Source organism: Erpetoichthys calabaricus, chromosome 7, assembly GCF_900747795.2.
Source record: "Erpetoichthys calabaricus chromosome 7, fErpCal1.3, whole genome shotgun sequence".
NCBI lineage: Eukaryota > Metazoa > Chordata > Cladistia > Polypteriformes > Polypteridae > Erpetoichthys > Erpetoichthys calabaricus.
The window spans coordinates 1,044,189-1,188,367 of record NC_041400.2 but is presented as its reverse complement, the minus strand read 5'-3'; the positions used below and the strand labels follow the sequence as shown (position 1 = coordinate 1,188,367).

The window sequence follows — 144,179 nt, the reverse complement described above, 5'->3', positions numbered from 1 at the left end:
AGCAGGCCATTACAGTGCAGGATTCAGATGCTTGGGGTGAGGCCTAGTCTACGCAGGAGGACAGGTGGAATTGCTCAGTATTAGATATTAAATTATCTATACTTTAAAATCTGACAAATTATAACAAAATGCTATGCGAGCATAAATAAATGTGTCATGAAATACATGCATGCGTTTTATAAACGTTTATTTCAGTGACATTGCACGTAACATGAAAGACACTTTGAATTGAAAGCTGCCATTTCCCACCTGTCCAAACAAACAGAGGATGGCTCTAGTGAGTGCAGTGCTTTGATTGGTGAATTGTCGATAGATGTGACGGCCATCAAGGGTCACATTTACAACAACTCGGACGTAGACGAGGAATTTCGTGCTCCTGTCCATCAATGAAGTGAACAGTCACAACCTTGAGGGAGCAAGCAAGAAGTGCATGCAGTATGTATATCCATTTTATGATTTGTGTCTTTTTGTAAAGGTTAAAATGGTTGCCTTTGCACATACATACTTGTGTTGTGTCTGAACTGTCCGTGCAGCTGCTCACTTTATAACACTCACCAACACACGACTGAGGCTACTGCTTTAAGTCCACACAAGACTTTGCTCCCCTTTGCACCCACACAGCTCAAGTGCACACTGCAGCAGCGCTACACCCAACAGACCGTCCCGACACGATGACTACAGACTAAGATGTGACTGTCTCAGGATGATCCCACACCGAGTGCAGACCGCATTTAGCACTTGTGTTCTGTGTTTGGGGTGCACCGTTGTAAACATAAATCCTTTAGGTAATTTGAAATTTATATCAGAGAACGTAATTAGAAAACAAAAAAAAGTGTCCTCAGCCCATAAGAAAATTTCCTTTTTAGGCTAAGGATAGGTAAAGGGTATCGGTGCCTTCATAAGGACATGTTGGTGCAGTCCTGTGGCAAAGGGCAGATGTAGAACAATTTAGAGAAGACTGTGTCTGTCCTGCTGAATTACTGTCAGAACCTTCTTTTTCTTTGCAACGTATACTTTAACTGTGTTATAGAGGCCAGTAGTTATGGTTGGCAGCAATCTAGAATATCATATCTTGTATTAAAATAATTTTACCTTTTTTTTTGTGGGTGGCATGATGGCACAGTGGCAGGGACCAGTGTCTACATTTTGGTTACTCACCAAGTGAAATTTGCACACAGTCCAAATAAATGAGGCTTAGTTCAATTGGCTTTGCTCAACTGACCCGTGTGTGTGTGTGTGTGTGTGTGTGTGTGTGTGTGTGTGTTCACCCTGTGATGGACTGGTGTCCTGCTCAGGTGTTGACTCTGCCCTGTGCCCTGTCCTTGCTGGGAGACACTCAGGCTTTACTGTGACCCTGCACTGAATAAGCAGGTTAGGAAAGTGGAGTGTTGTATTTTGCATTGTGCTTTAATAATGAAAATAAAATTATAATATAAAAGTTTGGCCCCAGATTTCAGAGGCTCAGGTATTGGGGGTCTCAACCTACAAAAGTGTTGTACAAGCTCAGCCCAAACGTGTCATCATACCTGCAGGTTTTTATTCCTACCCAGCTTCCTAACTAGAAGCCAAATGTGGCAGATGACATAACTCATTTGTAATTTTTTCGGCTACACCAGGTCATTCTTAAAATGGCAGAGTTTTTCTTTCTAAGAATAATCATCCAAGTGATGTGTGGCCCATAAATCTCAGTTCTTCACTTTTTCTCTTCCATTTTATTTAAGCAGACACTTCATGATAAACGTATGCAGACATGAATGTCACCACATTAGACTGAACTGCGGTTTCCCGTTTCATTTACACCTCATTATTAAATTATTAATCTGAAATACTGAAATGAAAGGTCAGTGTATTAGGGCCGGGTCAACTGGTTTAATCTGCACCCAATTTGCATAAAGACTGGCCATGGACGTGGCTGTCCTTTATTCTCGTCCCTGCAGAACATTCTAGATTCATTAGTGCTGTGTCCTGACAGAAGGACACAAAGGATATGTATGTGTGTTTAGGAAAAGGGGTGCCAACCAAAGACAAATAAAAATAGTTTTTTTTTGGATTCACAATGTCTACATTCTTGGCAGATGTGGGTTTCGGGTTTCAGGTCCCCCCCCCCCCCCCCCCGGTGAATTAAAGGAGCATGAACTTGTGATACGTATGTCACACACTGCCTTCCCTGATTAACACTTTGGTCCAGGGCCGTCACCGGTTTTTTTTGACACTATTTAGAGTGCACAGGTCCATCACAATCCTAGTACCACTGGGGGTCACACGGTTACTTGAGCGGACTGCCACCACAGTGCTTTACCAAGTATGTGGGTAACCTAGCAACAGCTTCTTCAACACAAAATCTGGCAAAAGCAAGCAGGCTGCCTGCAAGATCTCGACAAAAGTCCTCCAAAGACGAGAGAAGGGGCTCTGAATGGGGAAAATGTCACTCACTGCTCCTTGGGCTCAGCTTTTATGAAGGAGAGAAAGAGGGGAATGGGGCACGGATGAGGGGGGGTCACACAGTGACAATGGGGCAGTTCATTAGCATTCTGGGAATTCAACAGCCAGGAACAACGAGAGTGCCTCTTGGCAGAGAAGGGACTCGAAAGAAGCAGCCATCCAGAAGAGAAAGAGAGAGATGTGAAAGGCAGTTAAACTCATACCTATACACAGGCAGATGTGAAAGGCGCTATATAACAAGACAGATAGCTAGCTAGACAAGAAAAGCATATAAGATAGATATGAAAGAAACTATAAAATTAGAGGACTACAGAGACAGATATGAAAGGTACTATTCATGGCACCAATACATAGATAGTTGTGAAATGAACTACATAATAAGAACAATAGCCAGACAGATGGGTATAAAAAGGTACTGTATGGAATAGATATTGTATGAAAGACACTATATACCAAGACAAATACATAGATAGATATGAAAGGCACTAGACATAGTACCAACACACAGACAGATGTGACACTACAATAAGATATCTCGATAGATAGAAACTGAAAAGGAACTCTATAAGAAGACAAATAGACAGATATGAAAAGCTATTCAAATAGATAGATGTGAAAGGCTCTATATGATAAAACAGAAGTACATAGACAGATATAAAAGTTACTATATAGAGTACCACTACATACTGTAGATAGATATGAAAGGCACTTTGTAATAACACAGATAAATAAATACATACACAGGCAGATTAGAAAGGCACTGTATAAAGGTTTACCCCATTGGCCATGCTCTCTTTCTCACGGGTCGGAGTTGATTTGTTTTCAATCCTATTTTTTGTAAAAACTGATCTATTTGTATGGAATGATTACATTAATATTAAAAAAAAAAAAAAAAAAAAAAAAAAAAAAAAAAGGCACCGTATAATAACATATACGTCAAAATGTCAGAGAAAATAGAAAAGTTCCGTAAGACTCCACCATTGATGGAATGACAGGCAAAAAGGTGGCCCACAAAACAGAAACAATGCAAAGCACCATTAAAGCCACCCTGTCCCTAATCCTTAGTGGTTTGTAAAAAGTGAGACTCTGCAGATGGGATTGGCTGATCTGACAATCTCGCACGTTTTTCTTTGCCCCACCCGGCTCATACACTCGGTTTTCTATTACATGTCTCTGACTGCTGCAGTTGCCAGCTTTGTTTATTAATAAAAATTCATTTTTATTTGGTATGCCATTCATGGTGGACAATATCTTAAGGGAATTAAAAAGAAAGCCATGTTTACAACACAAGGCTGCCAAATATAAGATACTGTATGTCAGCAAAATACAAAAGCAATAAACCAAATAAACAGAAAGAAAGAGCGACTGAAAGGCAGGACATAAACATCACAGCAAAGCTGGGGCTTTACAGTACATAATAAATCAAACATACCTGACAATTTCTGGGGACCAGCAATAAAAAACAGATAATCTGATGACACAAATTCCTCCTCGAGTCCTGTCAGTAAAATATGCCCAAGCACATCTTATTGTTAGTCTGATTATTAAAAGACATTTGCCTGACGTTTTCATTGAGGACGACTTCAAAGTCAGGACACAGGATAAGTGTCGATATCCATTTGCGCAGGTTTGGAGACGTCTTTAGGGTCAGAGGGCGAAGCTACAGTGAGCGTCGGTTGAACTAGCGGCCTTGTGACTCAGAGGCCAAGGCCTCAGCTGCTAGGCCACACCACAGCTGTGCAAGATGAACTGCAGCCTGGCCAGCCATATTAGAAATACACGTTGGGTCAGTCAAAGGAGATTAAAACACCACCACAGCAGCAGCAATCTCAATTAAAAACTCAAACCTCTAACACTTTACAATACAGTGAGGGTCATAGCTATCTGTCCATTATATAGTGCCTTGCCTATCTAGCTAGCTAGTTAGTGGTCTTATTGTATAGTGCAATTCTGATCTAGCTACCCGTCATATTATATGGTGCCTTTCATATCTGTCATATACGATCATTTCATATCTATCCATTCATCTGTTGGTTTTATTATATAGTGCCTTTTAATATCTATCACACAATGTCTTTCATATCGGTCTGTCCAGCTAGTTATGCGTCACTGCCTTTCATATCAATCTAGCTCTTTAGCTTTCAGTGTCTCTCATTATGATGCGCCTTTTGCCGTATTGATGTATTTGTACCATGTATAGTACATTTCATCTTTTTATCTTCCTTATTCGTATTGCATAATGTATTTACTGTCTATATACTGCATATCTTTTGGTTATCTAGCTATATATGTCTGTGTGTTTTATTATATAGTGACTTTCAAATCCTCCTGTCCAGCTTGATAGATAACATTATATAATGCCTTTCACAACTATTATAAATAACCTTATTTCTATTCAACTAAATTACCCATCTATCTTATTTTAGCTTTATTAGTTTATAGTGCCATTGAGGTATACAGTACCTTTCATATCTAGTGTATTAGTCTAAATGTACTAGAATATTCTACATTTCATATTTTCCCATCTCACTCTCTCACCGTCATTGTAAAGCGCTATTTTTTCCATCAATCAGTTATACAAGGACAGATATATTACCTCTATATCGGTCTGTCTTATTATATAGCACCTTTCATTTTTGCCTGTCCATTTGCCCATCAGTTCTTGATCCACTTTTTCTGTCACAGCTGTTGACCTTTGGGACTACCACAGCAGGACTTGTGTAAATACCCCTTAGTGACAGAGGCTCTGGCCTGTAAGGCACAGGGATGCTACTGTAGTTCCGGGTCTATCTTGGGCTTGTGGTGATGCGGAGTGAACGACTTAACCTGCCACAGTTTAGTGTAGTGCAGTGGAGGTGCAAACAGCTTTTAGGATGTTGTTGGGGATGAAAAGGCACTATATAAATCATGTCTGTCATTGTTTTTGCTCTCTACATGTGGCATATAGTTTACACACACACACACAATCACGTCCACAGAGGTGCAGTATTTGCCCTATTTAAAATCTTCACCCAGACCACCATTGGCACATTCTGGGTGGTAACCCAAGAAGCACTGTGCCATTAGCATAGCCAGGGTGAGACAAGACAGGTGCCTCATTTAAGCAGGTTTGCCCAGATGCCGACTTACCAACACAAAGGGCACTGTCCTCTTCCCGCTCCCCTTCCAAGCATGACTGATGAGCAGACCTGATGAGAACAACAGTGGACGCCACGGTCAGAAAAGTCCTTAGTATCATAATCCTGAACTCTGCTTTGACTGAAATGAAAGGCTTCACCAAACTTCCGTCATACGCAGAACAGACAAAGTAGGAAAAAGGAGGAAAAGACCCCATGAGGTTCAGACGAGTTCATCTTGAACTTTGTCATCTTTTCTAAGAATTAGGAGAACCAAAAAGGAGTTGGGGAAGAAACTTCTTTGACATGGTGAACTGCTGTGGGCAGCCCTGCTGAGGTGCCCCTTGTCCTCCCCCAGCATAAAGCTGCACTGTGTAACCAAGGCGACTTCAGCTCCTTTGGAGGCAAAGTATGAAATGCCTGACACGCTGGTGGTGAATTTGACACTTTGAAGGATGCTTCTTCCCAAGAACTGCTCTTACGTAAAAATTCCAGATGGGAATCCAAATGCAAAAAATGCAGGGAAGCACCAGGCGCTCTTTGGGTGCTGCTGCTCAGACTGAAGGGACTCACACGCCTCGCCACCCGTTTAATTCCTTAGGCTCTTGGCTCCGCCCCTCTCATTTACATTTCCTTTCTTAGTGCAAAGTCCATCAGTTTGTGCGAGGGGTCCGTCACCCCAGCAGTGGAGGGTCCTCATTGGCTGGGGATTTCCGAATGGAAATGCAGCACCAGAATGTGTGAAAGAACATTGAAAACTTGAATATGAGAAATCATGAGCCAGGGCACTTTGTTGTGTGCCCTCTTTTCATGATTTATATTTTCTGTAGCTCGAATGTGATTACTTTTAAAGCACCGTGAGAAATAAAAGGCCCTTTATTTTGCTGTTTGTATTTTCCTCTTCACACGGGATCCACATGTTAAATTGAAAGAATGAACAGCTGCTGCTGGACGGTTGGCAGAACGCATGCTCACGCAGCTGGAGCCGAGCTCATCTCTGGGAATCAGTGTCTATCTCGGGCTACTGATGGGACCAGAACGATCTGTTAGGATGCAAGATGAAGCGTGAAAGAAGGCAGCTATGTGAATGAAGCTGCATGTGAGGAGAGGCAGAGCAAACAAAAAGCAGGATCTCTGAAAGGGTACACATAAAGGATGGGGGGGGGGGGTGATTTCTTCTAGAGTATGGAAGTCATGCATGCACAGTTAAACACTGGCAACGGATAGGCAGAGGCACCTTCATTGACTCCACACACACCCTTACTGGCTTCTTGCAAAATTTATTGCGGTTGGTTGAGGCTCTTGAATTTTTAGCCATTTCACCTACAATCAGTCCTGCGGAACAAGGAGACGCACAGCAACGCTCAAACACGCTTAATCCAGTCAAGGGTCATTAGGGCCGAGTCTATTCTGGGAAAATAACCTGGAGAGCAAGACACTGAGAATGTGGGAATGTCAATCAGCCTGCTGTGTGGGTCAGCAGAACGTGGGTGGAAAACTGGAGAAAACTCCAAACAGAAACCAGGAGGACATGCAGAGTTCACACAAACAAATGGCAGGTGTGGGATTCAGACCAAAGACACTGGACCTGTGAGGCAGAAGTGGTAATTACACTCATCTTAAAGTCTCCAACTGACCAAACCTGAATATCACTGGGAATCAGGGAGGACAACCCACTCAGACATGGGAAGAACAAATAAACGTCACAGAGACAGAAAGCAAGTATGGGATTCAGACGCAGAGTGCTAAATCTGTGAGGCTACAGAGTACACCACTCCAATCTATGCAGATCAAACGGTGTGTATTATAATAATATGGTGCTTAATTAAAAAAAATATATAGTATAGTCTAACCTTCTCAATTTATTGAAGGACACCCGATTATCATGGCAGCACTGGACACCACGCAGGCACCAACTGGAGATGGGGAAGCAGTCCATCAAACTCACTGTAGAGTCACTAACTGACCAAAGTCTTTAGGGATGAGGAAGGCCATGCAATCGTCTCACAGACAATGAGCGGGTGTGGGATTCAGACCTAGAATGTGGCAGTGCTAAATACTGTACGACCAAATCAGTTTCTCTGAGTGCCTTTCCAGCCAGGACTGTGATAGGATGCTTCATAAAAACAGTAGAATCTAACAGCTTCAATTCCATCAGGAGTCACAGGGCACTGGAGCATATCACAAGAACATGAGGCTCAAGGTATGGACCATTCCTGGATGGCTTTCTTGTCCATCCCACTCACTCACACAAGGCCAGTTTAAAGTCACCAGTTGACAAAACCTGAAAGTCTTTGGGGATGACAGGGAAAGAATCTACAGAGACAGTGAATTTATTCTAGATTTGTAACATAGCTAGACCTGTGAGGCAGCAATACCATCTTCTGCAGATCAAAAGGTCTTAACTGTGTACAGTGACTTTACAACAGGGACTGTGATAGGCTATGCTATGTTGTTTATGAAACATCCTAACAGTCTCAATGAGGTTAACAGTCACGGGCACCAGGGCATCATGGCAGCACTGGGCACAATGAAGGTAACAGCTGTGGATGAGGCACCAGTCCATCACGCTACCAAGAACAAGGCTAATATGAAAAACAAAAAAAAAAAAAAAAACTGTTTTGTTTGGACTGACAATGAGGTGGAATTGTTATTAAGAGTAACACACAAATATGAGGTGAATAAAGCAGCTAAGAAAATGTAATAAGCAGGGAAGGGTCAAATAATAAGCATGAACCAGTAGTCTGTGTTTTCTCTCATTTTCCAACACTTGTCATCCATTCACACTGCAAAGCAGAGCCTGTGATTTCACAAATATACAGATCTGGACGGCATTTTCAAAATGTCTCTGTTCTCGGGAGGGTACTGTGAACAAAAGGCAAAAGCAGAAAATGTAGTCACGTGGCCGTAGCTTAAGAAAACGTGAACAAGAGAATTTGTATTCTTTTTGTACTGCTGAATGGGAGACTTTGAAAATGTACAGTGAGCAAAAACATGTACAGTACAATATTTTAGAGAGATTTACTAAGTTTTGTTTTTCAGGAAGGGCGGCACGGTGGTGCAGTGGGTAGCGCTGCTGCCTCGCAGTAAGGAGACCCGTCTGGGTTCGCTTCCTGGGCCCTCCCTGCGTGGAGTTTGCATGTTCTCCCCATGTCCGCATGGGTTTCCTCCCACACTCCAAAGATAGGCAGGTTAGGTGCATTGGCGATTCTAAATTGTCCCTTGTATGTGTGTGTGTGTGTGTGTGTGCGCGCCCTGCCCAGGGTTTGTCTCCTGTGGTGCCTGGGATTGGCTCCAGCAGACCTCCGTGACCCTGTAGTTAGGAAATAGCAGATTGGATAATGGAAGGAAGGATGGATGTTTTTCAGGAACTGAAAGGTGTTTTTGAAGTTTAACGATTTTGACATTTTATTGAAAAGTGCAAGACAAAACGTGTAGATATCTTACAGATGGCTCTATGAAAATTTAACTTATAACTTTCAATAAATGGCATTAAAACTGGCTGCTAATAAAAAAAAAAAAAAAAAAAAAAACACACACTGGGTTGCATAAAACTCAAATAATGAAATGTAATGTGTAACTATCAACAAACAATATACATACATACATACATGCTATATAAGCTTGTCATTCAATCTAAAATCCAAACTACAACGTATTAAACATTAACATAACTCTTTAATTAAGGAAGAAAAATACATTTTTTGATTTAAAAATAATGTGCCTTGAGTCTTTAAAATTTGCGAAACATGTCGCGCGTTGGAGCTCAGTTCGAAATCCTTGACCTACAAAATAAAGTTGCACTACTCTGTATAGTATCGCTATAAATGAAGCCCATTGTGAAAATTCTCGATCTGATTAAGATGCTAACGGAGCACGCCAAGGGCCACTTCTTCTTTTAGGTTCCAGTTAGATTTGAGAATTCGGCATCTTGTCGCGAGCTGTCTTTAAATTGGTTAACCGACACACTGACAACTATCGCGTAGTTCTGGAGTCCCGCTTCTGCCTCTTAAGTTTTCCTTGATCAAATTTTAATTTGTTGTTATCGATCTTTTGCATTCATCTGAACTCAGAAAAGAAAACGGACGCACGCCACGCCCCTTGGCCTCCTGGCGCACTCCTCCCGCTCTTAATGAATTATGTACCACTTTTCGCGCCTTCCCTTTCTGCCTGACCATCCAGCCAATCCCAAGCAGATCCGCCTTAAGGACCGGAAATCGATCTACTGAGAAACATTTTCCCGCGACGCGTTTAAACAGGAAATCAATTTAATTGGAGCTAATGCAAAGATAAGCTATTAGAATTATTTATCTAAATATTAAATGCCTATGTTTGAACTAAACAAATTTATTTCTCATAGTAAAGATTAAAATAATTTTCTATGATGATAAATATGGACAAAAACATTTAATATAAAATGTATTAATTACTCTAGATAAAGTTCATAAAATAGTCCAAGACTACTTCTACTTTCAGCATCTTTCTGTTGCAGTGCAAATCAAAGTTTATGAAATGTCTGCAAAATGCAAAGGAAAGTTTGGACTAAGTAAAAATCGAATTTGGTTACAAATGTTTAATTCATTATCTCTGGGTGAAATTAATGCAGGTTCTCTATATTGTATTGATTTTGTCCTCATTTGTTTTCATGTCTATGTAAACCTTTGTAAAATCTGTTATAATTCAAAATAAAAAACGTAGCTATCCACATTATCTCTCTGTAATATCCGAACCAACCAATACAGACCAACACTTATCACCAGAGTAGAAAACAAAACCGTTGAGGAAATATTGAATAATTAATAAAATAATTAAAAAATCCGCTGTCCTACCTTATACGAGAGCTTTTCGGTTTGGGCAAATCCTTAGCAGTGCACCCGAGTTCAGCTTCCAACAATCCGCTGGTTTCATTTTCATACGGACCCCAAGCCCGATGTGAACCTAAACGTCACTCAGCGCCTTGGAACCCTCGGCCACGACCGAATATGCGCATCGGCACCGCAGGGTGCAGAGACCCCAAAATCAGTCCAACTGTATGAATGGCTAGCCCCTCTTTGGTTTTGTTTTCTCATATCTGATTGACCGCACGCCGTTCATTAAGAAGGCGGATTCTCTGCCGCATCCCGAAAAAGCGCGGCTTCATGTCAGCCTCACCCGGAAGTCAATGTTGTGAGTGGCGCTCATCTTCCCGCCTACGAGCGAACAAGGACGCCGTCTGAAGACAACGTGAGCAGGACGTCGATGTGTTTAAACTTGTGGTTTCTTTCAAATTGTGCGTGAATATAAAGTAACTGGTTTCATTTGACGTTATTAGGGATGGTACACGTGTTCGGATGTTCATGCAAAGATCATTTTGTTCAAATGAGGTCCCGTTACATTTGAGCGACGGCTTGTGTGTTGGTGCTGTGAAAGCGGCATTGACGTCCGTTTAATTTTTAGAGCCAGGGCCGGATTTTCCTATAGGCTAACTAGGCTTCAGCCTAGGGCCTCAAGATCAAGAGGGGCCTACATTCAAATTGTTAGCAAAATTTTATTATCTCTCATGTAATTTACAAACTTAAAAATGGAAGGTGAAAGGGCCTCATAAGTGGAATAGCCTAGGGCCTCTTTTCATATAAATCCGGCCCTGTTTAGAGCTACAAGTAACGTTTATTTCTATGTTTCCAATGTATGCCATTTGTTAAAGTTATTTGATTTGACCTCGGTATTTTGATTTTTTGCAGTGCTAGGGGTACAGTCAGTTGTTAGGTTTCAGATCCACGAGCTGGCATTCCAGTTACGTGTAAGATGACGGCTCGAGCCACAGACACTACACACAGGACGATATTCGTTTTGGTAGTTTATTCGTCCCGCTGTCACGACCCTCCGATCACACAGGTTCATAAAACAACTACTGTATAGCCCAATGACCGCATAAACATAACGAATTTATTACTGGGCAGCAAACATACAAGCCATAAAAACCTGGACACAAATAAATGCACATACACAGGCTTGGTCTGCAATAGAAGTAAAATCCTGTAGTACTTCTTTATATTCCCTGCTCTGCACTCCAATAAATGCAAGTTATCGCAAATATACTAATAACCCAATTGTGCTTTACTCACTCAGAATATGGAACCAAATTAGAAAGCATTTTAAGATGGAAAATCTTTTATCAGTGGCACCTCTGCAAGAGAACCACCTCTTTCAACCCTCGCAAGTATATCCAGTTTTTAATACCTGGAAAAGTTTTGGGATTAAAATGCTCAGAGATCTTTATATAGACAACATATTTGCATCTTTTGAACAATTACGTTCAAAATTCAACCTCCCAGCTACACATTTCTTTCACTATCTTCAAATTAGAAATTTTGTTAAACAGAAATTGCCCGATTTTCCCCACCTTGCACCCTCCACAGTGCTGGAAAAAATACTGCTCAATGCCGAGGAATTAAACACTATTTCCGCATTATATAAAATCCTATTAGAGTCCCTACCTTTCAAAGATCCAAGAGGACATTGGGAAGAAGATCTCTTAATCAATATATCAGAAAAGGAGTGGAAGGTAGCAAAGCAGAGAATTCACTCGAGCTCCATATGCGCAAAGCATAGAATTATTCAACTAAAAGTTATGTATCGAGCTCATCTGTCTCGCTTAAAACTGTCCAAAATGTTTCCAGGCCAGGATCCAACCTGCGAGCGCTGCAACCAAGCTCCTGCCTCACTGGGTCACATGTTCTGGGTCTGCATCAAATTAACATCATTTTGGACAAAAATTTTTAAGTGCCTTTCAGACAGCCTTGGGGTCACAATCCCTCCTAACCCATTAACAGCTGTGTTCGATGTTCTTCCAGACGGACTTGAAGTGCAAAAAGGACAAGCAAACGGTGATTGCATTCACTACACTTTTGGCATGCAGACTCATTCTGTTAAACTGGAAGAATCCTAACTCTCCTCTGATAAGTCAGTGGGAAACCGATGTTTTATATTATTTGAAATTGGAAAAAATCAAATTCTCAGTTAGAGGATCTGTACAAAATTTTTTCAAAACCTGGCAGGATTTAATCAATATTATTTTAGAATAAGAGAAACAACCATTACCGCATTTAACTCCCTTCTCTATCTCTTATTTACATAGATATTTATTTCTCCCTTTCCTTTGCTTAATGTTGTCTTATTAAAAAGCCCTAAGCAATTCTCCTTTAGCTAAGCTCTCCTTCTCAGGGGTGGGGTTTGATTTGTTTTTAATTTGTTTGGTTATAAATTGATCTGTTTGTATGGAATGATTACAATAAAAATTAATAAAATAAAAAAAAAAAACAAAACATAACGAATTTGCCAAAAAAAAAAAGGTCCAATACTTAAGTGCGTGCTTCCCAAACTTGGCCCTGGGGACCCCCTGTGACTGCAGGTTTTTGTTCCAAGCAGATTCACAATCACTGAGAGCACTCACCTCATTTCATTAGCTGGTCATTTTTTTCTCTTATTCTACATTCAGAAAAGCACAGCAGCATGAATCTTACTTTTATACAGGGGTGGGCAGATTCTGTCCTGGAGGGCCGCAGTGGCTGCAGGTTTTTGTTCCAGTTGCTTAATAAGAAGCACTTATTGCTCAAGTAACACTTCTGCTTCACTTTAGTTGTCTCGCTTGTTAAGATTTTGAACCCTTATTGCTTATTTTGTCTTAAACAGCTGTAGTCTTGGTTTTTAATTGCTTCTTATCTTAATATGTAATTCGCCAGCCTCCTCACTCACTAACATCCGTCCAAAGCCGAATGCGCAGTTGCCCGAAAAACCTTACGACACCGACATCCAACCCCAACATCGTGGCGGATTTACGGCCGCAAAAATTCAAAGAGAAAGGCGACTTCGATTAAAGCTCTAGAGGCCTGAAAGGCGATTTTGACTACAGCTCGAGGCCTAATTACGCATTCATTCAATAGATAGATAGATAAATACTTTATTAATCCCAATGGGAAATTCACAAGTGATCAATAAATAAAAATAGAAAAATAAAAGTAGAAAAGTACACATACACATACAGTCATACACGGAGCTGCTGAAAAGGCTGCCATTCTCGGCGGCGCCAGATGTTAAAATATACACCTATATCAGGTTTGTGGTGCTCATACTTCTTACTATTCCATATTGTACTGGAACATTCATCATTCAATATTATACTATAGGCCTGGAAAATTCATCAACTAACAGTACAAGCCTGTACAGTAATGAGTAAAGCAGACTACAATCATTACAAAACAACTTCTTCGTTACTTATCATTTGTTCTTTATACACTGCTGACACAAACTTGTGCCCGTTTCATCTTACGTTGTCGAAACGGGCTCTTTGTCTAGTTAGCAATAAGATGCAAATGACAAAAGAAACCAGCATTTCTCTGTTTAGCTTGTTTCCATTTACACCTGTGTGTATTTATCATGCACTATTGGGTTTAATTAAATACTTGGAAGGAAAGTGAAGAGAAAAAAGTGAAGGACTGAGAATAACTCGTCTATTTTAGACATTAAATCATTTGGATGATATCCTTAGAAATTAAGGAAAAAAAAACTAGGATATGAGAATTAGCTGACATGGCAGAGTTAAAGCGCTAGCAAGTCATGAAATTAAATAATTGACAAGGATTGGTTTTTAATTAAGAAACTGGGTTGGAAGAAAAACCTGCAACCACTGTGGCCCTCCAGGACTGACTTTGCCCACCCGTGCTTTTATAAGACATTTAGAAATATTTCTGCTTTTTCTATAGATTTAAATGCTTAACTCTCTTTTGTTGATTTCATTCTATTTTGCCCTTTGCAGTTTTCCCCCTTCGTTTTATCTTATTAATGACAATTAAAAACGAGCAGCGCAGACCCCGAGGCAAACAACACTACATAAACAAAGGCTGCAACTACTTTAGCATCAGACCCACTAATTATGAAATAATGGATTAATTAAACAATTAGAACACCTGGAAAAGTAGAATGAAAATCAAGATGAAAATATTGTTCAAAATAAAAAAATACATTATTCCCATTTAACTGTGTGGTACATTTTAATTTATTTTTTTTTACCAGACTTAGTTTTCTAATTTCTATATTGATCCCAAAACACATAATTTGGGAAATAACAGTTCACTTAATTAGCCCTGGCATTCAATTAAAATCAGAAGTTGGTTGGAACAAAAACCTGCAGGCACAGGGGGTCCCCAGGACCGAGCTTGGGAAGCACTGCCTTAGGTGGACAAAATAACACACTGGAAAGTGTGTGGGGGGGGGGGCAGGTGGTGTCAGAGTGAGAGGGGTAGGTATACGCCATCTATGTCAGTCCTCCCCAGTATATCCCATCACACACGGTGGTATGGGGGAGCCTGGGAAGGAACTGGGAGATCTTACAATGGTAAGAAACATCTATACAAGAGCCACTAGCAGGGAAAGGGGTGTCAGATGGATGAAAAATATGGTCAATATATTCATTGGAGGGGGTTGGAAAATAGCCTAAAATGGTGCAATGATTTTTAAAAAGTAGCCCAAAAACCCACAACCCATGAAAGCTCATTTTTTCCCACAGATAACAATTAAAAACAGCCCAATTGGGAGAGAAAACCAGAGATCTGGCAACACTGCGATCACATAACCCGTCTCTGCCCCTCAGATTCTCCCGCACTCCTCGCACAGCCAATCACAGTATGGGAAAGCTCCCAATTATAGTGAACTGAGTTGCGTTCATAAAGCACAAGTTTCTAAGGAACATTTGAATGTTACACATATGAATTGCAAAAACTACACAAATTATTTTAATTAGCAGTTTGAAAAATAGTTTTTTGTTCCAATCAATTCTGTATGGTTCACTACCGCTGTGTTGCTGCTCCCTAGTAAATATGACGTGTCATCCATCCATCCATCCATCTTCCAACCCGCTGAATCCGAACACAGGGTCACGGGGGTCTGCTGGAGCCAATCCCAGCCAACACAGGGCACAAGGCAGGGAACCAATCCTGGGCAGGGTGCCAACCCACCGCAGGACACACACAAACACACCCACACACCAAGCACACACTAGGGCCAATTTAGAATCACCAATCCACCTAACCTGCATGTCTTTGGACTGTGGGAGGAAACCGGAGCACCCGGAGGAAACCTACGCAGACACGGGGAGAACATGCAAACTCCACGCAGGGTGGACCCGGGAAGCGAACCTGGGTCTCCTAACTGCGAGGCAACAGCGCTACCACTGCGCCACCGTGCCGCCCGACGTGTCATTCATTTTGTATTATTTCAGTTGATATGTAGAGAACCATCTGTTTGCATCAAGTGTGCATCTCTGCAACAAGGAGCCTCCACCCCAGAGTCCAAGTATGGGAGTTGACTCCAATGGGCACCAGCGCAGTCCAGCTGCAGACGTCCAGAACGTCTTCCATGATTAAGATTAGGGCTGTCTGAGGGTTATTTGAAATACATGATAACAACTGTGCAGTAAATCAACTCCACCTACTTGGAGCTCCAGGCTAGAGGTTCCAGACTCATTTGTGCAGGGAGACAAGAGAGATTGAGGTCAGATGTGGGAAAAGTTTGTCACCATGTGGTGTTCACACTAAACCCTAACTGCACCAAGCCCAGACCTTAACTTCTGTCTTAAAACTGCGCTGACTTCATGATGCTGCAGCTCTGCAAATGCTGATATGATACAGGACGGTATTTATTTTGTATGGTTCTAAATAAATAAATAATAGAATTACTACAGAATTGACTAAATAATGGATATTATTACTAATGATACGATTACATAAACACACATCTAATGTCATACCTTCCTTCTACTATAGGCGAATACCCGGGCAACATACAGACAGTGAGCAGATTACTGAATACAGGAGGGGGTCTGACATCTGACCCCAGCCTCATCAGTCCTGTCCCTGGACCCGTCCCATGGCATGTTCCGTAGTGAGGTGAGAATTACTGAATACGGCTATAGCAAGCCATTTTAGCATTTAACCACTCTCTTTTGGAGATGGAAATTCAAAGTCCAGTTATTAAGTTTGATATCATCACTTTCAAATTTTATCTCAACTTTTAAAAAATTTTATATCAGTGTTTCATATCAACATTTTCAATTTTGATATCACCTATTAGAAAACGGATCTATGTATTTTTAACTTTGATAACAAAGCCTGACTTTGAACTTTTCAAGATGGGTGTCATTTCTTCCAGAGGTTGAAAGTTGTTACATTGCTCTGTTGCCTTCTTTAAAGGTGCAGCTTCCCTCCACGTAGTTTGTAGGCTCTTCATTACAGTGACCACCGTTTACTTCTTATGTTGTTTGTTGAAGGATGGACTTTTACTATTCTGAATTGTTTCTGAAGCATTTCACTTTATACTCAATGCTGTTACAGTAGGTTCAGAATAAGACTCTTTAAAATCACTAATGGCACTTTACTGGGTTGTGTGGTTCCTTGTAGAACCACTGCTTGACAAAGAACCGTTTCGTTCTGCAATGGGTCCTTTTTCATATGAAACTGGTTCTTTGGGCTTTGTCCCTAATATGTGATTATTCTCTAGTAGACTAACTAGCAGGATACAACAGTTCAAGAATACCCAAACTTCGCCTGTGTGATTGTATGTAGACAGAGTCCTTTTGCAATCCTGAACCTCTGCTATTTTGTCATTTTTACCATCTGTCCGTGGTTATTTATGGATCCTGTTAAGGATCTAAATAAATTAAGGGTCTCTCTGGAACCTGCAAGTAGATGGTTGTTTTGTGAAGAAAAAAAAGGTTCCCTTAAGGCAGGGGTGTCGAACTCCAGTCCTAGAGGGCCGCAGTGGCTGCAGGTTTTCATTCTAACCCTTTTCTTAAATAGTGATCTGTTTTTGCTGCTAATTAACTTCTTTTGAATTAATTTTATTTGACTTGGTTTTTAAGAAATGTTTCCCTGAATTGCTTCATTTCTTTACTTAAGTGGCATCCAAACAGAAGTGAAATGTGAAGTGAGGGAGCCAACAGAGGACCAACTTAGTCAGGGCCTCAAACTCCAACCAATTTCACTCCAAGCAGTTGCTTAATTAGGCGCCGATTCTTGACGTTAATTAAACCCGTTCTTTAATTCCATGGCTTGTTGCTGCTCTCATTGTGCAATATCAGACATTTCTGAAATTGTGAATTTTCTCTTTTCTAAAAGCAGATCAGCATTCCTGAGACCTTCACCTTTCTTTATTTTCAGATTTTGTACGACGGTTTGCTTGCCATGTTTTGGCTCATTTTGTATCTCATTATTGTTTGGCTGCTAATTAAGGAAAAAGAAACCATTAATGAGTCCGAGTGTTCAAGAGCGAGTCAATTACAATTAATTCAAAAGAAGTTAATTAGCAGCAAAAACAGGCCACTAATTAAGCAAAGGGTTAGAATGAAAACCTGCAGCCACTGCGGCCCTCCAGGACTGGAGTTGGGCACCCCTGCCTTAAGGCATCGCTCTGAAGAAGCACACTGGCACCTTTATTTTTCAGAGTGATGACACTGGGATGATATTGTAATCTCAGAGTTTGTGAATGATACACTGGCAAATGTTGCTTTTAGATGCAAACATAGACACTGCATTAAAGTGATATGTTCTTAAAAATAATTAATATTAACTCTGACTTTGTAGTTACCATAAAAATTCCTTTCAATTTTTTCTCTTTGAGTTTTCCCACTTTGCTTAAATCTTCAGTTCTATTAAAGCTGTAAGGATGAACTCATTTCTTTAAATGGCATTATGTATAGTGTAAGAAGGACGCTATATAGCGCCTGACCCGACACAGATTGGACATGGGAGGCACGTGTAAAATAAAACAAATACTTTTTATTTGCTTCCCCTGTGGGCGCACGTTTTCCCCGTGACCCACAGGCAATACATGGATAGTGCTTTGAGTACTGAGAAAAGCGCTATATAAATGTAATGAATTATTATTATTATTATTATTATACAGTCCCAAGTACAAGCACACCACTAATACACAGCACTTCCTCTTCCTCCTTGGCACCAACACTCCTTCTAAGCAACCTTGTCCTCCTCCACCGGACACTGGCTTCTGAGTGGTGGTCGCTGGCTCCTTTTATGGGTGCTCCAGGTGCTTGATCACCAAGTTCCAGCTGCACTTCCGGGTGTGACATATACGCTGCCCACACGGGCTCAGGAGTCCCAAATACAGCACCCCCTGGCAGTGCCTGCAGGATCCATCAGGGCTGCACCCAACTCCAATTCCCATGGAGCCCTGTGGGAAACCGAGGCATCGCTCCAACCCAGGGGGGCGGCCATCTAGCGTCCAGGGGGAGGTATTGCACTGTCCAGGGCTGCTCCCCCTGGAAATATAGTGTGCAGAGGTGGTGGACCCCAACCGCCTGCCAAAATACCCATAGACATACTAGAAAATTAGGCATCTATCTTACAGTTACGCTGATAAATTTAACAGTCAGCGCTAAACGTGTCAGGAAATTGGAAGTAAAGTGAAGAGGCCGAAAGCAGTCCAGGGGCAAACATCCAGTACACAAGTGTGGTTGGAATATTTCAAAATATTAGATCTTCACTTAGGAAACTGGTATCAGGTAGTAAGTACAGTAAAATGAGAGAGGGTGAATCTTGACACAGTACACTTTATTTTACATGTTTTAATTTCAATATCAACATTCTGAAATTTGATATCAGGTCAGGTCTGTGTGGTCTGAAGTCAGCTGTGACAATTCTGAGCTCCTGGTTTTCTTTACTCTCACAGCATGTAATATAAAAGCCTGACGTTGAAAAGCACTGGTCAACATAACCAATATTTGAAACGCCTTATAGACAGCAGATCACGAGTGAAAAACGGGTCATCCTATTTGTCGGGCGTTTGTATTTCTGTTGACAATAGCTTCATAATAATAATGATATTTTATTTATAGAGCACCATTCCCAAGCTCACTTACCTGGCAATATGCACAATGAATTGAAATCTTTTTACCATTTAATGTGATCATTTTTTTTTTTAATTTTGTTAATTTTATTGTAACCATTCATACAAATTGATCAATTTTTACAAAAAATAGGATTGAAAAACAAGTCGACCCCCACCCCTGACAGAGAGAGAGGGAGCATGGCCAACGGGGTACAACTTAAGGCTTGTAGACATACTGTACCTAAATTGATGAGTTTAATAGACCAGTAGAGATGAATGGAGACGAAAAAGAAATGCGGAGATAATTGCTTCCTCGGTGCTTTAAGAGCTTATTCTAAAATATTATTGATTATATCCTGCCAGGTTTTAAAAAAATTCTGTACAGATCCTCTAACTGAATATTTGATTTTTTCCAATTTCAAATAGTATAAAACATCGGTTACTCACTGACTTAAAAGAGGAGAGTTAGGATTCTTCCAGTTTAGCAAAATAAGTCTGCGTGCCAAAAGTGTAGTGAATGCAATCACCGTTTGTGTGTCCTTCTCCAATTTAAACCCATCTGGAAGAACACCAAACACAGCTGTTAATGGGTTAGGCGGGATTGGGACACCAAGGCTGTCTGAGAGGCACTTCAGAATTTTGGTCCAAAATGATGTTAACTTGGCGCAGGCCCAAAACATGTGACCCAGTGAGGCTGGGACTTTATTGCAGCGTTCGCAGGTTGGTTCTTGCCCTGGAAACATTTTGGACAGTTTTAGGCGAGATATATAATTTTGAGTTGAACAATTGTATGCTTTGTGCATATGGAGCTCGAGTGAAGTCTCTGCATTGCTACTTTCCACTCCCTTTCTGATATATTGATTAAGAGATCTTTTTCCCAATGTCCTCTTGGATCTTTGAAGGGTAGGGACTGTAAAATAATTGCAGAGATGGTGTCTAAGTCCTTGAAATTGACCAATAATGATAATTTTTAATATTTTCTGGCAACAAGCTGCACTCTTGTAGTATCCCTCTACTCAGACAATTACCAAGAAGGCCAATCGTATACAATAAAAAATGGAGTCTTTATTAGGTCAAACACACAGGTATAGGTGAACAAAGGGGCAACTGAATAGTACAACGTATAGAGAGCTGACAGATAGCTGCTGCTGCCACCGTGGGCCTACTTTTACAGGTCTTGCCTGCCTGCCTGCTAAGTCCAAGTGCCACACCCTTCATGACCCACCTCTGCCCCCTGCACTTGCCTTCTCTCCTTTCCCGACTCCACATATGGACTTTGGGCCATAAGGCAGCATGTAAGGCTTCCCAGGGTCACTTCCGGGGTCATGGATAGTTACTTCTGCACCAGGACCAGTAGGCTAGCCTGCCCTCTAGGGACGTCTGGTGTTACTGCACTCTGTCTGTAGTCTGTAACTGCTCTTATAATGCCCGCAGCCCGAGACCGCTCATGGACATGTGCTCTCTAGTGGTCACAAGGTGTTGCCACCTCTAATTGTTCTCCATCAGGCCTCATTCTCTTTCTCATGGGGAACACCATGGCTTCCACCTAGGCTGCAATCCTGTTATCTGTGCTGGCACTCCTGCCTATGACTTTTTGAAGCACCCTGCCCATACAGAGCATGCCCCCTTCCAAATGGTGCCCATATTCCTACACTGAAACACGTATTTACATTGCCACTGCCACTGTAGAGTTTCTTGTTTCTTGGCTCTGTTTGTGCCTGTCATCCAATTCACATACTTTTAGGAGGTTTAAATAATGTCCTTCATACAAAATAATCAAAATATACGAGATGTCTCATTGTGTAAGATACCTACATGTTTCTGAATCGGTCAAATGCAGAATCATCTAAAATAATTACCATTTAACAAACTTATAAAGTATCAAGTAAAAAAAGCAAAATCACGCAGTAAATGGAAAAACAAACAAACAGTCGTCATTTTGCACATTGTGTCCAAGATCATCTCCTGGAAAAATGGAATAAATGTTAACATACACTACCAAGGTCGGTTTCTTGAAGTGAAATACTCTGCAGGTGTGTGGACGAGATTCACTTTGATCGAGTTGTTTTATTTTGGTACCTTTGTATAAATGATACCTTTTGTGATCCTTTTGTCTTTGATTTTTCTTTCATTTCCTCAGGCTCATTGGTTGGAGATGTGCCATGATCTCCAGAGTCGACATCATAAATACTGGAGGGTGCATTCCTGATGTGTGCCCCTTAGGGTCACCCTCCCCTGCCTGTCTGCCATGTCATTGCCAACAGCTAGCACAGGTACTCTGGTCGTGACATGTCACTTTTGAAGGTCATCTGAGAGTCAATGCTCGATCTCGAACACAAGAGCATTCTCTCCGATTCAGCGGTGCTCCTCCGAGCCCAGAGGTCTCCCGTCGCTCCAATTGTCCGCTGCTTGAGAGATAAAGTCTCAAACTTGACGTAGGTCTCCTTGGCAAGGTCCTCGTCCGCTGAGTTCCCCTTCTTGCAATAGAGCTTCAAAACTTTATACAGCAGGAGAATGATGAGTGGTAGGGCCACCGCGCAGGCGATGCCACTGCCAATAATCAGCAGCTGTGCCTGGCTGCTGGCAGCAGCCTCCTCTAAGGTGGTGAAGACGACGCAGTGGTCCTTCCTTGGCTGCGTTCCTTTTGGACTTACACACGCTGTGTATTTGGTACTGGGTGTCAGACCATTGATGAACACCGCGCTTTTTCCAATGTCGGTTGTAATGGTTTGCTTGTCCTTCTCTCCGTAAGTGGAGTACACCACATTAAGGGCGATGCCCACTGGAGAATCTGGCGCCTTCCACGTCAGTACAGCACTGCGCTCTGTCTGGTCCACTACCTGTACATTTTTAATGGTGACCTTCTGGATGGCGGCTGACAAGGTTGTGTTGTTTGAGGCCTCTGCCTCTTTTTTGCCACCAGTTTCTTGCTGAACCCGCCTGTTGGTGACGGCAGGCTGCTCCTTCACAGGCCTCTTAGCCTCGGCCGATGGTTTTGATGGAGCATTCACTGAAAGCTTCCTGTTGAGGAGCTCACTAAGGGTGGCGGCAGTGAAAGTAGTGGGAGATGCCATCGTTATCCTCTCTGTGGGCAGCTCTGTTTTCACCTGCATGACATTGCTGGGCTCTGTGCCAGGCCTTTTTGTAAATTTCATTGGGGAGGCAGTGGTTGTCACGACCCCAACTACTGTCAGTGTGATAGACGCTTCAGATGTCCCAGCCAGATTTTTTGCTTTGCATCGATATTCACCAGCATCTTTGTATAGAATTCCATTGAGGCTTATGATGGACCACCTTATACCCTCTCCAGGAGACTCTTGAACAACTGCAAAAAGAATAAAAAATCTGTAACAACGGGATTCAAATCACCAATCCTAGGCACCCCTGAGCATCAAACCTGCTTAAACTAGTTCAGAGGCCAGAGCCAATCCCAGGAACGGTGAGCCAGCCCTGGAGAAGATGCCAGGCCACCAGAGGGCAAACTTACACACAACCCACAGTGATGCTGCCAGTTCATAGGCACCAGTCTTTATTCTGTTCTAATTTTTGCTTTGTGCCCTGGCCCACCATAACCCACCATCAGTGGGGGAGAAGTGAAAGCGTTAGATTCGTCCAAAATGTCAATCTCCGGTTGTTGACAGATCTTGACGTTTTAGGGTCCCCGGTATCAAAAACACTGATATCTTGATCATGGGTGTGTGTCTGTCTGTCTGTGTATCACAGTTTCTTGAGGACGGTGTAGAGCTAAAACAGCAGGACGGAAAAATACCAAAATCGAAACCTTAAGGCTGTTATGAGGTGACGAGGTGCTGACTAGTCTTTAAGCCAAATTCTGCAATTAATGATGAATTCTTCTCGTCCATTGCTATTGTAATGACCTATTTTATCATCAGAAAAATCAGCATCAGAGCGGTAAATAATTACAGAAATATTAGAGAATAATTTGGGTAACTTGGTTCTGAGGGCGCAAAGCCTACTTGATGCTCAAATCTGAATTTCTTATTTTAGTTTTGAAAGATGAGGAATCCAATGATACCTTCATTTTCTATAAGTAGCTTATGCTTAGAGCTGCTGTTTTATTTTAGTCGAGCACAGGTAATAGAGCTCATTTTAAAATATTTGATATCTCTTGTCCTGTGTGTACCGTCAACATCCCTCACACGCCTCTCCTCGGTATCCTCATGTGTTTGAAGCCTCTGTTGTATTGTGCCCTCTTTCTTGAGCGTGTTCCAGTAAAGCCTTCTTCTCTGTTATTTTGAGGCACCTTGCTCGCCTCTTATCCGCTTTTTGACTGCCACCAGTGGTAGACGGGCCACCGTTACCCACTGAGAAAACATTCATTATCTTGCAGATACTTCCCGTCTTTTAAGGTAACCATCATCTTGCCTACTACGCCTTTACCTCTATTGGCTGGCACCTCCTCTTTCAATTGCATCACCAAAGTCAAAGTGACCAATCAGAAGCTTGGAGGGACTGGACATGCGCCCACACACACACACACACACAGACAGAAGCATTTTATTACAGAGTAGACTATTTTTGAATTTCTGTGATGTTTTTTTCTATGGGAACTATCAGTTTGGGTAGCAGTTGCCTGAATGCGGGCCCTGGTTGCTCCCCCTCCAAAGTTATGTCACATGTCTTCATAAGCTTAACTAACATCCCACCAGGCCCTTTGTCCGCGACTGAGCACACTCCTCTAACCCTTTACTGTGCTTGTGCTTTCTGAACAACTCAAGTTTATGAATTTCACTTCCTGGGTTTTTTACTTTTTTAGCGTTGGTTTAGTGATTTGCCGCTGATGCCCCTTTAGAATTGATTTCCAGCTTTGGACCCTCATTTTGCTCCTTGACTACATTTTTAGCTCCTAATCTATCTTTCCCTCTGCTCACGTAGCTAGAGCAGTACAGCTGGTGGTGTCATCATTTTTGTAAACTTTGATCATTTTTCTTAATCTTTGTGATTTTTTTGGTTTTGTAGGTCTCAGTTTTACTTTTGTTTTCTTTTATATATAGACGTGTTGATTTTTATAGTTACTTTTTGCTGTTTGCATGACACCCTTGTGTTTTTCTAGTGGGCACCACCATTCTGAGATGACGGTTTCTGACTTGTAACATGCTATAAACTATCCATCCATCCATTATCCAGCCCGCTATATCCTAACTACAGGGTCACGGGGGTCTGCTGGAGCCAATCCCAGTCAACACAGGGCGCAAGGCAGGAGACAAACCCCAGCCCACCGCAGTGCTATAAACTAGCACTGTGTTATTTTGAAATGTCCCAGATTGTGGCTAAATCTCTAAAGTCTATTTCTGGAGGTTTGGGTGTTGTTATATAAAAAATGTATTTCTATTCACATAAATTTTACTCAGGATATGACGGCCAGTCTGAAGGGGCATGTTCCTGGAGGCTCTGTGGCATAAAGTGATGGTATAAAAGCTGTCTCATTCCTTGAGATGTCCAAGATTGTGGATAAGCCTTAAAACAACCATCTGTAAAGTTCCTGTAATGGTATCCCAGCTATAATGACTGCATGGGCTGGCAGCAGTGTTATGCAGGAGACAATCAGGAGACGTGATGTGATAGTAATAATGAGCCAGGGTAAAAGCCAAGAGGGCATGATAGAAATAAACAATGTCAATGACGTGAGCTAAAAATCATACATCAAGAGTCATAGCGAGAGAGTCCAATGCCAGAATTTTACACTTCACCTAAGCAAGATAGAACTCAAAGTCCAAGAACAGAAAACAATTCGGAGCCAGAGGGACCTTAAAGATGACGACACCAGAGATTCAAGTGTTAAATCAGTCAGTCACAAATCCAGACAGTAAACAAATGTGTGATGCTGACCTTCATACCGTTGCAGGAATGACGTCATGTGTGACGCACTCTCTTGCCTAGCAGCAGCTTGACAATCCTGCATTACGAAGAAGCACTTAATGGTGCATCGAGAAGCCATATTTCAAAGTTAGCTTCTTCAAAAATGGCTTAACTCTTTGAGGGCTGAATATTTTTTTTCCAAAAAACACAGTTTTCTGAAAAGCACACAAAGCAATAGTTTCACACAGAAATCAACATAAAATGTCTGTTGCTGTGTGCTGCAGCTGCCAGGCTGTCTTCATGTAGCGGGGAGCAGGATCAGAAGTGGCAGCTGAAGTGCATTGCAATCTGGTTATTACTTCTTACCATTTTAAGTGGCAGCCCTCCCACACAAACATTGTCGTAGGTGCGTTAGCTACACAAACCTGGTCAGCACCACGATCAGCCGAGAAATCGATCAGCTGATGCTGGTACCTCACATTTGTTTTTGATCACTTTTATCAAAATCAAAGTCCAACAAGTCAAGAGTACAATTCAGTGATAATATGTCAATTGTCGCCCACTGAGTATTTTGCTTTATGCATTCACTTCAATCTCTCGCCAGATGTCGATGCCATTTTTGCCATTGTTTGCTCCTTGCTACTCACTCGAGCGCAGGGAATCTCAGTCATACCAATGAATCTAACGTTCCTTCTAGCAAAGAGAGTCCAAGTCAAACATAACATCAGGTTTTGTCACTGTTAATATTTGATTACCATCGTCAACCCCTCCAGTCAACATCTGCCCTGAAAGAGTTAAATCAAACAATAGACCAGACCAGCTAATTCCTTAGCTTTTAAAACCCCAAAAATTATATTCCGTTATTTTTAGAGGCCAAGGAAAAGACTATAAAAAAAAAATAAACACCTGAAAATAAAAATAAAGTCCAAATCAAGTTATTGGCTTTCAGACGTATTGCTTGAGTGAATTTCCCTTTGGGATTAATAAAGTATCTATCTATCTATCTATCTATCTATCTATCTATCTATCTATCTATCATTTTTGACCTTGTTTTCAGTCTAGCGATTTTGCTTAGTGGTTTTGACCTTCCTTTACTATTTGACCACATTATTCTCCTGGTGCTCCAAAATACATTTACCATTGTGGATTGACTTTCGTCTTTAATCGTGGAAGAACATGAGGTGAGTTTGATTTTTTTTTTGGTTCCTAGGCCTGAATCCAGCAGGGGGCGCTAACTCCCTTGTTGGAATAAGTTCTTTTGTGATTGCGGCGTGTTACATAACCTGAAACTTTAGATGTTATAAAATATATAAACTAGCGGGCTCTGCCCACTGCTCGCTTAGCTCACCCACCCCTGGGTTTGGTTTACTGGATATACAATGGGAATTGTTACATATGCGTTATTTTCACTTTTACTTTAAAACTTTTGTAAAAACAATACTTGTCCTTTTTATTTCTGGCCCAGGGTGTGGTTACATCTCTTTCTCACAGGACGTATAACACTGCTGGCTTCATCTGCTGCTGCTGGCGTGGCTGTGAGTTCTGCTTGTTGCTTGTCGTTGTTTTAAGAGCTGGGAGCACATGATGTCTGACTACCAAAAGGATTCCAACAACTGCTTGGTTAGATCTCCATGAACTTGTTTAAATGTTGTCTCACTGCCTTGTCTCGCGTGACATTACAGTGATTCTCGCGGGACGTCAAATTGCAATCTCTTGGCACCAAGTCTCATGTTTAAGGTCCCTGCGAGACGCTCCTTGGCCAATCTCTTTCATCTCACGGGTCTTTTAAGTGTCTTCCGAGAAGATCGCGTCTCGTCTCCCTGGTTTCCCTTCCACCAAGATTTTTTTTTATAATAAAGAGAAAGGCGATACACCTCCGTTAGTGATACGGCGGTAAGAAATCACATAGGAGAAATAACTTGGCTTTCTGTAATGACGGCTTACACGGCATAACAGACAAAGGAAGCCATGACAAGACCTTTCGGGTAGTGGAGGCCCGATGTGTAGAGTCTGCCATTTTCGTCGCTTCGCTGGAAGGATTTTCAGGATCAGATGATGGTATCTCCCATCTATCCGTCAGCTTCAAAGGTGTGCCGGGCAATGTGCCAAGGCTTTATACTCTTTCTCCATGTGCAGGCCCCCACTTTGGTGAATCATGCCATTCCAAACAAGGAAAAGAAGATCCAATGTCATGCTGACTCTGACACACAGAAATAGTACAATGCCCATTTTCGTAGTTGTCCCTTTCTTGTCTTCCAATGCTTGCCTAGCAGTTGTAAATGATGAGCCCCCGTGTGCTAAATCTGTCCTTGTGTTAGCTGTACATGTGAGTGGATTTATAAAATATTTTTTGTACAGAGCACAGTGACATATTAAACAGATAGTTCTGGTGCCGCCGAGAGTGGCAACCTTTTCAGCAGCTCCGTGTATGACTGTATGTGTATGTGTACTTTCTACTTTTATTTTTCTGTTTTTATTTATTGATCACTTGTGAATTTCCCATTGGGATTAATAAAGTATCTATCTATCTATCTATCTATCTATCTATCTATCTATCTATCTATCTATCTATCTATCTATCTATCTATCATATAGTGCCTTTCATATCTATCTATCTATCTATCATATAGTGCCTTTCATATCTATCTATCTATCATATAGTGCCTTTCATATCTATCTATCTATCTATCTATGTATATACTTATTACAAGGCCTTGGAAGAAGCCTCAGAATAAGCTTTGGAGATGAGACCTCATTTTCAGCGGATAGTCAGACAGGAATCGTATCAACAGTTATTTTTGGCCTAAGGTTTTAGCCAGTGCTCTTCATTAGGATTGATTTCCTGGCTTTGCACCACTTGCTTGTTCTTTGGCTTCTGATTCTAGCCCTTTTCTTGTTTCGTATCTCATTGTAAAATTTGGTGCTTCCTGCAGGCTTTGAGAAAACAACATGCCATCTCCAAATCCTAGGATACTGAATGTGTGTGACAGCAGCCTTACCCACTGTGCCACTACCCAAGCCTGAATGTAATTTAATTAGCATTGAAAATGAAGAATCGGCAGTGACACGCCAAAATGGCTATTACAGCTCATTCACCTCTTACCTGTATTGTTAACGGGCGATCCATCAGATCGGGTCCAGATCAGAATGGGAGTCGGATAGCCAGTGGCATCGCAGCGCAGCAGAACATTGCTGCCCAGTGGAGACGTAATCTTCGTTGCTGAGGTCATCACAGACGGTTTGAGGCACTGCTCGAGTTCTGCTTTCTGGAACAGAACCCCAGATAAGTTCTCCGGGCCACTGCAAGCCAAGAGGGGATCCAGAAGGACAACAGAAGCCTCATAGATTTTGGAAAGTTCAATCAGCTTTGATATTCGACAGTCACAAAACCAGGGGTTGTCTTGCAGACCTAAAAGAAGACAAGAGGCATCATGGATTTGTAATTTCAGAGCTTATAATGGGGTGTGATATTGAAAGGCTAGATGGCCCATAAAAACTCCCAGAACTCAACAAGGCCATTGGAAAATTATGAATAGTTCATTCAATTTATTTAAAAAAATGTGAGTTTATTAAGACAAATACAGAGATTACCAATAGCAAACTGTAATAATAAGATAATCCAAAAGTAGTTCTAAAAAAATCTCTAAACAAAGAATAATGAACTCAGCAGAGAAAGAGCAATGAAGCTGGAAAACAATCCCAGAAAGCAAAAAACCAAATCTTGAGAAGACAACAGTTTCGTCAGGGTTTGATCCCCAGCTCAGATATATGTTCTTGTAATTTGATTTGTTTGTAGCTCTTGTCACAAACGTGTGCTTGGGAGGCACTCAAAGGGCGTGAAACTGTGAGTCAAGCGTTGACGCTGCGCACTAACACCTCTTCACATTCCTCTGCAGATCACCAGATGACAAGAAGACCTGAGCCCTAACCAGCTTCCTCATTCCTGTCTAGACCACACACCCCTCCTGACCTCACATCCGCCTCTTCCCTCCTGGACCCGCCTCTTCCTCTCCACCGCCTATTAAAACCTGACCTCTCTCCTTCGGTGTCAGTCCCATGTTGGACACGCTCTCTTGTGGCTACTCGCTTGCATTACATTCTACGGGGTGGATTGCCCAAACCTTTGTGTTCTTGTATTTACACTCTTTAAATATTACTATTGTGTAATTGATTGGATTTTGGTCTCTTTGTACTTTATGATTTGATTATTGTTTTTTGTAATAATTATTTAGTATTTATGGATTAGTGTTTTCTGTCATCTGTGTTGTCCCCTTCATGTAGAGCCTTGGGGGGGCTGGAGCCACTTTGACATAACAGCTGGAGAAGCACACACTTCCTGTATATTCTGGGCAAGGCAAGTCACGTCAGCTTTATTTATAAAGCACCTATATAAAAACACAAAGGTTTTCACCAAAGTGCTGTACAGTAAAAATAGTAATAATACAAAGACAATAAATAAGATATAGCATAACAGAAAAACATTCCATAATTACAGTCAACGTGTATAAAGTACAGTGGCTATCCAAAACATAAAATACAAACCAGCAAGCCTTTTAATTTGAATTAAAAGTCAGGGAAAACAGATGTGTTTTCAATCTGGATTTAAAAATGTTCACATTCAGAGCAGATCTGGGAATTATCTGGGATTAATAAAGTATCTATCTATCATCTATCTATCTATCTATCAGATCTAATCTGCAGCAGCAAGTTGTTCCAGAGCCACGGAGCAGCCACCGCAAACACACAATCACCCGTAGGCTGTGTCCGAGTTACCACCAGTAGCAACTGGTCAGGCGATCATACAGAATGAGACGGGGCATATGATTTATTAAGACTGGTGAGGTATACTGGTGCTAAACCATTTACAGACTTCTAAACAGGCAATCAAAACTTAGATAGATAGATAGACAGACAGACAGACAGATAGATAGATAGATAGAGTGAAAGGCACTATATAATAGATAGATAGACAGATAGATACTTTATTAATCCCAAGGGGAAATTCACATTCTCCAGCAGCAGCATACTGATACAATAAACAATATTAAATTACAGATTGATAATAATGCAGGTATACAGACAGACAATAACTTTGTATAATGTTAAATGTTAACGTTTACCAACTTAAACTCGATTCTAAAACTAGCAGGTAGCCAGTGAAGAGAGGCGGGTGCAGCTACTCCAGAATGGCATTGACTTTGGTATTGTGATCATTTTCTTGGTAAGTTTTGGAGTACAATTTTGCATAATGTCTGGTTTTGTATATTTTGACAAGGCAAGAATTACCAAGCTACCAAGTAAGAAATGTATAAGACATGAATCAAAGGTCGAAAGCCAAAAGAAGTCAAACTCAAAACCTAATGCCAGGGTCAACTTGTAAGTAAAACTCAATCAGTCGCTGACTTTATGGATGTAGATTCTAGCCATCTGAAAAGCTAAAGAGACATTTTCAAGAGGTTATGTAACCACCAAGGCAAAACACATACTATTGATGGCGTCACTTCTTACGTGTCATCAGCATGACAATCACAGTGACATGACACATCACACAAACAAATAAACACCAACCTCCTGTTGACCTCAGTCTGCTGCTGAGCCATTCGCTCTCCTTTCCCCACTCAGAACTTTGATGGTCTTCTCATCTCAGCTAATCTTTGAGGTTTTTAACATTTCACATTTCTGTTTGGTTAACTCGCCTGGTTTGGGAGAATTTCTTCAATTATTTTTGGGGTTCTTTTGTTTGTTTGTTTTCTTTACTATTTAGCTTTGATCCTCTTCAGATTCATTCTTGTTTTTTAATTTGTGTGTCATTTTTAAAATTTTGTTACTTTGGAAATTTTTTTCAGCTGTTGATTTGTTTTTCAATTTTATGTCCTTAATTTAATAAATGAAATAATGAATAGTCTTCTATTATTATTAGTTCTACTACATGTTAACTTATAGTGATAAAGGAGTACACCATTTGTGTAGCTATGAGAAACGTACGTCCAGCACAACACTTCTGTAAATAACTTACTAGGCCTGGATCTTACAAGGATTATTATCTTGTACACATTTTAGTTGCTTTCATTGCATCGTCCTTGTTGATAATTCATGTGTGTGTGTGTGTGTGTGTGTGTGTGTTTCAACTGACCAGCTCAAAAACCTTGAAAGAGACCCCATCCCCAAAATTAGGCTTCAAGGCTTTACACAAGTCCTGGAGACAACGTAAGCCTTCCTCCAAACTCAAGAAGCAGGCTTTGCTGCCTACAAAGGCCAAAATATGAGTAACAGCTTCACAACTCAATAGAGAGAAAGGAACTGCGTAAACCCCTGGCCCAAATAACAAAGCAAAATATCTATATATATAATTCACTAAAGCAGCCGACCATGGCAGGCAAGATGCAAGACAGAGCCCTGCCCTTGAAATCACCGAGACTCGCCCACCAACAATTCACTACGCACGACACGACAGAGCCACGCCCACCAACTCTAAGACCATGAGATACGCACGACAGAGCTGCGCCCGCCAACTCTAACCCTCCTCCTGCCACCCTCGCAAACTGTTTTACACGCTGCATACAGCGATTCACATCCACGAGAAACATGTTTCTTCTTAGATTCTTAGATGGTTCTGCAGGAACGGGGAAAACCCTGATTCCTACCATACTAAGAGCATAGTGTATTTGATGGCTTGCCCGCCTGACTGTTACCAGCATTCACCGCGATGTACTGGAGTGTAAGACAATCGCAGCTGCTACCTCACAAACTGTCCTTACTCCCTGGATATCCCTGACCCCATCAGATTCAAATTTGCCTTTTACGTTTACACGAAGACAATTTCCTGTTAGATTGGCGTTTGCAATGACAATTAATAAGGCACAGGGACACACTTTCAAAACGCTATGCCTGTATCTGCCAAAACCAGTGTTCAGTCACAGACAATTGTATGTTGCTCTCTCCAGAGTTCCATCTTTTCATTCACTCACAGTCATATCCTCAAACCCATTTGGACAACTGTGTCCTTCAGGAAGTGTTCACCCATCAATAAATAATTATGCAGCATATTGTACGCCGCTGGTTGGCTAGTACTCCATAATTAAACATTAAAAAAAAAATCAAAATCACCAAAAGGGATTTGCCTGTTAAAGCAAAGCCAAAAAGTAAAGAAAATCAAGTCTGCAGACCAATTAGTTTAATGAAGCCAAAATTCAAAAACCAGAACATTTAAAATGAGAACTTACAAGAGTGAAAGTATCGAACCCAATAAACAGAAGGAGAGCAAAAAATCAGCATTGAGTGCTAAAGTCTGTGGGGGGATCACAAAGCTCTCTGCCCATTATGGGCCCTCAGCTACAGCGCCAGGGATGCCAGGGCTCAGCCAGGTCCTCCACTACAGCTAAAGTGTTTTATCTTATTAGGGGATGTTTTTGTTATCTTTTATTTGGTATTTGGTGTTATAAATCCTGTTGTTTGTACTTGTATGTGTTATGTATGTACTGTACGTCCCTGTGTTCTGCAGGTGAAACCCGTTGGTCACTCCGTTCAGCCAGAGCTTGAGAGGAGCTGCAGAGAAGAATTTCTGGAAATCCCCAATCCAGGTGTGTGACGTTTGTTGCCTCAAACACATGAAGACTCCAGGCTGGAATGGCTGCCTGTTAGGTTTCAGTCAAAATTCCTTCCCGGGCTGGGGTTCAGATCTTTGTTTTATGTCCTTTTTGTCCATTTTTGGTTGTGTTTATTATTTATATTCTTTTTTTGTTTATGTATTAATGCCTTGGTTATGCCCCATGTTGTTTGTGGGTGGTCCCCCAAGAGGCAGGGCCATCTTAAACTCATCACTTAAACAAGACTGATGACGTCCTTTCACTGTGACTTGTCTTTGGCAATCTGGCTCTGTGGAACTTTAAGACATTTGACATGTGGGCGCTGCTCTTGAGGACCATTCTGACTGTGTCCTGAACTTCGCTTATTTAATGATTGCCTTCCCGTGTTTGAGCTTTGTTTGAATTTTGACCCATCTGTGACCAACCCAGGGGCCTCGTGTATAAACGGTGCGTATGCACAACAATGTTGCGTAAGCCCGTTTCCACGCTCAAATCGCGATGTACAAAACCTAAACTTGGCGTAAAGCCACGCACATTTTCACGGTAGCTAAATGCTTGGCATACACAAGTTCTCCACTCGGTTTTGCAAACTGGCGGCACCCAGCGTTAAAGAAGTGCTACTGTTCCAGTGTGGTTTCCTTTTCTTTTTTACATCCCTGATGCGGCTTTATCAAATACACTGAAATTAACCGCATATTGTTCATTAGTTTAAGGCCTCTGATTGTAATTAACCTGTAACAATATAATGGTCCACGGAATGGCCAGACTATTCCAAATACCACAGCTGCTTTACTCTCAGTCCACCTACTTCTTCATCTTTCAGCTGCTCCTGTTAGGGGTTGCCACAGCAGATCATCTTTCTCCATATTACTCTCACTGTACCACTCGGAGCAGCTGATCAAAAGGAGAATTATTGGTATACAGCATCAAGCACACGCTGTCTATTTGAACTGCTCCCATACGACAAACACTTCACAGCCTTTCCTGTACGGACCTCGCGGTTCACAAACAGTTTCATCCCAACAGCTCTAAACACTCTCAATCAGTCCATCAGGTGCTCCTGGTAGAACTGTCTGTACCTATAAGTACAATCACCTCACGGTAAACTTGCGATACAGTTATAATATTACACAACCTGCGCCACTTTATAAAGCACATATTTACATATGATAATTCTACCTGCTCCACTGCTCCTATCTCAGTTTACCTTTATTTTACTTGAGTAGTTCCACTCAAATACTTGTCTTGGCACCTCCAGCAGTGTCCCCTGTTCAGACCATTCCTGTTGAGATATCACCCAGCTTCTCTATTTTAAATCCATACCTCCACTTTGGTCCACCACTGCCCACGCAATACCACACACACACACACACAGAGGTGGCACATATGCCATGATTTACCTAGTATGACTCGCTGAGGCAGCAGACCCAGGTTAGTATTCACAATTCCAGAAAATGGTGGCCAGATGTCCATCAAGTCTGATGGCAGAGTTGTGAGTTTGTTGCTCGAAATATCCAAATAGGTGATGTTCCTGAGATAGCGGCCCGCCTCGGCCGGGATTGTTGACAGCCGGTTGTTGTGCAAGTCCAAAGTGCGCAGGCTGGGCATCTCCTGCATGGCCTCCCACGGGAAGGTGGACAGCAGGTTGCCATCCAGGCGCAGCTCGTGGAGCACCTTGAGGTTATAGAAGCTGCTGCTGTCCACGGTGGAGATGGAATTGTACGTAATCCAGAGATACCGTAGATCCACCAGGTAGTAAAAGGCCTCTGTGGGAATCCGCCGCACCACCGTCTTCTCCACCCGCAGCTTCACCGTGTCCACAGGGACGTTGACTGGGATGTCTGACATGTCGGGGTCATTACAGAGCACTGATCTGTCAAAAAAGATAAAAAAGGTGAGAGGGGTGGGCAACATGATAGGAAAATTAACCAGAAACGATCACCAACTGGGAGGTGGGCAGCATGAGAAACCTTGAAATGTCGAAGTTGAGCCACGATAAGCAAATGTGTGGAAACGTCAAAAGTCAACTCGCCGAACACAAGTGTCCACCTCTGAGGATTATGCTGGTCCTGGGCTCACTGGTGCTCAAGATGGTGTCTGCAAGAAGTTTCTACTTAGTTATTTGTGACAGAGCTGTGCTGCCGTCTCACACTTCCAGAGTCCTGGATTCAAATGGCACCCGTTCAGCCTGTACACGTGTGGCTTTATCTCAGGATGCTCTGGTTTTCCATCCCTGTGATCGAGTTCTGCCTTCTGCCCAATGTCACCAGGGCAGGCTCTGGTCGACTGTGACTGTACAGTTGTTTTTATTAAGTTCTGTCATGAATGCAGCTGGATGGAGGGGTTGGATGTGACCCCCAAAAGCATTTGTATCATGTGGCAGATCAAACTGATTGATCAATCAGTAAGAGAACAGAGTAGAGCAAGTGACACCTCAGGCTGTCCCCTCAACGTTGGCAGACAATAGGATGCGTTGGCTTAGTCACTGGGCCTTCCTCCATCAGGACGCTGGTTCAGTTCCCACCCCTGCCTCCCTGTAGCAAGAGATGGCCTGGCCTGGACTCCAACTTTAAAAATGTCTGTGAACACCTGGAATGGTAGGCCTTGGAAGGTGAGGTGCTGTGAGTTAGACAGGGCTGCCCCCTACTGGTCACTGCGCAGGTCACTGACGACTCACAGTGGGACCCAACAGGAGTCACTACTGCTGCCCAAAGTCCAACTGCAGAATTCAGAAAGTTGCTTTGGATTAGCTAAGATAATAAAGGCAAAAATAAAGAAATAGGCCAGAGGAGACCACCTACCCGGTGGGGCAGAGTGTGAGAGCCAATGACATGTTTGAAGCCACAAAGTGACTCAGTGCCTGAGCCGGGATTGCAGCTTTGTGTTAAGCCCACTAAGTGGATCCAAGATGACCTACATGTACCTTGTCTTTTTGTTGCAGTGTGTACAGCGCCTGTCGAGAGTGGGCCGCACCTCTGGTGCTCTACCTGCTGCTCAGGGGCTCCTATGGCCGACACCTTCAGGTGGACCACCCTGTGTGTCTGTTATTATTCATATGGTCACGGCCACATCGCCTCTGAGGTATCTCAACACAAGAGTATGCAGGGCTCAGAGCACACACAGACTGGCATACACATACGGGGCACTTACAGGGGATACTTTACTGTGACAGTTCTGAGCTTCTCTAAAAGCAAAATGTCCCCAGTTCAAATATTATCTGTTATATAGTGCCTTTCATATCTCTTTATTTATCTGTCTGTATTATATTATAGTGCCCTGTGTATCTGTATGTTATATAGTGCCTTTCATCTATCTATCATATAGTGCCTTTCATCTCTCTCTCTCTCTATGTACCTTGTGCCGTTTCATCTCACTGTGTATTTTATAAGACCTTTCACATGATCTGTATTATATAGTGCCTTCCCTATACACCAGTCTATGTCTTTATCTATATACTACATAATTCTGTATGACGTAGTTCTTCTTCTATCCCTTATATTTCCACACCTGTCTGTATTATATAGTGCCTCATCTATCTATATGTTATATGGTGTCTTTTGTCTAATATCTTGTATACAGTGCCATCTATCTGTCTATGTATTTATAGTGCCTTTCATCCATCATCTATCTATCTATTATAGAGCGCCTTTCACATCTGTCTGTGTATTTTTCTGGATATCGCATGCTGCTTACCTACACGCCGTATTACTTTTGTATTTATTGTGTGTCACCGAGTGAACTGCAGTGCGCACACAAACACGATCCGGACTCGTCCACCAGTACACACGCGCGCGCACACTGCTGATCTCGGGGGTCACTAAGCAGGGGGTCCCGCTGTTCTCCATGCACCCTCGTCCTGGCCCCAGAGCTCTGGTGATGGCACTTGATTCATGTGCGGGGGTCCCTGTGGTCTTCAGCAGACTCTCACAGGGAGCAGGTGTGTCCTTGCTAGCCACCCTGAGCAGAAGGCAGGAGCCCACCCTGGACGGGGTGGCAGAGAGGAGGCCTGGCCGTGTTTAACAAAAGCCACTGAGTTAAACTGACTGCCCTGGCGACAGTGAGAGTTGTCTTTCGACTCCCTTGGCTGTGTGTCGCCCACCGGCCCCCCAGGTTTTGCTGACGGCAGTGCCGTTTCTTTTTAAAGGGTCCCATATCCGAACACTCGACGTGAATTCAAAGCCTGCGCGTTATAAAATAAATGAGACTCCCCACCTACATGGCGCTCATCATTGACTAAAACTACAGAAGAAAGCGCGCCCAAGCCAGCAGCCCCCGAACGCCGCGTACCTGGTGCCCGTGCCGTCGCTCCGCCCGTGGTAGATGCAGGTGCACTGAGAAGGACAGAACGCCGAGACCCGCGTCAGAGCCCACAGGAGGAGAAAGCCGAGACCGGGAGACATGGCCAGTGTGTGGGACGGCGGGCACGAGACGCCTCGGAGGAGTCCAGCGGAGCTCTTGTGCCGTGTGCTTCATGGCTGCGCAGCAGGCTGGGATTAGCCGCAGATTAGCGGAGCTCGTCGGGTCAGGTAACCTTCACAATTAGCCGTGCAGGACGCCATAAGCAGATTGAAGCGCTGGGCTGGGCCGTGTGGTGCGTCCAGCATGTGCCCGCTCTGCCCTGAGACGACAGGAGATGTCAACGTGATGCGGTCGACAGACGGAGGTGCGACCCCAAAGGACATCCAGGAGTCCTGATTTGTATTTTTTAGATCTCTTAGCCTCGCGTGGTCACATGCTGGGCTCAAACCTTTCATGTATTCGACTCTCATTCATTCATAGCGATGCGTATTGAAGACCCCCACACTGGTATCATACAACATCCCTAATCATGCAGGACCCCGCTTAGCCAAGAAATATCAATAGGAACACACACACCGGTGGGCGCCAGGATCTGGGGCGTTTGTAGGATTTGCTGGGATCAGGGGTCTTAGCCCCCTCCAGTGCCAGTGTGGCGTGCTGTTACACGCGGGGGCTGGGGTCTCCCATGGGGTTTACCATTGATCCAAGGCTTGAAGCCCTAACTCATGGCGCCACTCCAGCGGGGGTCCAGAAGGAGCCCAAAGACCCCTAAATGTCAGCCATGCATGTTCAACATTTAGAGACATCAAGGGTCTCGGAGTCCTGAATGCCACAAACAAAGCTCAGATGTGCCAAAGAGGTGACCAGAGGGCGCAAAACGCCAGGCACGCACGTTTATGAATTTTGCTCAAATGTCACCATTTCTGGGGGCAGAAGCAGCACACCAACCACGCAGGGTGGGCTTTCATGTGTGGAAGAAACCTTCGCATTTAGGGGAGCTTAAAGCAGTGACCTGAGCCCCTAATCACCAAATGCACATTTTAACATTTACAGGGCCGTAAGCAGCACCCCTGGACCTGACGTGCCCACCATGACGGCCAAATGTTAACATCTAAAGGGGGCCCTAATCAGTGGTACAGGCGCCTAACAGCGTTCTGTAAAGTCCAGGGGAGCTCACAGGACTGGTCCTAAGCATTGCACCCACTCAAGTTTTACTTTGCACCTCCAGTGTTTCCTTCAGGGGCTCCTAAGCTCTGACCTGGGACCCCCAATGGACTTTTGTGGAGTTGGCCTGCTGCCACCTAGTGGTGGCTGTCCTTAAACAGCACATCACATTCATCCTCATAAAGTGGGCTTTGTAGTAAGACTTTGGCACAATGACCAGCACCCCCTCTACTCCACATGGTCCACTATGGCATCAAGATGCTGACTTTGTGGAAATTCACAGAACAAATAAAACAAGTCATGTTGGGGGGGGGCCCGCAGCTCCAGGACACTCAAATGGTTCACCGGACCCTCATCTAAGGGACCAAGGCTGTTGGCATTGATCTGACCTTGTGCCCGTTTTCTTTCTCTTCTCGGTCTCGCTGTGATGGCATACAGGGGCCATCAGCAAAGGCAGACAGATGCCATCGCACTTCAGTGAAGACCACGAGGGGCGTTTTACATGGCACCCTGGGTCTTACATTGGAAATGCGTTCTAGAAAATCCAAACCGTGACAAATTCAGACCAAGACTGGCACCTTCAATCACAAGGCAGGAACAAACCCTGGCTGTCATGCCAGTCACTACAATGGGACTACACTGACTGGCCTTGTGCCCAGTGCCCCTCTCACAATCCTCCCCTGAATGAATGGCAGTTCACACTTGTGGCCCTCTAGTGGTTGAGGTGTACCAGTGAGGAGTCAAGAGCTGACGTGGGGGTCTTCACAACAGGGACGCTTCACTGTTACCCGCTGTGCCACATGAATGGAGTCAATGATGCCAGTCAATCATGGACCAAATTTATTAAAAGGTGTAAAGGCCAAAAGAGCTCAACTTTACTAAAAGCTTCTCAAAAAGATGGCAGGACCCCCTTCATCACTTCAACAACGCTTCAGTCTACCAGCATGCCACCCGGCCCTCCTCTTCTTCTCTGTGCTGGTGTCCCCTGGCCGGTGAATGTGACGGGCCTACTGGGTTAAAGGCAGCTGGGAGATGGTCATGGGCACCAGAGTGTTGATGGTGATCTCCTTCCGGGTCTGGCAGCGTAGCATGGCGACAATCGATCTTCTGAACCTGAAATAAAGGAGGCAACTTCTGAGAAGCCCTCATGTACGGCACTGGCATTCCAGTCAAGTGTGACCAACAAACTGCCTGTGGTGACAACAATATGTCCAACAATGCCCTGACCTGTGCAAACCCCAGAGATGCCAGGGAACAACACCTGTGAAGTGGCACGAGACACACTTGGGTCTAGTGGTGCCACGGCAGGCAGTGGGTCTGCCAGGCACAGCAGAAGCCTCAGAAATGACACAGGTTGGGTGACTGCATTGGTCCTTCTTCTCTACTGGTGGTCTCAGAACTTTTCGGGACAGCCACTAATGGGCTGCTGGCACAGCACAGAAGGTCCAGACTTGGGTGAACTGGAGTTGAACTTCAGAGGGGGACGGAGAGTCATGGGGGGGTATCCGGCAGCAGCCAGTTTAACCGTTAGGCTGGATACGGCCGGGGGCCATAAACATGGCTGTCACCTCAACCCACTGACTGCCCACTGGCACAGCACAGCAAGTCCAGACTTGGGTGAACTGGACTGAAGGCTCAGCAGCAGGGCGCCACCTTGAAAGTGGAGAGTTGAGGGGGGTATGGAGGGTGGTCTTGTGTTGGCCTATAAAATGTCCACCCACCCTTTGTCACCGAGAACACGTACCTTCAGAACTTGGCAGATTTATTTTATATAGTGCCTTTCACAAGATGCTTTACAGAGCAGCAAAGCCCCAAGAGATGACAGAACATCTGGAGTAGGAAGAGACGAAGGACAGCAGGGGGGGCAAACACAGAAAGTGAAACTGAAGAAAATGAGGTCCGCTGTGGTCAGGTGGCTCAGTGCTTAGGACAGTCATCACCCCAAGGTGTGCCATTTACACATTCCCCCCATGTCCCCAAGGGCTTTTCTCCAACATCCAGAATCACACGTGTGTCAGGGGAGACCAGGGATGACAACCTCGAAATCTGCAGGGCTGACTCTGCCAGTTTAATGACTCGCTTTGTTTAAATCTCTGAACTAAGTCGAGTGATGAGGTGCCCAGTGTCAGGGCCTGGCAGGGCCTTGGGCTTTAGTTCTGTTTGTATTTCTTTGTGCAGGCCATACAACAAAGAATGTGACTGGCATTGGCACCATCTGCTTAGTCACAGTGAGCCAATCCACTCAGAAATCTCACATTTTAATTCATGAATTCACCAGCCTGACCCTCCTCGGCCGCAGTGCCAGTTCTTCTGCCATCCTACAGATAAACTGCCAGTTGTGTCCCATCCTACACATCCGAGCCCTACATGAGTGTCACCACCTGAAGCCCCGCCCCCAACCCTACCTCTGAGCCCAAAGTGGGTGTGGCATTCAGATGGAACCTGAAGCCCCACCCTTAACACTACCTCTGATGTCATCTGAAGCCCCATCTCTACCCCTCACCCTGATGCCCCGCCCCTAACTCTGAGCCCTTAGTGAATAGTCACTTAAAGCTCCACCCCTAACCTAACCTCTGAGCCCAAAGTGGGTGTGCCATTCAGGTGGCACCTAAAGCCCCGCCCCCCTCTGTTGTGAATGCTAATGGCGGCCGTTCTTACCACAGCATCCTTTTGTTCTGTGCTGTGACATCACGGTACCCGTGGGGGGGTATTTCCCTGTATTGGGCCTGGGATTTACGGCATCTTTCAGGGGTTGTTTGTGAGACACCATGTGCAGGATGTGAGAGGCGCTATACACCAAGGGTGGACCAGTTCAAAAGACCCTGGCTGCTTACCTCTTGTTAGCAATGACATAAATGCAAGGATTGTAGAAGGTGGAGGACTTGGCAAAGAGAGGGGCGATGATGGCCAGGGACGCAGGAATCTGCTTTGGATCTCCAAAGGACGCCCAGAGACACACGACGGAGTACGGCGTCCAAGCCACAAGAAACATTAAGATCATCACCACGGACATCTGCAAAAAGAGACAAAAAGTCAGCAGGTCCAGTGACCCCACCGTCATGGAGGGTGACATCCTAAGGCAGGACCTAAGGACCCTGGGTCAGAAGGTGGCACCAGTGAGCAAATCCTGTCAGGACCATGAGAAGGCCACACTGGCTTTTAGGGTCACAACTGACCTCTAAACATGTGGAGGGTGAGGAGGTCAGCTGATGTTGGTCATGTCAGCCTGGGGGGTTTCTTCTCTGCCTTAAGTGTATTTTTTCTTTTCTCTTGACGTTTCTGTCGTTATTTAAGACGGCTATGTTCATTTATGATAGCCTTTAGATTTTGTGTATTTAAATTGTCTAAATTTGTCCCTTGTGTTTTGTGGGGGTCACCCTAAGAGTCGAGGTCACCATGATGCCACTTCTGTGGTTCCTCTTCTCAAGAAAGCCAGAGTCAACATGTCTGCCATTGAGAAGGACCACCCTGTCCGAGTTCCGCCATTCTTGTCCAAGACCCTGAAATGCACAGCCCACAAACGGCCCCCTCAAACCCCTATAAGACCCTCTGTCTGGACTCCACCAGGGTCCCTCTAACACTTGGATCTGCTTGAGCTCCTTCTCTCTCCTGAGACCTTCTCCTTCTTGACCCCTCATACGGTGGTCCCCTCCTGGCTTATCTGTTCCCTCGATAAATTCGGAATCCACGGTTCTGCTGGGCTCGGAGCTGATCATGTCCTGCCTCTCCAACTGGTCAATCTTCTTATCTGTCTCTTCATTTTGGGGTCTGGCTGCCAGGGGTGAAGTCCCGCTGTGGTTTCACGACTGTTTGTCCCCTTTCGTCATTTTGTGGCCCGCTGTTCACGACAAGCGAGGGTGTGGAGAGTTGACCGGTGTCACTTCTTTGTTTCATGGACTCTGTTATTTGTCCTCAAACTTCTGTGGCTGGCAGCTTTTTGGTCAGACATTAATATTAAAGGGGGGTCGTGGCAGCAGCCATCGCACCTGGCACTTCGGGACACGTCACGCACCTGAAGCTAATCACTTTTGAGCCCACCCAGTACTCGGTTTTGAAATCGACTAGGGAACGCTTGGGTTGCTGATGAGGCCAGCAGGGGGCGCTCACCCCCCAGTCTGTGTGTGGACCCCAGGCTCCCAGTGCAGTGACAGGGACACGGGGCTGTGAAACAACTGGTGGAGTCGTGTCACTGAGATGTGAAGCCCAAGTCCTGACTAGCAGGGACTACTCCAATGTCCTGGAAAACCTGCCCACCACAACCTGGCCCACTCTGGCCCCTTTGTCACCTTTGTCACGTCCATCTGCTCCGACCAGTCCATGTTGATGTTGTCCAGATACTGGCCACTGCTGCAGCACTTCACCGCCCGAGAGACCCCGTAATAGCAGTAGAACATGACCACCAAGGGCACCACGAAGTTCACGGCAATTACCGACATGGTGAATGAGATGAAGGACCTGTGAGGAGACAGGACAAAGGGTTGGATCACAGCTGACCACGCGGCTCAGCCCGGACACGACGACGGCAGGTGACAGTCGAAGGGTTAACTGGTGGTCCCAAGTGTCCCCTCTCATCCTAAAGACCACCGAACTGCAGCGAGCTTCACTTGTGCTGCCAGCCTGCTGCGCCCATGATGCAGCGCCCCCTGGTGGAGCCCAATTTCCTCACCACCCCTGTACCCCTGCAATGGCCTGTCAAATGAAAATCAAGCAGGTACATCGTGAAAAAGTAAGTGCACCCCCTTTAAAAACGTGGACATTCGCAGGGTTGATCTTCCATTAAAGAAAATCTTCAGATAAAGCTGAATAAAAACTGACTTGGCAATAATGTATTCAATGGGCCACTGCCATCTGTGCAGCCTTGGCCCAAACAGCTGCCATCGTCCCCTAAAGTCCACATTTCCTGTCACTGTCTAGCAGCCCCCGACATCGACTAGAAGAACGTTTCTGCCGCTTCTCCATGCAGCTGTGAGATGTTTGAGGGGGTCCTGTATGCACAACCCATTCCAAATCCCACCACGACTGGACGACTCCTGCACCCACCATTTCTTCCCCTGGTGGATTTCCTGGTATGTTTAGGGTTTTCGTCACAGTCCAACGTCCACTTTCATGTTCTCCTTGAGCTCCCTCTGGTAAGATGAAGAACTCTTGGTGGGTTCTATGACGGCGAGCTGCCCAGGCCCTGACACACCAAAGCAGCCCCAAACCAGAACATCCCCACCGCCACACTTTATAGAAGCTATCAGGGTCTTCTGGTCAAACACATGTCATCTGGTACTGTGCCCAAATGACCCCCTCTTTGTCTTGTGTGCTCCACGAGTGCTGGTCCTGCCCTGATGGTACACCTCCCTCGTAGATCTCATTTGTACAGAATCATTCCAATGGCAACAACTACCTGGTGGTCCTGGGGGTCTCAGTAGACTTCTGTCAGCATCTCGCGTTCTGCTCTCAGACTTAACTGGACAAGTTGGCAGCTGTTTGAAGTCTCCGCCACTTGTAGATGATCTTGGTTTCCAGATCTTTTTAGGTTCCTTCCCACTCTTAACACACTCATAACCTCCTTTCTGAAGGCATCAGAGGGCTCAGTCGATGTCAACATGGGGGCTTCAACAACAAAGAGCAGATCAGACCAGACGGCTGAGGTTTCAATAACTTCTGCTTCAGAGCAGATCCTGTCACGAGCTTCAGATCATCAGAGCCTGACTTGAGGAGGTCATCAGTGTAGGGGTGCACTTACTTTCTCACACTCAACCTTTGCACTTCTGTTTATTTAAATGATACAATGGACTACCAAATGCAGATGTGACCCGAGGTTTGTTAGACTGTGTTGCCTTCATCTACAGATCCTGTTTAAGAGAAGGCCAAACCTTGGTATGTCCACATATGGGGTGCACTTACTTTTTCACAGGACTATGAAATCTGAAATCAGCCAGAGGGACTAATGGACCTCAGATCAGAAATTTTCCCAGGAGGCATTGGTAATACGTCAGCATGGCACCCGCGCACCCAGCTGGCACAACTGAAGTGAAGCAGCATGGCAGCCTAGAGCTCTGCGTCACGCATGTCGGTGGTCTGCCTGGTCACTGGTCACCTTCTCCTTCTATCCATTTACTTGACCATTTGGTTTATGGGTCACTCTAAACTGAGAGGACATCAAGGCCTGTGCAGAAGTGTGCCCTGTGGTGATGGACCCAGTTTCCTACCTGTGCCCTGTGGTGCCAACATGGGGTCCTGCTCCCAGCAGCCCACTTTTTGGGTCAACAGGCTAAGAATGAATTCTTTGATACTTGAAAATGCCAATCCAGATATTTTCTACCTGTGCCCATGAATACGTTCCTCAACTATCTGGACCACCCAGCACCCACAGCCAACACCTCCTGATATCACCTCATATTTCTTTCATTTTATTCTCAAATCTTTTGTGCCTCCCCCATGTGACAGATCCCCTCCCCCATTGGCAGTGCCATCACTCACGAGTCGTTCTTCCTCCAGTTGACTGTACAAGTCGCTCCTGTTGGATCGGGTCCATAGCTGGCCCACCCTGCAATGGGCATGATGGCCCAGAAGAAGGCGTTTACCCAGGCTGCAGTGATGAGGTAGGCATACGTGCGGCCCGTCATGGTCCTACCTGTTGTGAGGTGAAGGAAAGGTTTAGGAAAAGATGCATGGCACACTCACGGGCGCTGTGCTGGATTGGCAACCCGTCAAATTACTTGCTTCCTGGTGGCACCAAACTCTTCACAGAATCAAAAATATATAAACTGTTACTATGGCTACCACACTTAAAACAAGTTCAAATGCCAGGCACATGGACTACGACAGGCCCAGACCCTGGGCACAAGGGGTACAGCATTGCAGCCCACTGAAGACTGATAACAGTGTGGCCACACCCCTTGGGAAATGCTAGACAGAGCCCCCCAAACACCCCCCCCCACCACCACAGGTCAGGTCTCCCAGTTTAAGTTTGTGTGGAAAATCCGTGAATTCCATATCTGGAATTTTGAATTAGCAGATCATTTGTGTTGGGAGTTTGGGTGGTCCGAGGACTGAGGGGCAACAGAGTAGGCCGAGCCTTTATGTTTGATCAAGTGAGCCCCCCGGGTGGTCTACAGGTGCCCTCGTGAAGACTGCATTGTCATCCTGAGTAGCAGCAGCAGCAGGACTGAGCCTCATCCCTCTATTATATAGCGCCTTTCACCTACAGTCCATTTATTTCCAGTCCACTCGTCAGACAGATGACAACGGCACTACTGTATATAATAGATAAGTGGTGCCCTTCAAATCTTTCAAAGACCGGTAAGAGATGAAAGGCACTATATAATTAATCAGACTGAGGTGAAAGGCACTATATAATTAATCAGACTGAGGTGAAAGGCACTATATAACAGGTAAACAGATCAGGTCATCAGAAGGCTCACCGGGGGTCACGGCCTGAATGTGAGGCGGTGGGCAGGCCTGATTTATTTATTTATTTCATTTTTTTAATGGCACCTTTCACGGTGGACACCACAGTCCCCTTCAGTGAGACCACTGGCAGATTAGGAGACTCAGGGTGGGCCAGGGGGGTACCTGAGTGCTGTGGTAATGTTTGGCCTCCAGATGGCAGCAGTGGTCTCTGAGAAGACTGACCAGCTGACCACTGGTGACTGAGTGGCTGCCCGACTAAAGGCCCTGAGCTGGTAGATGGCACAGACCGAGTGTGGATTGGCACCTGAAGACAATCATTTATTTTTTAACTCGAGCCAACTGATCACAGCTGGCATTCTGATTGGCAAAAGTGACCTGCAGGACATGTCTGGCAGTAAATGTGGGGCCTTCTGAACCCGTCGTCACTGTGTCTTTGTCTTCAATTAAATAAACAAACCTGGAGGTCCAGCGGCAGACCACATCTAAGAGGTGACAGTGGTGGCAGAGTCATCACAGAGGGGGCAGGAGACAAAGTCACCTAAATTAAGAATCTGCCACTAGGGGGCAGTGAACCCACACCCTACAGCTCCAACGTGAACACCCCAGGGCACACCACTAGATGGTGCCACAAGGACACAGTGAATATGGGGACCCTCACAGTGGCTCTGTGCTCTCGACAGGCCTGGGGGCAGCAGATGTCACCTCTGGATGTTAGAGGGTGTTTGCCAATTCTGCATTTGTGCTGGCACTAAACCCCAGAGTGAGCTCAGATAATTCGCTTGAGGCAAAATGATAACATTGCATGAGTCTGTTTGGCTTGGCCCATAAGGTGTTTGCCAGGCTGGGCAAAGGTGGGCAAGCCCTGGCTATTTGGAGACCCTGGTGACCACTTTAGTATTGGACACCCAACAGGCTCAGTGGTGCCATCTGCTGTCTAAAACTGCATGCAGCATCTCTTGGCTTTACTCTGTGGGCTCTTTATTTGTGGCACTGTGCCCTCCTGTTGTGTTTTGTCAGGATGGCACCGAGGCCCCACCTGGCAATTACTGTAAATGCACAAAGTTCACCGACAGATATTATTGTTTTTTTAAACAAATTAGCATTAAAGATGACTATAAAATATAAACTGAGTAAGAAAAAATAAAACCAAGTGTGTGCCATCCAGCCCACCATAGGACTCAACCTGGCAGGAGAACGGCAGCCATGTGACTGCATAGAGCCGAATTGGTAGGTGTGCCAGTGGTCTGACCCTCTGGTGTCTGCTGTCAGCCTGCCATCTCAGAACTGCGTTCACTTTCATTTACTCAGGATGGCACACTGGCAGCCCATGGTGTTCCTGCCTTGGACCGGACGCTGCTGGCCTCGGCTCGGCCTCCTTGTGAAGATGATGAAGATGAGTAAAGCCTTTACTTGAGGGGGGCACACAGCTCTCTTTCCAAATTTTAGGTCAATCTGAAGCTTTAAGCGAGCCCATGGAGTGGGCTGGCAGTGCTACAGGGCCCATTTGGCATGCCACCCATGGACTCCTCTGTGACTCTCCGAGACTCCAATGACTAAAGTGGGTTCAGAAAATGAAGCTCAGTGGTTAGCACTGCGGACTCACAGGACTTGAGGTACATGAACTGAGCCCATGTGCTTTTTGGGTTAATTGGAAAGGGCAGGAGTGTGCCCAGTGACCAACTGGCATCCCATCCAGAGGCTGCTGCATCCTTGCACCCAGTACCACTGGGAGAGGAGCTGGGGTCTGCAGCCATGACAAGGACAAAGTGGACTCGGGTGGGAGGAGTGGAAATGCTGCCTGCTGCCTGAATGCCCCTTTGGCGCTCCCCTGATTTATTTTTTTTATCTGGCACTGCCACTTTCCAGTGACGTGGGGCAGGTGTGTGTGACCATCAGTCTCCTGTCCATCACCTGAACCTGCCAGAAGGTAAGAGACAACCCTGGACTGGTCACCAGTTAACACACACACACAAGGAGTGGCGCTCAGCTCGTCATATTGTATGGCGCCTTTGACGGTGGGCAGCTTCACAAGAATAAAACAGAAAGCCGTCCTCGCTAACTGGGCGTCCACAGCAGGACATCATTCTGATTCGCACCCGTGTCTGTCCCACAGAACAAAGCAGGACGAGAGCAGGCGACTTGAAAGCAGCGCGTCACAGCGATCCGCGGGCGGCAGGGGGTGACGGTGAGAGAAACCAAACAGGAGACATGCTGGTGATCAGGGGGTCCCGTTAGTGCTGCCGGGTGGGACGAAGATGTCAGCCAAGCAAAGGAGTGACAAACGGATTCTCCTCACGATTGTCTGGTTTCTTGTGTTTCGATGATTCGAGTGTGCGAGTGACTTGATTCACCGGCGCTGTGACAAACACGTGACGCTTCACGGGCGGGCAGGCAGGCAGGCGGATGTGTGCCGCCTGTCTGTTTGGGGTCCTCGTTCCCTTTGCCCCTTCTGATCTTCTCGAGTTTGCAGCGATTGGCCGCTCACCACACAAGTACGACGACCTAACGATGCATTTACAGGAAAAGTGAACCATTTGCTGCGCACGACTCGGGATTGGAGTTGTGGTAACGGTGGGCTTACTGGGGTGAGGCCAGTGTAGGCGCTGAGAAGAGGGCGGAGCCTACACGGAGGACTGAAGTTCACCAATGACGGCTAACAAAACAACTGCGGAGCGCCCTGCTGGCCACTGGCGGTGACTTTAAGAAACACGATTGACTTTGTCACAGAGTGTCACAGGGAATGTGACATCAGGGAACGCACCACCAGCTCACCAAGAACACAGAAATGAAGGCTACAACTGAGAAGCGCTGGAGAAGTCATCTTAGTAGAACTGCAGAGTTCTCCGCAGTCGATCCCCCTGAGCCACGGCAGGAATATGAAACCCCCGAATAAACGCAAGACTCGTCTGAAGGGGAAACGCCTCGATCAGCCGGGACAGTCCCGTTAAACGGGGAGCTGAAGAGTCCAATCAGTCAAGTGAATCTTAGCGCCCATCACCACCCTCAAAGTGTGTGCTGCCCCCTGTTGGCACTCCTGCTTACTGCTGGAATTTGAAGTCCGCCTTGTGGCGCAGTCCTGGAGTGCGCACTGAGTGAGAAAACTCGGGACGCCTAAGCAGACCAATGACGTCACCGACGGGCCAAAACGACAAACACGAAGCAGGAGCGAAACGCGGAGGATCTTACAATCGCCGTCACACTCGTCATCGCCACCCTTCATGGTGGTGACTTTTCCCCGCCCACTTCAGTGACATCACATGACATTCCGGTCAGATTTTTTGGACAAACGTGACGTTGCCGTTAATTTTTCACGAGGTCAGCAGACTGAAGCTCTTGAAGAGAATTTGGCCTTTAATTGTGAAGATGAAGAGTTAAAGTGTCACCTGACGTCAAACACAATTCAGCCATAAAACACAAAATGGCGTTTCTGGCGGCGCAGGTCACACTTCTGATTGTCTACAGCTGACTAAGGTCAAAGGTCAGCGCTGCTCGGACAACTCAGGCTTTGTTTTCTCGTTGGACATTCGTGTGGAATTTCCAAAAAGTCGGACCCCGGTCTCCCGTGAACGCAGCTCACCGCTGGCGTGGCGCCCGTACCTGTTCATTTAATATGCGAGACTCCGCCCACTTTCTCAAACCCTCCCAGTTCACGTCGCTGTCCTTGCTTGTCAGACGGGCTGCTGCCACCACAGCCATCTCTAATGGGGGGCACCCCACTCTTACTCCAGTCACTGCCGCCACTAACTCCTCCAATGGGGGTCTTGCACTCCCCTGTGACAGCCCCAGGCTCCCTGTATTTTGTCACAAATTCATTAACGGGCGCAGAGTGACTTAACACACCGCGCCACGATTTTAACATTTCTGTTCAGGGACCACCTGCCAGTTTTGATTTTCAGGGGTTAAGTAAGGGGGTCCCCATTCAGCACCTTTCCGACGGCCCACCATAGGCAGAAGAATGACCTACCTGTGTCTGGTCTGCAGATGGTGAGGTGACGGTCGATGGCCACAACGGTGAGGAGTCCGATGCTCGCCATGCCAAAGAAGATGTTCAGTGCAGCGTAGATCTGAAAGAAGCAGAGCCCACCGTTAAACGACCCACTTGGGGGGGTGTCAAGTGCGGGCAGTCTGGCAGGACGGACCACCATGTTGATTACTACGCTGGTGTGGTGCCATCCTGTATAAGGGATGAGGAATTCATGCAGGATAAGACAAGCGAAAGAATAAACGGTGCCCAACGACAGCATCCCTGGCCACTGCGTCATTTCACCGGACAGCTTCACGTTCAAGTGACCCAGCTGGCCCTCAAGTTTTGTGCCCTCATTGAAGCCACTCATTCACCCGACTTATCCAAACTCACCCAGTCTTACCAGAGCAGCACGGGTCACGAGGTGGGACCCAATCCTGGACGGGACGCCAGTCTGCTGAAGGGCGCGCCAGGCCAGTTCAGTTCAGAGACATCAGTCGGGTGACAAGGGACAACTCGGGTGTGACTTGAATGCAGGTCCCCAGGGCTGCTGCTAAGTGACTGCTTGGGGCCCCAAACTCCCACAGAAAAGAGTGCTGGGGGTCCCAAAAAGATGAGAAATGTCCGTTTGTGAGGGGGGCCACTGCTCTGCCTGCGCTGAATAAAACAAGCAATGCCAACCAGAATCGAGTTTCAAGGAGCTCTAAAGCAGGGCGCACGTCCCTGGCAGTCCCCACATTCTTAGGGATGTCACCTCGGTGTCCACATGGGTCAAGTCGCCTGTCATCCCATCCAGAGCTGGGTCTCTCATTGTGGGCTGCGCTCTGCCTCTGTGACCCTGAAGCGGGTAGAGGGCACAAATGCAGTGACCAGAATGTGCCACTCCCCTGTCCCGCCTCGCCACCTCTGACCAACTCGTGTCATCAATTCCGGTAAATTCCACCTCATTTTCCTGCTCTGGTTACCTGACAGCCCGCGTATCCAAACTTCCAGCTGCCGTGGAGGTCTGAGGCCGCCGACATGGGGTAGCCGATGCCGCTGACGCCGATGTCGGTGAACGCCAGGTTGATGATGATGGCATTGGTGGCCGTTCGAAGCTCTCTGTACTTCACAAACATGGCCAACACCACAAGGTTACTGAGGAGACTCACGACACCTGAGGGGGGGAGAAGGCAAGAAAGACTCGGGATGAGATGGCCGGCCCGCCAGCCACATGTGCCCACCTGAAATAAACAGCATGGACGCCGAACCTCTGCCACCTTTAAGCTTCAGGACTTGGGTTCAGGGTGGAGCAGCCCGCCACGATGGCACGACTCCGATGAGCCCCTTCAGCCCTCCACCATTTCCAATCACAAAACGCAAAGCCAGCCGGCGGACCCTTCCTCACCTGCCGTTATCAGGTACGCTGCCACCACGTTGTGCTCCGTCTGGGAGAACACGGAGTCTCCTCTGAGCTGATGCCCGCCGGCTGCAGAGAGGTTCTCCATCCCAGCCCGTCGTCGTCGTCTTCTTCTTCGTCCTTTTCCCTTTCACCGATTCCTGCGTCTCACAAGGAGGGGTGGGGGAGTGAAGGGGTTAAATTAATCCCAGGCATTTTCAATCCGAGCAAAGAGGACCCTTTGTTGGGCAGGCGAGGGGGGCTTACGCTGAAAAGAAACATGACAAGGATTAGCGGTCACATGCTGGGGGAGGACGGGGGGCCAAGCAGGTCGACTTACAGGGTCCTGCGTGACGTCTGGAGAGCACCGCTAGCTGGGACAGGCAGCCTGTGGCTCTCCGAAAGGCGCCATATACACTCCGTCCATCTTAGAGTGGTGGGAGGCAGCAGTCCAGCCTGGCACTCACTGGGCAGTCAGACAATAAAGAAGGGTGAAGAGCGGGGCACATCATGGCCAATGGTGGTCTGTTGTGTCACCGAGTGAATGACACAGCGGCCCCTGAGCAGGTCTGGGGTCAATCAGGGGCACCAGAGTGACTTCACCTGGCAGCCATGACGTATCCGGCCATTCAGAAGGAGACCCTCCGCTGTCCAGGCCACAAAGGCACCAAGAGGTCTGATTTACGTGTGCCCACTGAGTGGTCCTCTTCTTTTACTGATGGGTATCAAGTATCCAGGTACTCACCGTCTCGGTGGTCAGAGTGGCCCACATGTGGGTGGTCCCGTGGCTCAGGCGTTGGACTGTAAGGGTGCCAGCTCCAGCAACACCTCCAACTGTAGAGAAATGAACTCGTGAGGGGCTCGCTACTGAAAGGCGCTATATCTAAAAGGCTTACCTGATGACACAAGTGTGTTAAGATCGCTAGGCCTCCTCTCCTCAGCAGGACCCCCTCACCCAACAGTCGAGACCTCCAGAAAGCTCCACAGCCCGCTGCAGCCGCACTTCACTGCCCTCTTGTGGCTGTAAGGGGTAGTGCACCTTGGATTCCAAATCCAACACTTTGGCCTAGTGAGCAGGCGGGTGGTCCGCCGCCAGACCCCAACCACCCCTTGAGCACATTCATTCAGTTTTGTTTTTGCTTTTCTGTATTAATGTTACTTTTGGTGCTCAGGATTCATTTCTTATACGTTTTCCTGAACCGAATTTCCAATCATTTATACCCTAACTGGCTGTGCCACCTCTGCAAGATGGACCTCAGCGTATTCAGTGGGCAGTGCGCCATCTGTTGGAATGTTTCTTGCAATGCTTCTTGTAATAAAATGCAGTGTGTTTTTCATTCCAACAGATGGTGCATCACAAACATTAACTCGGCTTTTACAAACCCCACACCCCTCGGCATATAACAGACCCGTAGCAACCAGACAGACACTTGTCGTCTCATTAAGGTGGGCAGAGGTTTCTGGGGTCACTCCTGCTGTGATCTCTCAGGCGCCATTTTCTTTTAGTTATAAATACTGGATGTCTGTTCCTGCTGCCATCTCATTTTTCATGCATGTGGTTGTCGTAACATCACCCAGGTGTGTGTGTGTGTGTGGCTCTGTTGTCATCGATGTGATCGGACAAAAGGCCAGCGTTGTGCCCTCCCTGGCCACCCTGAGGTGGTGGATAAAGACCAACAAGCTCTCTGCGTCTGTGATTAGTGTTTTGGGTTTGACTTTCCATATTGGACTTCCAGGGTCTGCCAAGAGATTTTGATTCGGAGTTGACGAGAGATGGGCAGACGTTCAGTTAGCGACCATCGGTGGCTACTGTGTTTGATGCTTTGTCACCCGGTCACCTTATTGGGCCCACCCTACCGTTCTGAGGATCACTCGGTAACTTCGACCGTCATGAGAGGTCGAGTTCAACATCGTCATCTACCCGTCTTCAGAGTCAGCGCCATGACGTCACTTCAGGGGTCACTGGGGTGATGCACTTGTCTCAACACGGACCCCGCTCAGCAGTTTTAACTTTTCAGACGTCGGCAGTGGCTGCACGATGTTTGCTCGTCTGCCGCTCTGCACACCCCCCTTCACTTTTGCACATTCAGCCCCTCCCTTAAGCCCCATTGGTCACCCACAGCCCAGTAAACTCCGCCCACAGCTCCTGTTAGCAGCCTCCATTTACATGGCCTGCAGGCCCCAGGCGGCCGGTGGTCTCGTGTCCCCCAAGTGCTGATGTCAGTGCTGCACCCCCAATGTTGACATTTTGAGAGTCCAACGTGATTGTGGAAAACGATTCAGACATCAAATTCCAATGTGACTTCAGATGAGGCTTTGCATACTGTAGCCCCCTTTAAAGCAACGTGCAGAGAAGCCCACCCAGATTTCAAAGTGCAGCGTAGATGGAAGGCACCAGAGCTGCAGGTAATGAGGTCCAGTAGCCAAAGGCTCAACCTCCAGTCTTCAGCAGGCCGACATCTTGTCACCTCAGAGCCGACGTGGCCTCTAAATGGTCCCCAGGGGGACACTTGGAACAAAACGTGCAAAGCTGGTCAAAGATGGGGTCAGCGGTGAGGCTGTCACCCATGGGGACTCACATCAGGAGGGACAAAACCTGAAGGTCATCGGCTCATTTCACTGTCAAGGGGGACTTCCTGTCAGCTGCACAGCAGATCTTTGATCTTCGGTCTGTTAGGTGAAAAGTTCAAGGGACGTGAAAAATGACATCAGAGCCGAGCCGGGTGGTCTGCTGCTGGACTGCAGTGCGCCGGAGCCAGAAATGGGGTTCAAGTCCACAGCAGGCCACACACACAAAGTGAGAGCGGGCAACCTCAGAGCCACGGTGGGGGGGCATCACGGGCCTGTGGAGGATGCTGGGAAACCACAAAAATGGGGGTCACTGGACAGCAAGGCAGACCTCAAGAGTTGAGAGGCAGCAACGCAACTGGAGATCACAAGGTGACCTGAAGGGAAAAGCTTTAAAGTAGGAAGGGGACAAGTGACAGATAGAAGTGAAAGGCGCAATATGACAGATAGATAGATAAGATTGGCACCGGTATAATAAATATTAAAAGCCCTATATGATACATTAAACAGTTAAACAAGGCACATGAATATGAAAGGCGCTATATAACATACAACTAGAGATGAAGACACTGTATAACAGAGAGATGAAAGGCGCTATATAATAAAGAGACAGACAGACAGGCAGGCAGAACTTTACATTTTGAACAATAAGACTGAGATTTCTTTACAAACAAAGGCTCGCTGTAGAATACTGCGTCTCGTCTCTCTAAATTAAAGTTCAATTTCTTTCCAAAATAAATGCCCAGGTTGTTAAATCAAAAGGTCAGCATGGCGTTCAAGTTTTGCTAAATCCTGGTTAGAAAAAGTAAAACCCAAGAGGCATTAAGCTTTTGTCCACGTAAAAGAAAATCTAAAGTGTCCCTCTGTGGCGGTGACGTCCCTTACGGGTGTGTGATGACGTTCTGCGTGTGCCCTCAAGTGTGACACGTTTGCAGCGAGTCACGTGTGTGACGCTGGGCCGCTACAATCTACGTTACCCTCACGGCTCTCGTCTTCGCTGTCTGCATGTTGCCGTTTGGTCTCCTCTTCCTCCAAGTCCCTGGCAGACTCTTGCTCCTCATCGATGCCAGTCTGCCCCTCTTTGGTGTCACTCTGACCAATGGGTACTGCGCCCTTCCTTGGTGGCAAAATTGTAAAAAATGCTTCCTTCCAGTCTCTCTTCTCCAGGTACGCCAGAATGATTTCAAACACTTAAAAAGAGATGAAGAGTAAATGAAAGTAAAATGACGTAAAAGACGAGTCCTGCGTTTGCCCACCGATGTGAGACCCCGCACAGCATCAACAAGACGTTTACTGAGAGCTCAACTCAAACTCGACGGCCGTGAAGCTCCACAAGGAGATGAAGAGCAAAATAAGCCGCCACAGCACAAGGACAGCAGCATCATCATCATCGTGTGGCTGAGCGCCAGGACCAGTGAAGTGACCAATCAAACAAATGCCCGCCTTGTCAGGCTGTAAGGACTCCTACAAACGCTACGCACAGCTCGGCTTTTAAATTTGATCAATGGGGGTGTCGAGACGGGGGTCTGAGACACAAACCGACTCGTCACTCGCCCCTCCACAGTCGGGGTGCTCACCGTGGTTCACTGCCAACACCTTCCGGCTGTTCATCTTCACAAAGGTCCCAAGTGGCAGCTGCGCATGTCCGATCCCCAGCTCCTGTGCCCGCTGGAAGGTGAGACCCTGAAAGAGAGAGACGATGACACGTCACCTGTAAAGAGCCACACGACGTCCTCAAACTACAAGCTAAGCAGGTCACTCATCACTCCCTCACCTGTGACAGGACCCCTTTGATGACGGTCACCCATCACCAAGATGTGCCCGACATTGGGGGGCTGAATGCTCCCCCTTGTTTACAATCCAAATCCAAAAAACTGAGAGTCAGGCCAAAGATTTTAGCAGATGCGAGTCTTTCAATCACACAACCCTACAAAGTGAGCACCAGGGTGCTTAGCCACACTTCAGATCCTGTTTGCAGTGCCCTCTGATCGATTAGCAGGCCTGACCCCCCAGGAGGTCCTAAACGCTCGCTCACACACAAACACACACACACAGCTCAAAGGGCCTGGCAGTGTAAAGCTCACATGGCGAATGCCAACAGGAAGTCCGTCTTTCACACACAAACCTCCAGATGTTTCCATTGCATGAATTGGTTTTCTCTGTCAGACCTCCAAGGGGGAATTGACCACCAAAATGGAGGCGCAGAGCTACAGTAAGACGTGTGCCACTGGGGGGTCTGCTGCTGAACTCACTCACTCGCTCCACACAGCCCCCCAGGTCAGGCCTGACAAGTGTCGTATATACCAGCAGGGCGCTATATAACCTAACATTCCTTTAGCTTGTCAGTCTAAACACCGTACACTAGATTCCCAGGTCCTGCTCATAAGGGGTACCTCCCATCGTGTATTCAAATCTAGCATTCCACCTCCATTCTCCAGGCTGGTGGTCCTCCTGGCATTGTAAACCATTTGGGATACGGGCGTCATGCCAACAGACCTGAAAACAGGACTTGTCAACCCTATCTGGAAAGGGAATTGCCTGGACTGTGGCGACTACAGGGGGATAACACTGCTCTGGGTGCCAGGAGGGTCCTCCTCGATAGGATCCGTGACCACTTACTCGCCTACCAGTCTGGTTTTACGCCTAAGAAGTCGACCATCAACAGCATCCTGACACTGAGGGTCCTCATGGAGCACAAATGTGGATATCAGCAGAGTTTCTATGCAGACTTTGTCGATTTTCGTAAAGCGTTCGACTCGGTTAATTGAGTTGCCTGGTGGGACCTCCTGAGACTTCATGGGATCCCCTCAAGGTTGCTGGATATTCCGGGGTCCGTCAGGGTCTGTTGTGCTCCTATTCTATGGACTGGGTGTCTGGGGGGTCATGGGGTCCAGCGGCTAGGGGGAATCTGTTGGTGAAGAGATTCACTGAACTTTGCTGATGATGCTGAGATCTTCGAAGAGTCAACGAAGGCTGTAATCGGGGCTCTCGAGAGACTGAGTGAGGAGTCTGAGGGTCCGGGCTGGTGAGGGTCCTGATAAAAACCAAAGAGCCAGGCCTTTAATGACCTCCTGGGCATGGCCATCAGCAGTGTGTGTGTAGACCTCATCATCGAGAGGTTTACTGACCTCGGCGGTGACATTCATGTCTTCTTATGAAGTCAGTAGACGGATTGGGAGGGCATGGGGGGGTCATGAGGTTGCTGGAATCGGGTGTGTGGCACAAAAGGACGAAGGTCCAAGTCTGTAGAGTCCTGGTGCTCCCTGTTTGTGAGACATGGACGTTCTCCAGTGACCTTGAGACGAAGACTTGACTCCTTCATAACAGTCCTTGGGTCCCCCTCTGGGGGTCTCGAATGAGGCACATGACCTGCATGGTGAGGAAGCGTCAGATATGTCACTATGGCCATGTGACGAGATTCCCCGAGTGTGACCCGACTCACGGGAGTGTCATTGTTGAGGACCCGAGTGGCCGGACCAGGCCAAGGGGACACTCAACAGATAGAGGGTCATTCTGGGGGGTGGGACTGGACCGCGTGTCTGCCTGGGGAGGTTGCCAACTGGTATCCCGAGACGTTTCGTCATGTGGTGGGTGCGGCAGCGCGCTGTACCAGTGCAGGCTCCCCAATCTAATGTACCTAACATGCTTTTAGGTGTACGGCAACGGTGGCCACAAGTGGATGGTGTTTTACATTTGAGGAACAGCTTGGCCTTCCTACTCCAGGCACGCCGGCCATCAATGAATTTACGCAGAGCTGTGGTGCGTGTCGGACGTTGACGGATCGCTCTTCGTCACATTCCTCCAGTGACACATTTTCCTGGTAGTTTTTTTATTTTTAGCAGCATCATTCACACTGCAGCCATCAGAGCCACACTGTCACCTAAAGTGTAATAATCCTCAGACTTGTGTTCACGAAACTCGATGCTAATTGGTGTCATACCTTCACTCTTGAAGAATTCACCCCCTCGGTGTGGCAGCTGTTGTCTCAATGCCATCCTGACAGGATACAATCCCAGAGCCGTGTATCGCTTGGATTATTGAAACGTTTTGGGAAGAGCCGTTCAAAGCCCAAAACTGTACTCACCTTAATAAAAAGGGGAAAAGAAACAAGAGCCAAAAAAAAAAGATATACAGTGGGCATAGAAACGCCCCCTCCCTTTGAATTATTCCCATTTTTTTTTTTTTTTGCTTTAACAGCCTTAATTATAAACACACAAACTCATATTTCTTGCCAGCTTTACTTACTCAATGCCACCTCTAACATCCAAGTGAAAGAAATCACAGCTGCAGTTCAGAAGAATTTTAAAAAATCAAAAACAAGAAATCCTGAGATTAATAAAGGAGCACATCCCCCCCCCAAACTCCATCAGGTGTCAGTGCCCCCCATTTCCACTGCAGTTACTGGCTGTGCTCAGTTGTAATGAGTGTGATTAGTGAAGCTGTTCCTGGTCCATTCATCCCTTTCCTTGGTAGTGCAACTGACTATGGGGGACAAACCACTTTCAAAAGATCTCAGGGACAGAGTTGTGGACGGACATAAGGCAGGCAGGAGATCTCAAAGGTTTTATCAACCCCAAGGAGCTCAGTAAAGTCCATCATAAAGAAGTGTTTGGTACGACTAGGACCCTCCAAACTGGATGGAAGAGCAAGGAGGAAACTGCTAAGAGAGGCTACTGAGAGGCCAATGGCCAGTTTGAAGGAGTTACAGGCCTTGATGGCACAGAGTGGTCATTACTGGTGTGCCTGTGACAACAATTTCACAAGCGCTCCACCATTGTGGCTTGTTCAGGAGGGTCACACTTCTCAAGAAAGGCCACGTTATGGCTTGTTTGAGCTTTCCCAGAATTCACCTTGAAGATTCTGATGCCAAGTGGAAAAAGGTCTTCTGGTGAGAGGAGACCAAAATCAAACTCTTTGGCCTCAACACCAAACTGTACACCAGTGCAGCTCAACCATCCACAACACACCATACCTACAGTAAAGCATGGAGGGGAGGGGCAGCATCCTATTGTGGGGGGGCCTGGGGCTCTCGTTAGGGTAGAAGAAGCAATGGAGGGGGCAAAATAACATCAAATTCTAGAGGAAAACCTGCTACCCTCTGCCAGGAAGTTGAAGATGGGCAGAATGTTCACCTCTCAACATGACAACGACCCAAAGCACACAGCAAAATTGAGCACCCAGTGGCTGAAGGAGAAACAAGTGAATGTCCTGGTGTGACCAGTCAGAGCCCAGAGCTAAATCACACTGAAAATCTGTGGAAAGATCTGAAGATAGCAGACCACCAACACTCACCATCCAATGTGACCGAACCTGAACAGAGTGGGGGGCAAATATTACACAATCTAGGTGTGCCAAGCTGATAGAGAAGAATCCCAACAGACTCAAGGCTGTCATTAAAGTAAAAGGGGGGTCAACAAAATGACATTGGGGGGGTGACCCTTTATTCATCTCAGTAGGTCTTGGTTTTGATTTTTTATTATTTTTCTGAACTGTCGCTGTGATTTCTTTCACTTGGATGTTAGAGGTGGCATTGAGTAAGTAAAGCTGGGAAGAAATCTGAGTTTGTGTGTTTACATTGAAGGCTGTAAAGTAAAAAAAAAATAATGGCAATATGTCGAAGGGGGGATTCGTTTCTATTGCCACCGTACCTGAATGTTATTTGAGTGGCGAGTGAGCCTCGTGCAACACTGGGCTCTTCATCCATCGCCAGCCCTTGCTTATCATGCAGTGCTGTCAGGAGAGGCTGCTGCCCCAAATTGAATTCAGCAGGTTCAGTAATGGACTGCTGCCTCAGGAACAAATGGAGGGTCCACTGCACTGAACGGGCGACGCGTCATCATCATCATCATCGGTGTGTAGGCCGCTAGGACCTGAGGACCTAAGTATTGAGATACGCTGCACGGCCAGTTAGAGGTGGCTATGGACTAAAAGAGAGGCCTCATATGAAAATGATATTCATCCATTTTGTGCAATCCATGGTTGTGGGAAGCTAACAAGTAATAGCGTAATGAAAGGACAACTGACATATAAAAACACAAGTCTCGTTATAAAATGACTTCAAGACAGCATGGCAGCAGAGAGCCTGGAAGCTACAAACACTCACACCGCTGCCCGTTTCTATGCTAGACATAACAGCCGTCGCTTCTTCATGAATCCAACTTGTCCATCCACATCCAGTCCATCACAGGACACACACATGGAGGCAAACGCAGAATCAGTCAGCCAGCTGAACCTCGTCCAGCATCGTATCAAACACTCTTATTAACACATAAAGAAAGTACCTTGTGATGGTTGTGATCGACCAAACCTCCAATTACGTAGGCCTTTGTCTCATCCAACTCGCTCAGTGTGTTTGGAGAGTCGGACGTCAGGTACACCAGGTCTTCTTTCTTCAGAATTGTAACGTAATGCTCTGGAGACACATGGATGTCCTGCAGGATGTAAAAAAAAAAAAAAAGGAAGTGAGAAGATGTGTCAAAAGCCAAAACCCCTTTAGATACCAGGATCAAATCTGGCATATTGAGGCATGGCTCCTAACTAGAGAAGTGAAAGTGCGGAAGATATCTTAAAAAAGAAAAGCAAACAGGAAGATGACGAGACACACACACACACACAACTTACCACTAACTGGATCTTACCTTCCAGTTCACCCATCCTTTGTCATTTTCATCCATGATTTGCTTCAGCTGTCCACTATGACTTGTTAAATAAAACTGCAAAATAAATGGATCAGAGTTGATGAAGAAGATGAAGCTCCGGCAAGATGAACCAGTCAGTCAGTCAGTCATCGTCCAACCCGCTATATCATAACTACAGGGTCATGGGAGTCTGCTGGAGCCAATCCCAGCTAACACAGGGCGCAAGGCAGGAAACAAACCCTGGGCAGGGCGCCAGCCTACCGCAGGGCACACACACACACACACACACACACCAAGCACATACTTGGGACAATTTATTATCGCCAAACCAGTTAACCTGCATGTCTTTGGACTGTGGGAGGAAGCCCACGCAGACATAGGAGAACATGCCAACTCCACGCAGGGAGGACCCGGGAAGCGAACCCAGCTGGGTCTCCTTACCGCGAGGCAGCAGCGCTACCCACTGTGTCACCGTGCCGCCCACAAGATGAATCAGAAAGCTGCTAAACCAATTTGAATTTCTTTAGCAGGACTTCCTAACCCTAATGGCTAAAGAAATGGATTGTACAAAAAACACATCTTGGACTGCCTCGTACTGGAGGAGCCTGCAGACAGAGAGACAAGCGGGCTGAGCAGCGAGTGGGCACAGCGGTGAGCGGGCACAGTGGTAAGCATTGCTCATCAGAGGTCCCACGGCCCAGCGTCACTACCTGGTAAGAGTCGACAAACTCCAGCCGCGTCGGTGCCCTCTGATTTCTCACACTTCCTAAAGATGGAGGTCTCCAGCTAATGCAGACGTCTTCGTAGGATGGCAAAGAGCAGGTTCTTGCCCTAATATGTGCCCTGCAGCAGGCTGAGATACTGTATCTGCAATTGTGTTGCAACTGTTAACTAACAACTCCATGGACTTTTATGAAGCAATCAATTAGAAACCTGTGCAATGACCAGTCTGAAGTGAAGACTTTAATGAGTAACCGCTGTGAAAGGAATTGGGCATTTGTCACATCTGAAAAACACAGAAGTCGACTTCAATGACAATTCTGATTCAGTTTCAGATCACCTGGAGACGCGTTCCTTTCGTTGAGCTTACGCTGGTCGAGGAGAGATGCTAATCTCATGCAAAGAGTGACGTGTAGGCCTCAAAAACACTGCACATTAGGCTAATGTTAATGAGCGACTTGATAATTCTGGGATGTTCAATTGCTTAACACACTTAAATAATGCAAGAAGTGACTGTATGTATGTGATTTTTACAGAGCCAGGTGCTGAATATCACACTTTTGCGCTTATCGACACATCATGTTATGTAAACGTCTTTTCAAAATAAGCAGCATGGTACCTCTTCGTTTTATAAAGCTCCCTGCTGTAGGCGCCCGCACACAGTGACTGACACACACACACACAAACCGTGTGCAGGGGACTCCCTGACCCGGACCCACACTTGCCTGTGTGCCACCGCGTGAATACAAACTGTAACAACAAGAGTCCTAAGTTAAGGGATGGTGATGTGTAATGACATGTGCGGAGCTCACAGCCCACCGTTGTAACTTACAGCCCCTTCCAAAAGGGCAGCAATAAGACAGAACTGTTGTGACTTTAATTTTAATGTGGTGGTCCACACAGCACACCATGAATATCTCTACTAAAAAACAACGGCTCACCTGAACAGGACGTACCGCCCGGCGATTCTCAGCATAACATCTCTGGATTTGTCTGTGGAGCTTTTTGACATCCTACAAGGAAAGAAAATTAGTTTGATGATTTAGTGGAGATCACCGAAGCCAAACATCCAGAAAATTCTGAATCACTGGAATACAAACCGTCACCTCAACTTTAAAAAAATATGCAATCAAATGAAATAACAAGTATTAAAAAATATGACATGTGCAGAAGAATGTTTACATTTGGATTGGTCTGTACATCATCCTGTCCTTTAACGCTCCAGTAATACACCTGATGACCCGTCTGGTGGGCTTAATGGATTCCATTTACAGCAGAATTTCACTGATCACTTTTCTGTTGCCCACTGATCCTTTTAGGTTTTTTTAATAATTAAATATTTATTAGAACATTCAAACACTCTGGATGAGCGCAGGCCATTCAGCCCAACAAGGCTCGCCAGTCCTCTCCACTTATTAACATCAAGTCGAGTTTTGAAAGTCCCTAAAGTCTTACTGTCTGCCACACGACTTGGTCGTTTATTCCAGTTGTCTGTCGATCTTTGTGTAGAAAAGCTTAATGTTTGTGTGAAATTTCCCCTTCATAAGTTTCCAGCTGTGTCCTCGTGTTCTTGATGAACTCATTTTAAAGTAACCGTCTCAATCCACTGCACTAATTCACTTCATCATTTTAAACACTTCACTCAGGTCTCCTCTTCATCACTGTAAAGGCTCAGCTCTTTTAATCTTTCCTCATAACTCACCCCCTGTAGCCCCCCTGTAATCAGCCTAGTCGCTCTTCTCTGGACATTCTCTTGTGCTGCTATGTCCTTTTTGTAGCCTGGAGACCCAAACTGCTCACAGGACTCCAGATGAGGCCTCACCAGTGTGTTATAAAGCTTGAGCAGTCCCTCTGTGATTTGTACTCCACACATCAAGGCGCTATATAACCTGACATCCTGTTAATGGCTTCTGAACACTGTCTGGCAGTCTGCTACGACTCCTAAATCTTCTCATAAGGTGGACTCTCGATTTTCTGACCCCCATTGTGTATTCAGACGTCACATTTTTACTTCCTATCTGTAATTCTTTACATTTACTGACATTAAATTCCATCGTCCACAAATCTGCCCAAGCCTGTCTGCTGTCCAAGTCCTTCTGTGATGATATAACAGATTCCAAATTATCTGCTAATCCACCTCTCTTGGTATCATCTGCCAACTTCACCAGCTTGTTCTTTATAATCCTATCTAAATCATTTATAAATATTAATAATAGCAGTGGCCCCAGCACTGACTAAATATTTATGCTATTTGATTTATTCATACTTGGGAACATTAAAACACATTTATTTGGAAAGTGGCTTATACATTATATACAGACGACACACACATATTTGTGTGTTTTAAAGTTGTTGTGTTCAGTGAAGTTTATTTTTGCTTTTCTTCTTCTTCTGCGTTTTGCTTTGAACTATCCAGTATTTATAAAAATGCAAACCAGATCTTCTGTTGGTAACAAATGAGCACAACCCAAGGATGAGCTCAGCTGTTTAAAAGGTGCAGTCACGTTTCACCTGAAAGTCACACAGAGCGAGGCTGGGAGTGTGCGCTGATCACAGGGCATTGCTGCACCCACCACACGACAAACCAGCCGGACGGAGATCCGAGTGCAGACGTCCAACGGGCGACACCTCAGCACCACACTGGAGCAGTGGTAGGTTTGTTAAGGTGGCTGGAATGCCAGTCCTGCCGCTAAACCCCAGGTTTTCCCTGCACGTTGGAGGACCTGCTTGCAGATTAGCGTCACACCCTGAACGGAGCGATTGCAGGTTAGGGGAGTGGACTCACTTCTGGTGCTTTATGGGATTTGAACCAACAACCTTCTGATTGCCAGTGCAGATCCTCAGCCTCAAAGCCACATACAGACAGAAAAAATCTAAATCCACCCCACTCATTCTGAAGTAGCAAGACGTTCCCCAGAAGACTAACTGGAGCTTTGTAGGTGTCAAAGGAAATGAATATCAGTGAAATCAAAACACCCAAAACAGATTAAAGGAAACATTTTCTTGACATGCGACTTCGAGTAGCTCAAGCTAAAGATACAACATAACTGAAATCTTTAAAAAAAAATATAAAAGCTAAATGTGGTGAAAATCCTGGAATTTGGGAGAATGAAGAACTAACGGTTTATTCTAACAACTTCCTACAGAATACTCTGCCCAAAAACAATCACTTTTAGATGACCCTTACACTCTGATGTTGTGTGTGTTTTTAATATTTCTAACATAAAGAGGCACAGCAGAAGACTACGAGGATGAGGCCGAGAGCTGCTGTAAGCCTGTGTATTTATTTATTTTTAACCATAAAGAGCAGCTTTTGAGTTTCTGATCTGTTTGTGAAATGTCTTTACAGATAAAAAAGAAAAAGTGGACTTTAGTGAACTACAAACACGAAACGACGGCATCCGCACCGCACTGCCCAGACAGAGCAGACTGACGACAAAGAAAGTCCTAAACAAGTGCGGCTCAGACCTCAACCACTCAACGCCCGAGCCAAAGCGTTACCCAGAAACCACTGCCAGAATGACATGTGCATGGAACCCTTCCCAGAGAACAATCACCTGGGAATTCTTTTAAAGAATAAATGGAATTCTGGATGAGCACCAGTGGCGTCCCACCAGTACGAAGGAATACTCCACCCAAAACAGGGCAGACGGTTTCTGAACAGTGTTACTCACGTCGTGTAGTTTGTAGGGGTGGCTGATCTCACGTTTTCATGCAGAACTTACACATTGAGGATTCAAACTCGACAGAACCCTGAGGTGACCAGTTCTGAACAACAAATAAAAAAAAACGTAACTGTAAGAGAAAACGTCGTAATGAAGTGTGCTGACGGGCCACAATCACGACACTCGTTTAGAAAGTCTGACCCAACACACAGTGCTTGGTTAAAGACTCATCCTCTGCGTTTGGCTAAATCACAAATAACTACGCCAACTGCCAAGGAGGTCAACACCACCAGGCCAGCAGCCCACCGTTACTAACGGGATGTCCTCAGAGGGGTCACAATATGATGACACAGGACTAGAGCCTTACATCCTCTCATGAACCCAAAGTACTGCACTTTACACATGAAGGAGACGAGGAGCTCCTGGATATCTTTGGTATGAGAAACAGGAATCACACAAACTCATCATCAGCATCATCATCATCAGGCTCTTGTTTCAGAGATCTTATAAATTCTTCTTGATCTCAAAATTTATTCAGGCCTTGTTTTAAAAGACCAGGAATCTCAGGGTCAAATCCAACTTGGTGCTTGTTGTGTGTTTTTTATCCAATCTTAGTAAGTTAAACTCACATACTGTTAAGTGTTTGCTTAATTACAATGGGAAGTGAGCTTCATAAAGCTGGGTAGACGATGGAAGATGCGCTCGTATCCCGGATGTTAACAGAACATTCTTAGTATTCGGCTGCATTTCTGACATAAAAGAAAAAGTAAACCTGTGACGGCGGCAGCAGCAGGACGGCGGAGTGAACGCCTTTACAAAGAGAACTGCAGTACCTTGAACGCCATTAGACTGTCGAAGCTGCAGTCTATCACAAGGCGGGTTTGGCTGGGCACCACTTCTTTCCGGATGCGCTTCTTAAAGGCGCCCTCTGTGCCAGTCTCCGCTTGACACTGTCGTTCTAACTTTCTCTTCTGTTTCTTCTCCTTTCGTTTTTGCCTTTTGATAAGAAGCAGGATGATAAAACAAATAAGGAAACAAAATAATAAGTAGCAGTAATATCCAGTAAAAAAAAAAATCTTACTTTCAGAAGAAGAATAAAAGGTAAAATACCCCTTCTGGTTAGCCGAGAGAGCCCACAAGTTGATCGAAATCTACGTTTTGTACCAAATACTTGTTTGCAAAATTTGGTTGACCTCAGTGAAAGGCTACTCAAGTTATCGTGTTTACACACACACACAGACACACACACACAGACGGACACACACACACGGACAGAGACACACGGACAGAGACACACGGACACACATGGACAGATAATTCCAATTCAGACTCTAGGGAAGGCTAAAACATCGAGATTCATCAAAATCTCGAGGTTGAATTTTTGGACATTACCATACTTTCCCAGTACTTCATATATGAGAAAATAAAAAGGTTGTTAAGCTTTGACCACCAAGATCTGTCTGTTCAACACAAATGTGAAGTCAGTACTGTTGTACGGGGCCGAAACCTGAAGGACAACCAAAAACACCACCCGAAGAATCCAGACTTTCATCAACACCTGTCTCAGAAAGATCCTCCACATTCGCTGGCCAGACACCATCAGTAACACTAATCTATGGGAAAGGACCTGCCAACATTCAGTAGAAGCAGAAATCTGGAAGAGAAGATGGGGATGGACAGGGCACACCCTACGCAAACCAGCATCACCAGACAGGCTCTCAGATGGAACCCCCAAGGAAAGCGGAAGAGAGGCCGTCCAAGAAACACCTGGCGACGCGACCTCGAGGCAGACATCACAAGGATGGGCTACACCTGAAGTCAACTAGAAAGAATGGCTCAGGACAGAAACCTCTGGAGATCTACCTTTGGCGGCCCATACCCCGGAAGGGGTGGACGGCGTAAGTAAGTAAGCTTTGAACGGATTTACATTAAAAGAACCTTCCATCAGATATGCAAAAAGGGCACAACCAGAGGACCAGTGGGTGACTACTGAGCTCAACTGAGCTGGCAGTGCCCAGGTGCTCACCAAGACGACTCCGAGGAGGCAGCTGATCAGTCAGGTGCAGCAGGACCCTAACCAAACATGAATTTGATGATGACTTGCTACTTGGATAAATTTCCAATTTACAGCAATAGACTACAATAAAAATCAAGCGATTTATTCTGCACATCCTGGATGAAGAATCCTCCATTTTGTCCAGAAGTTTGTAATTTCCGGATTTTGCCTTTATGTTGCTATACAGAATACACCGTGACAGCCCAACAAGCCCACCAGTCCTATTCACCTCATTTCTCCTAAACCTAAAGTCCAATCATCTATTTGTGCTCTAATGTTGTTAGCATTAAAGAGATAAAGGAAGGTCCTCCCTGTGACCCTATCAGCCACCCGCATCACTGAGCACATGGAGGACAGACTCGCACGTGTGAATGACAGGGCCACTTACTTTCTCAGTTCTCGCTCTTCCTCCCACTGTTTGTTTCTCATTAACCTTTTCATCTGCTTCTTTGACATCGTCCCAGTTTGTCCCTCCAGGGTCCCATTATGGCCTCTTGTCTCCTGCACACCTGCCACACACAATTCCTTGCTGGCTCCATCATCGCCCGACTGAGGCGTGGTATTCTTGTTATCCTCTTCTTCGAATGACATGTTTTTGAAATTCCATGTGTCACCTGGAAAAAAAGGCCAGTTTAAGAGAGTCAGATGAGGACTTATGGTATGTTGTCACCTTGTCGTTTTAGCCAGTGATATTCATGTTACGTGACTAACATATTAGCACCAATTTCATCCATTTTGACAGCAAAGGCTCACACCTCTTATTCAGTTGCAGATTTATTTTTACACCAGGGACATAATCTGAATCTGCTTTGTCAATCAACTTAGTTCATCAACTAACTGGGAAAATAACCTCATAAAATAATATTCTGCAACCTTTTAATCCTGTTTAGGGTCAGCAGGGACAGAAACCCATCACAGCATCATCAGGCACAAGGTGCCTGCCCATCACAGGGCCCACGGGTCCAACTAACAATGAACCAAACATCTTAGGAACACGAGAAGAAATACGGCATAAAAAGATGAAACGCAATCAAAACTGGGTTATGGGATTTTACCCCGGGACAGGAGCCAAGAGCCAGCAGTGCTGTGCTCTCTCGGAGACTCTTCTTTCTTAGGAGACTGCGTCCTTTACTCTGTGATGGCAAGTGACGTCACCTCAAGAGAGGATCACAAAGCAGGCTCAGTTATGGGATGCCTTCTGGACCTGCTGGAAGCAAGTCATGGAAGACAGACGAACGGAGCGCCACTATGAGCAACGCTGCACAGCCTCCCTCTCTAAGGACTTCTAGCCAACCAATCATTCGGGGGAAATCCTTACAGAGGTGGTACTGGGGGTCCTTCATACCTGTGGCAAGGCACCTGTGCTGGCCTCACTGGGGCCGCTCATTTTACCTGTAGCTTTGTCAGACAAATTCTCAGGTTAGTGGAGTCGGTAGAAAAGCACCGACTCCAACTAAATGTAACTGTAATATAATATGTTAAGATTTCCAATTCCACATATACTAGTTTGATTAAATAATTTTTTCTTCCAGCCTTTGATAGAAATAACCTATTTTATAATTGTATACATTTCGTCTTATGTTTAATGTTACTCGACGTTTATAACTTCTTTAACAACTAATATAAAAAGCCCCAATGGCATTGCTACAAAATAGTGAGGTGCTAAAAGGTATCTTGTGTGCTTTCACTGAACAAACTAAACACGTTGGTCGAATTACAAACTGAGCAGTCGGACTTGAAGATTCTGAATACCAACTCCACAGCTCTGGTCAGACGTTTTCTGCTTTTTATTGAAGCCATTCTTGTGTTTATTTATCTTTTATTTATTCATTTTCTGTGAAAAGCCAAATTCCCATCTGTCTGCCTATCAATAAAGCCAGCTTCCAGTAAATAACTTCTGTTTCGTTCATCAGACAGCACGTTACAGTTTTAAGAACGTGACCCTGAAATTCCCAATTCAAGACCGCGGTAACGCCAGCCAGGCTTTGGGGGGCTTTGCACATTACAGCCGCAGCCAGGCGACGCGGTCCTTCCAAAGTATGTAAGGCTTTGCACCCATGGAGCTAAAAAGAGAAGCTTTATACCTTAACGCGTAACAACAGCACATTACATTGAACTCAACGACGCGTCTAAGTGAAGTCAAGTCGTTCAGACGCTCGATTCAGCTCCGGGTGGTTTAAGGTGGCGCCTACCACCGCTGGCATCCTGCAGCTCTTGCATGACAGACGTGGCCTGAACGCCTCACTTCTTCGCGGTTTTCGTTCTCTCTTTCTAGAAGCTTCACTGACGCTCCTGTCAAACGGCCCCCCGAGACCCGACCTGGCTATGCCCATCTTCCTTTGGCTAGCAAGTATAAATACACAAATGAAGACGCAAACAAAGTCAGACGACGAGCGACATTGTACGAAGGTGTAAGAGGCTCAAACGTGCAACCCGCTGGGGCACAGAAGTGATTCCCACGACCCACACGGACATGCAGGTGAGGTGAATTGTCTCTAAGTGTGTGCCAGGCGCTGCCCTTCATTCCTTTTAATGTTCTACTCGCGACGCTGCCTCTAAGAACGTCATCCACTAGAACCGTAAACTTGAGTCGGACGCTAACTGGAAATTAACTTAATTACATCCCAATACGTTTTTGTTACACTATGTCAAAAATAAAAGATTTGTCCAAAATCTCCTTTTCAATGGTACTACAAGAAGGCATTCGATTTACAGTCGGACACTCTTTAAAATTAAAACCGCTGCACACCAACCGTAAACTGAGTCTTACCTGGAACTTCAGAATAACAACACTGGCGCAGCGGCTACAACACACGTGGAGCACACCAATGACATCATCAACACGCGCCACAACCGGCCTATCCGCGAGGGCTGATGGGACTGCGCGCGCACTCGTTCGCCCGGCCGCCCATCTCGAGTGCTTGCGAAAGCTGCGCGCAAAGTCCGCGCCGAGCAAATTTCAACTCGTTATTCTTGTGGTTTTTGTTTGTGTTTTCCAGCGCTTATGGGTTACAATTCTACTGGATGTTGTTTACGAGTAGAATTGAAAGAACCAACTGTACGAACAGCACTGGGAAGGCTGGTAGCGAGAGTGGCGCTTAAAGTAGTTAGTGTCATTTTAGGACTACTTTATCGATGTGTTGCCGTTTGTGAATGATCAGCTTTAAGTGTTTGTTTAGGGAGATCTAAATTAGGGTGCTAAACTTATCGTTTTTAGAATATATTTACAAAGCTCCTGTTTATTGATTCTGTATTATCATGATCTGTAAGGTTTAATATGAATGTATTTGAGATTGTAACATTCTCAGACCCCCTAAATCCACTTTATTAATCAAGGAGGCTGGGGCCCATCCTGGCAGCATTGAGCACAAGGCTTGAGCAGGTCGTGGGCAGGGTGCCAGTCCTTAGCTGGGCCACTTAAACTAATCTTCACCCCTTTGGGAATGGAGCTGCGTGTGTCAAAACTCTGCAGCTTCAGTTTACTTCATAGAACGATTCGGTGTGACGCCTAATGCAGTAATTACAAAGTTCAGGTATCTTTGTTTGAAAAGGTTTAGAGAACCGAAAAGCAAAAACAGAAAAATAAAGAGAACATTCTTAAATTGGGTGTTTTAAGGTTTAGGGATGAGTTTATGAACTTGAGTTTAAGGTCCTGCCCTACACTCGGAGGCCACGCGGTCAGAAAACGGAAAGCCACCGTTGTGTCTGTGAGCCACTCCGAGTGTCCATGTTTCACATTCGGGTGTCGCAGAAAGAGCCGAGGAGGTTCAAGTACTAAAAGAGCACATCGTACCTCAGTCACAGTGTGAGGCGGCTCTAGAAGACACTTGGGAGAGTCTGAACATCACGGCTAACGTTCTTAGATTGGCTCTTACAGGTAATGTGGGAGGAAGGCTGTGGCACCGGAACGAGAATCCATGCAGACGTGAATATTAATAAAGTATCTATCTATCATATAGTGCCTTTCACTCTATTTATCTATCTATCTATCAATTATATAATGCCTTTCTATCTATCCATCCATCCATTTTCCAACCCGCTATATTCCTAACTACAGGGTCACGGGGGTCTGCTGGAGCCAATCCCAGCCAACACAGGGCACAAGGCAGGAACCAATCCCGGGCAGGGTGCCAACCCACCGCAGCCTATCTATCTATCTATCTATCTATCTATCTATCTATCTATCTATCTATCTATCTATCTACAGTTAGGTCCATAAATATTTGGACAGAGATGACTTTTTCCTCATTTTGGTTCTGTACATCACCACAATGAATTTGAAATGAAACAACTCCGATGCAGTTGAAGTGCAGACTTTCAGCTTTAATTCAGTGGGGTGAACAAAACGATTGCAGAAAAATGTGAGGCAACTAAAGCATTTTTTGAACACAATCCCTTCATTTCAGGGGCTCCAAAGTAATTGGACAAATTCAATAACTGGAAATCAAATGTTCATTTCTAATACTTGGTAGAAAACCCTTTGCTGGCAATGACAGCCTGAAGTCTTGAACTCCTGGACATCACCAGATGTTGGGTTTCCTCCTTTTTAATGCTCTGCCAGGCCTTTACTTTCAGTTGCTGTTTGTTTGTGGGCCTTTCTGTCTGAAGTTTAGTCTTCAACAAGTGAACTGCCTGCTCAGTTGGGTTAAGATCAGGTGACTGACTTGGCCATTCAAGAATTTTCCACTTCATTGCTTTAATCAACTCCTGGGTTGCTTTGGCTGTATGTTTTGGGTCATTGTCCATCTGTATCATGAATCAATGTGACTGCTGTATTTAGCTGGATTTGAGCAGACAGGATGTCTCTGAGGCGGCACGGTGGCACAGTGGGTAGCGCTGCTGCCTCACAGTTGGGAGACCTGGGGACCTGGGTTCACTTCTTGGGTCCTTCCTGTGTGGAGTTTGCATGTTCTCCCCGTGTCTGCGTGGGTTTCCTCCCACAGTCCAAAGACATGTAGGTTAGGTGGATTGGAGATTCTAAATTGGCCCTAGTGTGTGCTTGGTGTGTGGGTGTGTTTGTGTGTGTCCTGTGGTGGGTTGGCACCCTGCCCGGGATTGGTTCCTGCCTTGTGCCCTGTGTTGGCTGGGATTGGCTCCAGCAGACCCCCGTGACCCTGTGTTCGGACTCAGCGGGTTGGAAAATGGATAGATGGATGGATGTCTCTGAACACCTCAGAATTCATTCGGCTGCTTCTGTCCTGTGTCACATCATCAATAAACACGAGTGTCCCAGTGCCACTGGCAGCCATCACACTGCCTCCCTCCACCGTGTTTTACAGATGATGAGCTATGCTTTAGATAATGAGCTGTTCCACGCCTTCTCCATACTTTTTTCTTGCCATCATTCTGGTAGAGGTTGATCTTGGTTTCATCTGTCCAAAGAATGTTTTTCCAGAACTGTGCTGGCTTTTTTAGATGTTCTTTAGCAAAGTCCAATCTAGCCTTTCTATTCTTGAGGCTTATGAGTGGCTTGCACCTTGCAGTGCACCCTCTGGATTTGCTTTCTTCTCTTTATGGTAGACTAGGATATCGATACGCCCGCCTACCCCCTGGAGAGTGTTGTTCACTTGGTTGGCTGTTGTGAAGGGGTTTCTCTTCACCATGGAAATGATTCTGCGATCATCTACCGCTGTTGTCTTCCGTGGACGTCCAGGTCTTTTTGCGTTGCTGAGTTCACCAGTGCTTGCTTTCTTTCTCAGGATGGACCAAACTGTAGATTTTGCCACTTGTAATATTGGAGCAATTTCTCAAATGGGTTTTTTCTGTTTTCGCAGCTTAAGGATGGCTTCTGTCACCTGCATGGAGAGCTCCTTTGACCGCATGTTGTCTGTTCACAGCAAAATCTTCCACATGCAAGCACCACACCTCAAATCAACTCCAGGCCTTTTATCTGCTTATTTGATAAGGACATAATGACGGACTTGAGCACACCTGCTCATGAAATAGCCAAAGAGTCAATTGTCCAATTACTTTTGAGCCCCTGAAATGAAGAAGGGATTGTGTTCACAAAATGCTTTAGTTGCCTCACATTTTTATGTAATCATTTTGTTCTCCCCACTGAATTAAAGCTGAAAGTCTGCACTTCAACGTCATCGGAGTTGTTTCATTTCAAATTCATTAAAGTGCTAAGGGTTAATCAGCGTGTGTGTGTGTGTCATTCATGGGGCACTGTTGTGGTGAGGGTCTGTCTGTGTGTTCATTTTAAAGTGCGACAGTTGACCGACCCGATAACGAACTTGACGAGAACATGAATGGACTGACGGTGTGGAGACCCCTGAAGATGGTGACGCTTCCCATCCTGTCTGAAGCAGCTTGAGAGGACCTGCCAGGAAGATATGGGATGGGCTGTGCAGTCCAGGTGTGCAAAGCTTGTAGAGACTCGGCCAAGAAGACCCCAAGCTGGAATTGCTGCCAATGGGGCTGAAGTTAAGGGTCTGAATACGTCCACGAGTGAGAGGTCTGGGTTTGTGACTGTTATTATGGGATGCTGACTCAACTTCTCTCTTTTTGATAAACAAGGTGATGCCCTCCCACCATGAGCAGGCCCGGCCTGTGCGCGACTTTCTCTTTTGTTGTCAGTTGATTACGAGGGTCCCACTTGCCTTTGGATTCATTCTGAAGCCTCCTGTTGTGTTTGCCATCTTTCTTTGTTTCGCTGAATTGTATTCTGTTGTGATGTCCGAGACAAACGTGGAAGCAGTTTTGGGGGCTGAGTCCTTGTTCACACAGCTAGCACGTGTTTGGTGGTCTCCAGACGAGACTCTGTCTGATGTCCTTTCTTAAGTGCCAGTCAAGACGCGGGGTCTCTAAGAAGAGCCGAGCCCCAGCAGCACACTTTGCGTCCCTCTTACAGGCCAGCCAGCCTTTGGCCCCCCACCCGGCGAGGCTCGGCTTAATGATTTACCTGAGGGAGGGCTGCGTGAACTTAGTCCCGGAGCGTGGAGTTTGGAGTCTGGCCCTCTGCTCCACAGATAAACTCTGCTGCTGTTGTCCTGAGGCTTCTCTGCTGTCAACCCTTCATTCTGAAAACTCCACGTAGCCCTTCATCAGCTGCAGAGAAGAAGAAGAAGAAGAAGGAGCTGCCGCCACCGCCGCCGCCATGATCCTCGGAGGTCTGTTCTGCCTGCTTGTGCTGCCATTGCTGGACGCTTCCTCCATCGAAGGTCAGTGGCACACCTCATTATGTTCTCACATTTCATTCATTCCTTCATCCTCAGCTCGGCAAACGCATTTAGGGCTTCGACTCACCTCAGCGGCCCACCACTCTCTATAAAGAGCTGAGGTGCGGAGCTTCATGTATCCCACCCGGCCCCCCTCGTCAGTCCATTCAGGTTCTCTACCTGCCTAACCAGCTCAGGGCTGCATGGCAAGCAGGGTCCGGGCTGGCGACGTGAGCCGAGTCTGTGACCTTCATCTGAAGTGTGGGCCGCAGAACTCCAGTCTGAGGGGGGCACAAAGCAGGAGTCGAGCCTGGGTGGGCTGCCAGTCCTTCACAGGCCTCGTGTATGGAGGTGCCAGTTTAGAGCTGGTGGGCACAGTCCTGCTGATGTTTGATATAATATACGCCGTGTGTGTGTGTATACTGTATATCCTGTAGGGGTCTTTGTGTGTAAATCTAAAAGAGGGGTGAAGTGGCACAGGGACTGCAGGGATGCCATTAGTGCCAGGCCTGTTCATTATATGGGTTTCCCATCTCGGTGGTCCGTCCTCACCCTCTATTAAACACGTTGTGCTCAATAAGACAGAATGTGCCATAAATGATGTTCTGTGTTTTACACGGCTGCAGTGCGGTGGTCTGTGCTGCTCAGCCCGAGTGCCCGGTGCCAGTGTGGCTTTTTCTGCATCCGTGATATCAAAGCCTCGTGGCTCGTCTGCTTTCATTTTTAACGCGACTTATCTGGAGTTGGCATACGTTCCTGTAAGAAGGGCTGCCAACCTCTTTCTATCTGTGTCTAATATATAGCGCCTTTCGCAGCACAACATGACCTGAAGCTCCTTTCTCAGATTCTCCCTGTTATTTTCCAGCTTGCTGAAGGCAGGATATCTGCAGGTGGACTCGGTCTGAGCGAGTGCCGCCCGGTGGTTTTTAATGTTTTACTTTGAGTAAAAGGACAACAGAATCCTAAACAATCCCAGAAATCCTCTTCAAATACGCACACAAGTCATTACGGACCGAGGTGGTCTCGCTGGGGGGTTACCCAAGACTGCAGGCTTTGGTGAATGATTAAGAGAAATGAGGGCAGACATCACTGGAGTGGAGAAAACCGCATTCATAGCCAAAATCAAATAAGACCCCCAAGCCCCCCACCCATGTCACCTGAGCCCCACATATAAACACGAACGCCAGTTTATGAGCGGGTATCACATGTGCACTAAGTCCCTCTTAATCAGCTGGCTTTATTAAGGTCTGTAAGACTCCGCCACGTTTGACTGACATCCACCCATCTTTAGGGTGGTCTCCTGCCTCACGGCTCCCGGGTTCTCAACTGGCGCCCTGCCCGCTCACAGCCTGAGTGCTCACGTGGCCCCCTTGGGGCTGACTGGACTGGTCCGCTGTCACTCCGTGTGCTGGTGTGTGATGGGTTAGGGTTAGGGTAGGGGATCCCTCCTACATCATCGTGTCTGTTTCAGCTTCTCTTGGCCTTAAGTTTGCCATGTTTGGGCACACGCCTCACCTCTGCCACTTGACCCAGTTCCAGTGTGCCCACCCCGTGATCACAGAAGACCTCTGGGTTTGATGGAGTTGTTGTGGGATTGCTGGTCTGTGGTGAAATGAGCCTGCTGGACATCGTCCTGAATCCCCCTCATCCAACTCGGGGTGACGGGGACCACAGGAGGCACAAGTGACACAGTAGACTCAGAAGTTCTGTTCTGCGAAGCGTGCCTGCGATGCCACATGTTACACACATGCAGGTTTCACTGGACTCTGATCACGTGACAGTAAAGACGCTATAAGCCAGTAATGGAGTTCAGACACTAGAGGGCAGCATTGCAAGGTAAGGCGGTTAGTTCAGGTAAGGAGTTTCTACTCGCTCATGATGGCACCGAGAGTGGCGCCTGCTGATGAGTGCGTGTGAGTGGAAACTCTGTCCATGTGCCAATAATAAAACACTAAGCTTTGTGTGTGTGTGTGTGTGTGTTCTCTCCAAGCATTCCGATTGGCCAGTTTGGCTTTGGTGAAGTGCGAGTGGGAGACACACAAGGAAGTGCTGGAGGCAAAGACGGGAAGAATCAAAGTGGACAGCAGGCGAGCGAGGCACCTCGATATTTACAGAAACGCAGTCGAGGGGGCAGTGCCAGTCAAGAAGGGTCCAGACGCATGAGGACACCGAGGAAAGGCTCTGTAGGGACAAGTAGGGCAAGAAATATCAAATAGTTTTAGTGTTAGTCCGTTACCTAATGCGGCTCTCGACCACGTAAAGCTGTAACTGAGATAAACACCAGAGGGCGACTTAGCTGCCAGCCGGGGGTGCCACCTATAACAGAATTCCAACACTACAGGGCGATGACGTCAGGGTAGCCTACATGACACAGTCCACACGGGGGTTCACTTTAATGAGGCCCATCTTCATCCTGCTGCACCACCCAGTGGTCACCTGCCTGGACATTCTCCTGCTAGAAGGTGCACTTTGACAACAGCACACCTTAGAAAGCATCTCCACATCGTCGCCATCACGTTTTACTGTCCATCTGAAGTTCTTCCAATTGTGGTGGGCCGGGTGTCACCCACCGCGCTGGACTCATCTCTCATTACTCCAGAAGGCCTGGAGATCATTGCGGTTTTCTTTGTAGCGGTGTTCCTCTTGGATGGTTGAAGTTTCCGTCTTGCTCCTCAGCCATGACGCCCGTCCTGATCTTAGGTGACGCCTCAGAGGCCTGCAGTGTCTGGATGTTCTTCTGGGGTCGTCTCCATCTCCTTGAGGTCACTTTGGCAGGCCACCCTTTTCCGGTAAGATTCCTTGCCGTTCCTCATGCTCTCCATTTACACAGTGGTGCACTGGAGGGTCACCGTCTTGCAAATGTCTTTGTCACTTTTTCCTGATTGGGAAGTTTCAATAACTTTGTCCCCCGTCTCTTCTGAATTTCCTTTGATCGAAGCCTCGTGTTCTTGTGGTGACAACTTCACTGTCATGGCGTGTTGAGCTTCAGGCTAATAGGGCTGCTTGTGTCCAATGACCAGTGAGCTTTGGTCAGCTGTTTGAGTGAGGCACTCTCGGGGGGCAGTTACCTTTTCACAAGGGCAGTGCAGGTGTGGCTGTTTAGAAGTGCTGGTCTGTGTTCACTCATCTAATGTCACATTTCTGTCTTAAGACCTGGAGAGATTCATTGTGACAAACAGACAACAATTTATATTGTATATCAAATTAAAATAAAACAATATCACGAAAGGGGGCAATTACTTTTTCACAATGGTGGAAAAAAAACCTTCAGTCACCGTGGTGCTCCAGGGTCCCAGTGTGACACCTCGTCTGAGGTGACACGGAGGACATGTTGGAGATTTGGGTTTGGGCCGAGCCATTAAATCTCGAGGTGAACACAATGGTGGGTCACAGGATTTAACAGCTCTTGGTGTTCAGTCAGCGCTAATAACACAAACAATGGTAGACTGTCAGCCCCAAAGCCATACGATAAATGTTATAGCGCCTTTCACAGTTCCTGCTGTCACAATCCAGCTTTATTTCACAGGTGACAGCATGACTACGACCTCACAGCTCCTCGTGTGACAGGCACATGACAACAAACAAGGAGGGCATCGCCTAATCTCGTTGTACACCTCAGTCCTCCCAGTCAGTGTGACTTTTAAATGGCACCTCTGCCCGTGCGCCTCATTCAGAGCCCACGCAGTGACAACACAAAGCCTCAAATCCCCCTAACATTCCTCGACTTCATTCACATAAAGTGCTGTGCTGTTGTCACTGTTGACATCTCCATGTCCCCAGCTGTGACATATCAGAGGTCAGCAGTGGATGAACACACTGAACCTTCTGAGTCTAACGTGGCACTCAAATGACTCACTGAACTCGAGGACACGTCACCCAGCAGCGTGTTATCTGTGGCCACGTCATAGCCGTAGTGACAGCTCGTAGTGCCCAGCCCAGCCCCTGCACTTTGGAACAGGACACCACCTACGAGTCGTTGGCTTCACCGCAGAGGTGTCATACAGTGACACGTGGTGACTCCTGCCAGGCCACCCATGACATGCTTGGCCAGCAAAGCGTCTGCTGTCGGACTGCAGGTGACGACTCCAACTGTCAAAGTGACCCCAACTGGGTCACCTCACCTGACCGACCCCACATTTAGACAACACGAAGCCCTACAAGAAATGACCTGTAGGTTCTGTGGGGGACAAGGCGCTATATCAGGAAATGTGGTCACTCGCTCTTCTTAGACAATCCTGAAATGTTCTTTGTTTCCTTACTTTGATTTTGCCATTTCTGCTAACAGATGGCCAGGTGTCCAAATGCACAAAGGGGGTCCTGTCTCTCTGTTTAATGTGCCCCCCTCAAGTGTCCTGTCTGTTAAATGACGGCAGGTTTGGGCCCTTAATGGATATTCTGTTTTAAAAAGCTAACCATTCATTGTGCACGTCTGAAGGCCTCAGTCACAGGACGGCAGTACAGGCACACTGTGAACTGCCACCCTGATGCCAAGTGAGGATTGGCAGTGCTGCTATGCCAGTGTGTCCACCTTTTATAGCAACCGCTAAGCACACATCTACCTGTCATGAATCACTTGTGTAACTCCGACAGCCTTCACAGAGCTGGGAAACTGAACACTAAACTGGCCCTAATGAGCCCACCGTACAAATGGGACCCCCAGCCCACCACAGTGTGCACGGCTCACTTGGGTTTAGTAATAAATAACAGGAATGGAACCAGAGAGGGGGAAATGTCTTACATGCTGGTCAGACAGGCAAGAAAGAGTGTGCCCAGGATGACCTGAATACCAGCGCGATCGGCTATCTAGTGCCCTTCCTGTCCATCGGACTAATTTGCATACCACCTGTCACACTACTTTAGCAAATGTGTAGTGCCTTTCATATCTATCTATCATATAGTGCCTTTCACATCTATCTATCTATCTATCTATCTATCTATCTATCTATCTATCTATCTATCTATCTATCTATCTATCTATCTATCATATAGTGCCTTTCACATCTATCTATCTATCTTATCTATCTATCATATAGTGCCTTTCACTCTATCTATCTATCTATCTATCTATCTATCTATCTATCTATCTATCTATCTATCTATCTATCTATCTGTTACATAGTGCCTTTCACTCTATCTATCTATCTATTATATAGTGCTTTTCATATCTTTCTATCATATAGTCCCTTTCACTCTGTCTATCTATCTATCTATCTATCTATCTATCTATCTATTATATAGTGCCTTTCACTCTATCTATCTATCTATCTATCTATCTATCTATCTATCTATCTATCTATCTATCTATTAGATAGAGTGAAAGGCACTATATAACAGATAGATAGATAGATAGATAGATAGATAGATAGATAGATAGATAGATAGATAGATAGATAGATAGATAGATAGAGTGAAAGGCACTATATATCTGTCATATAGTGCCTTTCACTCTATCTATTATCTATTATATAGTGCCTTTCACTCTATCTATCTATCTATCTATCTATCTATCTATCTATCTATCTATCTATCTATCTATCTATTCATTCTAGAGTACATTTGACTTATCTATTTATCTATTATACAGTATAGTGCCTTTCCTATGTACCTGTCTATCTAACATAACAGACCAGAACTTTGACCAACAAGAGGAGACCATTCAATCCCTCAGACTTATTTAGGTAAGTGAGGATGAGGAAGTCATAAGCAGGGTCTTCTCACGGGACAACTGGGGGAAATCCAGAAATCCAAACCTCTACACAGAATGGAAGATTTTTCATCCTGGATGTTTGGGATAAAGAACCAGGACTTTTTTTTTTTTTGCGTTGCTATACTCTTTCCAAGTAACAAGTCATCATCGTCATCGTCACTTTTATGTTTTTGAGGGTGGAGCTGCGCCTGCCTGAACACCCCCCCCCCAGTTGTGCCTTTTTCCACATCTAACAGAAGTTGTCGTTTTCTTTGTAAATTATTTTACATTTCTATTCTTATTAATTTTCTTTTTTTCCTCCTTCATTTTTTCTTTTTATGCTCTTCATTTTCAGTGCACTCTGGTGGGCTCCCTAAGTGTTGTGTTTTCTTGGATTTTGGCTCCCATTTTCAGTTTATTTTGCTCCGTTAGTAGATTCCTGTGGCCTTGCTCTATACAAGCCAGGGGTTCTTTGGTTATCCTCTCCCTTGAGGGGCACTGGGAGTGCTTTTTGGTGCGTCTCCTCTGGGCAGGCTGGTGGGATTCAGTGCTTCTTCCCTGGTTTTGATGGCCTCACACCATATTTGTGAAATTCGATCACAACAGACGTCCACCGCCTCCTGTCGTGGGTGCAGTTTGATGTGATGAAGTTCTTACTGGCACAAAAGATTTTAGTATTTGGGAAACAACCTGAGATATTCTCCTTGAATGGCTTTGGATGAAACTGACTGAAATCTAACAAATCACCGGGACTGGAAGTTAGAGAGCGCAAATGGAAACCATTACTGCAAATTCTTAGGAAGTCACTGCATACACTGGAAATTCCAAAGGACCAGAAAAGGGCAAATGTGAGCCCACCCATTGAATACCAGGTTATATAGCGCCTGTTACCTGTTCTGGGCAGGCTGGTATGGATTCAGGCCTGCTTGGTGGACGCTGTTGGCCATTTCACGTGCTGTGCTCATAACACCTGAAAGGCAGTTTTCAGTTTGGTTTTTGGACTATGAAACCAGTTTTCCATTTTAGGCCTCAGCAGGTTGAAGCCTGCTGGTGGAAGTTTATATATAAACTGCTCAAAAAAATGAAAGGAGCACATCAAGTCAATGACACTTGTGGGCTGTTGATCTGCTCTGTGAAGTAGCAGAGGGGCTCATCAGTTTAATGAAATTAACAACAGGTGCACTTGGGGGCAACCATGAGACGACCCCCTAAACAGGAATGAATGGGTTAACAGGCAGAGGGAGGCCACAGACATTTTCCCCTCCTCATCTGTTTTGTCACTCATTTTGCATTTGGCTACGGTCAGTGTCACTACTAGTAGTATGAGGTCATACCTGGACCCTACAGAGCTGGCAGAGGTAGTCTGACTTCTCCAGGATGGCACATCAATACGTGGCATTGCCAGAAGGTTTGCTGTGTCTCCCAGCACAGTCTCAGGGGCATGGAGGAGATTCCAGGAGACAGACAGGCAGTTACTCCAGGAGAGCTGGACAGGGCCCCTCGTAGAAGGTCCTTAACCCATCAGCAAGGAGGAACAGGATGGGCACTACCAGAGCTTACAAAATGACCTCCAGCAGGAATACCAGGCACTGGTGTGAATGTCTCTGAGCAAACAATCAGAAACAGACTTTATGAGGGTGGCCTGAGGGCCCGACGTCCTCTAGTGGGCACCATGGAGCTCGATTGGCATTTGCCAAGAATACCAGAATTAGCACCCTGTGCTTTTCACAGAGGAGAGCAGGTTCACCCTGAGCACATGTGACAGACATGAAAGGGTCTGGAGAAGCTGTGGAGAACGTATGCTTCCTGTAACATCGTTCAGCATGACCAGCTTGGTGGGGGGGTCAGTGATGGTCAGTCTGGGGAGGCATATCCATGGAGGGACCTCGACAGGCTAGACAATGGGTGGGCACCATAACTGCCATTAGGTATTGGGTTGAAATCCTTGGATCCATTGTCAGACCCTACGCTGGATCCTCCTGGTGCATGACAAAGCCCACCTGGCCTCATGTGGCGAGAAGATGAAAGAATTGATACCATTGACTGAATCCCCAAAACCGGACCCTTCTGGGTGGGACATTATGTTTGGGTCCATCTGACGCCTCAGCCTGTCCAGAAGCTCAGTGATGCCCTGGTCCAGATCTGGGAGGAGATCCCCCAGGACCCCATCCGTCGTTTCATCAGTACATTTTCAAACCGGGGTTGGGGGTGGAGGTTGAGGACCATTTGGAGTTCCTGCCAGCTTGCCTGCCACCTCATTTGTTCCCTTTAATTTTTCGGGGGTCTCTCCCTCTGTCGGTTGACCCTTTTCATTTCTATCCTTACACATCACCATCTCAGTCCATAGCAGTAGAGATGGCCAGCACTGAGATCTGATGGGTTTTCAGTGTTCCTTTCATTTCTTGAGCAGTTTATTTCTAAGTAGATGAGATGACATTTACTGCCCCTTAGCGAGGAGTGGCGATGTCCCGTGTGGCTGGTGGAGAGGAAGACAAAGGCTACCGTTTGGAAGGGCAGTCGACTTCGGTGTCATAAAGATGGCCGCCACACGTGTACCGTTTTCGTGGTGAGTTCCTTTTTCACCTCAATCGTCGATACTACGACCTTCCTCTTAGGCTTCGCTGTTTCCACACTCTTCTTGGATGCCATGGTTAATAGACAGGGGGTTTAAATCAAAGCAAACACACGAGCGAGCGTAACACAAGAGATGCCCTCAGAGCGAGAGGTGACTTGGCGTTTACGCTCGCTGCCTGAGCTCCGCCTGCACAGTTGGAACGTCGAAGCATCGGTCAAACTGCACATCGAATTTCTGTCCAATTTAGCGTTTGAAGTACGAGGCACTGCTGCACTGTATTCGTGTCCTTTGAGTCCATTAAACATTCTGGTGGTCCGCACTCATCAATGCAGCAAAACGAGAGCAGAAAGGAATCAAAGGTAAATAAATCCCAAATCCCATGAACAGCTCCAAACAGTTTGAGACCCTCAGTGTGACAGTCGGTGGGCTCTGATGGGATCAGCACTTCTTCCATCAGCCTTTTTTATGTGCTTTCATTTTATTCAATTAAAACTTCCTTTACTGGTTATTGTGTCATTTGTGTGCGTCATCTGTTGGAGTTCAAACTACTAATTCAATGCATTACTTCACTACATGTGACAAACGGCTTAGAGTGGGAGCGTCGAGAATGACACCTGGAGTGACGTCGTGTTCCCTTAAGTTAGGTGACGTGTCTGTGTTTAGATTGAAGTGCTCACCTCATTAATTAATCATGGACTGGGACGGCTACTTTTATTATTTCTAAAGAAGATATCACATTGTGTTTAGAGATCCCCTAAATGGGGGACACCAGCAGTGGGAGGTTTTGGGGACCCATGTTCTGCCATTTTCAATATCCTGGGCTAATATTTGTGATTTTTCAGTACTGGCATCTCACTTCAGTCAGGGTGGCCTTTTGGAGGACCGAGGTGACACTCTGCAGAGTTACACTGACGCCTTCAATTTCATTGTTCCTTTGTAAAAGTGACAATGACAATAAAGATCTATCTATCATAAATGTGGCCTCGAGAGTACAATCTGCCAGCTGCTTCTGGGTGGGCTTTTGTGAGTGGATCACATAACGGAGGAGCAAAGCAGTGCAGCTTGATGTGTGTCACCGATGTCTTCACAGAAAAGACGGCCGGGCCGCGGCTCAACAATGAGAAGCTCTACAGGTACAGCTATGAGGCGGAGGTGCTGCTGGACCGAAGCAAAGGCGCGCCAGCTGAAGGTGTGGGCCATAAGATTACAGCCACCGTCCGCGTTCACCTGGTGTGGAGGAACCCCAGCAATAAGGACGATCAGCTCATCCAGATAGACGTAAGTCCTCTTCTCATTTTGTAATATCAGGCCCTGCATCACTGATTAAATAAAAAAGGAGAGCACAGCGTGCAGTGGCACAGGGACATGGGGGCCACTGACCCCGGATGGGCCTGACTTTGGGTCAGCGTGACCCTGTGACCGGGACACAATGCTGGAGGCAAGTTGGTCTTTGGCTGAAACTTCAGAGAGTTGAGTCAACACCAAGCCAGGCGGACATAAAAGAGTTCAGCAGCTGCAAAGCCGGGAATGAAACACAGCAGTCAAGAATGGCCGCCTTGTGCAAATTATTAGGAACACCTAATCATCTACACTGGGGTGGCACACTCCAGTCCTGGAGGGCCGCAGTGGCTGCAGCTTTTCATTCTAACCATCTTCTTCATTAGTTTTTGCTGCTAATTAACTTCTTTTGCCTTAATTTTAATTAACTTGATTCAGGCCCCTTAGTTGTTTCTTTTTCTTTAATTAGCTGCCAAACAATAATGAGACACAAAACAAGGTGCCACGTGACCAGCTCACCTGTGCCCATCACACAATATCTGAAAATAAAGAAATGTGAAGGTCTCTTTAAGGCTGATCTCTCAGGTCCCCAAAACATTTTGACAATGTTCTTAGAAAAAACAGAAAATCAACAGTTCTGGAAAAGTCTGCTGTGTCAGAATAAGAGCGAATTGAAGAACGAGTTTAATTAACAGCAAGAATTGGCTTCTGATAAAGAAACTGGTTGGAGTGAAATTAGTTGGAGTTTGAAGCCCCAATTTAGCTGGTCAACTGTTGACTTGTTTCACATTTGATTTCTGTTTGGCTGTCATTTAATGAAGAAAATAATTAATTCAGAGCACTGAATCCTTAAAAACAGGGCTATGAAAATGAAGGGAAAAAGAAGTGAATTAGCAGTGAAAACTGGGCATTGATTAGGAAAAGAGTGAGAATGAAAACCTGCAGCTACTGTGGCCCTCCAGGACTGGAGTGTGCCACCCCTGGTATATACACTGATAGATAGATAGATAGATAGATAGATAGATAGATAGATAGATAGATAGATAGATAGATAGATAGATAGATAGATAGATAGATAGAGGCACTATATAATAGATAGATAGATAGATAAAGGCACTATATAATAGATAGATAGATAGACAGATAGGCACTATATGATAGATAGATAGATAGATAGATAGATAGATAGATAGATAGATAGATAGATAGATAGATAGATAGATAGATAGATAGATAGATAGATAGAGTGAAAGGCACTATATGATAGATAGAGTGAAAGGCACTATATGATAGATAGAGTGAAAGGCACAATATAATAGATAGATAGAGTGAAAGGCACTATATAATAGATAGATAGATAGATAGACTTAGCATAGTTGGCAGGATTAGATAGATAGATAGATAGATAGAAAGCACTATATAATAGATAGATAGATAGACTTAGCGTAGTTGGCAGGATTAGATAGATAGATAGATAGATAGATAGATAGATAGAGTGAAAGGCACTATATGATAGATAGAGTGAAAGGCACTATATGATAGATAGAGTGAAAGGCACAATATAATAGATAGATAGAGTGAAAGGCACTATATAATAGATAGATAGATAGATAGACTTAGCATAGTTGGCAGGATTAGATAGATAGATAGATAGATAGAAAGCACTATATAATAGATAGATAGATAGACTTAGCGTAGTTGGCAGGATTAGATAGATAGATAGATAGATAGATAGATAGATAGATAGATAGATAGATAGATAGATAGAGTGAAAGGCACTATATGATAGATAGAGTGAAAGGCACTATATGATAGATAGAGTGAAAGGCACAATATAATAGATAGATAGAGTGAAAGGCACTATATAATAGATAGATAGATAGATAGACTTAGCATAGTTGGCAGGATTAGATAGATAGATAGATAGATAGAAAGCACTATATAATAGATAGATAGATAGAATTAGCGTAGTTGGAAGGATTAGATAGATAGATAGATTAGATAGATAGATAGATAGATAGATAGATAGATAGATAGATAGATAGATTGATAGATAGATTGAAAGGCACTATATGATAGATAGAGTGAAAGGCACAATATAATAGATAGATAGAGTGAAAGGCACTATATAATAGATAGATAGATAGATAGATAGATAGATAGATAGATAGATAGATAGATAGATAGATAGATAGATAGATAGATAGATAGATAGAAAGCACTATATAATAGATAGATAGATAGACTTAGCGTAGTTGGCAGGATTAGATAGATAGATAGATAGATAGATAGATAGATAGATAGATAGATAGATAGATAGATAGATAGATAGATAGATAGATAGATAGATAGACAGACAGTCGATGCTCTGAGCCTGGAATGTGACTTTGTGTTCCTCTCATGTCTCACTAACATTGACCCCCAAACGCGCTCCCATTTCCCACAGAGTCTCCACTCCTATGGCTCTCCTTTGTTTCCCTACAGATGACCGATGTCAGGATCGAGAATGTGAACCCGCGGCCTGCAGACAAAAATATTTTCTTGGCTACGTCTGCAGAGAGCATTCTGGGAAAGGAGCAGCTGGCAGCCCTTCAGAGGCCCTTGCTGGTCAACTTGGTCTTTGGAAAGGTGAGGAGACTCTTATCTCGACTACTCTCCAGCGCAGTGATGTAAGAAGTCAGGTCGACAGGAGTGTGTGTGTGTGTGTGTGTGTGTTTGTCTAAGGCCAGGTTTTATACTTCACATGACGTGATGTGTGTGCCTGTGGACATTACTGCTACACAAGTGTTGTGCTCTGTATACTTGCATGAGTACTTTACGTAATTCTGGAAGATTCCACCAGGTGGCAGTGTGAGATATCATCCCAGTGAGCGCAGATTCGTCTTTGCTGTGTTGTGAATTGCCTGAAACGTCCATTTAATTCCCAGGACACCTCGCCACAATATCTCTGAACAGGATGTTTAATGATTAAATTCATCAATCCAGGGATGCGCCCATTCCAGCTAGCATTGGGCACAAGGCAGAAACAAAATCCCTGGACGGGGCATCAGCTCGTCATAAGGTGAACACAAAGTGCACACACACGCACAGACACACACTGGCGTCATTTCCGTGTCACCAAATCCCCAAACCTACATGTCTTTGAAAGGAAACCAGAGCCCACTGTGGAAACCCACCAGGAAACAGTAGCATAGCTGGGGGGGGTATGGTTTCAAGGAGGGACATCTGTCCCCAGGCACAGTATTCAGGGGGCGCCAAAGTGATGTTCCCCATTGCATTTTGGCAAACAGGAGGGGGCGCGAAATCTTCAGTTGTCCCCGGGCACTGAAAACCCTAGCTACGCCTCTGCCAGGAAAACCTGCAAACTCCAGGTAGGAACCACCAGAGCCGTGACTCCCTACTGTGAGGCAGCAGTGTTACCGCTCCGCCACCGTGCCACCGCCACATGTGTCATTATGATCAGTATTCGTTATTTAAATGAAGTTAACGACTTATCTGTAAAATGTCACATACGTACGCATTTCATCATAAAGTGACATCAAGTAGAAATCAAAGGATTCTAAATGTGCAGACAGCTGGGATTAACGGTGATATTTCAGTTCTGATATTAATTGTAGTTTTAGTTTCCATCCATCCATTATCCAACCCGCTATATCCTAACTACAGGGTCTGTTGGAGCCAATCCCAGCCAGCACAGGGTGCAAAGCAGGAAACAAACCCTTGGCAGGGTGCCAGCCCACCACAGGGCACACACACACCAAGCACACACCAGGGACAATTTCGGATCGCCAGTGCACCTCACCTGCATGTCTCTGGACTGAGGGAGGACACGGGGAGAACATGCAAACTCCACACAGGGAGAACCCGGGAAGCGAACCCAGACAGGTCTCCTTACTGTGAGATAGCAGCGCTACCCACTGCGCCACTGTGCCACCCTAGTTTTAGTTTATTTTATAAAATGTATTTATTTTTTTTTTATTTCTTTCTAGTTTTTAGTGGAGTCACCAATTTTTACTTTTATTGCGTTAAGTGTTTTAAATTTGAGTTTTTATTTGATTTAGTTCCGGCCATTTTACATAATATTAGTACAATTTTTTTTTTTTTTTTTTTTTTTTCTGTTGCAAGACCACAAATGCCGGCCCACACATATTTCAATGCATTATATACGGGCAGCGCATACTGCCAATAATCACGGCCAATAAAAATCAACGATCAAAAAAATGGAGTGGCCTATTGAGCGTAGTCGGCAGGATCAGATGTTTCAACCCAAGGAGCCACTCTGTGCAGCAGGCCCGTCGCTGTTGAGCGTTAAACGAGAGACGTGCTCTCATTGCTACGATGTCCGTGGCACAGACTGCCACACAGTGAGAATACTCACTCGACGAACGCCAGTGACGGAGGTGCACAGATGAGGTCCTCGGCACTATGAGGGGCGCCAGCAGGCTGCATGTTGACGATTTCTGCTGCCAGTGCTGAAGGGCAGTCCTGGTGCCAGAGTGCTGGACTTCCATTCAGTTCTGACCCAGCTGGCCCGGCACTGAAACTCCCAGACTCACACGCAACATTTGCTTTTATTATCATCAGCGCTCTCATTAAAGTATTTCCACACGTTACGTTCTCGCTTTCTACCCGCAAACATCTGTGCAACCACACGTGCTTCGTGCTTCAACCCGATGAGCCAAATGCACTCAACAAACAAACAGACGACGGTCCTTCATGGAAGTGGCGCCATGTGACTCTAGTAGGCCCGAGGTAGAAGGTCACCGCGTAGTGAAGAGCACAACGTCACCGAACGCTCAGGGCGACCCACAAATAACAACTCTGCACGACTGAACGAAAATGCTAGTGCTGTTGTTATCGTTTTTCATTCGCGTTTTAGTTCCTTCACATATCACTAATTGTTATTTTGATTTAGTTTTAGTTTCTCTGTTTGCCTTAATTTTGGTTCTCGTGCTTGTAAAACGAAGAATGTTCTATAAATATCACCGCTGGATTATCCTAAACGTCACGTGTCCTGTGTGGCGATCACTGTCTGCAGCTGCCGTCAGGTCAGGAGGAAGCCCCAGCGGCGCGTAGCGATTAACAACTGGCTCGGTGTTAAGGTGACCTTTACGGTGGTCTCCTTTAATGATAAAGTGAACTATGAGATTAAAGTGGACGTTTAGAGATTTAAACTGAAATTTCCACTTTAATCACAAAACAGACTGCATCCCTAGTGGCTCAAATACGCCGCTGCACATTGTGATGCTGTTGTGAAGATGCAAAAAAACAAATAAAGACGGCACAGAAGAACTTTTAAAACGCATCATGTCGTTACGATGGCGACGCTTGACGACACCACATCAAACATCGAAGCAGGCACATTGACCCCGGAGGATCCTCAAAGCGACTTTCTGTCACATGTAGACGGTGAACAGGGACTCTGACGTCACACAGTGCCCCCCGACTGTCTGCTGGCACTGCAACTCGCATACGCGTCGCATTCATTTCTGCGGACGCATCAAATGAACACCAGAATGAACATGACGGCCATGATGTATAAATGGGCCCTAAGGGAACAACCCTGGACATGACAGCAGTCCACCACCGGGCACTCAACTTGACCGTCACCTGGCTGCCCGACGTGTAGGGTGGTCCATGCCCACCAGGTCCGCCTTCAGTAAGCCTGTCAGATGCTTCACGTTCTGTTATGTCGCAGTCATAGCAGCTCGGTCTTCACTTCTGGAAAGTTCCTTTCATGAAGGTTCTCGGGGAGACCCTTTCTTTCTCACCAGGGTTGAATTTTTCTCGGTGGTCACGTCGGCTGGCATTTCCAAATCACTGTCACCGATGCGGCGAGCACTTCATTAACGGAGATCTGCTCTTTGCTTTCTTTCAGGTCAACACTTTGTACGCCAATCCCGAGGACAGCACCGCCATTAGGAACCTCAAGAGGGGTCTGGTCAGCCTCTTCCAGCTGCAGCTCACATCTGGAAACCGGGAGGAGGTTGGCTTCTTGACATTTTCATATCTGTCGTCTTGTTGAACGTCGTTTCAGCTAATCGGTTAGAGAATTAATGGAGTTTGGTTTGTAAAAAGAAAGTTGAGCGAGATATGAGAGATCTTGGCCATCTTGGGAGCCTGGCCTTAGTTCACTAATAACGCAGGACTTTGTCTAGAGACGGGCTAAGGGGCTAGAGACCTCCACAGTGATACTCATACTGGAGTTGAATGTTATCTGCCCCGTATGATGATGATGTTCCTGCTTGGCTCTGCGCTCCACTGTTCGTTTTGGACAAGGCCAGAAGTTCTTCAGCTTCTACAAAGCCACTAATCTCTAACTGAGGACGACTTGCACTTTGCCGAGTCTCCTTTTTTATGACTTGTGCTTCTGTAAAGCTGATGTGCCAGTGGGGCATTGGGGGTACAAACTGCTCTGAAACTTGGCCACTTTCTGATGCCCACCTGCTCCTGGAGGTCCTTGGTTTGTGCTGCAATGATCTGCTGAAGGGTCTGACTATAAAGGCAGTGGGCGGTGCTTCAGCTGTGACATAACGGTGGCCCCGCCTCCTGGGGTTCCGCCCACACAATACAAGGAGCCCCGGACTTTGTTCTTGTTGGCTTGCCGTCTGTCGCTTTCACCTTTGGTTTTGATTTTTGATTCATCTTCTCAGTCAGACGCTTTCTTTGTCTTTTCTATCGCTTGTTATAAAACTTGCACTTCATCTTCTGGCCTTTGCTGTTTTTTTTGTCCTCATGGCTTGGTGTTTATCCATCCTGCTGCAGTACATGAGCTCAAATGAACAGGTTGCACCATTCCAGGAGTTTACTGGGATTTGCTCACATAAGTCAGGTGTACCCACTAATGTGCTGGGAAATCCTGAGGTGCCCACAGCCAGCTTTCAGTGGCACACAGGAATCAGCTTAGGACGGGATGCCCGTCCCATATTTAAAGTCACACTTTTGACTTGAATTGAAGCACCGACGTCCCAGGCCTACTTTAAAGATCATTCACAAATGTCATATGACTAAGAAGTCTCCAGTTCTGCAGACAATAAAAAGACGTCCCCTGCTGTTGCCCTCCTCTCATTACAGGTGGACGTGTCGGGAAGATGCAAAATCCGCTACTTGACACAGAAAGGACAAGTGACGCGGCACAAGCAAGTGGAGAGTTGCAAAATCCCTCAAACGGGCTTCATGTCTCACAGCAAGGTGAGGAACAAAGCCTTCAGTCCAAAATTGGTGTTCTGTCTGGAAGATCCACGTCGGTACGGCTTAAGGGGCTTCGTAACATGACATGGATCATCCATATTTCTTGTTAGGTGTTAGGAGTCAGCAAAACGTCCCAGTCGACCACCGTGTTCACAGTGGATGATCGCTTCATTAAGTCGGCACACGCCGAGGAGACTCACCTGGTGACCCTCAACGCACGTCAGTCACTAGCACTCAAAATCAAGGCCAGGTAAGTGAAGAGCAGTGCGCCAGTCGAGGTTAGTGGAGACGTCACCGTGACATGGAATGGCAAAGAAGAACCTCAGAACCTGTGTGATGTGCCTTATACAGTAAGGGAGAATGTTAATGCAGCATGGCGCCCAACAGCTGGACTGGGAATCCCAGTTACTGACTCACTGTGGTGTAGTAGTAGAGTGACCAGTGACAGCAGTCAACCACCAGATGACCAAAGGGGACCAATAGGAGGGGTGGGAGCAGCGAGTGTGCCAGCAGTCGGGACTGCCAGATGGAGGTGGACTCTGACGTGAACATCTGACCAACGGGGAGCACATTAATACCCTCCAGCGCCATGGGGAGCAAGAGTGGTAGGCAGACAGGACACAGAGAAAAGAAAAGAAAAGAAAAGGTATCAATAGATAGATAGATAGATAGATAGATAGAGTGAGTGAAAGGCACTATAAGATAGATAGATAGATAGATAGATAGATAGATAGATAGATAGATAGATAGATAGATAGATAGATAGATAGATAGATAGATAGATAGATAGATAGATAGATAGATATGAAGCAGTTGGTTCTCAGACTCGGTCCTGGAGACCCCCCTGAGGCTGCAGGTTATTCATTTCTTCTTGTAGTTGGACTCCTGCATTAATTCTTCATTTGTGTTCTTTTTCTTATCTACAGGCAAAAACTGCAGCTACTGGCCATTGAAGCGGGGCCTAAGGAGACACCAGGAAAACAAGTGGCCAGCATCGTCAAGTCACTGAATCCGAAATACACGACAATCCCCCTGCCAGCTGAGGCCATCAAATCAGACTGCAAGGACTGTCGCCCTGTAAGTGCCATCTGAATAAAAGAGGGTCCAGTACTTGGAGGCAAACCTCCATGTGAGGCCATTTGATTTGACATACCCTAACCGCAGGGGCAGCTTTTGATATGTGGTGAGCCTCAAATGAGCCGAGATGGCCAAACTGACGGGACAGTGGGGGTCTTTAGGATACCAAACACAAGGTAAGGTTAAGCAAAAGGACAGACACAGAGTAACCAAGCAAAAAACAGAAAATGGGGGTTAGACCTCCAGCCCCTCCACCAGCCCACAACATCTCGTACTCCACACTCGCCACACACACGTTTCCCCTTCCAGCTCAGCTCATTCCTGATTCTACACCCACAGGGGTGATGATGATGCTGCTCTGTAACTCGTCCCCTAAATCAGGATTTCTCTGATGTGTCCACCTGGGGTTCCGGACCCCACAGTGACTGGCTGGACAGCTCTGCCCCCAGGTGCAGACCCTTCTCTACCATTAGGTTGAGGACTGTCTGGTCATTCTAAACTGAGATTACACTCTGCCATGGATGGAGTGGCATCCCAGTGGGCTCTGTTCCCTTACCTGGCAGGGAGGCCAACATAATGGTTGGTTTGAAAGAGAGGTGTGGCATTCCCTGTCCCACCCAGTAGGCTGGCAAGTAGGGCCAGTGTGGCAGAACAGGCAGTGGGACTGGCAGGACAATTAAGCGAATGGAGAGTACACAATAGTAGCACCCAAAAAGAGTGATTAGTGCTCCGAGGACAATGGGAGACTGCCTCACACGCTCATATTGTCCCCCTGTCCTCTGGCTGACAGCATCCCCTTTGGGTGACCTCTGGTTTGTGGATACCTGCAGGGCAGCATGCAAGTTGTGGATCCAAAAGGCTGCCCTGCTGGGTACCAAGGGTGCCACCAGGGGGAGCTATTGGGAGGTCCCAGGTTGGCTCCAATTAACCCAGAATGGGTTTGACACCAGATGTACTCCCGGGTGGGTGTAGAAGGGAGTCCCCCATGTCGGCTAGGAAGTCAGAGTCGGGAGAGGAGGAGGAGGAGTGGACAAGGCAGAAGGAGCTGGAATTGTGTATTTAAAAAGACCCATGGACTGTGTCTGAGCGTCTGTCTCTCAGGTTTGGGGCTTTGAGACGCCCCCTACAGGTCACAACGCTTAGATAACAGTGAAAGAAAGCCTGTGAGTAGACTTGGGTAACATCAAACAGCATCGATGTGCAGGTCACTGCCGGCCATCGGAGCCTTTTGGCGTTGTGCCTGCAGGCTCACAATGGTGATTTGCTTCTATGGCTGTAGGACACGGGTTCACCCAGGTTGACCATCACTTTGTCGAATGCTTTGACTTGGTGTTGCTGTGCGTGTGTCTTCGGCCTGTTGAACCCGCATCCCAAACTGCACACCCCTGACTTTACGACTTGTCATCTCCTTTCAGCTTTCTGAACTGTGGCAGTCCGTTCGTAAAGATCTTGAACCAGAGAACCTCTCAGATGCCAAAGCCACCCGCAGCTTCCTGTCGCTTATCCAGAGCCTTCGGAAAGCCAAGAAACAGGAAATCCTGAAGCTGCTGAAAAGCGCCAGCAAGTCCGCCCTGTAAGTACGCACCCCGAGCTTTGTCTCTCAATGTGTTATACAATTTATCAGGCTGCCATGTTGCTGAATCGGTTCTCATGGCACCAAAGTGGCAGACCGGTCTTTGGAGTGGATGCCCACCAATACAAAGCTGTGATGGGCTTACTGTGAAGTCCCCTAAAGCCACCTTCCCTCCTACAGGCCTCAGCTGGTAGACACGGTCACTTCGGCCCAGACCACCGCATCCCTTGAAGCGATTCTGGACTTCCTGGATTTTTCCGATGAGAAGGGTGTGACTTTGCAGGAGAGATTTCTGTACGCCTGTGGCTTTGCATCTCACCCTAACCAGAAGATGCTCAAAGTTTTAATGGTGAGTGTCGGCGCTTTTATTTTCACAGGATGCACCTGAGCTCAGTTTTGAACTTCATGGCAAAGGCTGTGAATACTTATGTACATGGGATTTCTCTGTATGATATTGACATTTCTTTGCTTAACGGATGCTTTTATCCAAAGCGACTTACAAGGGAGGTCAACATAATCAGGTAGACATCAGAGTGAGGGATTGTTTAGGAACAAGTGTGACAGGACAAGGGGACAAGTGACAAGCTCAGAAGAAAAAAAAAACAAACAAGTTACACTTCCTAAGTTACAAAACCGAACAGCCAATCAAAATCAAATACAGCAAAAAGGGAGGGTCTTCAAACGCTTCAGAAACACGTTGAGGGAGTCTGAATTCCAAATGGAGGTGGGGAGCTCGGTCCGCCAGCTAGGAGCTACGCATTCTGGTGCCATGCACTGGTGGCATCGGCAGGCCTGAGTGGGTGAGAAGGAGCAGAGGACCTCATAAGGGTCTCTTTACTTGCAGGTACTCTGTAGGCTGGCATCGAGGATTTGAGCTTAATATGTGCCGCTACAGGAAGGACTCAGACCACCCGAGTATTGAAAATATCTCAGAGTTCCAGGGTCTGAGCACACAAATGTGCTGGGCAGTCGTGTAAGATTGTTAAAAAGTTGGGTGAGGACAAAAAGCAGACCAGAATCCCTGTAGCCTGCTCAGAAAAGGATCCCCCTCTGCAGCCCGCGATATCTTTGGGGTCCGTCATGTAACACCCAAACATCACGTAACGCCCACATCGTCAGTCATAGAATGCCAGGTTACACTATGCTTAAAATTAGGGTTGTGGGTGGGTTATCTGCCCCAGAAGGTGTTTTGTGACTGGCATCATGGGCATTCTGTGATGTTGTGGGCACTACCAGACCTACGTCAGACTTATTGTGGGCTGCAGTTAGACCCATCTCACCAGAGTGGCTAACCCTAACCCTTTCAAAGCTCAAAATACATAAGTAAATCCCAAATAATTTTCAAAATACCTCACAAGGGCAGGGATAACCGTAAAGCCCCGGCTTGAAAAGAGACGGCATAAAAGGAGATTTCATTTAAAAAAACAGAAAAATACAAGAAGCTAAAGGAGCAGCCAGACAGGTAATTCAATCATTAGAACATGAGAACAATCTGGACGAGAACAAGCCATTCAGCCCAGCAAAGCTCGCCAGTCCTCTCCAGTTTTGAAAGTCGCTGAAGTCTTACTGTCCACCACACGACTTGGTCGCTTATTCCAAGTGTTTATCGTTCTTTGTGTAAAGAAAAACTTCCTGGTGTTTGTGTGAAATTTCCCCTTCACAGGTTTCCAGCTGTGTCCCCGTGTTCTTGATGAACTCATTTTAAAGTCACCGTCTCGACCCAGTGGACTAATTCACTTCATCATATTACACACTTCAGTCAGGTCTCCTCTTCATCACTTTGAAGGCTCAGCTCTTTTAATCTTCATAACTCACCCCCTGTAGCCCCCCATAATCAGCCTAGTTGCACTTCTCTGGACCTTCTCTTGTGCTGCTATGTCCTTTTTGTAGTCTGGAGACCCAAACAACACCCAGCACTCCAGATGAGGCCTCACCAGTGTGTTATAAAGCTTGAGCAGACCCTCCAGTGATTTGTACTACACACATCAAGGCGCTATATAACCTGACATTCTGTTTGCCTTCTTAATGGCTTCTGTACACTGGCTGGTAGTCGACAGCTTAGAGTCCACTACGACTCCTAAATCTTCTCATGAGGTGGACTCAATTTCCAGACCCCCATTGTGTATTCAGACCTGACATTTTGACTTCCTATGTGTAATTCTTTACATTTACTGACATTAAATTCCATCGTCCACAAATCTGCCCAAGCCTGTCTGCTGTCCAAGTCCTTCTGTGATGATATAACGGATTCCAAATTATCTGCTAATCCACCTCTCTTGGTATCATCTGCAGTTTTCACCAGCTTGTTCCTTATATTCCTATCTAAATCATTTATATTAAAAATAGCAGCGGCCCCCACACTGCCCCTGCTGGTCACCACTCTTAACTTCACCCAGTTCTGATGAGGTTCCTCACACCATCACCCTCTCCTTCCTGTGTCTGAGCCAATTCTGCACCCACACCCTGAACTGCCACTTCTTTTAGTTTGATGCCCACCCTCTCAGGTGGCACCTTATCAAATGCTTTCTGAAAGTCCACATCAATCATCTCATCTGCTCCACTCTGGTCGTGTCCTTTTGTTGACTCCTCATAGAGTTCCAAGTTACAATCAAGTTACAATAAGAAATACAAAATCATACTTCTAAAGTAGAGGCCAAATGAGTCGCTTCCAAACAAAACAGAACATCTAATGAAAACAGTTGTGCTGATTTAAAGCTGACCGCTAGACAAGGAGAGACAGGACCGGGACCAGGAAATGAGACAAAGTGGTGGAGCGATGGAGGAGCGTAACCAGAAAGGCTTTGGCTAAAATGTAAAACAATCCCGTAGTCGAAAAGGCCACAGCAAGACTCACAATGTCAGAAAAACAAGAAACGAAGCAAAGGGTCACTCTTTAGGTGTTAAAGATTCAAACCAATCTCGAATATTAGGGGCCTCGTCGTGCCAGTGCTTATAGCAGCGACCTAATGATGAAAATGTTGTGCTGTGCAGAGCTACCCCAGGAGAGGCGTCAACAACTGGAACTCAAAATGTCGATGTGGCAAATGAACATTATAACAAAAGTAATGATAACAATCCATCCATCCATTATCCAACCCGTTATATCCTAACTACAGGGTCACGGGGGTCTGCTGGAGCCAATCCCACCCAACACAGGGCGGAAGGCAGGAAACAAACCCTGGGCAGGACGCCAGCCTACAGCAGGGAGTGCACAAACACACACACACCCACACACTAGGGACAATTTAGAATCACCAATGCACCCAACCTTTATGTCTTTGGACCATAGGAGGAAACCCACACAGACACGGGGACAACATGCAAACTCCACACAGGGAGGACCCGGGAAGCGAACCCGGGTCGCCTAACTGCGAGGCAGCAGCGCTACCCACTGTGCCACCGTGCCGCATGATAACAATCTCCTTCTAAAATATCAGTAAAATTACACAACCATCCAGAAGGATACTTCAGAAGAAAAGCATAATCCCTCACAAACAAAGTAAATATTTGCCCCACGAAGGATGAAAAATAAATTTTGCAATCTGACAACTCCAAAACAACAGCATCACTCCCAAAGTGAAATCTTAACTCCACCAATGCGCATTCAATGAACCCCACAGGACTCTATGTCCTTTTATAGGGTGGGGGGGTGGACCTTGATAGTGATTCAAGGGGTGGCCCCGCCTCCAAAACCCAGGGGACATAAAGAGATTTAAAGAAACAGGACAGAAACATAATAGAAATAGTAAGGCATGAAACGTAACGACTACACGATAAACGAACAGAAAAGACGAGGAGAAGGAACGTCAACAAAAGGCAGGGAGAAGGCCTGCTAAGCACATAACACACAGCGCTTGGACCTGTGCTTCAGCTCCCCATGTCCACCCTGCATTTTTTAAAGTTTCCTTTGGGGATTTTGCCTTCCATTCCGGGTTCAGAAGTTCTTTACCAGCCTAAGTGTCATCTGTAAAGCGCCAGGTGCTGGCATGCCACACTGGTACCGCCCTGTAGGGCTGGACCCTGCCTGTCACCCTTTGTTACCCTGGTAGTCTGAAATGAAATTAAAGGAATACTCCACCCAAAAACGATATCGTCGTATACGCTTCTTACCGTATGTAGTTTGTGGTGATGACTGAGAGGTTTTTAACTTCATGTGTTCATAAAGAATGGAGAGAAAAAAGTTCATAACAATACAAGCCAATGGTGAGCAATGTGGCACAACAGCAAACGATGTGAAAAATCGTGTCACATAATCCACACGCCCGTTATCTGCTCAAAACGTGTAAAACAAATGCTGTTAAATTATTACTGTGAGAACAATCAGCACACATCATCAACAATCAGGAAACTAAAGCCTCATGGGAGCTACTTATTAACTGATGGCAGGACTCTTGACCAATAAGTGAGGAGAAGAGGCTGGTCTTCAATTCACAATAGTCCTTCTAAATTGGCACCTCTGTGTGTGTGTGTGAGATTAAGTGGGCGATGGACTGGCGCCACGTCTACAACTGGGACAAACTCTAACCCTCACGACCTAAACTGGAAGAAGCGAGATGGAGAACATGATATTATATTAGGTGGTCCTTAATGTCCTTTAATCACAGGTTCAAGGGTAAGATTATAAACGAATGATCTTGTGTTTAGTCTGCTGCTTTATCTTTATAGACAATTTCATTTGTTTTCTTTCAGATATGACATGTTGGATTTTACATTTCTATTTCACACAGGGCCTGTACAAAGGAAAAATTGCCAGCAGGGACATCAAAGAGTCCACAGTTATCATTATGGGGGCGATTGTCAAGAAACTGTGTCAAAGTGGAGGCTGTGACCTTCCGGTAAGTGAAGTCCTACGTTTACCTGCACAGTGCGCACCGGACAGACAGGCCATGTCCTCCAGCGTCCACCTTCTCACAATCCTATCGAAATGTCGGTGAGCCGTCGCTGGCCTCTGTGGCTCCTGCTGTCTGGACGTCTCACCACCCAGGCCTACTGGTGAAGCTCCAATCAAACTTAAGAGACTCATCACTTCTGTCCTGCAGTAAAAGGAGTTTGTAACATGTGGCTTACTGGCTCAGGGTGACACAGAATGAATTTAATGACGAGGACCAGGAGACTGACCAGAGTTAAACCCATCTGTCGTCAAACTGCTGCCCAAAACTCAAAACACACAAAAGGCAATAAGTTAAGTTTGTAGGTGGCACACAAATCAGGGGTTAATCCATAAATCTCAGATACTGGGAAACGCATGTGCTGACTTACTGTGTAAGACCCTTCAGAAGGTCTTCGGACCCTTCACTTTTTTTTCACATTTTGTTACCTTGTGGCCTTCTGATAAAATCATTAAATATTTCCGAATGCGGTGGCACGGTGGCACAGTGGGTAGCGCTGCTGCCTCGCAGTAAGGAGACCTGTCTGGGTTCACTTCCTGGGTCCTCCCTGCGTGGAGTTTGCATGTTCTCCCAGTGTCTGCGTGGGTTTCCTCCCAAAGACATGCAGGTTAGGTGCATTGGCCATCCGAAATTGTCCCTAGTGTGTGTGCCCTGTGGTGGGCTGGCGCCCTGCCTGCGGTTTGTTTCCTGCCTTGCGCCCTGTGTTGGTTGGGATTGGCTCCAGCAGACTCCTGTGACCCCGTAGTTAGGATATAGCGGGTTGGATAATGGATGGATGGATGGATGGATGTTATTAGGTGCAACTGAGAAGGCACATTTCATGTTTTTGTGTGTAAACAGGACTAAGTAAAGAAACCTTAAACCTTAAATGGCCTACCGGCCCCCCTGACGGTCCCGAGACTTGAACTCATCCGTTTTTCCTTTTCTGTGATTTCTTTCAGACAGTAAAGGAAGCAAAGAAGCTGATACTTGAGGGTCTGCGTGACTCTGAGGAGGAGGACGATATCAAAATGTATCTTTTAGCAATCAAAAATGCCCAGCTGCCCGAGGCGACCCCTCTGCTGGCCAAGTACTCTGAAGAAGGAAGTGGACCAGTGAGCAGTTTGGCCATCATGGCCCTGCAGAAGTACAGCACTGCACTGATCACAGATGAGGTACACGACTTGATATGCGATGACAGAGGAGAGAGCCTCGTGCTAATTTAACTTAATATGAGGAGAATGAGTGGAAGGCAGACACGTCTGATGGGCCAGCTCTGGGGCCAGTGCTGTTGGGGTGAGAACGGCTGTTAAGGAGGCCTTGACTATGTTTGTGTTGTCCAGTTATCTCTTCTGGACCCTCCTGGATTGCTCAGGCAGGTTTCATTTACCGCTACTGTAATGGCAGCCCCGAAACAAATCCTAAGATACGCTGGTCAAAAGACTGGGCTGAGTAAGGTCATGTGAATGATGAGCAGTTGTGACAGAACCTCCCATAATGGGCCTCTTCCTTTTTCACTGTAGATCAAAAAAGTCCTGAACAGGATCTACCATCAGAACCGCCGCATCCACGAGAAGACTGTCCGCACGGCAGCTGCCAACGTCCTCTTCAACAGCAAACCCACATACATGGAGGTGAAGAACCTGCTGCTCTCCATTGGATTCCTGCCTCACGAGATGAACAAGTACATGCTGTCCAAGGTGCAAGACATCCTGCAGTTTGAACTGCCAGCAAGGTAGCTGAGTGTCTGCTTCTGTTGTGGCCTATTCATGATTTTAGACTTCTATGAATCATCATCATTATTATTATATTTCAGTTCTTTGGATCTCACAGCCTTTCAGCTGGTATGAGACCTCTTGAGAGAGGGCATAGTTGAAAGTCTTGGGTAGGAGTAAATTCCAGACTTTAGGGTGCCCAGTCAGAGTCATCTCAAAGGAAAATGTCTGGCATTAAGTACAGTTAACCGTGCCAAGGACTCTGCTGACAATGGATGCCATGTATATCGCCGCTTGTTTCTGTAGAACAGAGATGTCAGCTGAGATCTTTTCAGTATAACGCTCGATGGATTTAGCGATGACCCCAGTAGCACCAGTGACTACGTCTGCGTCTGTTTTCCAAAGCCTCTTAATCTCATTTCAGAGCTGCTGGTACTGCTCTAATTTATGCTCTTCTTTTTCACCGATGTTACAGTCTGACGGTACCAAGACATCCATTAAAAAAGTTGTACTGCTGGATAGATTCGAATAAATGATCTCTGTTTGAGCAGGGAGCCCCCAGAGAATCTTAGACGGAGTATTTTACATCTCCACCATTGCCTAGGCACTTGGAAATTGTTATCCTTAGCTGGAGTCCAGTGGCTATATCTTGTGACACCACAGATGGGACGTATTGGCACTGCCAATATCATGGAGGGTCTCATCACATTTTTGCCATAGGCGACACAAACGATCCTCTTCTGGTTGTTTGAGGATTTGTCTTCTGTTGTATTCAGTGTTCACTGCCTGATCTTGGATGGCTTTGAGTGACGGGGTGATGGCTAGATGTGAATGAGCCCTGAATATCAACGTCTGCCTTCTCAACGTACGTTTGTAACAACAACCTTAACTTCTAGAGCACATCTTCATACAGATGATGGAGCTCAACGTGCTTTACAAGATGAAGAAAGAAAGGCTTATAAATAATCTCTATATCTATAAAAGCCAAATGCCACCGAGTCACTCACCATGAAATCTCCCAAACCATCAGGACTTGGGACTTGAAATTTGGAATGTAGGTTACCCTCGGCCCATAGGGGCACGCTAAGAAACGGTTTTAAAGATTGCATAGTCCAAGCGCAATATTTCGTATAGTATTTTAGCCCCTTTTGTATGTCTGTCCACTTTTCTAGAGTTTGCTTGAACATTCTGTTGATTTTGCGACTTCTCTCATTGTGCTAAGAATCAGAGTTCACTTGCGGTTCCGATTTATTAGCGTGAATCCGAGAGAGACTCATCGGGGGGCGGAGCCCTCCTCACTTACGCGTCTGCCTGGGGCGTAACCTTAACTCCGCTTAGCTAGCGAATGAGAGAACGACTTCACGGATTTAGATCTTTTATTTTCTATAATTTGCTTGAACTTTCCGGTTGATTTTGCGACTTCTCTCCTTGCACTAAGAATCAGAGTTCGCTTGCAGGAGCGATTTATTCGCGCTAATCCAAGAGAGAGACTGCGGGCCGAGGGGAGAGGGAGGCGTGATGTCAGGAGTGGGGAGCCAGGCAGGACCCTCCTCACTGTCCTGTGTCACTAATACACGGGCGCAGCCGCAGGGGACGGCTAGTAAGAATATACACTTCATGAACCATTTAGTTAGTTACAAGTAAGCCCGCGATTCGCTAGCGAATCGGAAATCCAAGAATGGCAAGCAGTTTCTGTTCCGTCCGATATCTGGATGGATGACATATAATGGAGGGTGGGTGCGTCTGGGGAAATGTCATTTAATTACATAAGCATATCTGTACTAAAGCGGTTTCGTTTTGTGGAGACGTGATTCCGTTGCCTTTGCTGACGCCCACTGCTGGCAGAGTGGAGCACAGCAAGTCTAGTTTACAGGTTGTGGTGTTCGTGTGCCAGCCACTGAGTCAGGGAAGCCGCTGGGTTAGAGTCTGTGACCGTTATGTGATCTATATTACTGGCACAGTGGATTAGAGCAAGTGTAGTGAACAGGATGTGTTGTTTGGGCGCCAACTACTGACTCTGGGAAGCCGCTGCGTTTGAGTCTGGACTCTGGGGCGGGCACCAAACTGAATGACCGTTATGTGATCTACATTACTGGCACAGTGGATTAGAGCAAGTCTAGTTTACAGGTGGTGTTGTTTGGGCGCCACCTACTGACTCTGGGAATCTGCCGCGTTTTGGGAAGCCACTGCGTTTGACTCTGGACTCTGGGGCGGGTGCCAAGGCCGCAGTGTGCATGTGCCTCGGTGCCCTGCATATATTAACTGTGGTTTAGTAAGATAGATTGTCACATTTCACAATACGCTTATTTGTTTAGTTTTGTCCCAAATATTCCTCCCTTCACGCCCACCAACACCCCTCACTCTCATTACTAGAAGACAAATCGAAGGCATTGAGTTTACTGAGTAAAGGTGAAAGGTCAACCCGCCGGCGTTAAAGCTAAGAGTCTGACGTGAAAAGGTCGCTCAGTTTTCAGTGTTTGGTTTACACCTCAGAGTTTGGACGAGGGCGACTGTATTTGGTGCTCTACCACTCATTGCCCAGCCAGATCCAGGACGTGCCCCTCCAATGAGCCTCTGGGAATTCCCCATCAGGAGGTGGAGTAAGTCATTAGGGAGAAGTTGGTCTCCTCAGTCCAGCAAGCAGTCCTCGGAAGGAAATGCAGAATGACGTAATTATGAAGACGATTCTCACACGTGCTCTCTTGTTGACATTTCTTTCAGTAAGGTGGTCCGACAAGTGATGAAGGATATGCTCGTGCACAACTATGACCGCTTCTCTAAAATTGGATCTTCATCTGCCTTTTCTGGCTACATGACCCGTACGTGAGCCTTCTATGTCACTTTGGTGTGTTGCAAACTGCCGTGTCATGGGTGTTGTGACGCCGTGTGTTCATTTTGCTCTCCAGGTAGCCAGGACATTGCCTCCACCTACAGCCTGGACATCCTCTACTCAGGTTCAGGCATCCTGAGGAACAGCAACATGAATGTGTTTGCTTACAGTAAGGACAGCCTGCTGCATGCCAGTCAGGTGAGGATGAAAGCAGCACACTGTGTTGATATTCTCTAACTCTTAGTCTGTATGGAATGTAGGAAATAGGAAAAAATGTATTTAACAAAAAGGGGGCAAAGAAAACCCCACAACTCCAGTCTTCTGCTGCATTCACAAGGCAGAGAGACTGGAAAAGGACCAGAAAGTGGGAGAGCAGATTAACAAAGTGAAAGGTCACAACCAGGAAATCAAACAACCGATTGGGATCTCCGCCACACCACTGATCCACACTCAGACGCAGAAGTCGTAGCCCTAAACTCTCTGTCTAACACGCACTTGTGGACCATCCACACTTCTACATGGAAAGTACGCCACATGTGAGGTCCAGGGAGCCATAGTGGACTGGTCAATATCTACATTCAGACCGTGGACAGAAAGGGTTGAGGAGGGTAACAGCACACTCGGTTATATAGCGCCTTGATGTGTGCAGTCAAGTCAAGAGTGGTTACACTTCAGCTAAATAATACACTAGTGAGGTCCCACCTGCAGTGCCATGTGCAGTGTTGGCCTTCAAATCAGCATTATAGACCCCTGGGCAGAGCAGTGCAGTGGGACCCCTTCCTACACAACCACTCAGCAAGTCACAGCATACATAGAGTAGCGTGGGATCCCTATGCTGCCCAGCGTGCCCATGCTTTAAGATGGCCCTGCTTCAGATTATAAAACAAAAAGACATAGCAGCATTGGGGAAAGTCCTGAGGAGAGCAACTCAACTGATTGACGAGCTTGGAGAAGAAGTGAGAGGAAGAGACAGGAGGTGGTGGGCCATTAAAGCAAATGGAGATTAAGAATGGCTTGACTGCAGGGTTCACAATTATGAAGAGAATTAGTGTAGCGGACCTCAGCCGTCTTCATCAAGAACGCAACTCTTCTTCTCATTTCATCTTAGGAAGCCACTTTTTCTGGTGAGGGTCACGATGGGCCACAACTCATTAAGTCTAAGTTTTCACACAAACTTCAGGCAGTTTTTCTTCACACAGAAGACCAGAGACAAATGGAAGAAGTGACCAAGTAGTGAGGTGGACAGCCGAACTTTAGGAACCTCAGCTCAGTGTCAATGTGGTGAAGTCGGGTGAAAAGGATCAGTGGGCTAGAAAGTAAGGGTTATGAAAAAGTCACGGTGGACTGCCCACCTTAAATGGTGGTTCACGCATATGGGCAGCCACACAGGATGATGAGTACACAGATGAAAACTTGGTGAGGGTGTTCTTCTCCATTGTTTTCCAGCTTCTGTGTTTTTGATGTTAGTAGTCGTTTCTTTCTTATTAGTATCACATGTCCCAGGTACACAAGTTAGGTATGCATCACACCAAGAAACTCTTTAGTCTTTACCACCAAGTTGTCTTCCCTGCTTTCCAGGTCATGATAGAAGCTCAGGGTCTGGAATCCCTCATTGCAGCCACCCCAGATGAAGGCGAGGAGGACTTGGATTCCTACGCAGGAATGTCTGCAGTTCTATTTGATGTGCAGCTGAGGCCCGTCACCTTCTTCAAAGGGTACAGCGACTTGATGGCCAAGATGTTCACTGCCACAGGAGAGCCAATGAATGTGGTCAAAGGTCTCATTCTCTTGGTGGACCATTCCCAGGTATGGACTGAAGGACACTACTGTGCTTTTATTACCCGTCGGTTGTCACAAGCATCTTCTCCTAAGGATGCACATGCCCTGGATGTGCATCAACAAGAGCAGGCCAATCCGTTGTGGGAAGTTGATGTGAGAAGAAGAGGAATCGACTCAGTTACGTAATTATCAGTTCTGCCTTTGGTAAGGCCGGTAAGGAGTTACATAATACAGAAGGCTTCCACTTTTCTGTGTAGGTGGGCTTTCCAGCCTGAAGCTCACTCATTTTAAGAAACAGAGTAATACAATTTAATGGTAAACACTTGAATTATGATAATATGGATAATACGGATAGAGAAGATGAGATGCAAGACAGACAAATACGTAACAGAAAAGGCTGGCTGCTCTTAAATCATTTACAGGTTTTTCTGGGATTTTCAGTTTTGGCCTGATATCGTAGTCCACTCATCCTGCTATAATGCACCACCTGAACGGTTAGGTTTTGTTTTCAATTAAATTAAAAAGTTGTAAAAGTTATAAGCTTGTTACACAGTAAAAATCCAACATGTGTAGCAGTGCTAACTAAAATGGACTACAATTCCTAGCAGCCCCAGGATTACTGTGCCATTGGGGAGCTTTGGCTGTTAGATTTAAAGGGGAGCCGTAAGGAGCCCATAGGATCGTGATTGTCACCGCTGTCACCACTGCAGTTAGCCATTGCCGTTACAAGTGATTACACTAACTGAGGATTACAGTTTTCATGGGATTCGTCTTCTTGTCCAGCGTCTCCTTGTCTGAAGTGAGTATCGCCTTCGTCTTCTGAGTGTTAATTGCTGAGTAAACACATCACAGTGGGACAAAACTTTACAATACGTTTAGAAGACTGCTCACTGAGGATTTCACTTCATTCACTTCATTCATCGTTTGTGAAACTGGATTGTGTCTGGACTGGGTTGTGAGCGTTTACTGCTTAGTGCCTAGTGTTTGGTCAGTTATCTCTTGTAGTTGTTTTTAGTTGCCATATATACTCTCATTTAAGTTCTCCCATGTACAAATCAGGGCTTGTTTTTACTGTATCATTTCTAGTATTTTATAATTTCGGTGGTATAAGTTGAATGCGGAAAACTCATGCTATTGGTCAAAGAAATTACGATACGCTAAAGCCCACCTGAGAGAGTAACCACAGAGCACACGGCCTTTTATTTCTATGTATTGTGCCTACGTGACCACACAGTAATACCCGCACAATTCCAAAGTGACGTTTGCACTGTTTTGTGTTTTTCGTATCTCACACCCTCATACAACTTTATCGTAAGAGCATCCCTTATCAACGATGGAGCGTTCAATCAGAAGAAAATATGAAGCTGGTTTTAAATTAAAAGTCGTTGAAGTGGCGAAAGAAATTGTTAACTGTGCTGCTGCAACAAAATTCAATGAGTCTGAGAACTGATGAGTGAGACTGGAGGAGGCAAGAAGATGGAAAAAAAAATAAATATGTAAATGTCGTAGTTTTGAACAGGCGTATAAGTCGGGATCTGATTTTAAAGTCAATTTTTCAGGTTTCAAGACCCAACTTATACGCTAGTGCATACGGTATATGATTATCGTTGTTGGGGTTACTTCTGTGGCTTTCTGTGAGTGCAATGTTTTGTTTGACTGTTTGTATTTATGTTCGTTATTTATTCAATATTCTCTTTTATTTCAATTGAACTGCTATTTACGTGTCCATGTGTGTGTGCATTCCTGGGGTAAAACAGTTTGAAGACAGTGGGACTCTGAGCACCTCGCGGCCGCTACACATGTACAGTATAAGGGAGTCGTTAGATGGCTGTTCAGAGTCTGCAGTGATCCCGACACACATAAAAATCACAAAAAGGGGATTCGGGCATCAAAACAACAGGCCTTCCTTCTTTTCGAGTCTGGATGCACAAATAGGCCTCATCCTTTGCAGCCTAACCCTTAACTTCAATAGCAGGCTTCTGGCCAGCACGGGCCCAAGGCTTTGTAGAATGTCCAGGAAGGAGGAGAGGGAGATTGTACTGTAAATGTCAGGTCCAATTTACCCAAAACTTCTTTGTGAATAAAACTGTGAAACTTTTCATAAATAACATATTCTTGTTTTAGGGCACTTTTGGATGCGGACTTTATAGTCTGGTGACAGGGCAGTGGTGGCTCAAAAACTTTGGGAGATTACTGTCCATGAGATGCACTGGAAAATGTGACTCCACTCAGCACATTGTGTAGAAAATCTTAGTTTTGAATCATAAGTCTGGTGCCTTATTTTTGGTTTTAATGTAACAATTATAGTGTGCAATGAAGATTTTGCTCCCTGAACACTTTTGGGTGTCTCTTAAGGATTTTGATCTGCTGATCAAAAAAGGTTTTGTTGCAATTGTCTACTTTTGTGATTTCGTCTACATACTGCAAGTACACATTTACAGCTCAACAACTACAACAGGAATATCTGTGAAGATTGAAAAGTAACGGCACTGCAGCTCAGACAACGGGATGGTTGGGTCAAAGAGCCTCCACACATTTGAGAGAACCGGCCATTGTGTAAAGACAACAGTGTGGCACATAACCCACTGGTCAAAACCACAAAGACTTGTTTGCCTCCTCTTCATATAAACCTTGAACTGCTGAAAAGTTCTGTGCAAGTGATGAACAAGGAAGATGAAGAATTTCAATTTTGCGACACAAACCACTGATGCCACAATTAAGTGAAGGATAAATCAGACACGCCAATGACAAGAGGATCAAAGATCTGCTGGAGGAGCTGTGGAGAACTGCATTGATGACATTCAATTGTCAATACCTCACAAGGCACTATGCACTAAACACTCACAAACACAACCCAGTCTCAAAGATGTCATGGCTGGTGATGAATGAAGTATCCTCAGTGATCTCAGGGATGCAGAGTTTCTCTTTCTGGGACACTGAACGTCCAATGATGATTTGCAGTAGATGGAGCACAGTGGATGTTTTGGGGACTTGGTGCTTTAGGCCTCCTGATTCACGACAGTAACATCCAGGAGCTGTTCAAGTGAAGTAGGCTGCAAGCTGGTGAGTACACATTAGGGCACTTAATGCCAACTGAATACCATGTGAATGGCACACTAGTGCCAGAATAGTCCATCCCTTTATGGCCACATCTCTCCTTATCAAAGAGGGCAATGCACTGTGTCAGCTCGATCTGAACAGGACAGTGACTTCAGTTTACTGCCCGCACAGTCACCCAATTTCAATCTCATAGAGCACCTTTGGAGCAATGAAGAATTCACAGAGCCAACGTAATGCTATTGAGTCAGCGTGGACTAAAATACGGAATGCACAAACCAAGGACCTCGCTGACTCCATGACAATCAAAACAAACAATTCAGGCAGTTCTGGAGGCGAACGGGACGATAGAGATAGTTGTACCTAATAAAGTGGACACTCGGCGCACACGCGCGTCTATCTGTGCGCATGAGGCAGAGTGCTCCACAAAAACGTTCGCTTTGTCACCCCCCAAATCACGTTTAGTGCTGCAGGTTACTGTCACGACTACACAAAGGCAGCAGTGTGATTTGGGCCAAACGTGAGGCATTTTACATTTGGCCTTGTTATTTTGGTTTTTTGGATCTCTGATGTAACTTATCTGATTGTTAGAAATGTGATACATTGTGTCCTTTTATTTTTACTCTGATCTATATTCCGCGTTTGCCCTCCCCCCGAATGCCGCTGGCCTGCCTTCACATTCCTCTTTCTCCCCTTGCAGCTGATCCAGTTACAGAGCGGGCACAAGGCCAGCGTGGACTTTCAGGGAGGCCTCGCCATTGACATTTCAGGAGGCATGGAGTTCAGCCTGTGGTACAGGGAGTCCAAGACGAGCGTGAACAATAGGTAAGGCCTGAGCAGGGCACCGGGGTGTACAGTGGGGGGTCCTCATCGTCCTACTTACACGTGACAGGGCAATTCTGACTGGTGCTAAACAACACGATTAGCAACTGACAGGAAAAGTGATGTACAGTGGGTATAGAAACGAACCCCCCTTTGAAATATTCCCATTTTGTTTGCTTTACAGCCTGAAATGAAAGCACACACAAACTAATATTTCTTCCCAGCTTTACTTACTCAATGCACCCTCTAACATCCAAGTGAAAGATTTCACAGCTACAGTTCAGACCAAAGACGTCAACATAACTGAGTAAACGTCAGTCTGGGGGGCAACTTGGGAACAAGTGCGACAGGTCAAGGGTACGAAATTCATCATCACAAGTGAGGAGCTCAGAATGAAAAGCCCACTAGTTACACTTCCTTCATTACAAGACCCTGCCAAGGCCTTCATCAATTAGATAGAACTTCACCAAGCAAGAGGGCCTTCAAAGACGTCTTGAACACATTGAGGTGGGCTGCTCATCTCACTGCTCGAGCTACACATAAAGAGAGTCTGGATTGAAATTTGATGTCACACACAGGTGGCATCTTCAGATGCCATTCATTAACAGACTTGAGTGGGGGACAAGCAGCATAAGACCTCACAAGTGCTGACCCACTGACCACTCTGTAGGTGAGCATTAAGGATTTGAACTTAATAGGTGCCACCATATTAACAGAGAGGAGTGACACGTGTGCACCTTGGCTGATTGACACCAGATGGCCTGGTGACACACTCTGGTATTTCTGCCAAAAGACACTTGCTGTAGTCCAGATGTGACAAGACCAACACCTGGATCAGGAGCTATGCTGCATACTCCATCATACATGGTCTGATCTTTCAGGGTCTGTAATGAGTGAACCTACAAGTCCGAGAGATCATTGCAACATGGGCATTGAAGGACAGTAGGTGATCAATCACCAGCCCGAGGTTGCACAGACTTGGAGGGTGTTAGTGATAGTTAGCAGAGCTGAACAGAGACGGGATGAGGAGCTGGGATAACAAGAAGGTCCATCTTTAACAGCTTGAGCTGGAGACGGTGCCCCTTCATCCAGGTTGTGATACCAGTGGGACATACAGAGAGTCTAGCTGATGCTGTGTGATCCTATGGCAGGCACAGCTGTGTATCATAGGCATAGCATTGATAGGGGCTGGCTGACAGGGCTTAGTGAGGAAGAGTATAGAGAGAAGAGGAGAGGAGAGGACCAATCCAAGGGCCTTAACATCTCTCGTCACCTGGACACATGGTAAGATCTGCCCAACAGATAGGACTCAGACCACCAGAGGGCAACCCCAGTGATGCCAAGGGCAGAGAGGGTGGAAAGAAAGATCTGATGGTTGACCACTTTGAAGGCAGAAGGGAGATCTAGTAGGACGAGACAAATGACATGTTGGAGGCTCTAATCAGTCGTATCGTGTCTCCAAAAGAAAGTAGAGTCATCTCGGTGGAATGGCTCCCTTTCAAGCCTGACTGACTAGGATTATATTTGTTTTAAAGGGGAATGATGGTGGTGAGCGGCAACGCTAACGTGGACTTGGGCCTGCACAGAGCTGGAGTAGAAAGGAGCTTTGAGACAGAAGCTGCTCTGGACTTCATCACCACCGTGAAATTCTCAGAGTATCCATTCTTGGTGTGTATGCAGATGGAGAAGCAACAGTTTCCATTCAGGTATGGCGTCTTTTTGTTCTTCTGTAATCCCACTTCAGGTCCACGTGTTGTTATTTTAGATCAGGGGTCTCCAATACGTCGCTTGTGAGCTACTGGTACCTCGCAACCCCTTTCCAAGTAGCTCGCCAAAGGGTTAATGAATCCTACATAAATTTGAAAACTTTAGCCAAATTACGGGTGGACGATCTTTCCAAAAAATCACATCACGATCCACAATCTGAACTGCAGTCTCTCTTTTCAATGTGGCGTACACTTAAGAGAATATCCAGACTCAAGCTCATCAAGACCTCAGTAACACTTTATTTTAAATATCAAACAAAGTTAAATTCAATTGTTCTCTCGTTTGCTAGCTACGCGGAGTTAAGGAACACGTCCCTAAACTGGCGCCCCCCCACCCTCGGCCCGCTGCGTGTTTCTCAGATAAATGGGCACCGCAAGGGAACTCTGATACATAGCGAAATGAGAGAAGTCGCAAAATCAACCGGAATGTTCAAGCAAATTCTAGAAAAGAAAAAAAAAAAACGATCTAAATCCACCAAGTAGTTCTCTCGTGAAAAGCGGACTTTGGATTTTCTATATTATATATTAGTAAACCTTCAAAAGAACGTGCAGTTAATGTCTCAGCAGCATTTCTGGAGCTTAGTGGAGCCTGATAACTAGAAGAATCTTCACCAAGCAGCTCTGAAAATGTCAGCTTTGTTTGAGTCTCCATACCTCTGAGTCAGACATGAATGTCATGAAGTCAAAGTTCAGAACAAGACGGACAGACGAACATTAAAATGAGTGAACCTGAGGGGCTCCACTCCACCACACACCTCAGTGCCGGTCATCTGACTAACTCAGAAACACATCACACGGGCAACTGGACCTGTGAATAAAGTGACATGTGACAAAATGACAAACAGATAGATAGATAGATGAAAGGCACTATATAATAGATATTAATTTTAGTATAGTAGGCAAGATAGATAGATAGATGAAAGGCACTATATAATAGATATTAATTTTAGTATAGTAGGCAAGATAGATAGATAGATGAAAGGCACTATATAATAGATATTAATTTTAGTATAGTAGGCAAGATAGATAGATAGATGAAAGGCACTATATAATAGATATTAATTTTAGTATAGTAGGCAAGATAGATAGATAGATGAAAGGCACTATATAATAGATATTAATTTTAGTATAGTAGGCAAGATAGATAGATAGATGAAAGGCACTATATAATAGATATTAATTTTATTATAGTAGGCAAGATAGATAGATAGATGAAAGGCACTATATAATAGATATTAATTTTAGTATAGTAGGTAAGATAGATAGATAGATGAAAGGCACTATATAATAGATATTAATTTTAGTATAGTAGGCAGGATAGATAGATAGATAGATGAAAGGCACTATATAATAGATATTAATTTTAGTATAGTAGGCAAGATAGATAGATAGATGGATGAAAGGCACTATATAATAGATATTAATTTTAGTATAGTAGGCAGGATAGATAGATAGATGGATGGATGAAAGGCACTATATAATAGATATTAATTTTAGTATAGTAGGCTAGATAGATAGATGGATGGATGAAAGGCACTATATAATAGATATTAATTTTAGTATAGTAGGCTAGATAGATAGATAGATAGATAGATAGATAGATAGATAGATAGATAGATAGATAGATAGATAGATACTTTATTAATCCCAAGGGGAAATTCACAAATGAAGACGTCATATCTCCGTGTTTGGAATTGCATCATTTTGTTTTTGTTTTAACAGCATTCATGTTTTTATTCAATAGCGTGAGATACACTAGAAAATACATACAGACGTACAAAATGCACTTGCAGGTGAACTAAATGCAAAATGTTCAGGCCAAACGAGCGTATTCAGTTTTGTTTGGGTTGAAATAAGTGATGAGAATAATCGTGAGGAGCTCTCGGCCATTTTCATTTTGTAAAAGGAGCTCTCAGGGGAAAAAAGGTTGGAGACCCCTGCTTTAGACCATTCAACAGTCGAGGGATACTGCTGTCTCCTACCGACTAGGGGGTCACACTGCAAAGCGTACGTTTGCCCCCTCTGCTCACAGACTGTGTGGTCCTTGCTGGACTTTTGAATGAAGATATCAAAACAAAGGGAATGAACTGGAAATGCTGCTGGGCTCTGAAAACATTTCACGGCCCCCCGCTTAATAACAGTTCTTATAAAATATGAAGTTACGATTTTTCATTCAAACTAAAATGGATCCAAACCAAGAGTCATTGTCTGGGGTGACTCGTATCACCTTGGAGGGCCTAGTGCTGGAGGGTAGGGAGCGTGAACTGTTTTTGAGAGGCACTATATAAACCAAAATCAATCAGATTCTACTCTCATTGGCTGCTTCTTCTTTTTTTCCTACTATGGACAGGCAATTCTTAACCAAATACGAACAACTGGCATCTGGAAAGAAGTTTGTGTCTCGTAAGAAGAGGGTAGATCTGGTTCCAGGCTCAGAATTCCCACTTCATCAAGAAAACTCAAACATGTGCAACAAGGTTTTTGAAGAATCGAGCTGGTAGGCCCCCCTGGCATGTCAAAAAGGGCACTGGTGGTGGCGGTGGCGGCGGCGGCAGGGCAGCCTCTTCTTTAATGACCAGACGATGACACCGTGCCGCACAGTGCACAAAAAGTGTTTACATATTTACAGCTATTTAAAACTTTTATATAATAGAAGACAATGTGTTGATATTAGAAAATGTATGATGTTGCCTAGAGAGTTTTATTTAAATTTATTGTCACTTCAGAGCACAAATGCAGCCAGAGCATCAGAAGAATCAAATGGACCTTGTGAGTCCACGTTTGCCAACACTCAGGTAATCTTAGAGAGTGAAATGAAATAACAATGCGAGTGCCAACCCGGTGACACAACTCTGTTGGGGTGTCGGCATGAAGACACAGAGTGACGGCGAGGACAGGAAGTGGGCGGCCACATATGAGGGGGGTGTGGCTTAATGACCAATCACAAGAGAAGGAACCACAGCCTGGAGTGGAGCTGAAGTCACTCCAGTCTGCACATTACGTTTACTTCTCCATTTTTGTTTTATTTCTTTATTTATTTTGCGGTGCTGCCTTGTTTAGATGATTATTTTTTTCTTCTTTTCACTAATTTCGTTTCTCGTATTTATCAGACATTTCCCTCTACATGTTTCCACACAGGTAGCTGCTTTAGATTTTTCAGCCACTGAATTCTCCTCTCTGAACTCTGTGCGGTCATTTCTAGATATTTATATATAATTTGATTCCTTATGAAAAGGACTTTATGTTTGTGTCAGTCAGACCCAAGAGGGGCAGCACAAGAACAAGTGCTGCATGTCTGGTTTGTAGTTAGTGTGGTCGGAGACGGCCAACGAGCTTTCAACATGTCACATCTTTCAGGAAGCTCATTCGTATCTAAATGTCAAAACAACGAAAGACTAAATCTGAAAATATTTCCGATCTCCTGCCCTACGTGTACCGTCACTGCCTTTCCTTGGTATTGTCGCATGTCTGAATCTCTCTTGACCGGTGCTGTTCTTTCACCTCTTTCATGAGGCACAGTGGTGGCTCTTTGGCTAAAAGGATCTGCGCTGGTGACTGGAAGGCTGCCAGTTTGAACGCCAGCAGCACCAGACAGAAGGCCGCTAACCTGCGATCGCTCCAAGGGTGCTGTACAGAATAAGTGACCTTGGGTTCGGATCCCAATCTTCTCTCTACCCCTCTGTGTGTCTCCAGACAGTAAGTTAGGATGTGCCAAAAAATGACAAATTCCTAATTCAAGAAATTGTATACGGCTAATAAAGTGAATTATCAGTAATGGAGTTTACTGTCCCATTCTGCTGACCTCTGTGTTGTCGTTTAGGCTGACCTGCAGTGCCATGTCTTTATTCACTGTGTGTCCCCCCTCTCTGTCACTTCATATGTTGTAAGTCATAGAATAAAATGTCTAAAAGCTGTGACAAGAGTAGCGTTGCACCTACAGAATGAATGCGGATGGTTGAATGGCTGGCCTTTTTATGCTGTCTTGGTCTCATTTTCAAATGAGTCAGCATTGCATGATGAACACCTTAATAATAATAATAATTCATTACATTTATATAGCGCTTTTCTCAGTACTCAAAGCGCTATCCACACAGGGAGGAACCGGGAAGCGAACCCACAACCTTCCACAGTCTCCTTACTGCAAAGCAGCAGCACTACCACTGCGCCCCCTGTGAGGACCTTAGAAACTGCTCATGTGTACGTAAAATTCAAGTTTAACACAACAGAATTATTTCTAGCCATGACGTACACACAAACACCGCCATGGCACAGCCTGGTACCGCTAATGCTGTGACAGAGTCTGACTCCTCACACAAGTTTAGAAAACATGGCTGCGTACAAATCAGTATGTTAAATTACTTAACAGTCACCGGGAAAGACACTTAATGGAGCAGGAGACAAGAGTGGAGAGTCAGTGAAAAGAAATGCTGCAGAAGACACGCAACGCAGGCATTTGTGAATTAATTAACAGTGGCCGATGGTGACGTTTAACTCCTTTTTGTGCAATTTAATGACATTGGAGCATTCTGACAAAGGAGAACCCCAGAAGATTACTTGTGTCCATGTAAACGCGGATTATTCACCTTAACCTGATTATGTGTGTGCATGGAAACACTTTCTGATGATCAAAGACCTCATCCATCTTGCACAGTCAGTCTTCTCAAACAGTAGGGGGCCATTGGCACTCACATCAGTGCATTCTGGGTACGGCGTCTATTCACAGGTCATAAGGCTGTTGGTGTGTGTGTGTGTGTGTGTGTGTATATATACATATTTTAGTGTGCGTATACACACACACACAGATGCATGCAAACGGCTTTCATAAAGTGTTCAGACCCTTCATGTTTTTCACAGTTTGCATATTGCAATTCATTTTTTCTCCACATTGAACAACACAAAGCAAAGAGAATTTTAGGATTTATTGTAAAAAAAAAAACCCCTCAAATCTCACACTGACACAAGTATTCAGACCCTTTACTTTGGATCAGGTGCATCCCACTCTATTGCTCTTTATGAAGATGTTTGGAGTTGTCACAGACCCCGGCCGGGACGCCTCTTCACTGAGAAGACTGTGGGAGCAAGCATGGGCAGAACAGTACCTGCCCCAGGACACTAGATGGCAGCTCCCATGGGTTGCAGCGGTGCCTTGGACTCCCACAGGGTTCATGGGAGATGGAGTTGTCTACAGCCCTGTTGGGATCTGGGGGCATGTCCAGGGGGCACTGTAGCTGCTCCAGAGCCTGTATGGGTGATCCTTTCACCACACCCGTAAGTAGCTCATCAAGTACCTGGAGCACGTCCGGGTAACATACAGTGCATCCAGAAAGTATTCCCAGCGCTTCATCACTTTTTCCACATTTTGTTATGTTACAGCCTTATTCCAAAATGGATTAAATTCATTTTTTTCCTCAGAATTCTACACACAACACCCCATAATGACAACATGAAAAAAGTTTACCTAAGATTTTTGCAAATTTATTAAAAATAAAAAAACTGAGAAATCCCATGTCCATAAGTATTCACAGCCTTTGCCATGAAGCTCGAAATTGAGCTCGGGTGCATCCTGTGTCCCCTGATCATCCTTGAGATGTTTCTGCAGCTTCATTGGAGTCCACCTGTGGTAAACTCAGTTGACTGGACCTGATTTGGAAAGGCACACACCTGTCTATAGAAGGTCCCACAGTTGACAGTTCATGTCAGAGCACAAACCAAGCATGAAGTCAAAGGAATTGTCTGTAGACCTCCGAGACAGGATTGTCTCAAGGCACAAATCTGGGGAAGGTTACAGAAAAATGTCTGCTGCTTTGAAGGTCCCAATGAGCACAGTGGCCTCCATCATCCGTAAGTGGAAGAAGTTTGAAACCACCAGAACTCTTCCTAGAGCTGGCCGGCCATCTAAACTGAGTGATCGGGGGAGAAGGGCCTTAGCCAGGGAGGTGACCAAGAACCCGATGGTCAATCGGTCAGAGCTCCAGAGGTCCTCTGTGGAGAGAGGAGAACCTTCCAGAAGGACAACCATCTCTGCAGCAATCCACCAATCAGGCCTATATGGTAGAGTGGCCAGATGGAAGCCACTCCTTAGTAAAAGGCACATGGCAGCCCACCTGGAGTTTGCCAAAAGGCACCTGAAGGACTCTCAGACCATGAGAAAGAAAATTCTGTGGTCTGATGAGACAAAGATTGAACTCTTTGGTGTGAATGCCAGGCGTCACTTTTGGAGGAAACCAGGCACCACTCATCACCAGGCCAATACCATCCCTACAGTGAAGCATGGTGGTGGCAGCATCATGCTGTGGGGAACTGGGAGACTAGTCAGGATAAAGGGAAAGATGACTGCAGCAATGTACAGAGACATCCTGGATGAAAACCTGCTCCAGAGCACTCTTGACCTCAGACTGGGGCGACGGTTCATCTTTCAGCAGGACAACGACCCTAAGCACACAGCCAAGATATCAAAGGAGTGGCTTCAGGACAACTCTGTGAATGTCCTTGAGTGGCCCAGCCAGAGCCCAGACTTGAATCTGATTGAACATCTCTGGAGAGATCTTAAAATGGCTGTGCACCGACGCTTCCCATCCAACCTGATGGAGCTTGAGAGGTGCTGCAAAGAGGAATGGGTCAAACTGGCCAAGGATAGGTGTGCCAAGCTTGTGGCATCATATTCAACAAGACTTGAGGCTGGAATTGCTGCCAAAGGGGCATCGACAAAGTATTGAGCAAAGGCTGTGAATACTTATGGACATGGGATTTCTCAGTTTTTTTATTTTTAATAAATTTGCAAAAACCTCAAGTAAACTTTTTCACGTTGTCATTATGGGGTGTTGTGTGTAGAATTCTGAGGAAAAAAATGAATTTAATCCATTTTGGAATAAGGCTGTAACAACAAAATGTGGAGAAACTGATGCACTGTGAATACTTTCCAGATGCACTGTATAAAAGGAGCCAAAGTCGTGAGGAGGGAGGCGAAAAGAGAAAGAGAAGGAGAAAGAAAAAGAAAAAGGGTTTGTGTATTGTGTGCTTGTGTTATTTGGACCGTGTTGTGCCTGTGGGAAACAGGGAAGGAGTTTCCCACAAGGGAGAAGAAAATAAAAACGTACATGTGCTTTGACCTTGTGCCTCTTGCATCTGTCTATGTCAGGGTTGGCTTTCACAGAGTCCACCTGTGGCCAACTCAGCTGACTGGACATCATTAAGAACGGTTCCCACCTGCCTAAAGAAGGTCTCACAGTGGACAAAAAACAAGCCATGAAATGGAAAGAATTGCCTGCAAAGCTTGGAGACAGGTCAGTGTTATGGCACAGACCTGAGAAAGCCTGCAGCATTGAGAGTTCAGAAAAGCACAGTGGCCTCCATAAATCTAAAATGGAGGAAGTTTGGAACAACCCTGACTTATCATAGAGCTGGCCAAATAGCCAAATCGAGCAATCAGGAGAGAAGGGTCCTGGTAAGAGAGGTGCCAAAGAGATGCTGAGCTCCAGAGAACCTGTGTGGAGATGGGCCAAACTTCCAAAAGCAACACTCCACTAATCTGGGCTGTATGGCAGAGTGGCCAGACCACACATGACAGTCCACCTGGAGTTTGTAGAAAGGCCCCTAATGGATTCACTAGTCTGATGATTGACCCGTTTGTCTGCGGTGATACCATCCCAAACAGTGAAGCATGCTGGTCTCAGCATCACGGTGTGCAGTTGTTCTTTTAGAGCCTGAGACTAAGAGATCTGTCAGAATTGAGGGAAAGCTGAAAGGAGCAAAGTACAGAGATAACATTAATGAAAACCTGCTTAGAGCACTCGAGACACCCGACTGGGCTGAAGGGTCACCTTCTGACAGGACAAAGCAAAGACAACACAGGAGCTCTGCAACTGTCCTTGAGTGTCTGAACCAAGGCCCAGTCTTGAACCCAATCACACATATTAGCCGAATATCTGAAAAAAAGCTGCCCGCCAATGGTCTCCATTCAAACCCAGTGTCACAGTAATAGCCACAAGACATCGAAAAAGGCTTTGGTCAGCCACCCACATGTTGTGCCCTGGCTGCAAATGTTGTAATTCTTTTGAGTTGTTCACAGGTCTGGGTCCAAAACAGAACGGATTTTAAGGTAGCAAAGATGGCGGCTTTAAAGGCCGTGACGGGAAGTGAAGTCATCGGGGACCGGAAGTGACGTCATCAAAGGGTCCAGAACTGTAAGAGACGTCATCGGGGACCAGAAGTAACGTCATCAGTGGGGGCAGAACTGGAAGTGACGTCATCAATGGTCTTAGAACCGAGCCGGATTTCCTGCGGATGGTCTGCGGAGGATTGAGAGAGAAAGTCAGTGCAGCTCGCCACCCCCTGATCTGGCATGGAAGTGCTGTTATTCAGGCTCTTTAGCAGCCTCCCAATCACACGTGTGTGACACCAGGTACGTAAAGCTGGTCACGTCAAACCTAAGAAGACTCGAGGCCGGAGTGGCTACCAAAGGGGCTTCAAGGAAATACTGAATACTTGTGTCAGTGTGATATGATAAACATATTTTTAATACATTTGCACAATTTTTTAAATCCTCATTTTGCTTTGTCATGCTGGAAGAGGGAAAAACTTCATTTAAAGGATTTCAGCACAGGGCTGCAACAAAACAAACGTGCAAAACGTGAAGGGTCCGAATAGGCACTTAGGGTACTCCAGATATTACTACAATACATGGAACAAAGGATTTGACCTAAGGGATCGTATGAGAAGTCGTGCGTTTGAACTTTCTGACTTTCCACAGTATAAACAGTGCTGTGAAAAAGTATTTGCCCCCTTCCTGGTTTCTTATTTTTTTGCATGTTTGTCACACTTAAATGTTTCAGATCATCAAACAAATTTAAATATTAGACAAAGATAACCCAAGTAAACGCAAAATGTACTTTTTAAGTGATGATTTGATTTATTAAGGAAAGAAACTATCCAAACCTACATGGCCCTATGTGAAAAAGTAAACCTAATAACTGGTTGTGCCAACCTTACCAGCAAAAACTGCAATCAAGCGCTTGTGATAACCGGCAAGGAGTCTTTCACATCGCTGTGGAGAAATTTTGGCCCACTCTTCTTTACTGAATCGTTTCAATTCAGCCACATTGGTGGGTTTCAGAGCATGAACCGCTTTTTGAAGGTCATGCCACAGCATCTCAGATGGATTATTGACTGGGCCACTTCCTTGTTGTTTTTAAGCCAGTCAGAGGTGGACTTGCTGGTGTGTTTTGGGGTCATCGTCAGATGTGCACTTCAGCTCGAGGTCACGAACTCTGATGGCCGGACATTCTCCTTCCTTTTTGGTAGAGAGCAGAATTCATGGTTCCATCAATCACAGCAATCACAACAGTATGTAGGACGATTGACTTCTCTTAGCTGTCTTTCTTCTCAATGTCTGCATACTGTAAGCCTTTGAACGTCCCTGTCCAGTCAGCTCAAAAAGAACAGAGAGGGAACTTGCCGCTCTCCAATAGATCTGCTGAATACGTAAATATACGCACACCGAAACCTGCACAGAGTGAATTTACTTAAAAGAAATCCACAAGACTCATCCTAAACAGAAACATGACGATGACAATGGATTCAAGTCGAGGCTTCAACCTGCCTTAGTGGATAGCAGACTGTCGAGCTCTGAGCTCCACTTGTTCGTCTGTGACATCTTCAGACAAGACGTTTCTTAAGGAGGACTTTCTTGTTTCAGCTGCTGTGTGCAGCCAATGCTTTACTTTCACTTGAGACAACATCTGACTCTTGTCAATGAACTGTCCCTTCCTTTATTTAGGAGCCGCAGGCAGTAACTGGAATTCTGCTAAGACACGTTCTCTTGGCCATTACTGTTTGCATGCTCACTCTCCCCAGGAGTGGTGGCCCACCCAAAGCACATCCCTTTAGTAAAGCAATCATGTAGGTGAGCCATAACTACTACCCCACATTAGCTTTGAGGCCTACACAAATGAAATGTATGTGCCATGGTGCCTACCAAATACATGGGACTCTCTGAAACGCTTCAGTATAAAGTACAAATTGCACATTGGACTGCATCATACTTACTGTACAGTGAATCACGGACCGAGATGAGCCTGGGGCTGACAAAACAGACATGGAGGTCTTCTTTCTGGATGCACTATAAAAAAATCGCGAGTGCTCTCCCCTCGACTTTCTTGTGTACTCAGATATGGGGATCGATATTTGAGGAGTAAACCGCAAGACAAGGATTCAAATTTTTTATATTATGTACATTAAAGAACAATCAACAACAAATCAAATCAAATGAATAATATATTGTGCAATTATTATAAAAGTAAAGTTGAATCAATCAGACTCTGCAGCTAAAGGAATAAAAGGTAAAGTAGCACTTCCAGTTAGCGGAAAAAGCCCAACAGTTGATAGAAATTGACGTTTTGTACCAAATACTTGCATGCAAGATTTGGTTGACGTAAGTGAAAGCGTCCTCAAGTTATCGTGTTTACACACAGAAACAGACACACACACACACACACACACACACAAAGAATTCCAAAAATGGTACTTTCAGACTTAGGCTGGTATCAAACGTCAAGATTCATCAAAATCTCAAAATGGAATTTTTGGTCGATTACAATACCTTCTATACGAGAAAGTAAGGGATGTCTAAAACGTCAGGATTCATCAAAATCTTGACATCAAATCTTTGGATGATTACAATACTTTCCCTATACGAGAAAGTAAAAAGAGCAGCGGCCCCCTGCACTGACCCCTGCTGGCCACCACTCTTAACATCACCCAATTCTAATGAGGTTCCTTACACCATCAGCCTCTGCTTCCCGTGTCTGAGCCAATTCTGCAGAAAGTAAAAAAATGATACCTTGAGAGGCTGGCATCATTGTTTTCTGAGGAGACCGTGATGTCACTGCTGTGTGACAGCAGGCAGGCCGTTATGATTTGTCGGACTCAAGAAATTCAAAATAACGAGGCATCACTGAGGCCTACACACAAAATAAGCCTGGACTACAACTTAAGCTTCTTTGGCCTCCATAGAGCAAAGCCAGGGGTAAAGGCTTCAGAGTTCAAAAAGAATCATGAAGAGGGAGAAGGAAACCAAAAACAAGAACCAAAAGTGAACAAAAAGAATGTCTGAAAGTCAAACATAAAAGCTGTCACAGATGGCTGGGGTTCTTGTCCTGCTGGTATGGACCAGAGGAGCAAGTCTGGTCAGGACAGTACCTCCCCCGGAACACTAGATGGCAGCGGTGCCGGCGACTCCTTCAGGGCTTCATGAGAGCCATGCTGGGATCCGGGGGGTGCCGCCAGGTGGTTCTGCAACAGCTGCTGAGACCTCTTTGGGCGGATTTTCCACCGCACCCGGAAGTGCTGCTGGAAGTAGGTCAACGGGCACCTGGAGCACTTTATCTCCAATAAATGCAAGTTATCGCAAAAATACTAATAACCCAATTGTGCTTTACTCACTCAGAATATGGAACCAACTTAGAAAGCATTTTAAGATGGTAAATCTTTTATCAGTGGCACCTCTGCAAGAGAACCACCTCTTTTAACCTTCGCAAGTATATCCAGTTTTTAATACCTGGACAAGTTTTGGGATTAAAATGCTCAGAGATCTTTATATAGACAACATATTTACATCTTTTGAACAATTACGTTCAAAATTCAACCTCCCAGCTACACATTTCTTTCACTATCTTCAAATTAAAAATTTTGTTAAACAGAAATTGCCCGATTTCCCCACCTCGCACCCTCCACAATGCTGGAAAAAATACTGCTCAATTTCGAGGAATTAAACACTATTTCCGCAATATATAAAATCTTATTAGAGTCCCTACCTTTCAAAGATCCAAGAGGACATTGGGAAGAAGATCTCTTAATCAATATATCAGAAAAGGAGTGGAAGGTAGCAAAGCAGAGAATTCAGTCGAGTTCTATATGCGCAAAGCATAGAATTATTCAACTAAAAGTTATGTATCGAGCTCATCTGTCTCGCTTAAAACTGACCAAAATGTTTCCAGGGCAGAATCCAACCTGCGAGCGCTGCAACCAAGCTCCTGCCTCACCGGGTCACATGTTTTGGGCCTGCACCAAACTAACATCATTTTGGACAAAAATTTTTAAGTGTCTCTCAGACAGCCTTGGGGTCACAATCCCTCCTAACCCACTAACAGCTGTGTTTGGTGTCCTTCCAGATGAACTTGACTTGGAGAAGGACAAGCAAACTGTGACACTTTTTTTGTTAAATTGGAAGAATCCTAACTCTCCTCTGATAAGTCAGTGGGAAACTGATGTTTTATATTATTTGAAATTGGAAAAAATCAAATTCTCAGTTAGAGGATCTGTACAAAATTTTTTCAAAACCTGGCAGGATCTGATCAATATTATTTTAGAATAAGAGAAATAACTATTACCGCATTTAATTCCCTTCTCCATCTCTTATTTACATAGATATTTACTTCTCCCTTTCTTTTGTTTAATGTTGCCTTATTAAAAAGCTTAAAGCAATTCTCCTTTAGCTAAGCTCTCCTTCTCAGGGGTGGGGTTTGATTTGTCTTCAATTTTGTTGGGTTATAAATTGATCTATTTGTATGGAATGATTACAATGAAAATTAATAAAATAAAAATATAAAAAAAAAGAAAAAAGGTTATGATGTGGAGTTTCCACTAAGAAAAAAAGGGAGTTGAGGCCTCCAAAGACAGGCAAGGCTGCAAGGCAGAATCTTAGAGGGCCTGCCCAACACAGGCTCACTTGAACTCAAACAGGCCCCTAATATTACCTGCTGGCTGTAATGGGTGCAGGCCTAAAAATGGGGAGCTGGAAACACAAGTACAGTTGTGCTTGAAAGTTTGTGAACCCTTTAGAATTTTCTATATTTCTGCATAAATATGACCTAAAACATCATCAGATTTTCACTCAAGTCCTAAAACTAGATAAAGAGAAACCAGTTAAACAAATTAGACAAAATTATTATACTTGGTCATTTATTTATTAAGGAAAATGATCGAATATTACATATTTGTGAGTGGCAAAAGTTCTAGGATTAGCAGTTAGTTTGAAGGTGAAATTCGAGTCCGGTATTTACAATCAATGGGATGACAATCAGGTGTGAGTGGGCACCCTGAGTTTTGATCTATCAAAGTCTGCTCTTCACAACACGTGTTTGTGGAAGTGTATCATGGCATGAACAAAGGAGATTTCTGAGGACCTCACAAAAAGAGTTGTTAATGCTCATCAGGCTGGAAAAGGTTACAAAACCATCTCTAAAGAGTTTGGACTCCACCAATCCACAGTCAGACAGACTGTACAAATGGAGGAAATTCAAGACCATTGTTACCCTCCCCAGGAGTGGTCAACCAACAAAGATCACTCCAAGAGCAAGGCGTGTAATAGTCGGCGAGGTCACAAAGGACCCCAGGGTCACTTCTAAGCAACTGAAGGCCTCTCTCACATTGGCTAATGTCCATGTTCATGAGTCCACCATCAGGAGAACACTCAACAACAATGGTGTGCATGGCAGGGCTGCAAGGAGAAAACCACCGCTCTCCAAAAAAACATTGCTGCTCGTCTGCAGTTTGCTAAAGATCACGTGGACAAGAAGCCAGAAGGCTATTGGAAGAAGGTTTTATGGATGGATGAGACCAAAATAAGACTTTTTGGTTTAAATGAAAAGCGTTATGTTTGGAGAAAGGAAAACACTGCATTCCAACATAAGAACCTTATCCCATCTGTGAGACATGGTGGTGGTAGTATCATGGTTTGGGCCTGTTTTGCTGCATCTGGACCAGGATGGTTTGCCTTCATTGATGAATTCTGAATTATATCAGAGAATTCTAAAGGAAAATGTCAGGACATCTGTCCATGAACTGAATCTCAAGAGAAGGTGGATCATGCAGCAAGACAACGACCCTAAGCACACAAGTCGTTCTACCAAAGAATGATTAAAGAAGAATAAAGTGAATGTTCTGGAATGGCCAAGTCAAAGTCCTGACCTTAATCCAATCGAAATGTTGTGGAAGGACCTGAAGCGAGCAGTTAATGTGAGGAAACCCACCAACATCCCAGAGTTGAAGCTGTTCTGTATGGGGGAATGGGCGAAAATTCAGGACTGATCAACAGTCACCGGAAACGTTTAGTTGTAGTTATTGCTGCACACCAGATACTGAAAGCAAAGGTTCACATACGTTTGCCACTCACAAATATGTAATATTCCATCATTTTCCTTAATAAATAAATGACCAAGTATAATATTTTTGTCTCATTTGTTTAACTGGTTTCTCTTTATCTAGTTTTAGGACTTGAGTGAAAATCTGATGATGTTTTAGGTCATATTTATGCCGAAATATAGAAAATTCTAAAGGGTTCACAAACTTTCAAGCACAACTGTAATATAATCAAATCTCCACAAGAGGAAGGATGACAGTAAACCCTCAGTTTGAATTTAAAGGGCAAGCACAACATTTTTATAAAGAAAGAATTTTTTTCACAGAAAACTAGAAATGCATAAGTGTAAAATAGCAAACGAGTTGCCTAAAAGGCAGTCCTAAGCAAACAAATCAGAATCCTTAAAGCAGAGCACAAGGGACTGAGAAATTGAGAAACTCCACAGTAAACAATCATCTCCAAGTCCTGAGCCTTCTCAGCTTACTTACATACCCAGAGTGAGGGGTTAGGGTTGGTGATGTAAGGGTGGTCCACCCCTAGGGGCTCCAGCCACAAAGAACAAGGAAGAGCAGAACATTTAAAGAGGTAGAACTTAAAAAATATGCTGCACAGAATCAAAACTTTAAAATACATAAAAACGGACGCAAGCCCAGAACAGAAAATATGCAGAGCGGCATCAAGGCCGATAAGACGTTGCAAAGTGCAACAGGCTGAAATACCACAGCACCGAATCAACTGCCCAGGCAGCAGAACAAATCAACAGACCTGACATTTAATGTAAGATTTGCTTATTTTAATAAAACGCAACCTAAGCACATAATAAACAAAGGCACCGATGAAGTGCTTCATTTAAGTTTAACCTGACAGATCGAGGGAGATCATCTGAGGAGTGTGGGCTCACTGCGCAGAGGCGTCTAAAAAGAACAACTGGCCATTAACAGGGAATCCGCAGGACCTCGAGTCCAGCAGCTGGGAGCCAGAAGGTGGACACGCGGGCACACTGGTGCCATGGTGACCACAAAAACAAGCACAATAAACTGGCAAAGTGATCTTCAGGGCTGAACAGGTGAGACTGCCAAGCATGAGGCCAGCACTCTGGGAAACGACAGGCCGGAGATTACTGTGACCCCGTCCGTTTGTGCACACATGCAAACTCCTCTCTTGCTCTTTTTTTCCTTTCTCTAGGTAGGACACGCAGTATGTGATGGGGTCAAAGTCTGAACTGAGTTTGCAATGGATTTACACTTTCTAAGCATCATGGAGCACAATGCCAGACCACTTCTGTGATGATTTGTGAAGTGAGTTTGTGAGCGACTTTTGAAACAAATCTGCAACCGGATAGAGATATTTGAACTGTAAAATGCTAGAAGTCAGCATGCCAGTAGATTCTGCTCTACTGTGGTACCTCCATATGTATATCATGATGATGATGATGATGATGATGATGGGGTCAGTTTTTAAACTCACAGGAGGGCGTTGGACATGCCCGATTTTTTCTTCCTTAGATTTCAATGCTTGACAAGTCAAACAAAATGACCTCTTAAATTGTCTAACTAAAAAGATTACAATGTGCTAAGCTATCAGGGCAACTCAGGCCCCTTCTTCACTACATTCATAATGGCTGACACGGTACAACACCCCAGTACTACAATGGTTGGCAAAAAAAAAAAACAATACTTTAGTGCCAGGTATGCCAGTGATAGTCAGTTTAATGAACGTGATTACACTTTATTCAGGCCCTGAGCAACTCGTAGCAAGCAGGTGTTAGTTCATATTTGCCAACAACACAGTAACGACTGTTTCTCGATGGTATTAATAGAACTTTAAATGTAAGCAGAACCTGAGACCTTTTTAATATTCCGTCCATAAAACTTTGGCCCTTTCCACCACACCAAACTTGTTGGCTCACCGGTTCTGGAGACACATCATGTCACAATGAAAAGAAATTTCTGGAAAATGTTACATGATGCTGTTGTTATGTCTGCCAAAGTAACGGGCAAACTTACAATAATGGAGAGGAGCGGGAGAAGAGCCAAACAGCCATAACCAAGAAACTCTCAGCAATCCCAAACCAAAAATCAAAGTCAAGAGGTGTAGTCTGCTGCTCAATACAGATGGTGGGACCGCGCCAGACCACAGACCAATCAACACACTAAAACAGTAGTTAAAACACGCAGGAGTGCCTGCTTATGATCCGGGGTGTATGGGGTTGTTTCGTTTCTTGTTGCCAAGACTAATTTTACTGTGCTTGGCAAAGTTGGAAACCTTAAGTTAATTTGTGCATGAATCAAAATGCCACTTTTTCTTCTCCCTGTTCCGGTACTCTGTTTTATGACCTGTAAAAGATAGGGGGAAGTGTTTAATGACAATAGTGTCAACCCTGAGGGTGACCAGACTGGTAAGAGTAAACACACAAGGGGTACAGATGAGAGGTGGGGTGTTCAGTTCAGGTCTAATAAATTAATAAAATAACAATGGGAGGTTGAGCTTTTAGTTACAGGGCCCCTAAACTGTGGAGTGGTCTGCCTGCTACTATAAGAGATGCCCCTTCGGACTCACCTTTTAAATCCTGGCTGAAGACTCACTACTTCAGTTTAGCACACCCTGACTAGAGCTGCTGATTAACTGTGCAGACTGCATCTCTGTTGTCAGTCATCAGCACGTAAACATAAGTAACATGACAGTTATAATTGGATACTAACCCTCACTTATTCTGTTTTTCTTCTCGGTACTCAAATGTGGCACTTGGTGCCATGGCCCACCTGCCAAGTTGTTTTGCCTGCCTAAGGTAAAGTCATCCCAGATGGAGGATCGCAGGAATCGTGAGAAAGAGGGGTCCCCTTTCATCGGATTGGCTGGCCCAGCACTGTTTCAGCCGTGGAATGGTCAGATGGGGGAGGCAGCTTGATGGATGAGGTCTCCAGGAGTCTAAAATTATCTAAATCTTATTATGTGATATCATCTACTGTTAAATTCTGCTCCGTACTTCTAAAAAAATTTTTATTTTTTATTTTTTTATTGAGGATTTGTTCTGTTCTGTGTATTGCATTGTATTGTATTTACCCCCTTCTTTTGACACCCACTGCAAGCCCAACCTACCTGGAAAGGGGTCTCTCTCTGAACTGCCTTTCCGGAGGTTCCATTTTTTCCATACAAGGGTCTTTTTGGGAGTTTTTCCTTGTCTTCTTGGAGAGTCAAGGCTGGGGGGTTGTCAAGAGACTGGGCCTGTTAAAGCCCACTGCGGCACTTCCTGTGTGATTTTGGGCTATACAAAAATAAACTGTATTGTATTGTATTGTCTACATAACAAAGAAATCTGATCGGGAGAGCAGTCACCCCAGGTCACTTTCGTGGGAAAACGCCATGACGATCACTTTCTGTGCTTTCACAAGAGTGCTGGGCAACACTTCTGAAGCTGCCGTTCACCTGATCTCAAGGGCGCAAGGCGTATGTGTCAGACACAAACGACCCCTGCTAGAATTCCATTCAATCGATTCATAGGTCATCATCATCTCTTATCACGCCACTGGCGTATCCGGGTAAGAGCAGCATCATTAGCATCCTTAAGATCTTCATCGGCACATGTAGGGAACATTCATGGAGAATGTGGTCCATTAATTGGGTAGGCTCACCACAGGGACACTCAGCGCTTGTTGTGAGGCCCCATCTAAACAGGTTGCCCCTTTTTTTGCCCACCTTTGACACAGTCTTTCCCAGAGAGAGATGTTCCATTGGGTAGCTGCTCTTGAGATGTAGGAAGAGCTTCATTGGGAGGGCTGTGGTCAGTCTCTGGCCACCTCTCGAGCCTGTGTGTCGTGGACTGCTTTAGATCGAGGGGTTCCACTGTGGTGAAGCTCTGATGAGAAGGTAGTCGGTGATTTACCTTCTGGTGATGGTGAAGTGAGTGTCTGGAGTCCATCAGTTGCTTGAGCCTTTCTACTCTTGAACTACTTTCTCGTCGTATATGGGGAGGTGCGATCCCGGCCAGCCTGTGTAAAGCAGTAAGGCACGTTGTTCACAGTGTGATTCATAGGTGAGGCCATGTTATTGTGACTGAGCCCAATAGCCACGTTCAGCAAACAATCAGGCAGCACACACTGAAAGCATGTGACCTGATGTTAGTCTGGATGAGCTGCTGGCCTTCAAAGTGAAACCCAGAAGCCTGAAGTTGAAATGTGCTGATCAACAAGACCTTTACACGAAACGCCTTACGGACAGCAGACTGGGACTGATAACACTTTTGACGATACTTCTCAGGCGTTTGTATTTTGTTAATAACAGCTCACCTGGAAGTACGAGTTAGCAGTAAGAAACAGGGGTGAGCTGTGTAGCAGTAGAGGCTTTTATCGACCTCTTGAACCCTCAGGTACCACGCCAAACACCAGGTAAGAGACCAATTATTATTTATTAAATAATAATACTGTGCACAAAGCACCCTCCACTCCACACTACTCATACAATAAACTCTCTACAAATACCAATCCTCCTCTCCCAGACATTTCGCCACCCTACCTCCCAGCTCAGCTCAGTGTCTGGGCTTTCCCAGCGTCCTTTTATACCCCCTGGCCCAGAGGTGTTCCTGCCCAACAGTCCACAAGTCCTTATTACTTCCGGGTCAGGGTAAAAGTCCTTTTCTTCAACCTGGAAGTACGTCATTTCTCCTGTTCATGTGACCAGGACGTACTTCCAGGTTATAAGGCACGTAAGAGTCCAACAGCCTCCCTACAGCGACTCCCGGTGGTCCCCAACGTATCCAGCAGGGTTGTACATAGAAACTACAAAGTCCATGGGGCCCTGCTGGAATTCGGGGTACATCCATGCGGTCGGGAGAGCTTCTCCTGGCGGCCTGGGGGTGAGGGCCGGAAACTTTCGCCGGCCATCCATCACAGCTGGTATACCTGAACAGAATGTTGTTATGGACTTGCCGTACATTTTGGAAAAGGTCAACGATCAGCAATGAAACAATCCAAAAAAAACATAAAATGATTGAGTTGATGGCACCTCTACAGAACAATCAATAATGTTTACTGTCAGCCAAGAATCTTCAAACTGGAGAAGAACCAAACCTGCTGGTGTGTTTTCAGTTTTATGTCTTGTGACAGATGACCGGGGGCTTTGCCCCACCAGGACTCCGGGAGAAGCAATTCCTTCCCCGGGATGCAAGAGGGCAGCCCCCACCAGGATTGTATGGGGGCCACGGAGCTTGGAAGCTCAACCCTGTGGGGGTCCGTTGCCACGGCCAGGGGGCGCCCGGATGGTACCGGAGACATGGAATGCAGCACTTCCGCCACACCAGGAAGTGCAGCAGGAGGGTCATCAGGGAGTACGTGGAGCGCAGCATTATAAAAGGGGTCGCCTCACTCCATTCTGGGAGCCGGAGTCGGGAGGAAGAGGACGTGTGAGCTTGTGAGAGAGGAGTGGAGGCGGCAGAAGAACTGAGAAAAGTAAAAGTAAAGTGAAAAGGAATGGAGTTATGGTGGCCGTGTGGAGCACTGTGGTCCTGGACTTGTGAGTCTGTGTGTCTGTCTGGCTCGGGCTGATAATGTTGAACGTTTGCTTTTTAGTTTTCTTTTCATTGCTTTCTTAGTTTTATCTTCAAGGCAGAAAATGCCTGATACGGTGAAATTAATTTTGGTGCCAGAATAACGTTTTTAAATATTTTCCCTTTCTCTCTCTCTCTCTCTCTCTCTCTCTCCTTCTCCCTCTTTCTCAAAATAGATAAGTGAAGGACCGTCCTCTCTTTGTTTTTAATACATGACACTGGATACTGTCCTCGTGGAGGGATCACTTGCCGTTCTTGTGCTGTGACCTGAGGGACTGTCACGCTATCACTTTAAGCTTTGAAATGACATTCTCTCTCCCTCTCCCTCTCTCTCTTTTATATATAGTGCCAATAAAAAGTCTTCACCCCCCTGCAACTTTCCTATTTTATTGTTATACAACACTGAATCCCAGTGAATTTAATTTGGATTTTTAAAACTGATCAATAGAAACAAAAAAATTCTCGGAGGTGATCTAAATCTCTCTATTATAAAAAAAAAAAAAAACTTTTTCCCAGGGACGAGACGTGATCTTTAGAAGAGAGACTTTCACTTCCCGCGAGACGGACGAGTCGCGTCATACTTACAACCCTCAGATGCAAGTCCCATGCTACACAGGCAGAGCAGGTTAGAGATAAAGGAAATAGGAAAGTTCAAAAGTCTCAAAAAATGAGAGTAAAGATCGCATTAGCGCAAAAAAAAAAAAAAGAAAATATTACTCAGGGAAATAACGGAACAGCGAAAAAGAGATCGAAAATTCAGTTGCTGTACAAGCTTTTAAACATTCGAAGCTCCGCACGAAATGCAGATCACGCGGCACGCAGCAGCAGCACACCAGTGGCTACTCGAGCAAAGAGGAGGTGAAAAAAACACCCGTTACTTGTTTCCCGATGTATCACCGTTTAAGAGGGGTTTCGGAAGAGCGGCCACGTCTCCTTGAGGTGCGTTCAGCCCCCCTCTTCACAACGTCGCCTACCGCTGGCACTCTGGGAAGGGTAGGCGAGCGAATTGCAGATCAAGTGTGAGGGCAGCAGCAGCACACCAGCGGCTGCTCGAGCAAAGAGGAGGTAAAAAAAATGTATTTGTTTCCCATTGTATCAACATTTCAGAGGGGATTCGGAGGAGCGGCCGCTGGCAGGGGGTGAAAGGGGTTGGCGAGCAAAGCCCCCTAATTAATTACAAATATAAAACACAAAATAATCAATCACATCAAAGTATTTAATATGAGACACCAAACCCACCACTGATGCAGGCAATGATTAGCTCAATGTAGACCACCTGCCTGGGTTTTCAGTTGATGGTACAACAAACACACCTGAGGTATCAGGAAAGTCCAACTTCTGGGGAGTCGGTTTTGTGGCCTGACCTGCAGAATGAAGACTAAGAAACACTCAAAGCAACTCCCTGAAGAGCAGAGACAAGTATCCAAATTACTGAATCTCCCTTGGAGTCCACTTAAATCAGTCATGAAGAAATGTAAAGAGTACGGCCCAGCTGCAGATCTGCCTGCATAACAAGTGAATGATAGTGCAAGACAAGGACTAGTGAGAGCCGCCACCAAGAGACTTACGAGAACTCTAAAGGAGTCACAAGCTACAGTGAATCACCCTGGGGTGAATGGGCAGACGATAACAGTTACCCAAGTGCTTCACGAGATGCACATTTAAGGGAGAGTGGAAGAAGAAAGCACATGGGAGACTCCAGCATCAGCTGGAAGAAGTTTCAACAGTCTGAGGAGACCAAAATTGAGCTCTCTGACCATCAGACTAAACACCGTGTTATGCTGCACATTATCACAAATACATCATCCCAATGTGAAGCACGGTTGTGGTGGTAACGTGCTGTGGGATACATCTCTACTGCTAACCCTGCAAGACTTGTGTGCATAAAAAAGTAAAAGAAACAAGCAAATCCTGGAGGAAAACCTGAGGCAGACGACGATATACCTGCTTCTTAGGAGGCGATTTGTCTTCCAGCAAGACGGCAACAGCAAGATACAAATGGAAGCTACACAGCAATGGCTTCAAGACAACAACGTGAATATCCCAGAGTGGCCAAGTCAGAGTTTGGATCTCAAAGCAGCTCAGGCTGTTCACTCACAATGCCCATGGCACATGGCAAAGCTTGAGCAGCTGTGCAAATGAAAAAAGGCTGAGCTGACAGAGAAAGAGAGGCCTGTGCACAGACTCGCGGCTTTCACGCCTGCTATCTACTAAGTGCTGAACACTTATACAATCGATTATATTTTATATTTGTAATTCATCTTCACCACTTTGCAGAGGCCAAGACCAGATTAGGACCCCCACATGCCCCTGTGTGATTTAAGGAATACAGCGACCTAACAGAGACTTGATCTCACCTTTGACAGTTCATCTCAGTGTGCGGACAGCCTGTCGTTTCACACACTGTGGTGGTGCACACTCTTGATTTTGGCGTATGGGCGATCGATTGTTTCATCAAGCCCCCTTGGTGACTTTGGTGAACATACTCAGGATTGTTTCATTTATTGGGGAACGTCCCCCTGGGTGACTTCATGTTTTAAGATGAAAAGGCCCATGGGATCAAGGGCCCATGAACGTGCACCCAAAACATCCGGATGATAGATCTGCCCCTGGAAAAGGTCTGATTCCAATTTAGCATTATTATTATTATTTTATTTTTGAAAATTCAGAACATTAAAATGACATGCTACTCAAATATGATGGAGAAAAAAAGAAATGAAGCAAACTTTATGCTCCCACCCAAGAGAACAAGAAGGGACACACAAGCAAACAATTCCAAAATAATATTAATGAATTCTTGGCATGTTTTAAAATGTTTTGGACATATCATCTAAGAGAGAATTTGATTTTTCCTAATTTGAGATAACACAGAGCATTGTATGTCCATTCCATATATATATATACACTAGGGGGGCAACCCCCAGTTACGGCCAGTCTGCCACTCGCGTTGTGAAGAGGGGGGCTGAACGCACCCCGAGGTGATGCAGTCGCTCCTCTGAAACCCCATCTGATACAAACGCTGATACAATGGGAAACAAATACAGTGTTGTTTAAACCTCCTCTTTGCTTGATCAGCTGCTGCTGCCGTGCCGTGTGATCTGCATCTCGCGCGGCTCTTCGAACATTAAAAAGCCTGTACAGCTGCTGTCGTACTCTTTGTCTTTTATTTCCGGCCCCGGGCCTGGTTAAATCTCTTGGCACTCTTGGTTAAGTCTCGTCTCGCAGGATGTGAGTTCTTGATATTTTTTAGTTTATAGTTAAAAACGGAATAAAAATCTGAAAATCTAACAACAGCACATTAAAGTTCAATAAATTCTGAAAAGAATGATACCAAACATAAATATGTAGGTTTTAAAATAAGCCCAATTTAAAGTGTGACAAAAAAGTGACATAAAATCGTTGCACTTTTAGGCTTAGGATTTTATATATATATATATATATATATATATATATATATATATATTAAATATATGAAAGAGAGAGAGAGAGACAGAGGAGGCCTTAGGGGTTTTTGGTGGGGGGGGCCTAGAGCTGACCAATCGCACGCGGGGCCGGTTACGTCAAATACGGTTACCACTATGTGTGGAATCTATAAACTTGCACATCAATTTAATAAAAATAATGCTAACATACACCGGATTTTCTCATTACAGTATTCAGCTAAATTTTTGCAAGATAACCCGTGGACTTTATCAAAATGTAACGATATATTATAAAAGTGCAATTCATAATTCATGACAATACTCACAACAGTGAGAAATGTGATGCAGTGTCATGCAGAAACAGGGCCTCTTCTAGAAAAGTAAACTGTGAGTCTCGATATGCAGGATGTCATCGTCCTAACTGACGTTGATGTCATGTCAGCTGGTTATCATGTTTTTGTGCATTCATATTCAGCCTATCAAATGTTTTCAAAGACGTACATGTATGGAATTTGACCTTGAAGAGGGATTTTAAAAGGGTTCCTCTCAAATACATATACAGTGGAACCTCGGGTCACGAATGTCTCAGACCACGTACAAATCAAGTAACGACCAAAAAAGTTTGCCAAACTTTTGCATCTGTTCATGACCACACACTTGGGTGGCGAACAAGCCAGTTTCCCTTCCGGTTCGTAAGCGCCGATGATTTCTGCACGTGCTCAGTCTCTCCCTGTGCATTCCCTGTGCAGCGAGCGAGCGAGAGAGAGAGAGAGCCCAAGCAGAAGAAGTAAGTAAACATTTAGTTTACTATTATGCTGTGCATTTTATGGTTTATTAACTATTTTTGTGCTTAAAAATCATTAAAAAAATATATATGTACATACAGCTCGTATGATCCGGAAGGGATTAATTGTATTTACATACAATCCTATGGGGGAAATTACTTTGGGTCACGACCAAATCGGGTTGCGACCAGAGTTTTGGAATGAAATACGGTCGGGACCTGAGGTTCCACTGTATACTGGAGAATATACCTTGACAAATCCGCTTGAACGGACCTCAAAAGCGGGGCCCCCTTAGGCGCAGGACCTGGGGCAGTCGCCCTACCTGCCACCACCAAACGCAGTTCTTGGGAGATACAGGAAGGCATTAGTCCTTTGCCAAGGCTGCAGAGGGCACACCTTGTATCCTTCCTAATCTCAGCTGCTCTCTCTGTGTGTTTTTCGCCCATCCATTCACCCATTTCAAGCTCCCACACCACTTGGTAGTCGTTCTTGTTGCTCTGATTATTCAAATCTAGAGGACCTAATCCTAATCTTTGACGCCACGGATTAGTTTTTCTTTGGTTCACACAGTATGGGTGTCTGAGACCTGAATGATGATTCATGGCCTGGGCACACAATCCCACCCATAGCCCATTTAGTAGATAGATAGATAGATAGATAGATAGATAGATAGATAGATAGATAGATAGATAGATAGATAGATAGATAGATAGATAGATAGATAGATAGATAGATAGATACTTTATTAATCCCAAGGGGAAATTCACATTCAAATATATATATATATAAATATTCAAGTATGCCAATATTAGGGCGCCATTTACGCTTTAGCACTAATCTCGGTGTGAGCACTACACTATGTTCTCAGAATCCGATTTAAAATATTGCAGCTTTAAAATCCCCAATCAACATTTTCACATCAATCCTCAAATGATTCCCATCTCTTTGACACCCCACGGAGATCCCGACGCACGTTACTCACCGGCGGTCCCGTCTGCTGCGCGGTAAACAGAGCCCTCGTGACATCAGCGCGTGTGCTTGGCGCGCAGATCGTGAGTGGGAAGTCAACAACAACAACAACAACATTTATTTATATAGCACATTTTCATACAAAAAGTAGCTCAAAGTGCTTTACATAATGAAGAAAAGAAGAATAAAAGACAAATAAGAAATTAAAATAAGACAACCTTAGTTAACATAAAAAGGAGTAAGGTCCGATGGCCAGGGTGGACAGAAAAAACAAAAAAAAACTCCAGAAGGCTGGAGAAAAAAATAAAATCTGTAGGGGTTCCAGGCCACGAGACCACCCAGTCCCCTTTGGGCATTCTACCTAACATAAATGAAATAGTCCTCTTTGTAGTTAGGGTTCTCACGGAGTCACTTGATGCTGATGGTTATACAGACTTCTGGCTTTTAATCCATCCATCATTGTTGGAACATCATGGTGCTTTGGGTAGATGGTGGTGGCACAAGCCACCACCAATAGGACACCGGAAAAGGAAACAGAAGAGAGAGTAGGGGTTAGTACAAATTTTGAATGAATAGTTATTATAATGAATTAGATATACAGAGTATCAGGATTAAATTACAGTGAAGTTATGAGAAGGCCATGTTAAAATAATGTGTTTTCAGTAGTTTTTTAAAGTGCTCCACTGTATTAGCCTGGCGAATTCCTACTGGCAGGCTATTCCAGATTTTAGGTGCATAACAGCAGAAGGCCGCCTCACCACTTCTTTTAAGTTTTGCTCTTGGAATTCTAAGGAGACACTCAGTTGAGGATCTGAGGTTACGATTTGGAATATAAGGTGTCAGACATTCCGATATATAAGCCGGGGCGAGATTATTTAAAGCTTTATAAACCATAAGCAGAATTTTAAAGTCAATCTGAATGACACAGGTAACCAGTGTAGTGACATCAAAACTGGAGAAATGTGTTCGGATTTTCTTTTCCTGGTAAGGATTCTAGCAGCTGCATTCTGCACTAACTGCAAACGATTGATGTCTTTTTTGGGGAGTCCTGAGAGGAGTGCATTACAGTAATCTAGCCGACTAAAGACAAACGCATGAACTAATTTCTCTGCATCTTTCGATGATATAAGAGGTCTAACTTTTGCTATGTTCCTTAGGTGAAAAAATGCTGTCCTAGTGATCTTATTAATATGCGATTTAAAATTCAGATTACAATCAACGGTTACCCCTAAGCTTTTTACCTCCGATTTGACTTTTAATCCTAATGCATCCAGTTTATTTCTAATAGCCTCATTGTATCCATTATTGCCAATCACTAAGATTTCGGTTTTTTCTTTATTTAATTTGAGAAAGTTACTATTCATCCATTCTGAGATACAGGTTAGACATTGTGTTAGCGAATCAAGAGATTTGGGGTCATCAGGTGCTATTGATAAATACAGCTGTGTGTCATCAGCATAGCTGTGGTAGCTCACGTTATGTCCCGAGATAATCTGACCTAATGGAAGCATGGAGATTGAGAGGAGAACGCGACGAGGAAGGCGGGAGGACGGCGGTGACGAGAGACAGGACGGGGTCGTGGAGCAGTGGAGGGCTCGGGAGGGCTACGAGTCCATTAGGAATCCATTTTCCCCAAAACGCTGTATTTGCATTTTGGACGACCTCACCGACCCCCATCACAAACTTGTAGTTTTACCGGAGCGTCCGGACGACCAGCTCTACCAGGCTATGCAACAGTTTCTTTCAGAAGGCTGTTAGAAAACTGAGCAACCTTCTACCTCCAAATTCAACACGGGTTTAAATAACAGCACCGCCTCGATTAACTGCTGCTTTCTTCCGATAAAAACGGTGACGATTTTACACGTCTTGTGATTGACAAAGTGCAGGTTTGCTCTCCAGAACTGAAGCCTCAGACCTGTCATCCAGTTCCTCGTGTCCACCGTACTTGAATGTTCACAAGTGCTCTGTCAGTCTGTCTGTTGTGTGTTGCGCGGTCATAACGATTGCATTTTAAAACTCGATTGTTTAATTCCACGTGTAAGTGCGGGTGTTGAGAGTCCGCTACGCTCCTTACCAGAGTTCGGCGTCGGTTCTTCTTGACTTGCGGGCGACCTCCGTAGCGTAGCAGGCTGAGACTTTGGTGTGTGGAAAGGCAGGCAGAGATGGCCACCCAAACTGTGGAAAGGCCTACCAGAGAGTCTGTTTAAACACAGCTCAAGACTTTTCTATTTAGGAAAGCATAGTAACAAGAATGCTACTAATTATTGTTGTTTAATCTCTGTTTTTAACTTGTTTTGCCTTTGATTAAACTTTTAATGTAGCACTTTGAGATGTAATACAAATGCAAAGTGCCCTATAAATAAAATGCATTATTATTATTATTATTATTATTATTATTTGCCAATTATATTTTATTTCTATTATAATTCAATGGTGGAGATGCAGCACTGCACCCATCAAATTTCTCCTCCCTTAAATAATCCATCAGTTAACTTTATTACAACTTCATCTATCCATCCATTTTCCAACCCGCTGAATCCTAACACAGGGTCACGGGGGGTCTGCTGGAGCCAATCCCAGCCAACACAGGGCACAAGGCAGGAAGTCCTGCTTACACACACATTTATTCCTTTATTTATATGTCTAAACCTCCGTGTCTGTAGCCCACCCTACAGGATCTGTAGTGATGTCGTTTCTGTTGCACTTCTGTTGTCCCCGGGAGTGACAGTTCATATTAGCTGTACTGCCCAGCAGTGACGTGCGGCGAGGTTCATGGCTGGTGACTCCTTCAGAGTCAGAGTTACAAATCTATGAACCCAAAGAGTCGCTTGTTCACTAATCAATTGCCTACTGGTTATGTTTCATATCTCAACAGCATTCTTTACACACACACAGGTAAGGCGCATATTTAGAAAGAGCGTTACATTTATAGCGGCGAGAGACAGCAGGGTGATTTGAAATGTCTGCTAAAAAGTAGTAAATCATCCTATAGATTGTGGAAAGTTACGAGGAAACTTAAAGTGCACATGATTCAAGCTACACCATCTTTTAGGTGAGGCTGCAAGTTATCCCTTGTTCTATAATAGTAATATATAGTGTATGAATATGCGTACAGTAATCCCTCCTCCATCGCGGGGGTTGCGTTCCAGAGCCACCCGCGAAATAAGAAAATCCGCGAAGTAGAAACCATATGTTTATATGGTTATTTTTATATTGTCATGCTTGGGTCACAGATTTGCGCAGAAACACAGGAGGTTGTAGAGAGACAGGAACGTTATTCAAACATTGCAAACAAACATTTGTCTCTTTTTCAAAAGTTTAAACTGTGCTCCATGACAAGACAGAGATGACAGTTCAGTCTCACAATTAAAAGAATGCAAACATATCTTCCTCTTCAAAGGAGCAAATAAATCAATAGGGCTGTTTGCTTTTAAGTATGCGAAGCACCGCGGCACAAAGCTGTTGAAGGCGGCAGCTCACACCCCCTCCGTCAGGAGCAGAGAGAGACAGATAAAAAAATCAATACGTGCCCTTTGAGCTTTTAAGTATGCGAAGCACCGTGCAGCAATACTTAAAAGCTGCACACAGAAGGTAGCAACGTGAAGATAATCTTTCAGCATTTTTAGACAAGCGTCCGTATCGTCTAGGTGTGCGAACAGCCCCCCTGCTCACACCCCCTACGTCAGGATCACAGATAGCGCAAGAGAGAGAGAAAGAAAAGTAAGCTGGGTAGCTTCTCAGCCATCTGCCAATAGCGTCCCTTGTATGAAATCAACTGGGCAAACCAACTGAGGAAGCATGTACCAGAAATTAAAAGACCCATTGTCCTCAGAAACCCGCGAAGCAGCGAAAAATCCGCGATATATATTTAAATATGCTTACATATAAAATCCGCGATGGAGTGAAGCCGCGAAGGGCGAAGCGCGATATAGCGAGGGATTACTGTATACATAAAGCTGGTTTTATATATATAGAGAGAGAGATACAGAAAAATATATAGAAATACATACAATATCATTTCCTTTGCATTGGGGTATTTCTATTTTTGCTTTACAGGCCATCTTTATAGTATATTTTATCTTTTTAAATAAATCATATTATTTTCCTGTTTAAAATCATAAAATACATTTACCTTTGGAGAAATGATCTTACATCTAAAGAAGTTCCCAAATTTAATGTAGCCCAGGGGTGTCAAACTCCAGGCCTGGAGGGCTGCAGGTTTTCATTCGGACCCTTTTTCCTAATCAGTTTTCACTGCTATTTTGCTTCTTTTTCCATTCATTTTAATAGCCCTGTTTTTAAGGATTCAGTCTTCTGAGTTGATTCTTTTCTTCATTAACTGGCAGCCAAACAGAAATGAGACGTGAAACGAGCCGACAGACAACCAGCTAAGTCGGGAAGTCAAACTCAGTTTCACTCCAACCAGTTTCTAAGTGAGTTCATTAAACTCGTTATTTAATTCCACGGCTTGTTGTTCATCTCATTAGGCCACAGCAGACATTTCCAGAACTGTTGATTTTCTGTTTTTTCTAAGAAGTTTTGGTGAGCTGAGAGATCAGCCTTACTGAGACCTTCACTTTTCTTTATTTTCAGATATTGTGTGAGCTGGTCATGTGGCGGCTCGTTTTATGTCTCCTTATTGTTTGGCTGCTAGTTAAGGAAAAAGAAACAACTAATCATTTGACTAAGTGTGTTTTGTCTTGGTAGAGTAATATATATTGCTGCGGTGGGTTGGCACCCTGCCCGGGATTGGTTCCTGCCTTGTGCCCTGTGTTGGCTGGGATTGGCTCCAGCAGACCCCCGTGACCCTGTGTTCGGATTCAGCGGGTTGGAAAATGGATGGATGGATGGATATATATATTGCTCTGCTTTCCCCTATTGTATTATTAATATGTAACCTTAGAATGCCTAATCTCACAGACTTACCACTGTTTATAAGGTTTTATTGTATATAACTTATCCCCACCTTCCCTTCTATATCTATAACCTCAGGCAATTAGATGTAGTAAAAACACAAGCAGAAGTTAAGTTACACATAAAATAATGTATTACTGATAATATTCATAAATAATAACAAAATGCAAAGTATATTTGAATAAATGATTAAATGGTGATATGTAGTTCAGGCGGCACACAGACTTGTAGTTACTTAAATGTCTCTAGTTAAGGCATCATTGGTACTCAGCTTTCAGCCACATGTCTGTTCAAAATGGCTGCTGAGCTGTGCTCTTCACTGTGTTGTCTTCATCATCACAGGTTAGCAAGAGAGAGAGACTTCATCATATGTTGTTTTTTTAGAGATTGAGTGTGTGGTTAAACTCATACATTTATAGATGTTCTGTCCAACCCCTAGAGCCAATAGGACATCATGGTACTTAAAGGCCTCTGAGACAAGCCAATTCCAAACAGCCATACCTCAAACCAATGGGGGAATAGAACATCTTAACACCTGCCCCCAAACCATATGTTAAAGTACACCTTAGCCTACTTGTGTGTGTGGGGGGGGGGGGGGGGGTTAGAAATGACTTTAGCAAAGAAACACTCAACAAACTGGTTTAAGACACATCAGCCAAATCCTGTCGTAAAATTCAAACAGACCCATTCCTGGGGGGGGGGGGGGGGGGGTAAACACTACATTACATTGCTTTACCTAAATTACAAATAAAGACATACAAAATATTCATCAAGTTATATGTAAAATCTCACATCAAAACAAAGTGTCAAATTCATTAAAAGTTAATGATAACTAAGACAAAAAGGAATTAATTAGCAGCATAAACAGGTCACTAATTAAGAAGACGTTTAGAATGAGAATCTGCAGCCACTGTGGACCTCCAGGACCCGAGTCTGACACCAGTGAACTGCAGATTGATCTAATAAATGTGCAAACTCTGTATGGACAGGTGAGTGTGGCAACCTTCCTAAAGCTCATCCACTCCTTCCAGGCACATTTGACTTTATATCGTAATTAGTGTTTTGGCATTGAATGAATAGCGTGCTCTGAGCACTAGAATATAACATCCTTTATATTCCAAAGCACAGGTGTCAAACTCCAGGCCTGCAGGGCCACAATGGCTGCACGTTTTCATTCTAATTTTTTTCATTACAAGTGACCAGTTTTCACTGCTAATTAACTTCTTTTCTTTAGCCCTGTTTTAAGGATACAGTCCCTGACTTGATTCTTTACTTCATTACATGACAGCCAAACAGAAATTAGACGTGAAATGAGCCAACAGATTCAAACTCCAACCAGTTTCTTAATGAGATGCTGATTCTTGTTGTTAATTGAACCCGTCATTTAATTCCACGGCTTGTTGCTGCTCTCATTCTGCCACAGCGGACATTTCCAAAACTGTTGATTGTCTGTTTTACTGAGACCTTCACCCTTCTTTATTTTCAGCTATTGTGTGATGGGCACAGGGGAGCTGGTCATGTGGTTGCTTGTTTTGTGTCTCATTATTGTTTGGCTGCTAATTAAGGACAAAGAAACAACTAAGGGGTCTGAGTCACATCAATTAAAACAAAGGCAAAAGAAGTTAATTAGCAGCAAAAACTGATCACTAATTAAGGAGATGGTTAGAATGAAAACCTGCAGCCACTGTGGCCCTCCAGGACTGGAGTTCAACACCCCTGTTCTAAAGTGACAGCTACACCTGAGGACAGGAAGGTCTCCCATGAAGAACATGAAGTCTGACATGCCTACTTAAAAGGAAAGAACAACAAAACAACTTTGAAAAAAAGACATTATTTTTATTAGATCGTTTTTAATATACAAATGCTTGCAAAATCCAATGATCTCTGCAACCAAAAGATGGATACAATTTATACAATCTCTTGTTTTTCTTCTGTGCAACACTTTGCTAGTGCAATTTCCCCCACGCAGTTCACCAATCCCTCCTCCATGTATTTGTTCCTCCATGGCACCAAGTCCTTCCGCTCTGGTAGAAGCCCAGCAGCGTTCACATTCTCACTTCCATTTTCTCTCTAGTAGCCCAAGGCAGCGTTTCTCTCCCAGCGTTCTGAAACATAACTCTCATCAGACAACACATCGCTTTTTCCACTTTATCTAATCAGATCAGTTCCACATTCCCCACGCGTACAACAAACTCCAGCAAAGTGACTTGAAAGTACGGCATTGGAAGGCAAGCATTCTATCGTGAAAAGAAAATATACGTTAATAGCAAGTTTCACCTGAAGAACTAAATTCAGTTCATGTGTGAAGGAATCAGGGGATTGGGCTGAACAAATAAATACAAATGTATAACAAATAAACTGAACAACTCATTCCTCAATATAAAGTTTGGCATGTTAAATATGAATAGCAGCATGCGAATCTCGACAAAACTCATTTTTGCTTTATTTGTAGTGTATATGAAATCAAATGGTGGCCTGGTATTGTGCTACTTTGGTACACCGTCTCGTGTTAGAGAAAAATGTTAACATAAGAAAACAAAGTGTCATGAGATATACTGCAGACACCGAAGAGTGACCAAGCAGTAGAGACGTTCTAGTGGAGTGCATGAGCTGCAAAGCGTTTTACTTGCAATGAAAGTTCAACCAACATCACGTAAGAAAAGAGTGGAGAGACAGAGATGAGCCTGTGTGACCACGGGGTCTGCTGATTACACACATCTCTCTGCCTCACAAGCTGAATATCAGACAGTCCTGAACACGGAATAGTCGTCACGTGGTGTGGGTGAGTGTACTGGCCAGCAGCTGCACAAACCCGCAAAATCACATCCAGGACAAAAAACAACGACAACAACACACAGCGTTTGTGAATGAATTCTCTACAAGGGTGTTATAAAAATTGTATTACGCATCAAGCTTTACCAAACAAGCGTACAACAAAGTTTAGATAAAAAGTGTTTAGAAATTGTAAAATAATCTTTATACCCTGTAGCACGTCTTAAAAAGTGTCTATGCACACCAGCCTAATAGTCACGTGGCCTGCACTGGACAGACGCCACCAGGCCGCAAACTACACACACACAGGCACTGCAGTCGGAACAGTTTGAGGGTTCAGGCACAATGAAGTCGCGTGTGTGTGTGTGTGTGTGTGAAAAACACTCCCATACCGTAATAATCAGGTGCCTGAATACTCACACACACACTCACATACACGTGGATACACAGCTCAGAACCCGGAGACACACTCCAGTCACTCACACACAAGGCTAAGTTTGAGTGATCAGCTTTGGGATGGTGAGAAGAAAACGGCGAGAACCAGGAAACGAAGTGCAAGCCAAAGATCTTGGAGGCAGCAACGTAACCCACCGCCATTCAGAGATCACACAACTTGTACTCTCAATTCACATTCAGCATGTCAGACTCTCGGGGCACGAAAGATCATTCATTATACGCCTACGAGGCCACGACGTCCGGTGTTCGTCTCTAGAAACGGGCAGAGGTGGAGTAAAATAAAGTGACGACAAACTGAACGGAAAACAGCTTCTCGTCCTCTGGAAAAAAAATAAAAGTAAAGAGGAAATCCAAAAATGCAAAGTCATTTAAAATTAAAAACACTGTCAACAAAAACCAAAATCTTATTTCAAAGTCGAATGAAAAATACAACAGAAATAAAGCAAGGAGACCAGACGTGAGATTCTGAGTCTGCGTTTGCCAATTCCGAGCCCAAATTGGACGGCACACCTGTCCGTCACAGAGTCCACTCACTCGCATTGCACCAACCAACCTCACGCACACACACACACACACACACACCTTAGGGATGTGGACGGAGAGCACACAACCTCCCCACAGACGATGAGCGGCTCTAAGCTTTAAACCCTGGAACATACCTGCCTTCGGTAAGTTTGTTGAGCACATTTCTCATCTTGAAATGAGTTATTATCCATTTTAATTAAGCTGTCTCTGTACGAGTGCAAAGAAACAAAGGTCAATATTCAAAGTTATTCATGCGGGACTGTCAGAAATAAACCAAACTTTACACGTTGAGAAGAAAGGTGACAGACAACTGGAGGGATGAGGTGTTGGAGGAGAAGAGTTTTAATCAAACCTCAGTTCAGGGATCGTGCCTAAAAGAAGATGCAAAACGTGATCTACTCGTATAGACGTCTGCCAGCCTCAGCGTGAATCATGGCACTCATACCTGACTGGCAAACAAAAGCCTTCACTTACAGCAGTGGGGTCAAACTCCACAGTCTTTTTTCCGGCCACTTTCTTCATTAGTGACCAGTTACTAACCCTAATTTAACACACTTATTATTATAACTGACTTGCTTAATT

At 45.1% G+C, this 144,179-nt stretch overlaps 5 protein-coding genes across 6 annotated transcripts in view; 1 reads left to right on the top strand and 4 right to left on the bottom strand.

Moving 5' to 3' along the window:
* Positions 1 to 6,128, bottom strand: part of egf (epidermal growth factor) — a 95,891-nt gene extending 89,763 nt beyond the window's left edge. For both annotated transcript variants that reach the window (XM_028805107.2, XM_051929758.1), the window contains exon 1: positions 5,572 to 6,128. In XM_028805107.2, coding sequence (XP_028660940.1) covers positions 5,572 to 5,776 — 205 coding nt within the window. In that variant the 5' untranslated portion in view covers positions 5,777 to 6,128. The remainder of the gene's footprint in view (positions 1 to 5,571) is intronic.
* A 14,743-nt stretch (positions 6,129 to 20,871) lies between these two features.
* Positions 20,872 to 37,437, bottom strand: lrit3b (leucine-rich repeat, immunoglobulin-like and transmembrane domains 3b). Its single transcript, XM_028805985.2, has 4 exons — positions 37,130 to 37,437; positions 34,243 to 34,715; positions 28,360 to 28,665; positions 20,872 to 22,761 (listed from the first exon to the last, which is right to left on the bottom strand). Exons 1-4 carry the CDS (start codon positions 37,240 to 37,242, stop codon positions 21,701 to 21,703), a joined length of 1,953 nt encoding a protein of 650 aa, XP_028661818.1. The 5' UTR covers positions 37,243 to 37,437; the 3' UTR covers positions 20,872 to 21,700.
* Positions 37,438 to 39,172: 1,735 nt separating this feature from the next.
* Positions 39,173 to 51,318, bottom strand: rrh (retinal pigment epithelium-derived rhodopsin homolog). Its single transcript, XM_028805111.2, has 7 exons — positions 51,061 to 51,318; positions 50,639 to 50,829; positions 49,674 to 49,773; positions 44,777 to 44,930; positions 42,592 to 42,760; positions 41,140 to 41,318; positions 39,173 to 39,418 (listed from the first exon to the last, which is right to left on the bottom strand). The coding sequence occupies exons 1-7, from the start codon at positions 51,158 to 51,160 to the stop codon at positions 39,313 to 39,315; spliced, it is 999 nt and encodes a 332-aa protein (XP_028660944.1). The 5' UTR covers positions 51,161 to 51,318; the 3' UTR covers positions 39,173 to 39,312.
* A 2,771-nt stretch (positions 51,319 to 54,089) lies between these two features.
* On the bottom strand, positions 54,090 to 69,573 carry trmt10a (tRNA methyltransferase 10A). Its single transcript, XM_028805109.2, has 8 exons — positions 69,469 to 69,573; positions 67,087 to 67,312; positions 65,476 to 65,638; positions 61,919 to 61,990; positions 60,258 to 60,332; positions 59,901 to 60,050; positions 55,197 to 55,302; positions 54,090 to 54,809 (listed from the first exon to the last, which is right to left on the bottom strand). The coding sequence occupies exons 2-8, from the start codon at positions 67,287 to 67,289 to the stop codon at positions 54,559 to 54,561; spliced, it is 1,020 nt and encodes a 339-aa protein (XP_028660942.1). The 5' UTR covers positions 67,290 to 67,312; positions 69,469 to 69,573; the 3' UTR covers positions 54,090 to 54,558.
* A 4,085-nt stretch (positions 69,574 to 73,658) lies between these two features.
* Positions 73,659 to 113,989, top strand: mttp (microsomal triglyceride transfer protein). The gene is made up of 18 exons (XM_028805108.2): positions 73,659 to 73,861; positions 83,210 to 83,397; positions 85,882 to 86,025; positions 89,276 to 89,383; positions 90,472 to 90,588; positions 90,699 to 90,838; positions 91,515 to 91,665; positions 93,081 to 93,238; positions 93,419 to 93,587; positions 97,966 to 98,073; positions 99,069 to 99,281; positions 99,630 to 99,841; positions 102,543 to 102,640; positions 102,728 to 102,849; positions 104,230 to 104,457; positions 108,188 to 108,312; positions 109,845 to 110,015; positions 112,426 to 113,989. The coding sequence occupies exons 1-18, from the start codon at positions 73,798 to 73,800 to the stop codon at positions 112,574 to 112,576; spliced, it is 2,667 nt and encodes an 888-aa protein (XP_028660941.2). The 5' UTR covers positions 73,659 to 73,797; the 3' UTR covers positions 112,577 to 113,989.
* Positions 113,990 to 144,179: the final 30,190 nt, after the last annotated feature.

Bases quoted from the DNA above. Each gene is read 5' to 3' on its own strand.
- lrit3b (XM_028805985.2), bottom strand. From the start codon at position 37,242: ATGTCTCCCGGTCTCGGCTTTCTCCTCCTGTGGGCTCTGACGCGGGTC. The intron at 34,716-37,129 runs GTACGCGGCGTT...CTTTTTTGACAG, and splicing joins AGCGACGGCACGGGCACCAG to ATCAGTGCTCTGTAATGACC. The intron at 22,762-28,359 runs GTAAGAGGTGAA...TTCTTTTTGCAG, and splicing joins ATCGCCCGTTAACAATACAG to TTGTTCAAGAGTCTCCTGGA.
- rrh (XM_028805111.2), bottom strand. From the start codon at position 51,160: ATGGAGAACCTCTCTGCAGCCGGCGGGCATCAGCTCAGAGGAGACTCC. The intron at 49,774-50,638 runs GTAACCAGAGCA...TGCTTCTTTCAG, and splicing joins TTGGATACGCGGGCTGTCAG to ATCTACGCTGCACTGAACAT. The intron at 41,319-42,591 runs GTGACAAAGGGG...CTCTTTTTGCAG, and splicing joins AGCAGATGGACGTGACAAAG to ATGTCCGTGGTGATGATCTT.
- trmt10a (XM_028805109.2), bottom strand. From the start codon at position 67,289: ATGTCATTCGAAGAAGAGGATAACAAGAATACCACGCCTCAGTCGGGC. The intron at 55,303-59,900 runs GTACTTTCTTTA...TCTCTCTTTCAG, and splicing joins TCGATCACAACCATCACAAG to GGTCTCACCTTCCAGCGGGC. The intron at 54,810-55,196 runs GTGAGCACCCCG...TCTCTTTTTAAG, and splicing joins GGTGTTGGCAGTGAACCACG to TGTTTGAAATCATTCTGGCG.
- mttp (XM_028805108.2), top strand. From the start codon at position 73,798: ATGATCCTCGGAGGTCTGTTCTGCCTGCTTGTGCTGCCATTGCTGGAC. The intron at 90,589-90,698 runs GTGAGGAACAAA...ATTTCTTGTTAG, and splicing joins GCTTCATGTCTCACAGCAAG to GTGTTAGGAGTCAGCAAAAC. The intron at 102,641-102,727 runs GTACGTGAGCCT...TTTGCTCTCCAG, and splicing joins CTTTTCTGGCTACATGACCC to GTAGCCAGGACATTGCCTCC.